At 32.1% G+C, this 140,288-nt stretch overlaps 18 protein-coding genes across 31 annotated transcripts; 9 read left to right on the plus strand and 9 right to left on the minus strand.

Moving 5' to 3' along the window:
* The first annotated feature begins 4,103 nt into the window (after positions 1–4,103).
* Positions 4,104–8,537, plus strand: LOC111009852 (uncharacterized). Of its 2 annotated transcripts, XM_022283079.2 has the most exons (9): positions 4,104–4,473; positions 5,142–5,192; positions 5,298–5,623; positions 5,726–5,798; positions 5,879–5,959; positions 6,359–6,422; positions 7,837–7,924; positions 8,013–8,097; positions 8,359–8,537. In XM_022283079.2, the coding sequence occupies exons 1-9, from the start codon at positions 4,381–4,383 to the stop codon at positions 8,395–8,397; spliced, it is 900 nt and encodes a 299-aa protein (XP_022138771.1). In that variant the 5' UTR covers positions 4,104–4,380; the 3' UTR covers positions 8,398–8,537. The 2 variants fall into 2 exon arrangements, with proteins under 2 accessions (XP_022138771.1, XP_022138769.1); XM_022283077.2 differs by having other exon boundaries at positions 4,107–4,473; positions 5,142–5,623.
* Positions 8,538–14,082: 5,545 nt separating this feature from the next.
* On the plus strand, positions 14,083–17,305 carry LOC111009824 (uncharacterized). 2 transcript variants are annotated; one of them, XM_022283039.2, is made up of 5 exons: positions 14,083–14,281; positions 15,478–16,173; positions 16,271–16,456; positions 16,529–16,651; positions 16,880–17,305. In XM_022283039.2, exons 1-5 carry the CDS (start codon positions 14,234–14,236, stop codon positions 16,985–16,987), a joined length of 1,161 nt encoding a protein of 386 aa, XP_022138731.1. In that variant the 5' UTR covers positions 14,083–14,233; the 3' UTR covers positions 16,988–17,305. The 2 variants fall into 2 exon arrangements, with proteins under 2 accessions (XP_022138731.1, XP_087982767.1); XM_088126641.1 differs by lacking the exon at positions 14,083–14,281 and adding an exon at positions 15,148–15,370.
* Positions 17,306–18,651: 1,346 nt separating this feature from the next.
* LOC111009851 (large ribosomal subunit protein uL14x/uL14z/uL14y) lies at positions 18,652–21,018 on the plus strand. The gene is made up of 4 exons (XM_022283076.2): positions 18,652–18,790; positions 19,029–19,313; positions 20,630–20,671; positions 20,770–21,018. Exons 1-4 carry the CDS (start codon positions 18,778–18,780, stop codon positions 20,850–20,852), a joined length of 423 nt encoding a protein of 140 aa, XP_022138768.1. The 5' UTR covers positions 18,652–18,777; the 3' UTR covers positions 20,853–21,018.
* Positions 21,019–23,016: 1,998 nt separating this feature from the next.
* Positions 23,017–24,429, minus strand: LOC111009628 (peroxygenase). Its single transcript, XM_022282768.2, has 6 exons — positions 24,191–24,429; positions 23,952–24,101; positions 23,784–23,869; positions 23,617–23,711; positions 23,399–23,524; positions 23,017–23,300 (listed from the first exon to the last, which is right to left on the minus strand). The coding sequence occupies exons 1-6, from the start codon at positions 24,309–24,311 to the stop codon at positions 23,147–23,149; spliced, it is 732 nt and encodes a 243-aa protein (XP_022138460.1). The 5' UTR covers positions 24,312–24,429; the 3' UTR covers positions 23,017–23,146.
* A 208-nt stretch (positions 24,430–24,637) lies between these two features.
* Positions 24,638–26,798, plus strand: LSP1 (Eukaryotic initiation factor 4E protein). Its single transcript, XM_022282770.2, has 5 exons — positions 24,638–24,879; positions 25,129–25,297; positions 25,407–25,532; positions 26,405–26,470; positions 26,566–26,798. Exons 1-5 carry the CDS (start codon positions 24,686–24,688, stop codon positions 26,611–26,613), a joined length of 603 nt encoding a protein of 200 aa, XP_022138462.1. The 5' UTR covers positions 24,638–24,685; the 3' UTR covers positions 26,614–26,798.
* On the minus strand, positions 26,780–28,476 carry LOC111009630 (protein PROTON GRADIENT REGULATION 5, chloroplastic). The gene is made up of 2 exons (XM_022282771.2): positions 28,049–28,476; positions 26,780–27,116 (listed from the first exon to the last, which is right to left on the minus strand). The coding sequence occupies exons 1-2, from the start codon at positions 28,313–28,315 to the stop codon at positions 27,012–27,014; spliced, it is 372 nt and encodes a 123-aa protein (XP_022138463.1). The 5' UTR covers positions 28,316–28,476; the 3' UTR covers positions 26,780–27,011.
* Positions 28,477–33,090: 4,614 nt separating this feature from the next.
* LOC111009606 (uncharacterized) lies at positions 33,091–34,490 on the plus strand. The gene is made up of 2 exons (XM_022282741.2): positions 33,091–33,248; positions 33,401–34,490. The coding sequence occupies exons 1-2, from the start codon at positions 33,210–33,212 to the stop codon at positions 34,361–34,363; spliced, it is 1,002 nt and encodes a 333-aa protein (XP_022138433.2). The 5' UTR covers positions 33,091–33,209; the 3' UTR covers positions 34,364–34,490.
* A 5,295-nt stretch (positions 34,491–39,785) lies between these two features.
* LOC111009782 (uncharacterized) lies at positions 39,786–44,645 on the plus strand. Of its 3 annotated transcripts, none has more exons than XM_022282988.2 (4): positions 39,786–40,747; positions 41,717–41,951; positions 42,775–42,834; positions 44,342–44,645. In XM_022282988.2, the coding sequence occupies exons 1-2, from the start codon at positions 40,545–40,547 to the stop codon at positions 41,772–41,774; spliced, it is 261 nt and encodes an 86-aa protein (XP_022138680.2). In that variant the 5' UTR covers positions 39,786–40,544; the 3' UTR covers positions 41,775–41,951; positions 42,775–42,834; positions 44,342–44,645. The 3 variants fall into 3 exon arrangements, with proteins under 3 accessions (XP_022138680.2, XP_022138681.2, XP_087982887.1); XM_022282989.2 differs by having other exon boundaries at positions 42,780–42,834; XM_088126761.1 differs by lacking the exon at positions 44,342–44,645 and having other exon boundaries at positions 42,775–44,320.
* LOC111009781 (FK506-binding nuclear-like protein) lies at positions 42,767–43,850 on the minus strand. The gene is given in 3 exon segments (XM_022282987.2): positions 42,767–43,406; positions 43,514–43,605; positions 43,710–43,850. Coding segments are annotated over 3 exon segments (819 nt in total). The 5' UTR covers positions 43,797–43,850.
* Positions 44,646–45,614: 969 nt separating the features above from the next.
* On the plus strand, positions 45,615–48,938 carry LOC111009685 (RNA-binding (RRM/RBD/RNP motifs) family protein). 2 transcript variants are annotated; one of them, XR_015792277.1, is made up of 3 exons: positions 45,615–46,037; positions 46,713–48,031; positions 48,542–48,938. XR_015792277.1 is itself a non-coding variant. In XM_022282861.2 (2 exons), the coding sequence occupies exons 1-2, from the start codon at positions 45,816–45,818 to the stop codon at positions 47,883–47,885; spliced, it is 1,395 nt and encodes a 464-aa protein (XP_022138553.1). In that variant the 5' UTR covers positions 45,615–45,815; the 3' UTR covers positions 47,886–48,210. The 2 variants fall into 2 exon arrangements, 1 of the variants encoding a protein (XP_022138553.1); XM_022282861.2 differs by lacking the exon at positions 48,542–48,938 and having other exon boundaries at positions 46,713–48,210.
* Positions 48,939–50,011: 1,073 nt separating this feature from the next.
* Positions 50,012–59,397, minus strand: LOC111009647 (uncharacterized). 3 transcript variants are annotated; one of them, XM_022282791.2, is made up of 25 exons: positions 59,186–59,397; positions 58,880–59,068; positions 56,119–56,336; positions 55,928–56,033; positions 55,673–55,774; positions 55,408–55,467; positions 55,227–55,305; positions 54,966–55,113; positions 54,602–54,725; positions 53,978–54,158; positions 53,267–53,295; positions 53,012–53,160; positions 52,805–52,907; positions 52,615–52,710; positions 52,476–52,531; positions 52,279–52,402; positions 52,032–52,094; positions 51,876–51,935; positions 51,624–51,785; positions 51,218–51,291; positions 51,047–51,140; positions 50,825–50,961; positions 50,665–50,745; positions 50,472–50,577; positions 50,012–50,259 (listed from the first exon to the last, which is right to left on the minus strand). In XM_022282791.2, exons 2-25 carry the CDS (start codon positions 59,051–59,053, stop codon positions 50,188–50,190), a joined length of 2,598 nt encoding a protein of 865 aa, XP_022138483.1. In that variant the 5' UTR covers positions 59,054–59,068; positions 59,186–59,397; the 3' UTR covers positions 50,012–50,187. The 3 variants fall into 3 exon arrangements, with proteins under 3 accessions (XP_022138483.1, XP_087982655.1, XP_022138484.1); XM_088126529.1 differs by lacking the exon at positions 54,966–55,113 and having other exon boundaries at positions 54,602–54,675; XM_022282792.2 differs by lacking the exons at positions 55,227–55,305; positions 55,408–55,467; positions 55,673–55,774; ... (2 more) ...; positions 58,880–59,068; positions 59,186–59,397 and having other exon boundaries at positions 54,602–54,675; positions 54,966–55,106.
* Positions 59,398–67,976: 8,579 nt separating this feature from the next.
* Positions 67,977–72,490, plus strand: LOC111009649 (uncharacterized). 2 transcript variants are annotated; one of them, XR_015792184.1, is made up of 8 exons: positions 67,977–68,202; positions 69,267–69,368; positions 69,492–69,551; positions 69,647–69,724; positions 69,849–70,003; positions 70,161–70,241; positions 70,325–70,430; positions 72,278–72,490. XR_015792184.1 is itself a non-coding variant. In XM_022282794.2 (7 exons), exons 4-7 carry the CDS (start codon positions 69,864–69,866, stop codon positions 72,350–72,352), a joined length of 402 nt encoding a protein of 133 aa, XP_022138486.2. In that variant the 5' UTR covers positions 69,267–69,368; positions 69,492–69,551; positions 69,647–69,724; positions 69,849–69,863; the 3' UTR covers positions 72,353–72,481. The 2 variants fall into 2 exon arrangements, 1 of the variants encoding a protein (XP_022138486.2); XM_022282794.2 differs by lacking the exon at positions 67,977–68,202 and having other exon boundaries at positions 72,278–72,481.
* A 6,362-nt stretch (positions 72,491–78,852) lies between these two features.
* Positions 78,853–81,527, minus strand: LOC148210482 (uncharacterized). The gene is made up of 6 exons (XM_088126530.1): positions 81,311–81,527; positions 80,152–80,968; positions 79,974–80,033; positions 79,769–79,847; positions 79,537–79,684; positions 78,853–79,241 (listed from the first exon to the last, which is right to left on the minus strand). The coding sequence occupies exons 2-6, from the start codon at positions 80,245–80,247 to the stop codon at positions 79,061–79,063; spliced, it is 564 nt and encodes a 187-aa protein (XP_087982656.1). The 5' UTR covers positions 80,248–80,968; positions 81,311–81,527; the 3' UTR covers positions 78,853–79,060.
* A 3,478-nt stretch (positions 81,528–85,005) lies between these two features.
* On the minus strand, positions 85,006–89,248 carry LOC111009831 (uncharacterized). Its single transcript, XM_022283047.2, has 15 exons — positions 89,229–89,248; positions 88,986–89,126; positions 88,797–88,902; positions 88,604–88,699; positions 88,152–88,207; positions 87,841–87,964; positions 87,608–87,670; positions 87,455–87,514; positions 87,197–87,358; positions 86,741–86,814; positions 86,561–86,654; positions 86,335–86,471; positions 86,131–86,211; positions 85,927–86,032; positions 85,006–85,472 (listed from the first exon to the last, which is right to left on the minus strand). Exons 1-15 carry the CDS (start codon positions 89,246–89,248, stop codon positions 85,404–85,406), a joined length of 1,389 nt encoding a protein of 462 aa, XP_022138739.2. The 3' UTR covers positions 85,006–85,403.
* A 6,368-nt stretch (positions 89,249–95,616) lies between these two features.
* On the minus strand, positions 95,617–101,667 carry LOC111009912 (protein NRT1/ PTR FAMILY 5.2). Its single transcript, XM_022283149.2, has 5 exons — positions 101,485–101,667; positions 100,637–100,854; positions 98,107–98,672; positions 96,672–97,218; positions 95,617–96,124 (listed from the first exon to the last, which is right to left on the minus strand). Exons 1-5 carry the CDS (start codon positions 101,603–101,605, stop codon positions 95,801–95,803), a joined length of 1,776 nt encoding a protein of 591 aa, XP_022138841.1. The 5' UTR covers positions 101,606–101,667; the 3' UTR covers positions 95,617–95,800.
* Positions 101,668–114,469: 12,802 nt separating this feature from the next.
* LOC148210483 (uncharacterized) lies at positions 114,470–116,531 on the minus strand. Its single transcript, XM_088126327.1, has 2 exons — positions 116,487–116,531; positions 114,470–115,363 (listed from the first exon to the last, which is right to left on the minus strand). Exons 1-2 carry the CDS (start codon positions 116,529–116,531, stop codon positions 114,470–114,472), a joined length of 939 nt encoding a protein of 312 aa, XP_087982453.1.
* A 100-nt stretch (positions 116,532–116,631) lies between these two features.
* Positions 116,632–126,012, plus strand: LOC111009561 (RNA-binding (RRM/RBD/RNP motifs) family protein). Of its 6 annotated transcripts, none has more exons than XM_088126430.1 (11): positions 116,632–117,041; positions 117,176–117,287; positions 117,401–118,928; positions 119,022–119,159; positions 121,029–121,100; positions 122,145–122,186; positions 122,297–122,386; positions 124,030–124,134; positions 124,278–124,370; positions 124,542–124,624; positions 124,698–126,012. In XM_088126430.1, exons 3-11 carry the CDS (start codon positions 117,510–117,512, stop codon positions 125,359–125,361), a joined length of 2,706 nt encoding a protein of 901 aa, XP_087982556.1. In that variant the 5' UTR covers positions 116,632–117,041; positions 117,176–117,287; positions 117,401–117,509; the 3' UTR covers positions 125,362–126,012. The 6 variants fall into 6 exon arrangements, with proteins under 6 accessions (XP_087982556.1, XP_087982560.1, XP_087982558.1 ...); XM_088126434.1 differs by having other exon boundaries at positions 124,545–124,624; XM_088126432.1 differs by having other exon boundaries at positions 117,176–117,282.
* Positions 126,013–127,024: 1,012 nt separating this feature from the next.
* LOC148210484 (uncharacterized) lies at positions 127,025–128,537 on the minus strand. Its single transcript, XM_088126436.1, has one exon. It carries the CDS (start codon positions 128,485–128,487, stop codon positions 127,231–127,233), a length of 1,257 nt encoding a protein of 418 aa, XP_087982562.1. The 5' UTR covers positions 128,488–128,537; the 3' UTR covers positions 127,025–127,230.
* Between the last annotated feature and the right edge of the window lie 11,751 nt (positions 128,538–140,288).

The following is a 140,288-nucleotide window of genomic DNA, read 5'->3' on the forward strand; positions in this document are numbered from 1 at the left end:
AATATAAATAAATAAATAAGTTTTTATTTTTTTATATATATTAATTAATTAATTTTATGTATTGGTTTGATTAAGGGCAGTGGAGGGTATAAATGGAAAAAGGGAATCAAACTGTAGCAAAAGACAGAGAGTGAATTTTTGGTTGCCAAGTCTGACTACATTTTTTACAAGTCCACATCCATCTTCCTTTTTTGAGTTTAAAGAATTAAAAACATTATTCCCTTGTGTCAATTGCCATGTCACTAAAGAACTTCAATTGTAGTTAACAAAATATTTATGGGCCCGCTCACTCGAACCAGTTAAAACATATATTATCGATGGATATATCGAAGGTGGTATATCGTCAAACCCAACAAATATTTTTTGTGTTTCAACTTAAAATAAGATGGATAATAGATTTTTTTATATATACGTGAGTATCTGGGTCAGCTTATGTGTGTTTGGACTAATTTTACGGAACAACCGCTTGACGTTATAACATTTGATGCCGAAAAACCTATGGGAATTACTAATTCCTAAGATAGGTGATCATCCTAAAACAATGGATAATATATTAAATGCATGTGTATTCAAGATTAATGGATGTGTTCATTTTTTTTTTCATGACAATAAATTGGGGTGTGGAAATTTGAACCTCTAAAATTCGGTGAGCTATGCTAATTTTGGCGGGATTGATTGGTTTAATGGTAAAAAATGCAAGTTTTTAACATAATGTTGGGGAGATTTTCTCCTTTTTTTTTCTCAGTATTTGAGTGTATGATTTATTGAATCATAAATTTGAATAATCTATGATATTAATCTATTTCCGATCAAAAAGTGGCTAACTCCACAAATTGTACCAAAAAACCTGTGAAATTAATATCTCTTATTAATTAAGTTTTCAATTACGTTCTTGACGATATATGATAATTGTCATTTTTTGTTGCATTATGTATTTTTCTAATTTTGTTTTGAGATATGCAATCTCAAATAAAAGTTTAAGAGTAAAGTTAACCCTATAAGGAAGAAAACAAATATATATTTAAGTTAACTCGTGTGTAAAAATATTTCTCTTTGATTGTTGTGAGGTCGTAGATCATGCATGTAAAATAGGTTTGAACGTCCAAATTGGTTAGAAGTAATAAAAAATGAGATCACGAAACAAATATCGATTACATATTCTTTAATAACTATTTGATTAATCAATCCGAATGTAGTTGAAATGGACGAGAGACCTTAATAATTGTTGAATTTGCCACCGCCACCATAGTGGTTAAACTAAAAAATAAAATAACTACTTTGTTAAATTATAAATCTATATATGGAGTATAGTTTCTATTTAATTCCTAAATTTTAAATAAAAATTTCAATTTTTTTACTTAGGCTTTAGATTATATTTTGAATTTTGAATTTTTCTCTTTTTTTGAGTACTTTAACTTTTATATTTTTACTAGTAACTAAATTTTTAATATTTATTAAATAGCTAAGTAGTGTGGTAAATAACTATATGTTTAATAACGAAATTATTAGTTTCCTCGAAATTGAACAAGAACTTCAGTAAACACAGTTAGTTTAGTTTATTCGCGCGAGCATAACTCTACTGGTTAAAACATATATAATTCATCAAAATGTTATATCATCCCACGTGTTAAACTAATTTTTTTTTTTTTTTGTCAATCTAGTATCTCAAAGTCTATAAAACACTTTAATATCATCTTGAAAGTTGATGGCTTAATCTCCGACCATGCAATTGTTAAACTAAAAAATATATATATTTACTTTGATAAATTATCTCATTGTAAAAAAAATCGAAAACACAAATTAAAATCTATTAAACAAACATTTAATGTTGGCTAAATTACCAAAAATACTCTTGAACTTTACCGTTGGTTTTAGAAATATCTCTATCATTTAAATGTTTCAGTACTACCATCAATCTTTCATAAAAAAATTCACAAAATATTATTTGAGCAAATATCCAATATTTTAAACAAAAAAATTGACGTTACAAAATCTAGAACGACTTGGCAATTAATAGAAGCTTTCATGGAACAATTAAGTAGTACTATAATAAATTTGACTTTTAATGTGGTCCATCGTTGTTTCCACCCGTGAATTTCTTTTTCCATCATTAATAGTCAATTTTGTTGTAGTACTATACCATTGTTCCAAGCAAACTTCCATTAATTATAATGTTATTTCAAATTCTGTCACGTCAACTTTTCGTTCAAAATATTAACGATATTTGCTTAAAGTATATTTTTTAAAACGTTTAAAAAGTTAAGAGTATTATCGAAAGTTTTGAAGTAAGGAAGTATTCTAATTGAAATAAAAGTACATTTCAGGAATATTTCTTTTTTTATTATTATTTAACCTTTGTTTTGTTTTTTAGAATTTATAGTAGTATCCCAATTTGTCTTTTTTAACAGTTTTGCATGTTTGATTTCGGACAAATATAAATTTATATATAGGTGGAGACAGGACTCACCGAATCTAAGGAGACAGCACACTGAAATGAGAAGATCGAATCCAAGTCGACGAAATAAGAGAAAGAAGACTGAAGGTATCGAACAAAGGAGACATAAATTGAGCATGAGAAACAAAAATTGAGGGAGACAGGTATTGGAGACAATGGTGGGGCGACAGAGCGAGTGACAAAATTGGTTGCAAGTAGGACGGCTGGTAGCGACAGATGGTGGAGGAGAGAGACCAGTTGTATATACTTAAATTTCTACATATTGTATACATTTTTTTGTTCGAGATAGAATGTTTTATATTTTTGTATTACTTGTTCCAACTTTTGATATACAAAAATATACTAATATTTATTCGATGTTCATCATATTTATTCACCCATCGATATTTGTTCAAATATACTTTTTAAATCGTTTAAAAAAAATAAAGAGTATTATTGAAACTTTTGAACGTATGTTTTTGTAATTTCACCTGGAATATTCCATTGGTCCAAAATGTTGGAACAGCCAGATCAGGTCCAGCCCAAAGTGGGCCCCGTGGCCCATCAAAAAGTAAAAAGATTTGCCTTCTTTGGACATTTCGTACCATGAAACCAAAAAAATCTCTCTCTATAAAATATATATATATATTTTAAAAAAAAAGGTCCACGCTTTTTCTTTCAAAAGTCAACCATATTTTTGTTTCCAATTTCAGAATTGTTTCTATCTTTTAAAAATTAGAGTATGAAATTATAGGGTTAAATTATAAATTTTGTTATTATACTTAAATTTGATTAATGTTGTTTTAAATTTTGAATTTAGTCTTTATGGATTGTGTTTCAATTTGGTAGTTATAGTATATATTTGGTTAGAATTTGGTTGGTATGGTTTTGTTAAATCTCACAGGTTTAATGTAAATTCAGTTTATCAACTTGAAAAATCTACCTTTTCTTTTTCTGATTTGAGGTACTAAAATTTAGTGAAAAAATATATATCAATATGATAACGACATACACGATTTGAACATTAATTAAATCACAACAAGATTAAGTTGAGACTTTTGAGATCATATACATTAAATTAAATCTAAATCCAAATGATATGAATCAAATTAAAACTAAATCCGTACGAACCATAAACTAACTGATAGATTCTATCCCAACTAATTTGACATAACATTAGCATCTTATCGAATAAATTCAAATAAAATAGATGTATTTTAAACACTATATTCATTTTAAGTGTTAAGGAATTGACATATATCTCAAACTAAGACGTGTGGATTCGATCTCCTACCCCTATTATGAGTTTGAAGCTTAGGTTTGCAATAAATTCGTTAATTTAACACTAATATAAACATGCATATTTTCTAGTATAACATGTGGGGTGAGAGATCGAACTCACGAGCTCTTGTGGGAAATATATGTCAATTACCGTTGAGTTATGTTTGTGTTGGCGCCAACATGAGCTTAGCTCAATGTAATTCACACCGGCTCTTGTCTTTGAAGTCAAAGATCTGAACCCCGAACTCTCGATTTTTGTACTAAAAAAAGTTGAGTAGTTTGTTACAATTTTTTTTAATTAAATAGATAAATAAAAACTAAAGATACATAGATTTGATGGCAACAAAAAAACTAAAAAAAAAATGTTGAAAATTTATCCTGAAATGGAAGTTTCAATTTCAGCGCCAAATGTGACAATGTCTGATAGAAATCGTCGCCACCGCTCTCTTTCTACAATTTGTTCTGCAGCAGATTGTGATTCGCCACACGCCATCCCTCCCTCTCTTCCACCGACCGCCTTCGCTTTCTTCTTGTCTCTTTGATTTCTTCATCCGCGGGGTACCCAAGGCCAGAGCAGAAGAAGAGAAGCATGGAGGTCGAAGCAACCCGAGCGTGAGAGATTACTGAATTTCCCGTTTTCTTTTTGATCTTCTCACCGGAGCCAGATGCATTCCCTGAAGGAGAAAGTCTTCGGCCTCTTCTCCAATTCAACTAGCTCGTCGTCCTCTAAATCGTCGCCCCCTGATCCTCGTAGTCAGGTTTTTGTTTTTGTTTCTGTCTTCTGTTTGGTAGCTTGTTTGTGATATTTTTTTTTTGGCTTGATTGATTTGCGGGAGGTTTTTATGTTATTTAGAGATTGTGGCGACTGGGTATTATGCGTTTTGGGAGTTTATGGGTTGGCTGGGGATTGGTTTTGTGGGTATTTGAAAATGTGAGATCTTGTGGGGGGATTAATCAATTCATCAGGGCTTTGAAGGGCTGCCACTGAGCAAAATGTTTTGAGTACTTTTCAGTACTAATATGGCCATTACGACTTTCCAGGAATTATGCTTGTGGTATTTAGGACTTTAGGTGTCATATTAATTGTACTTGGTAATTGATTTACATCTTGGTTACATCTTTTAATATTTTTTCTCCCATACAAAAATGGAACGGGATGGGTGCTTGAAAGGATAATAGGCCTGAGATAAACAAAACCAGAAGTTTTGTGCTGCAACTCGCAAGTATGTGGCTAGAGTTTAGCAACTTCTGCCCCTCCAGTCCCCTAATATTGGACTTTAGAATTGCACGATGGTAAAGTTTTAGTATATGAGTGAGGTCTCAACCTTTATGCTTTGTCTCCTTTTCTCTGCCGTTGTTTTTCTTTGACGAATACATTTGTGAATGTCATTGGCTGTTGGCTTGTGACATGGTTTTAATTCTGTAGGCCAGGCCAAAATCGAAAGGAAGAAAATCACTGTCTTCGTATTTTTCGCTGGTAATCCATTCCATACATGGATCTAAATCAGCTAGTTGTCACCATGACGACAATGCAGTTCAATCTCCCTCGGTTCAATTTTGTGATGCAAACAATGATTTCCAGGAGGAAGGCTCAGATACTCTTACAGAACGTAGTCTAGTATGCAAGACGAAAGAAGTACCTAGTAATCAGGGAGAAAATGAGGATTGTGGTTCAGCGCATGAGAAAAAGGTAAAACTGAATATACCAGGAGTTGACGATGACCCAGCATCTGGAAAGAGCACTTGTAGTTCAGATGTATTTGAAGAAGCTATGGAGCGGCCCTCTCCAAGAAAGCCCTTATCAGACCTCACAGATGAGTCGTGTTTTATTTCTGAAGACTTGTATGAATTCCTGGGATGTTGTCTGCCCAACATTGTGAAAGGGTGCAAATGGATCCTAATGTACAGGTAGTTCAGCTGATATATTATAGCTTGGACGTATAATGAATGAAGCCTTTATTTTTATAGTTGATCTGTGATCCGATACATTTCATTTCAAATGAAGGGCAGTACGGCGAAGCATGGTATATCTCTTCGAACACTTATTCGCAAGAGCCATGATCTTTCTGGCCCTTGTTTACTGGTACGTCAATTCCCATTACTGTATGAGTTTCACTGATGATAGAGCCTTTAAATGCTAAAACTGTATTTTTCTTTATCTAGATTGTTGGAGATACACGAGGTGCTATATTTGGTGGTCTTCTAGAATGCCCGTTGGAGCCTACACCCAAGAGAAAGTATCAAGTTGGTAGCTTTTTCTCATAACTCTCTTTAAAACTATAGCACATTGATAGGACTTTTGAGCCTAGGGGAAGGGAAGGCAATTGCATTTTAGGAGTTTTTTAGCTGCTTCATGTAAACTACAAAGTTTTCCCTCGTTTCATGTTGATGTTCAATTTGTTAACATAAATTATAAAACTTATGTCATGTTTGCCATAAAAAGAAGTGAAACACCAAGTTAGATTCATGAAAAAGAAATTTTGTGGTCTGGAAGGATTCTCTTCACAAGAGTTTGATCCAGAATAAAAGTAAGCTAATCTGTAATTAAAATTCTTATGAACTACATAGGTCTGCATCTCTTTGTCCTTTAACTCATAATGGATGTGGCTCTATCTAATTTTTATGGTTGTATTTTTTTTATAGGGAACAAGCCAAACATTTGTCTTTACCACAAAATATGGTGAACCAAGGCTTTTTAGACCAACTGGTAAGTATTTTGTTTTTTCTTCCCACACATGTGCTTGTTCTTGGAAGATTTGCAGTGATACTGTTAACCATATTAGTTCTATATAATGGTTGCACATGTCTTGTTCAATTTTTGAAAGTTCTGTTTGGTTGATACTAAATTTAGATATGTTAGTTAGCTTACAAATAATTTGTCTCATTTATATACATGCATGTCTTTGCATGTCTTGGTGGAAATTTCGGAGGAAATTCATGGTCTCCTTTGTTTTTTTCCCTCGCCTTTACTACCTTTCTTTCTCAAAGCAGCATATATTTATTCTATTTTTTTACTTTTTAGAGGACTTCTTCCATGTATTTTCATCTGGGGAGAGCATTTTCTGATGAGGAAACTGTTGATATGTTCTTGTTCTGCCTTTACAAGGAGTTCATTGATAGGACCCAAACAACTAGAATTGTTTTTTTATATTATTATTATTATTTTTTTTTATAAGAAACATCATGCATTAGACCAAAAAAAGGAGAAAACATCCTAAGGACGAGGGCTGAGGAGGCCCTCCCCTAAAGAACTACCACATTACAACTTTCCAATTTCGTGAAACAGCTTCCCAAACAACTAGAATAATATTAAAATATAAAAGATATAATAACTAGAATAACTCCCAAGTAATTTTGAGGTACTTGGATCGTCCATCTCTTGAGTAGTCTTACTCAAGCCTAAATCACACTAAACAATTGCCTACTTCATCCTTTCTTCCTCACCCTATTTATAACAAATCCTTACTGACCAATTTCTTATAATTACTCATATACCCTTACTATTCTATGAATAACTCGATTTACCCCAATGACTATTCCTATCATTCTTTCTTCACTTGGGTGCAGTGATAGTCACATTTGTCTCTTTTGAAGTGTCGAGGAGTTTCTCTTGTAGATTAAAATCCCTAATAAGATCAGGTTTTTTCTCTTGGCCAGTTGCTCATGAGAGAATCAATGTCAACTTTGTCTAAAGGTCCTTGTCTATGGTATTGATGATATCCCAACGGTGGATTCTCTAAAAACAAGTGTTTGAGGATTTGAATCATATTCTATGGAGACATTTTGGGATAAAGGAAAAGACTTTTGGGGGGGTTGTCTCCGTTTTTTTTTTCCCTCTTTTTTCAAGGGGTGTCATGTAGAGAGGTCTTGGGAGCGTTATGGAGTTTGACACATTTTCAGTCCTTCCCTTCGAGTGTTCTTCGGCAAAATATTTTGTTATTACTATACTTCGTTTTTAATTTTTAACAATTGGAGGTTCTTTCTTTTCTTTTCTTTTTTTTTCCCCTTTTCTCGGCAATTTCTTTTAGTCCCCTTTTTTTTTTCCAGCCAATCTCCACAAAAGTGGCCATAATTCTATTCTGCTGATATTTAACAGATCTTTCTCTGTTGCACTGATGCAGGAGCTAACCACTATTATTATATTTGCTTGAACGACTTACTAGCACTTGGAGGTGGTGGTAGCTTTGCCTTATGTTTGGATGGAGAATTGTGAGTTACTTTGTTATTTGCTTGGTACTTTTTTCCACCGCTTGTCATATGGGAAAATTTACTCAATTGCTTTCTTTCATGTAACAAGATTAAGTGGAACTAGTGGACCATGTGACACATTTGGTAGCTTATGCTTGGCGCATGACCCAGAGTTTGAGCTGAAAAATGTTGAGGTAAATTTAATTTCTCAAACATGATGGCTTGAATGTCCACCAATTGACTGGGTGGTAGATCTATCATTTTTAAATATTGTAAAAATTGATGTGAGGTACTGGTGCTCCATAATTCACCTGTCATTACATCATGTTCTTTATGTGAGCATGACAGGTTGCGGTACGGGATTCTATTGGTCACTGCCATGCACGTGCCTTATTCTGCTGTATATTTAGCAATATTATGTGCTCGATTTTATATAAGCTTTTTGGTTTATGCAGTTGTGGGGTTTTGCACATGCGTCAAGATACTTCACCTGAAGACTTTGTTATGATTCTTTTCAGAGTTTGTGCTTATTTTTAATTATTTGTGATTATATTATTCATTCTTCATTTTTTTCCTTTAACTATTTCATTGATTATTTAATTAAAAATTTTTATGCATATTATGCATTCCTGTATTCTACTGTTGACCACACATATTTGCCAATCAGCTGGTTCCAAATATAGACCAGAGAATCAAGAATAAATGAATTTGACAGATGAAATTTCATGCTTCATGTTGAATATTGATCAAAATATAGTTCAGCGGTAATTGACATATATCTCCAACCTCTTAGTTATGAGTTCGATCCCCCACCCCCACATGTTGTACTAAAAAAAACATAGAATTAATATTTATAGTTTTCTAGTTTCCTCTTGATGAACGTAGAAAGACATCATATTCCCTCATTCTCATTAACAATACAGCGAGTATTGAAAGGAAAAAAATTAGAAACCTCAGGTAATTGCTTCACTTGATCCAATGATATAGGTTCTGTATTAACTCAAATTGTTGAAAAATTCATTTCTCACACTGTTAGTATGATGAAGGTTGATCTCTTTAGACTACTTTTAGGTTCCATAATGCTCAGTCTCGAGTGGCAGGGTACTTTGTTTACCTTGGACCTGATTATGTCTTTTATTTTAATGAAAATTGTTATTACTTCAATTTTGATGTCGAATTACAAAATCATCATCTCTTGGGTGAGAAGCTGTTGCACCAATGAAGAAAGAAATACACTCAGGTGCATTTTCCTCCCAGGATGAGGATCTTGGAGTTCTTTGTTTCTTGGAGGAGAAACTTCCTAGAAAGGAAGAAAATGGGAGAGGTTCTTTCTCAGAAGGATTGAACTCTTTCTTCTCCTTTTGGGAGGGAAAAGGCCTAGGAGAGTGACCCCTCCTGTGAAGTAAGATCCCTTTAACATGAGAATTCCCTCCTCTGTATGAATGAGTGAGAGAGAGTCTTGAGTATTTTCACTGTGTATCAACTGTTTTCTGGATTTTTAGAATGATGTGTGTTAATTTAAGGCTTTGGTTGTTGTACATGGATGCTAAGACATGGAACCGGCTTTCTCTCATGAGATTTTGGTTCTAGTTACTCTCAAATCTTATGGATCAATAACTTTATTGGGTTTTGATACCCTCTTCAGATGCTAACTCTAGATTTGTTAATGAAAGATTCTTGATATGCTCGAAGAACGCTATGGTACAAATCCTAACCTGTCATCAAGCTACATTTCATAAATCATAAGTATCTCTATGTGCAGTTCTTTACTACTTCCATCGCACGCCAATAGCAGATGGGCAGGTAAGAGCTCTCTCCTCTTTTGATCATATTGAACTAATATCTGCTGTCTTATATTTGTGGATCCTCTTGTATGCATACCAGTAAAAATCATAGACCTGAGTGAAAATTAAGCAGAAGGGACCCCCCCACCCCAAACAGGAAAAAGATAGGAGGAAAAGCAGAGACAGGTGGATATGACAAGTTTGCAGTTATGGAAAAAGTAGCTGCAAGTTTTGTCTGAGTATCAGTGAAGAGAGCAAAAAGAGGGCCAGAAAACATAAAAGAGTTGAATATATTCACTTCAGAATGGTTAACTGGTGCACTCGATAAGGTGTCTTCCCAAAAACAGGATTCTCTCATTAGTTTGAAAGCCTTATCGTCCAATTAAGGTGACTTGATACGATTTTTGGATGCCTTGAGTTACTTTTTCCCAAAGTACCCACGTCGTATTTGGATGGAGAACAACGACGGAGGGAGGGCGGGGGCAATCGAACGAAGAATATCTAGAACTTGCTTAACCAAATCCTTACATGATAGGGGGCATTTAAAAAGTGAGACAGCCTTAGTAGGTGTTTTTGTAATCTGGTTCTAACCTTTGGTTTCAATCATACATTTTCTACTGACAAAGTTGCATTATAGTTTGTTTTTATTTATTCCCTTCAGCCAGGGCCTCCCCCTTCTTTCCCTTAGAAATGAACACAAGATCCAGGGATTTGGGTATAAATCTATGGAGTAAAAAGATGAGTCCTGAATAGTACAAAATAATGCAGAGAAATTACATTCCTACATCCCCTCAGTGTTTGGAATTGGAATATGTTTCATCTTTAGCAAAGGCAAAGAAATGTACGTAAGATCTGTGGATTGGAACAATATCTCTGAACTGCAAAAGAGCATAAGGTTCAAAACGTGGAGTTAGGCAAGAACATGAACCTTTTTCTTTTCTTTTTTTTCTTCTTTTTGCTCTTATAGAAGGGAATTTCAATGCCAAATGTGGCTAATGCTTGGTGTTTATCATGAAAATGCTTCAAACTTTTACTCAATATATTGCATTGTCTTTGGGCTTGTTTGGCATTATCTTGGATATTTATGAAATAAATTCTTTTTGCTTTGTTGAAGAAGGGAGAGAAAAAAGGAGGGGGATGTTACTTTTTTCTTTTCATTATATTGGTATAAATGTTTATGAACTGTAGTTAGAATTTGAGTTGAATGATTTGGGTTTAATTTTTGAATTTTATAGGTCATGTTTGGTAACCATTTCGTTTTTTATTTTTAAAAATTTTGCTTATTTTCTCGCTACTTTTTTAGTATGTTTTTCAATTTTCTTCAAAATATCTGTGAATTCTTGACTAAATTAAAAAGAAAAAAGGAAAAAAAAGTTTTTGGAAACTACTTTTTTGGTTCTCAAAACAAAATTTAGATTATATTTTGAAAATGTTTTTAGAAGGTTGATTATAAAACAAATGAATACATAAGTGTAAGTAGCAATTGTAAGCTCAATTAGGGTCATTATGTTTCTAAATTTTAGATTATAGATTTAATAGATTGTATAATCTGAAATTCATAGTTAGTAATCAAAACTTTTTTGGGTATGAGTTTGACATTTATAATTCAAGTTTAAGGAAAATAACATGTAATTCATTTAGGCTAGTTTTAGATTATAGATTGGCTTTATTTTTCCTTGGGGAAATTGAAAATTGTCTAACAAAATGATTTTCTTAGAAAGTGATGAGAGAATCCAAATCCAAATGACCAAATTGGCCTAAACAAACTTAAAAAATGATCAAAATTGTTTATTGTTTATTTTTGTTTTTGGTTCTTGATCTATCGTACACTACTTGTTTATTTTTCGACGACGTTATTTAAGTTATAATTTTGTTAAATGGCCTTCATGTTACGTTTAATTATGGATGGTACGACGAAATGTAAGCGATTAGATACCATCGTAACATTGGAAGAATTTTTCGTACTTTTTGGCATTTGGTTGGATTTGAAAGTTATATATTTTTCCCCTTCTTGTGTAAGGTACATGTAATAACAAATAAATAAAGAAACATGTGGAGACCTGATCTTATATAGGAGTGGAGAATCTTCTTTTTTTTTAGAAAAAAAAACTAGTAGGGACCAAGGAAATTCTTTTTCTCCATCTTAATCTTAAGATACATTTTTTGTTTTTTACTCCGACCTCGACCTTATAGTATTAATATTTTATATGTCATGATTATATTCCATCTCTCGTACACTAACGAAAGATTATTAATAGTATAGATTCCACTGCGTTTTAATTTTAAATGAGTATTTTCTTATAATTAATAAATAAATGAGAAACAACTGAACCAGAGCTTCTTAAAATTTCAATTGAAAACAACAACTTACGACTCATAGTGAGGTTAAGAAAAATGTCAAATCTCCACTTTCTACCTGCGTCTTATTTTCTCAATGATGAACTAGAAATGACAAATAATATAAGATTCTCGTCGTTTATGAAAATTTGGTTAGTATAAAAATACAAAAGTTTAGGATTAGAACCTTTTTTATCACATGGTGGTCAAATCAAGTGTAGATTCTCTTTTTTATCACTCTCAACCAAAGACAAAAGAACGATGAATTGCCCAATAAAATAGCATATAAATAAATATATGAAGAAATGAGATGACAAGAGATCAAAATTTCTTAGATATCTAATCAAAACTCTCTCAAATCTTGGCTAATCATGTTTTGTTCTTTTATCCCAATTCTAGGAACCAAATCTTATCTTCATTTATTTTTATAAAAAAAATGGCCAATTGTCCTCTTCTCATTGGGTGGTTGGAGATAATTTTATGTTCTAATGTTTTAAAATCATATAATATGATCAGGGAATTTTGTTACATAATCATCATTTCATTGGAAATAATAGTGTAAATGATTTTTTTTAAATTGAAATTGATTGGAATCGAAATCAAATTCTAATTCATATGACTTAGTTACATCAAGAATATGAATAAAAACTAATGATAAATCAATTATGAAATGTCCTTTTCCATGTGAAAGTGATAAAATTTTGCATATTGCATTAGAAGATAGCCAAAATATATCAAATTAACGAATCCAAGTAATATTTGTCAAGTTTTTTACAGTGGTATGATCATTTCTCAATTGATTAAGATATTCATAACCACTCTTAAAAGGTCGTAAGTTTGATTCTTTTCCTTATTTTAATATATAGTTGTAATTCTACTTTGGTATTTTTATTTTACGCTTTTATTTATATTGGTTTCTCTACTTTCAAAACATCAATTTCTATCCCTATATTTTAAAAAATTACCGTTTTAATTTGTATTTGCAAAATCTCAATATAAATTCTATGCCTAACAAAAATCTTTTTTAATATGAAGTTAGGAAAATATTTCAAGAAGTTTATTGAGCATAGTGTTGTGCTAAAACTATGATCGCAAAAATAAGATGAAAAAAGAAAACAAAAGAACTGAATGATCACCTTTTTAAAGCGCAAAAAAACCAAAATAAAAATGGATAAAAGTTAGCAAATAGGAACTAAGATTGAACTTAACGTTAATATATATACACGCATATACAAGTTTTAAAGTTTATTTTAGTCCATATACTTTCAGTTTTAGTTCATTTTGATTATTGTACTTTTAATCTCGCTACTTTCAAAACATCCATTTTGGCCACCGTACTTTTAAAACATTACTAATTTAAACCTTATTTGTAAAATTTTATACACAATGGGAACCATTTAATACAAACTTATGACTACACATCAATAAATTTAGTAAGTGAAGTATCCAAGAAACAAATGAGATAAAATAGAAAACAAAACGTTTCCAACAAGTGGGAGTGGAGGATTCAAATTCATAATCTCTTGATTAGAGACAGATGCTAATTACTGCTTGGCTAAGTTCATATTTGCTAAACTTTATTTTTTTAGCACAATGTATGAGAGTAGGGTATTCGAACTCATGATATTTTAGTTGGACATAGATGGTTGGACCCTTCGAATTACGTAAGCATTTTAAGTTTTTGATATAAAGAAAACATGGTGACTAAAAATCCAAAATTGAAGACAAAAGTTGTCCACGTGTCAAAAGGAGATCAAAATACAACGTTAAACCAAGATATAGAATGGCCCACCGCGACCGTCGGGTTGACCACTCGGGGATTGTCTGGCTGACTACTACGGACTTCATATCCAAACTTAGAAAAGCAATTTGTCACAATTAACAAACTCTTTTGGACACCCCATTTCTCTTACCCAAAAATAACTACCCCTCTCTCTCTCTCTAGAAAAATCAAGAATTCAGAAAAAAAGAAATTAAGAAAAAAAAAACACACACACACACAAACAAATCCCCCTTTCTCTTCATTTGTTCTATAAAAACTGTCTCTGTTATTTCTGTTTAGCTTCCCATATGGAGCTTTATTGCCATACCCCATTCCCTTTCTTCCCCCATTCCACTGCACTTTCTTCTCCTCTTCACCAAACCCCATTCTTCTTCTCTTCATTCACATTTTGAAAAATATCCCCTTTTAAGATTTTGTGTTGGAGCTATGTTGCAGGACGTGGTCCGCCCCGCGCCGGAGCAAATGCTTCCCATTGTAATGTTCTTATCCTTTTGCTTTTTCTCTTTTTTACCTGCGAGTGTTTGGACCAGCTTGCACGCAGCTTGACAGCAGGAAACTTTTGTGGTTCTTTGTTTGATATGAGTTTGATTTTGATGTATGTCCATAACGTTCATGACAAAATTCCCGGCTGTCATTTTAGTTCTATGTGCTTGGGAAATAGGCTTGAATTCTTCTTTTTACCTTTTTGATAACGGTTTGTGGTGGTGGGGTCAGCCTGCATGCACCTTGACTAATTAGACATCTGCATAATATGAAATTTTGTCTCTGTTTCTATGTTTGTTCATAAGGTTTATGACAAAATTCCCAGCTGTCATTTTAGTTCTTTGTGCTTGGGAAATAGGCTTGAATTCTTCTTTTTACCTTTTAATAACGGTTTGTGTTGGTGGGGTCAGTCTACGTACAACTTGACTAATTAAACAGATGCATAATAGGAAACTTTGTCTCCGTTTCCATGTATGTCCATGAGGTTTATGACAAAATTCCCAGCTGCCATTTGGGTTATTTTATCCTTGAGAAATGGGCTCTTTTTTCTTTTCTTTTTCCCTTCCTTTTGATAATTGTGGAACATGAGGCTTCTAAATCTTCTTGTTCCAACATTTTTGGTTTGGATTCTTGTTCAAAACGAGGGAGAATCATGGCAAGCATCTCACATGGGTGTGTTGTTTTTGGTGATCTTAAATGCTCTTTGTTTGACCAAACTGGGAAATCTCCCACTAATCCAAACCAAATTTAGTACCCCATTAGCCTTTAATCTTTCTTTTTTGTTTTGGAAATCCTACATGTCACATGAGCATAAATGCACATCTCTTTCAACTTTTCACAACAACAAACTTGCAGCATTAGACGCCATTCCTTCCTTTTGATTATTTCACCCAAATTCTTTCACAAATTCTGGTTGCTTTAGATTGCTGTTCTAAAATATCATCTTCAACTTCTCATACATATATACTTACCATCTTCTGGGCTTTGAATATGAAGAATCGTGCTTCTTCTTCTAGCTTGTTTGAAGAGATGGTCGCTTTCTGCACGGCCGTGCCTAAGGGCATATTGGTTGAAGTTGAAGTAGATTTCTTCCTTTTGATCAATCTAAGAAACCCCTATTATTCTTGTTTAGTCCCCGGTTCCGGTTTTTGTATTTCTTCTCATGGTTTTTGATATTGGGTTTTCAGGAAGAGATGTCGAGTCCAATCAATGGTCAGATGTTTGATTTCTGTGATCCCGAGCTGTTCTCGGAGACTCTCCAGAACTTGGAGTTCAATTCGGGCTCGAATTGCTGTTACGAAAAGAACTCCTCTGACCATTCCCCAGAAACAGAGAACCACATCGCAGCCGGTGGTGCGGTGTTTATACCTGCCACCGACGCATCGGCTGCAACAAACAGTAATCTCACAGCTATCTTCGATTCCCAAGAAGAACTCGACAATGACATCTCTGCTTCCATTGACTTCTCCCCGTCCGCTTCATTTTCCATCCCTCAATACCTGACCATCCAGTCAGCTGGGCAGTTTGATGTTTGTCAAATGCAGGCCCAAATGCCATTAGTAGACCCCAATCCCATCATGGAGGGGCTGGTGCAGTGCCCCATGGCTCCAGTTGAAGACTTGCCTTCCATTTATGTTGACGATTGCTTGTCTTCCTTGACTTCCAACTTGCCACTGAATCCTTCCTCCCCTTCCTGCTCCTTCGTGGGAGCAACCATGGCAACTTACCTGCCAGCATCAGCAGCGTCGGTCGAAAGTTGCGGCGGAATCTTCCCTCTGATGGGCTCTGAATTGCAGCCACAAGACCTGGACTTTCAGGGCGACAACTGTGGACTCTACAGCCAAGACTGTTTGCAGGGGACTTTCAACCCAGCAGATCTTCAAGTAAACTCTAGTCAAATTGAATACATAAATCGTGTTGCTTCGACACGATTTCTCCGGTTTCTCACTCAACATTCTGTTATGTTTCTGTATATTACAGGTGCTCAACAATGAGACCCTGCAACTGGCGGGTGGGGCAATGAACTGCACTTCTTTAGCATCGGATCTCTCGAGCTTGAAGGACAGTACTTTCAAAGTAGGGAAACTGTCCGTAGAAGAGAGGAAGGAGAAGATTCATAGGTACATGAAGAAGAGAAATGAGAGGAACTTCAGCAAGAAAATCAAGGTCCTTCTTTTTCTTTTCTCTCTTTATAATCAAAACTCGAAATTTCGCTGACTCCGAAACCAAAATCGACAGTATGCCTGCCGAAAAACACTAGCAGATAGCCGCCCACGGGTTCGGGGACGGTTCGCCAAGAACGACGAATTGACAGAGAATCATAGGACAGCTTCTAGCAACCACGAAGGAGATGAAGAAGAAGTAATTAAGCTCCCTTAGAGAACACTTTTTTTCGGTGTTTATCTGTCACCATTTATCTTCGTACTGATCACCAATGAAAACTCCTAACATGTTTTTAGTTTTTTTTAAGCAAAAAAGAAAAAGAAAGTATTTCTCTCTTCTAGTCAAAAGTTTAATAATAGTAGGTGCAAGCACGTAATAATTTTTTTTAATATGTATTATATTGGTTTTTTTTTTCTTTTTTTGCAGGTAGTTGTGAAGGAAGAAGATAGTATGGTTGATTCCTCAGATATCTTTGCTCATATCAGTGGAGTGAACTCCTTCAAGTGCAACTATCCAATCCAATCTTGGATTTGATTTTTTTTTTTTTATGTTGCTTTCTTTAAATAAATAACCAAAAAAGAAGGAGAACAAAACAAAAAAAAGGAAAAAACTACAATTTTGCAGGACCCAACTTGAGTTATGAATATTAGAAAAACTTTTCTGATGTGCAGTAGAAAGAGAGTGATGGAAGGGTCATAAAAATAGAAATAAGTTTGAGTGAGGTCACCTAGCAATCAAACTTAGCACTTTTCAATTTGTAGATATTTCATCAACAAATTCAAAATCTTTTATTTGTGTACATGTTAGGGGTTTATGCCCTCACATTTATTAATATATATATTTATATATCTATATACGTGTGTTCACGTTTAATTCTATGGTTGTATACTGTAATAGTTGTGTCGATGTGTTTTTTTCTCTCTATAATTTTTACTTTGAAGTGCATGAGGAATTAGCTGTCGTTCTTTTGATGGTGCAATGACCTTTGAAACATAATCTTATATACAATGCGCCTCGTTAGATGATAAAGTAAGTAGTACTTGACCAATGAATGAGGTAAGCAAACATATTCGAAAAACCAAGTTGAATGACAGAAACTTCGGTTTGGTCAGTTTCAGCCGATAGATAAGTTATCAAGTATATAATATATTTTAATTTAATGCCCAGGGCATCCCCAAATCCCACCCCAATCACCTTCATCTTCTTCTTTAGCATTTACGAGCGTTGCTCAGTTGCTCTCCTTCACTTCTATTTCTTACTCTCATTCAGTGTTACGAGTCCCATATTCTTCTTAATCTTTGCATTATACTTCAACTGTTAAGTTTGATTTGGATGTATCTATTTAGTCACCTGTATATAGAAAAATATGTATTAGATTTAAATTGAAAACATATAGATCAAACCAATCGATCCACCAAAAGATATAGGTAAATAAGACCCCAAATTCTATAAGGCCTTGTATTTTTCATATAACATATATATACTATAATATTATTATATATTTATTTTAATTTTTTTATAAATGTTTTTCTAATAGTATTAATAAAAGAAATAAAGTAATAATATATAATTTTGAAGGTAAGAAAAATAAATTTTAAATAAATAAATAAATATTTATTTATTTATTTTAAAGTTTAAATGATAGACTTATATTCTATATTAAAGGTTTTTTTAATTAAAATATTGTCTAAAATCCCAGGTGTTGAGAGGCTAGACTAGAGCGTTGACCACGTGGATCAAACTCCCCCTTAAGGAAACAACACACATGGAGCTAATCGGTTAGGAAAGAAACCTTGGACTCCCGTGCCAATAGTGAATAGCAAGTCAACTGCATGCATAATAATATAATAGACCAATGAGACCTGTAACTCTTCTGTAGTATTTACAAGCGTCGTACCTAAAACTAATCTGAGCGTTGTATTTATTTCTGCTGATCTCTTCTCTCAAACTCGTTAGCTCCTGTTTAGATCATTCTACGACATTTAGGTAGATTTTGACATTAACACCATGTAATCTCGAAGCCTCGACCGATCAATGATTGATGTAACAGGGAAACAAAATTGGTTTATTTGTACTGGAAAACAAAAATGGCTCGATTTCCATGAGAGAACTGAGTTTGATTATTATTATTATTTTTTTTGATTTGAGCGAGATAGAATTGAAAATTTTAAAATGCAAAAAGAAGAAAAAGAAAAAAAACTTAATTTTAAATTAATGGCAACTTATTCGTATTGGGCCCTTACGAAAGAAACCCTAGATTCCATCTTTATATAAAATGGCAACAAGCCCCAAAGCTTCTCAGTTTCTCCTTTCGGCGGGCAAAAATGTCGAAGCGAGGTAAGCAAACCCTAATGCCCTTTCTCTCTATTCTTTTTTGTTCTTCCTGCCTTCTGTTCTCGAAACAACATGTGATGGCTCGATTTACTTCAGAAACATTCATCTTTGCGTTTATTATTATTTTTATTTTTATGTATTGTGCATCTAACCCACGATTTATTAGATGAGATTAATTGATTCGATTTATTGTGTGTGAGCTCTGGAATCTATATGAACGATTTGTTTGTTGTCGGTCTAGGGCGCGGAGGATCTGCGGGTAACAAGTTCAGGATGTCACTGGGTCTACCGGTGGCGGCGACGGTGAATTGTGCCGACAACACTGGAGCCAAGAACCTGTACATCATCTCAGTGAAGGGCATCAAGGGCCGCTTGAACAGATTGCCATCGGCTTGTGTTGGCGACATGGTGATGGCCACTGTCAAAAAGGGGAAGCCCGATTTGAGGAAGAAGGTCCTTCCGGCTGTCATTGTCAGGCAGCGCAAGCCGTGGCGGCGAAAGGATGGTGTTTTCATGTACTTCGAAGGTATATATCTCTTCTTTCTTAATAGAGTTCTAGCTTTGATCTGGAATTATTTTTTCTTGTTGTCGTTTGTCTAAACCAAGAGAATTTCATTATCAACATGCCTGTGGAAGCTAAGATAGTGCTTGCCCGTTCTTTGATTTACTATATATGTGATGGTTCTTTGAGTGATAGATACCAAACATATCCAAGTTTTGAGTTTCTTCAGACGTTATTATAAGTGATTGCCATGCTGAATTGTGGTTACCTGCATTTTCCATATCCAGTGAATTTCATTATTAACATGTCTCTTTAATCTAAGATAGGCCTTGTCAGTTCATTGATTTCTATATCTTTGAGGAATACATATTATTAAAAAAATCCTAATTTCTTGGATGTTTATTTTTAGCCTCTGAGGTGAGGCGCTGCTATGTTGTCAAGGGCCTTGGGCCTTTGGGCATACTGACTCAGATTAGGTCTATAGTGCGAACCTTTGAATGAACTTTGAATTAGCACAAAAAAATCCTGGGATGTCCTGGATTTGAGCCTTAGGGTGGGTGCCCTAGGTAGAGGGAGCGAAACTGTGACTTTTGGTTATAAAAAGGTAAAATCCTAGTTTTGAATTCATTGGATGTTTCTTTAGTTTTAAGAAGTTGTAAGAATTTGTGTTTGGAACTTGTTTAGTAAAGTGGGGTGGTTTTTTTATGATCTTTATTGGGATGCTTTTTTGGTAAAGGTTCGTTCTACCGAATTTACCATGAATTTGTTTATCCCATATATGCAATTAATTGAAATCTGGTTGTTTTCCTATTTTCTATTAATATCTCTTTTAAAGCAAAAACTCAAACGAAAATTGAATAAAAAATTTATATGTTGGAGGAGAAGAGTTACTATTAAATCTTTTATTTGGAAAAGAGCATTCATTGTCAATTCAGTCAAATTTGCAATTGTTTTTTGATATGGACTAAATACAACCTTATTTTAACTAATAAGTACCAAACCACCTGTATTTCCTTTTTTTTAATATAAGAGTACAATAGTTTGCCATCCAACTCCATTTCCAGGCATAAGTCAGGTATCCTCCTCACTATCAATGGTTGATACAGTTACGAGTCTGGTAAATTGACGGTGTCCATCGTTGCAGATGTGCTAAAGCTTTCATGCTCATATCTGCTCCATGTGGGCAGTACATTGTTCAAGTTTAATATACTTCAATTTTTAATTTTGTTGTGCCCTCCAGTATGAGAACAGCCCCCAAACAGAAGTTTATGGTAATTTTAGAATTGATATATTTGAATTTGAGTACAAGTTTCTGATTTCAAACTATACTGTGTCTGCAGATAATGCAGGCGTGATCGTGAACCCAAAAGGAGAGATGAAAGGTACGATTCGGTCATCATCTAAAAGTTTCACTTTCTCCTTGTCTTTTCGATTTACTTGTACAGGTTATAAAGTTGGTTTTGTTGCTCTGCTATTATAGGTTCTGCAATTACTGGTCCCATTGGAAAGGAGTGTGCGGATTTATGGCCTAGGATTGCTAGTGCAGCCAATGCTATCGTTTAGTGTTCTTCATTTCTAGAGTTCAATCCTTCTCAATTCTGTGATTTTAACAGCTCGTCATTTTTGATATCCGAGAAAGAAAGTAACTTATTATATTAGCGACCTCTATGAATGTGAAGTTTATTGGAATATTTTTGAAAGAATGAATTAGATTTGAGTTGATATGAAATTGTTCCATGAATTAGCATGTTTAAGGTGAGCTTTGATTGTGTCCATGGATGCAGGTTCTTAGGTTAAAAGAGATGAATTTTTGTTCTGTTAAAAAAAAAAAATTCTTATTTTATGTTGTTCTCACTTCTCAGTTCTTACTCCCACTACTACTCAGTAGTTGATTTGGTTGGTTTGATCATAGTACTTTAATTTAGTCCAAGTTTAGTTGGCAAACGGGTTCTGGAAATGTTTTTCTGTCTCCTTATATTTTGTTTAAAAAATAGAAATTCTTGGTGTCAATACCAATGAATTCTAGAATTTTAGGAATAAATTGAAAATAAAACAAAAAACCAGAACTATTTTATTTTTAATTTAACAAATGTTTTTAACGAACAAGAAATGTAAGTTGTCAATTGCTTGGAACAAGAAATGGAGTGCAGTTTCTAGGGAAATTGAGATCTTCAAAAGTTGATCCACCTTTTCAAAATGTGCCCAAAACCTATTTGAATATAAAATTAAATTTAAAAGGAAGTTAAATGTGCCCAAAACCTATTTGAATATAAAATTAAATTTAAAAAGAAGTTAAATTTAAAAGGAAGCGAAATTACAGTACTACCATTTAGTTCAATATTGCTCTTCTTTCTCTCTATTTTAATGTATCTATTAGGTATTTTTTCGTTGATTTCGTTGTCCGATTTTACTTTTTTTTCGTTTCATGTTATTTGTTGATTTTTAGGAAGGAACGTCACTCTTGTTAATCCTCTGTTATTTTTCTCGGGTTCGACCTTGGACGAGGTTTAGCCCGAGGTATTTGAAGAGGCTCAACCTCGAGGTTACCTCGAGGTCGAACCTAAGAAAAATAACAGAGAGCACAAACTTTCGAGCGACTTTCAAATTTCAATCCTTGCTCGAGGTTTCTAAGCATCTGGAAAAGTCCTCAGTCTCAACCTCGGGCGAGACTGCACCTGGGAAATTTTTCAAAGGCCTACTAGAACCTCGAGCAAGGTAGGTTTGAAATTTCTTCCAAACATCGCTCGAGGTCGAGTGTCTTTTAATTACCTTGGGTTCAACCTCGCCCTAGGTCATTCCCGAGAATTTTGACAGAAACTTAACAAACCTTGAGCGAAAGAATAAATTTCTTCAACCTCGTTCGAGGTCCATCTCACTTCGCGAGTTTGCCCTTATTCTTCTAACCCCACCACAAATATTTTAAATAAACCTCACATCACTAGAAATTAAATCGATGCAATGTAATTCTTGTATTCGTTCATCCAAACATCGAAAAACAGAATCGATGGAAAAATAAAACATTAAACTCCTCAACAGCGATGGAAATCGAAGCCCTAACATTCAAATCAATGAAAAAGAACAAAAATTAACAGAAAAGGAGATGGAACGAAAGCGATTTCAAACGGAGAAGATGATGGAACAGAAGCGAACAGAAGGGTAATAGTGTAATTTCATTTCTTTGGTCATTTATTTTGAAAGAGGAGGTCAAGGTCATTTCGTTTCTGACCCTATATTTTAGAAATTTCCCCAGTTTCTAACCCTATATTTTAGAATTGAGCCTTGATTTTAATTTTTTCCTATCATAAAAGATGATAGAGTTTTTTTATAATATGTAGATGTAATAATAATCAACCATAGCGAATCTTAATGTTGAGTTTACAACATAAGTAGATGTAACAAAAAATCTATAAATTAATTTTTCATGGTAGGAATAAATACAATTAATTTTTCATGGTAGGAATAAATTATTATAGATTATAAATTAAAAATTAATGAGCTAATTTTGGACTCTACATTTTGATTCATGGTTGAGCTTAAAGTAGACGACTAAGAAAGAAGTAGCAAAACGTCGGATTTTTCATTTTAAAAAATGGAGTTTACAAACACAGTACCACTACAACACTATAACAAAGATTTCAAGTTAAAATGTTTTGAAATTTGACAAAAAAATTTAACAATAAAGTAATGTCTGATGAGCTACATCCTGAAAAATGTGAATACACCAAAGTAAACGTAAACATAATTTCACAATATACAAAACAACCATATAAAACAGAAATTATTACAGCAACACAAAGAAAGGAAGATAAGTAGGAGATTAGATTATTGGATAGTGACAGTGATAGCTAGAAGGAAGATCAGTACATCTTGTATTGGGTACCCATATTCATCTTGGCGCAGTACTCAAACAAGCTCCCATCGAAGCACCTCCTTACCGCTTCTTTCGACAAGAACCCGTCCTCGTCCCTCGCCAGCACGTAGAGCACAAACCATTCCACCTTCGACGCGAACCTACATTGTCATAATATGGATCACAGATAAATCAAAGAGATTATTATATTCACGTGGTTTTATCTTAGGTGTTCCTTGATGGAATCATTAAGGATTACCATCCATAGACATCGAAAGCTAGACGGTTGCCTTGAGTCATGTCCCATATCTCCCCCAGCGAAAGCTTATCCGGGTATGTCCTCGCATACTTGCTAAACATGTTCTCAAAATTTGCCGGTACATACCTACGTCAGTTTACCGAAATGGTTATCAAACGAGACTTTTAAGAGCAAAAACCTCTCTTAGCCCTCTCGTAGGGTTAGGGAGTGTAGTGTACCTTCCTTCGGTGTCGTAGGTTCCAGTGTCGCTACCGTGTTTGTTTTTGTGTATGTTGTATATGTATATAGGCAGAAATGGTGACGGGATCCACCCCTACATAGAAACCAAAATATCAGAGGTTCGAACTGAACTTAAAGAAGAAAAAAAAATCCAATCTTTACTTACAGGTAGAGTGGGGTAGCTCATAGTGAGATTTACAACAAAGGCCAGAACCAGCGACATAATCACGTTGAATCCAATCGCTCTTAGCCCTGAAAAAAATAAGAAGTTGGGAATTTTGTGAACTCAAAAACAGAAGAAAACAACAGAGAATGGAAATGTATAAGCATATACCAGTGTAAGTCTCCCATGGATAAACGATGCCGTTGTCGTCTTGGTCGAAGAAGGCGGCGTGTTGCTGAAGAACGGTCATTTGGTAGTGCTGATGGCCCACCGTTCCAGCGGGGTGGTTCGTGTCCGGCGCCACCAGTGCCCGCGCCAAGTCTGCTTTCAAATAAAGTACTCAAATTAAACTCAGTTACTTTGATTTCTTCATATTTGAACAAACAAATTAGGAAGTTTCAGAGAGGGACATGGCTTAGGTAGCGTGGTTTCCAGGTCACTGCGGACGCTCCGGTCTTGAGTCACCGGCGCGAATCGCGCCTCCGTGGCGGTTGCGTCGCTGTCCATTACCGTAGAAGCAGCAGCAGCCATGGCGGTGGATCAGAGATTGCGATTGAAGAAAATGGAGTTTGAGCTGAGCTAATAAAGAGACGAAACCGATTGAGGTGGCTGTGTGTGTGGCGAATTCCTAGTCTGCATGCCAATTTGATCGACACGAGCCCCCAAATTCATGATCATCTTTCCCTCCTCTGCCGCTCGATAACATCGATGTGATTTGCCCTTTTCACGGGCCTTCAAAAATGAAGTTTTGAAGCTCGGCCCATAATTTTGGGCCTAGGGCTTGAGAAGACGCGTGCTCTGGAGAAACCCAATTTGTGGTATGAAACTTATAAGCCTAAATCTTCGTCGTCTCTGCTTTGTCGATTGATTGATTTTTTCCTGCCCCCAATTCCTCCAAGCTGAAGATGGCCGGTGAGGTAGCGGTGGAAGGTGCTGCGGCTGCGGCGGCGGAAGTAGCTGATTCGAATCAGCAGTCCCACAGATTGGAGAGGAAGTGGACCTTTTGGTTCGATAACCAGTCCAGGCCGAAGCAAGGTGCTGCTTGGGGCACTTCTCTGCGCAAGGTCTATACCTTCGACACCGTCGAAGAATTCTGGTGGTAGGTTCTTCGATCCCATGCTCCGCTAGGGTTAAATTAAGCTTGAATAATGATCTGGGTTGGCGCTAAATTACGTTTTGGTGCAGTTATTTTTCTGTTATGATAGATTAGGGCATGGCTCTTATGGTGTGGGTCATGTTTTCGATTTTCTTGCGAGTTGAACCATGATTTGGTACGAGTTAATTAGATGAAACCCATTAGACAGACCAGATTCGGTATTTACGATTTGGAATTTCGAGTTCTCTGCAGTTTGTACGATCAGATATTCAAGCCGAGCAAGCTGCCGGCTAATGCAGATTTCCATTTGTTCAAATCTGGAGTTGAACCGAAATGGGAAGATCCTGAGTGCGCTAATGGAGGAAAATGGACTGTCACAAGCAGTAGAAAGGCTAACCTTGATAACATGTGGCTGGAAACGGTAAAGAAACTGTAGAATATTATTATGTTATGCGGCTAAAAATTTACTGTTGGCCACATGAATTTGTTGTTAATGTGATCTAAAACTGCATGTTTTGTTTCTTGTCTAGTTGATGGCTTTGATTGGGGAACAATTTGAGGAGTCTGATGAGATCTGTGGCGTAGTTGCTAGTGTGCGCCAGAGGCAGGACAAACTTGCATTGTGGACCAAGACAGCCACAAATGAGGCTGCCCAGGTTTGGCATTACTTCTCATTTGTACTCGTTGCTTTTGCGTGTTTTTACTGTTTTTGTATGCGGTAGTGATAGCCTGTAATTCGCGAGATTACTATTTACTGCACATTTTTGGCATGAGCTTTGTTCTATTTTTTTTATCTTTGAGGCTTTGGTTTGGTTCTTCCTGCTAACTATGGTCCTCTCTGAGATATTATGTGATGTTCCTAGTCGTCTTTATGAATCTTATGTTATGTTGATTACCAATTATGTTTTGCCCCTCCTGTTTGCTTAGTTTTGGCTCCTTTTGGGGCTGATTTTTGTATTGCCTATGTGTATTCCTTCATTTCCTCTATCTAAAAGGAAAGTTTGGCTCAATTTCTTAGATTTATTTAAAGGATTCCAGTACTTCTTAGTTCTTTTTTAGTACAACAAATGTGGAGGTGTGGATTTCTTAGATTTGGCAAGGATTCCGGTGCTTAATGTATTGTTTCTCGGTTTTTTCTTAGAATTTATCTATTTCATTAGATTGGGAGCCATTGCATGAATTATATATTGCTTTTATCTTAAATCAAATGCATTTATTAAGTGACATTTAGCTGGCCTGGGCACACGGATTTCAAAAAAAAAGAAAAAAAAAAGTGACATTTAGAACCTAAGAGTAACCTCAATCTGCAATGCAATGGACTAGGGAGGGCACTTTAGGATTTGGCTTATTCAATTGTTTGCAAAACTCAGAGATTGACCCAAGGCATTCCCTCTCTTTGTCGCATAGACGACTTCTTTAGAAACTAATTAGGTTATCCTTCTCGACAGCATGTTTGAAGCTCTAACTTGTCTAAATATTCTAAAGACAATCTGTGACTTACTCTGTCGCTTTTCATCAATCGACGCAGATGAGCATCGGAAGGAAGTGGAAGGAAATAATCGACGTCACTGACAAGATTACCTACAGCTTTCATGTAAACTTAACTTTCATTTTCCTCAACACTCTCTCTTTTGTGCTCCCATTTCTTATATCACATCTTTGGCTGTTGGCTGTTTTATTTCATTGCAGGAGGACTTGAGAAGGGAAAAGTCAGCAAAATCCCGATACAATGTCTGATCATTGACTCAGTCACATGTGCTGCTAAATTTTGAGGATAATACCAAACGATATATTTCGACATACTCGTTATTGTTATCTCTTTTTGGGTCTGTTTTGAATTGCTCAGAATTTTCCTTGATTGTAGTAGTGTTGTGATATTTTTTAGACCATTCCTATCGAGAAATGAAGCAATATTCTACTGATATTATGTAAAATTGTATTGTATGTCTTTCATAATCATGTTCAGAGAGCAGGCTGTGGCTGTGGCTGTGGCTGTGAGATGGTTTCGTTTTGAACATTGATTCTGTGTCTAAAAAGTGAAGAGTTATGAAGAAAATAATATTACAACTGATGGAGATGAAGTGAATGGAATAGAAAACAGGAGAGCAGAAGAAGGAGATTGAAATTGCAGCTGATCAGGCAAGGAATCCAAGTTTCTCTCCATTCTTCTTGGCCAGCCTTATTAATCCTTGTCTTTGCTTTCCATCTGCTCCAATTGATTTGCAAAACTCTGTGATTACCTGATCAACACCATCAATTTCACAACACATTACAAAATCTGAGGTTATGTTCTACATGTGTCTTAGCTATAGTTGATGGGTTCGATTCGGTTTTTTCGGCTTTGGGTTTATCGAAACTCAGCTTATGACAACATACAATTTCCAACGTTTCAACTGATGAGTTTGACTTAGCTTGGTATGATTTCTGTGCACTCATATACGATTAGTTAAAAAAAATTTTGGTAAACTATTTTGTACTTTCAGCCTTGTCCTCTTCTAATATTGTTCACTTTACTCGTTAATTTTCTGTAGGCCGTTTGTTTTAGCCTCAAGTTGATTAGATTTAATTGGATCATCGTGTCTAGGTCTTTTTATTATTATTATTATTTTTTATAATCATCAGCTAGTATTATTATTTTTTTTTTTAATTTTTATAATCATCAGTTAGTGTGATTCTTTTGAAATTTCTCATATAAAAAAAAACATTATAGCCTTCGTAATTTTGAAACGTTTTTGTACTTTTTTTAATATGACATGTGGGAGTGAGAATTCGAACTCATTATAAGTGTGTTAACTTGTTGAGTTAAATCTAAGTAGACAATTTTTTTATATTCTTAAAAAATGACTATTTTGGTCCTCTTAATTTTATTTTTATCTTTTTCTAAATCACATTTCATTCCTTTAATTTTGAATAAAATTTTACTTGGTCACTTTATAAAGGTAAGACTAAAACTAAAGAACGTTTTGAGAGCACTAGAACTGAAATTACATGAACTAAAATAGTGTTTAATTTTAAACTAACTTTTTTCATCTGAAATTAGAGCTTGAATTTACAAATTTTATTTTAAAAAAATCCTTTTGAGCTTGAATAACTTCTTAAATACTCCTTTCTTGTATATCATTAATTTAAATTTTTTTGCTTAATTGAGATTTAAAAAAGAAAAAGAGCTTACTTGGGAATGCACGGCGATTGCTTTGCCCCTAAGCTGATTGAAGCGCTTCTTCCCGATGAGATTCCGAGCAACCACAACCAACGGCGCAAAAACCCCTTTCCCCTCATTCACGTTCTTCATCATCGGCCGGAATCGCACCGGCTTCCCCACTCTCACTTGCACCGCCGCCGTCTTCGCCGCTGCCAGCGCCGCGTAGTCCTCTCCGGCCACCGAAGACCCCCAGCCTCCGAAGAAAGAAGAAGAACAAGCCAATCCAGTCGCCGCCATTGAAACAGCTTCCTCTTCTCCTTCTCCTTCTCAGGTACAATTCCAAACTCCTCCTTTCTTTCTCTGCCTCTCTGTTGTTGTGGCCTCGATATTTGGATGCGAAATGTGGGTGAGGAGTATGAACCACACAGTGCGTTGTTAGGGTTTTGGCATTTAGTTGAATTGAATTGTTCATGTGATTTGTCTTCCTACGGTCCATAATTTGGAAGCTGTGGATTGTATTGTGTTGTGATTCTGTTGGGAAGGGCCCTTATGCTCGTAATCTTATCATCGTGGCTCCATCTCAGCCGCGAAGAAGAAGACGAGAGGACCCCATTTCAGAAAAATTAAAAATATAAAAAAAGAATTTAAGGTGTCCATAAATTGGGGATGGACTGTTTTTTTGGATACCTCGACGGAAGAACTTGCTTGGAAATTGACTAAATAGTCGTATGTTTCCTTGTATTTTCTAGTGCCGTAATTGATTGGTATAATTTTTTTTCCTCTTATTGTTATTATTTTTTTAAAATTCAAGGTTGGGAGATCAATTTCAATTCTACCCAGATTGACTAGAATCTTACTTGCCAACTAAGTAAGTTGGAAGGTACTTTTTTTTTTTTCACTCACTTGTGTTGAAGCGTAAATTTGGGAGTGGATCTAATCGGGTGATCCGAATCAATCTTATGGGTGATGAATTGGGGAAGGACGAGACTTTGGCTTGGAGAGCCAGAAGTTAAGTCAGAGTTTCAACTTAATTTTCGTAACAGTAGATAATAAGAGAAAATATCTTCGGAGGCTGTTTTAGAAACTTATTTACATGAATGTCTAAATTTACACTTTTAGATTTCTGCCGGTATGATTTTAATTTAATTCCAAATTTACCCTTGGATTTTGATTTTTTGAAATATAAAATAGTTATTTCCATAAATTAATATCACAATCCTTTAATAAATGTGAGCTCCATATTAATTACCAATTCAAATCCCTTAATTCACTCATTCAAATTGCTCAAAAAGATGGATTTGCTTTATTTACCAATATTATTAGTTAAAAAAATATTCAAATTTTGTCATCCCATTTTTTCCGATTTATCTTCTTCGTTCACGGCTACTTGTAACATTTCGATTTTTCTTCCGATTCATACATCTTCCTTCACTGCTATGGTGCTACGACACTTTCCCGATTTCTGCTACGGTGCACGGTGCTACAATGTTTAAGCCTAAATGTAATTATATGCACATGATATATAATTCAATAAAGATTAAGATAACGAATTTCACTTAAAAATGTACTTCTACCAAAAGAAAAAAAAAAGAATTACCATCATCACCTTTTTGGTTGTCATATCATCTTGTTTCTTCTTCCCCTTTAATCTTGTCACACCATTTTTTAATTTTTTCAACCTTTCAATTATTGGGATATCATCATCCTGCATTATTCCAAATTCAAATTATACTACTAGTTAAAAAAATTATACTAATAATAAGGTTTTAATATCTCAGATTCCTCTCTCTCTTTCCTTTTCCCTCTTCGATCCACACTATCGAGTATTACTTCTTCTTCTGTTATTTCCTCAATATGAGGTTGATCAGTAGGCACCTAAAAATAATATATTAATATGCATATAATGACGATTAATTGTGCTAAATATAAAAAATATATACCTCATATTCCTCTATCTCTTTCCCTTTCCCTCTTTGATCCTCCACATTATCCACTATTATCTGTTATTTCCTCAATAACAGGTTGATCGGCACGTACCTGAATATAACATATTAATATGCATATAATCGATATTAAATGTGCTAAATATAAAGAATATCTATATGTATTACCACGAAAGAAACAATTTGAGTTCCAACGACTTCATCTTCATTTGGAAACTCAACTATAGGATCACATATAGTAACTTTCGTCGTGACCTTTTCATCTTGTTCTGGTAAAATGATTATTGGCGAGTACTTCTTGTAACGAGGCATCTTACCGAACAAATCTTTGTAGGTAGGCTTCAATGGTTGAGCATCCTTTTTTTTTGTCTTCCTCAGCGCTCTCCTAAGAGCAACCAGTTTAAAACATACAATGTATTTATAACCTATATAGATCTTAAAAATAATATAATGAAAGTATTGCTTACCTCTGAGCTAAGATTAACATATAAATGATATTTGTTCGACTTGCTGGAAGATTGGTTAAGTAACCTATTACTTATTCTTCTTTCCTTCTATTTTGGTAGCCCTTTGCACTTGACCATAATGTTAACGTAATTCAACTAATATATATCTATCTAAAACATGTAAAGTAGTAAATGCTCATTTCAGGGCAAACAATCATAGCTGAAAGCCAATATGAAATTTTATAAGACATGGTATAAAGTATAACATATTGAATATACAATATATCCGATATAACATAGACTAAACTTTCTGAGATATAAATTTTATCCGTATGTATTGATTTAAAGTAGTAATGGTATATATCCAATAGATTCTTAACTTTAAATCACCATCAGTACATATCGAGACGCATAAAACTTGAGATATATTATATATCCTACTCTAAACACTATATATCCCCATATATACATTATTCAGAACAAACGAATAAAGAAAAATATACTCGTATAACTCTAGCTAAAATTCTTCCAGTTAGAAAGAAAAATATACTCGTATAAACCAATGCAATACCGAAAGTCCTCTATGATTACTAGAAAACCAAATACCTTTTCCATGGAAAGTGGTCCATATGCTCGGGTTCTAATTCTTTGAATTGTTTCACTGGTATATATCGAGATACTTAAAACTAGAGATATATTATATATCCTACTCTAAACACTATATTATATATACTCAAATATACATTATTATAAATGATATAACCAGAAAGGAAGAGATTCTGTCCAAAATTGAAACCTAAATATAGCATACACTACAGTATAAGGGGAATTGACGAACTGAATTGCTCATGCGACGGAGGTCGGAGATGAAATTAGATCTTATTGTATAATGGAGCCGACGGAGCCACCGGAGACGAAGGAGTCGCGACGATGTTACCCTATGAGATGCGACGGAGGCCGCCGGTAATATGTTCTGCAAACAAAGGAGAAGAAGCCGTCGGAGACAACGAAGACGTCGACGAGATGCTTCAGAGGAGACGAAACCGTAGGGTCGCAGCGGTGAAAGAATATCGACGGAGATGAAGGAGGTTACGAAATTGAGGGGTTTTAGGAATTTCAGTTTTGGAAATTTGAATTAGTAGGGATTTGATATATTTTAATAATTATTTACCAATTTTATATTTTATTAATGATTTAATATTGAGATGGATATATTAGTAATTTTTATTATGGGTACCATCTAATTTGGGAATTAAAAGTGTAAATTCGAGATCTTTCAATCCTTTTAGGTAGACCATCTCTGTACTAATCTCATGTACTAATCCCAGATAATAATGAAGGATACCTTGAGTGGTTGTCGTGACTCGTATTTAGAGGTCCAGGGGCAATGCACCTCGGCCTGGTGCTGGGCTTAGCTCGTCTAACAACGTGGCCGACCCAGTAAAAGTTTGACTTGTATCGTGATGTTATGAATTCAGGTGGGTTTGATGCCCTGGTTAACATAGGATTTGCCCGACAAGCGTGCCTTAAGGTCAACAAGAAATAAGAAACGAAGTCATTTGTGTCAAAAAATGAGTGATATAACCATATTTTCTTGTTTCCAATTTATTAGCATTTAGAAATTAAAACTAGCTATATTTGTTGTTTCTCATTTTTAATAAATATTTTTAAAATTGTATGGAAATTTTATAAACAATGAAATCAAATTTCTTGTTCTTATTTATTTATTTTTTCAAATCATAAATAAAAATATTTTTTTTATTATTAAATACATAATCAATATTAAAAATTAATAATAGCATGAAAGTTTGAATATTTAATTTTAAATTTTAAAATTTCATATAAAATTTGTAGTTTTTAAAATTGAAACTTAATGGTTACTTTTTTTTTTCAATATAAAAACAAAAAACAAAAAATAATTAACAAATATAATTATATTTTTCTCTATTAAAAAAGAGGGAAAAAAAGAAGAAGAGAGTAACACACCAAGAAATCTAGTATTAGAAAAAAAAACTCACACACACAAAGAAAAAGAAATTAATGGTAATTATATCACTCCGCCCAAATTTTATTTTAGTTCTAATTTCTATTTTGGGTAAAAAATACTTCGGGAAGTATTTTTAGTATAACATGTGAGGTCCTCTTGTACTATACTCACTTTGGTCGTGTTCTTAGTATGTTTCACACTATTTTTATTTATTTTAAAGATGTAGCTTCTTGTAACCTAAAATTTGTAAGTAGAATTTCATCAAATTTGAATTATTAATTTTTAGTTTGTAACAATTTTAGTTTAGGAGTTTTATTGGTGCGGAGATAAGGGACCTGCCTCTCATTTCATTCTTTGTTTTACGGAATGTAAGCATGGATTCTGTTAAAAAAAAATAAAAAAATTGCAAGGATTTGATTCCCGCGAAAAATAAAAAATTTTCACCTAAATTTTTCTTTGCATTTAGTATCAATTAAAATTAATAAATTAAAGTAAAACGAAAAACTCGGTATATAAATAACGTAGCACCTATGCAAGTTGGTCGTTTCTATTTATGTGTGCGTACAAGTGCTGATGTGTTTTGGTCGAGACCATGTATTTTCCAAACATTAATTTTGGAAATAGTTTGGTTAATGATATATTTTTTGAATTCATTTTAAAAAAAAGATTATTAAAAAAAACCCCAAGTTTTCATGTCTCATCATCTTATTTTTGCCCATCTAAATATAATCATTATTCAAAAAGAATATTTCTACATCTTCTTGATATAGTATTGAAGAAAAAAAAATCTTCACAGCTTGAATTATTCAACAGCAATGCAAATCAGACAACTTATGTTCATGGCACCTTTCGAGGTTAGGATTTGATTTGACATCCATTCCATTTTCATTTCCATAATCTGCCTTTCAAGTTCCTCATTTCACACCAATCATGCTTCAATTATAAGCAGCAATCCCAAAACAACAAACAATTTCTGAAACAGAATCGTTTCGTTCTTGTTGAACAGATCAAGGGTTCATTGGGTCAACGATCGGAGCTTCAAAATTCGTCTTCCCAAAGGAAGAACTGGAGAAACCATGAACCACCCATAGAAGCCCTTTTCATGGCGTCACTGGCAACGCATCTCTCGGCCTCCCTCTTCCTCGTCCCCATAGGCGTCCGCCGCCTCCTCTGTTCTTCCTCCGTCTACCTCAAAAACCCATCTCTTTACCGATCGAAAGCCTGGTACTTATCCGAACCCAAATGGAAAAATTTCGATTTATACTCCCTCATCGTCGCCCTCCCCATCGCTGCCTTCTCCGAAATTTTCCTCTTCCTCGCATTTTCCGGCAACCCCACCTACAGATTTGCGTTTTCCCAGCAATCGGCGGCCATTTTCTTCTTCTGGGCCCTCGCGATTCTGATCATTCTGCGGGAAAACGTCGACCCTGTTCTCGCAAGTGAGAGTTTCATCTTTGTTTTCGCTGGAATCGCGTTTCTGGTTGAGTACTCTGTGATTGGGAAGGGGATTACAGGTCTTGGTGGCGCTTTTTACCACATTTCCGGAGGATTGACCCTTATTTGTGCTTGTTCTTGCCTGTATTTATCCATGAAACCATCTGCATTTTTCGTCGAATTTATACTTTCTTCTTGCTTAACCTTTAAGGGGACATGGCTGTTTCAAGCTGGATTGTCTCTATATACCAAGGCATTTGCCTTGAAGGGGTGTCAGGAAATGCTGGTTTTGCCTGCCATAGGGGACGCTGATGTCCATTGTGAGCTTGAGGAGGATGGCCTGAGGGGCATTGCTTTGATGAACTTAATGTTCATTGGTCATGCTGTTTTGGTTCTGATTTTGGGTTTTGGGTTGGTTGGCTTGTTGTCCAGCAACCGGGGTTTGAGATACGGCGAGGGGAGCGGCCCGTTGCTGGCCGAGATTGGACCGGACACCAGGTTGATTCGCTCGTCTCCTGAGATTGAGATGGAGTGAAATTGTATGGCTCCTCCTCATTCTTGACTTGACTGTAATCTTCTTGTCAAAATGTCATCATAGTGGAGAAAAAAGAAAACGATTTGTTCATTGGTGTTTTGCCTTTAGCTTACAGTAATTGTTCATAGATTTCTTGTTTTCCCTTTTTCTTTCTTCTCTTTGAAGTTTTCATCCATATAGAGGTAATGTAGATTAGTTTGAGTTGTAGTTCATTATGTCCAAGAGTTTCTCTCCTTGTTCTTGCAACTTTTGGCCAAATTATATGCTTTCAATCAAATTATATTCATCTCTTATCTCTAAAACCTGAAATTTATCTCCATCATACATAAGTAACCAATCTAAATATTGATTTTGGCTGTGCATTGTGAGTATTTATCTGTCTGCAGGATTCTGGTTTTGGTTGCAGTTTAGTCTGAAGAAAGTCTTCATCTGGCCATCATTTCATTTAAGGTATGATTGTAACATTGAGGTGTTTGAACTTGAAGGATTAGATTGCTTTTGGCACGTCGACTAGACCGCCTTTTCAACCCGTAAACTCGGGGGGTCAGGATTCGTACTCGTACCTCGAAACAGGATATATTCTCCTAGGAATTTTATTAGTCTATGCGTATGCTTATTCCATATCCAAAGTTTGCATCTATCAGGCCATTCAAATAGTTTGATTGAACTCTTACCTTTTGGGAAGCACATTCTCTGTTTGTGGCTTTGATTTTTGCTGCTCTTTACTTGGAAATGATTTAGAATATGATACTTTCTGGAAGAATATAGTTTGTTTTAGTTCTGTTCTTCATTCCCACTGACATCTCATCGAGCTTTGAGGAACCCTAGATTGAAAAGAACTCGGTTGACTGAAATCTGCACGGCCTAACACGCTACTACTCGCGAGATCATTGTAACGGTTGCAAGTTTTGCCATGCTTATCGAGCTAGGTATAGAAAAAGAGTTAGGATTGAGACGACATAATTTTTGAATGCATGAAGGGCAAGGTAGGGCTCGTTTGTTTTTTGTTTCTTTTTTTTTTAATAAAGAAGAATAGAATTGCATGACCCCGAGACCCATAGATTCAAGGAGGATCAAACAAAATCTTTATTTATGTTGGACAAATTAGAAATGGGAACAAGAAACAAGAAACTTGTTTTTGTCGTTTCCAAAATTTCTATATAATTTTGATAATGTTTCTAGAAAATGATAAACAAGAAATATAAATAGTTGTAAAACCGTATACTAATTTTTACAAACTATACATTCGCAAATAAAATATAGGTTATACGAACTTTGAGTTGTATGACTCAATTCTTTGCACAATTCATATACGAGTTTAGGTAACTAGACATGTTATAAGCATGAGCTAAACATATGTTTGAATCATTTTTAGGTGTCAACAAGTGAGCACATATCTTGTGCTCGAAAATTATCATATTTTCAATTTTGGTTAACATAGATACAGTGTTCACTAGTCAGCACTTAAATATTTTATTAAAAAAACAAGATAAATCTTACTATTTAGGTGCTTTCTGGAAAATAATTATCTCCTCCCTATCACCATTTAAAAATTGATAAATGCATAAAGGGAGATTAATAAAAAGAAAGAATAAATAGTTGTCAATTTTTAAATGGCGCGCGAATTAATTTAACGTGTTAATTTTCATTAACTTACCATTTATATTTTAGACTTTATTTTTGTTCTCCAACTTTAAAAAAAGTAACCATTGTGATTTTTGTAAATGATATGGTTTCAAATATATATGTACAAACACATTAACATAGGTATGTATTGAAATTAATAGGTTAATTGAGATGGGTTATTGTGACCCAAATTTGATAGTCCATATGTGACAAATATATGTCTACATCAATTTTCAATATGTTAATGAACATGTTTTAAAATATTTTATTTTATCTATTAAACAACTAACTACAAAACAGCCATCGTCACAACCAATATAGTTCCTTTAATTTTTGCAAGTTAGGATTAAATTACTAATTTTCAAAAATTTAAGAATCAAAATGAAATAAAGTAGGCATTGAGAGACTTCATCAAAAATAAAAAAATAAAAAACTGAGAGGACTAAAATATAATTTTAACATAGTTTTTCAATTAGAGTTTCTAGTCTACAGGCAAAGAACTAAAGTTTTATAAATAAAAATATAAAAAAAAAATTGGAGGTTAGTTGGAAGTATATGTCAATTATCGTGGAATTATGCTCGTTTTGACTAAGTGTCTATTTATTATATTATAATCTCGTTTATTCTTGTCATCACAATCTCTCCTATGATATATAAATTTGGAATAAATTAATGTAATATTATAGATCTAAATAAATTTATGGGCATCAAAATTCTCTTTCCAAATTTAGATGTAGGATTTGAAATCGTTTATATTGTTTGGTGTAAAATTTCAAAATTGGACTTCAAGTCATTTTGTTTTCTTCAAATATTTTCCATACAAAATAGCGTGGATATTATGGGATTTTAGTTTAAAAGGATCAAATTTAACATCGGAGAGGAAAATGAGGAACTTATCACCACTCAACACGTTCACATATATCACTATACTCTACATATTCACCACTTATCTTCTAATATATTTCTCATCACACCCAATGTGTCACCGCTCGTCTTCTTATATATTTCCTGCTTATCATCACACTCAACTTGTCATCTCTTAATCGATTTTTTAGTGCTTATCGACACTTAACTTGTTTCTACATAATCTCACTCAACGTGTCACCACTTATCTCCTAATATATTTCCAACATACATCACTATACTTAACGTGTCATCGCTCATCTCTTATTATATTTCTCACCACACTCAATGTGTCACCACTCATCTTTTGATATATTTCCTGCATATCATCACACTCAACCTGTCATCTCTTAATCGATTTTCTAGTGCCTATTCACACTCAACTTGTTTCTGCAGAACTCCACTCAACGTGTCACCGCTCATATATCTTAATATATTCCCAATATATATAACTATTCTCAACATGTCACCTCTCAATTGTGAACAATTTCTCTTCTCTTTTCTCGTTCAATTAAGTTTTCATTTGTAAACTTATTGCATCTAGGTCGTTGTGAGATTTTGCATTACAGCTATAAGTGCAAAGAAACCTCGTAAACTTATCACTACTCAATTCATATATCACCATTTAAACAACAAGTTATATTTATTTATTTCTCTCTTTATTTTATTTGGTAGGGCTATTTACTGCCCATTTGGTTGAGGTTTGTTGGGAAAAATATAACCTACCATGTGGTGAGATATGACTGGGCTCCTAAGATCACCAAATGACCAAAAGCTATTAAGCTCATCTAGTGCTGAGCTTCTAAGCTCATCCATGGCTGACCTACCAAGCTCATCCATATGAAAGGATGCATAGTTGACCTTAGTCATTGTCGATCTATGGCCCGACATCCAACCGCCTTGTCGTAACGGCTATAACGGACATGTCCCTTCACTCCGTCTATAAAAGGACCATCATTCTCCTCAGACTCAGGTATTTAATTCTGCTCCAAGAATGACCTACTTGAGCTTGCGCCTATACTGAAGTCTCGAAGTGTTTGTTTGTTTGTTTGTTTTTTGTGCAGGTTCTACCTTGTATGAACTCGCACCTCGTTAGCTCGGTCAACTACCACGTGATCGACCTCGATAGCTCGACAGAATCCTACATCAACAACGTTTAATATTTGCTTTCACCAGATTGATTAGAAAAAAAATAATATAGCACGTTTAAGATTGGTTAAAAGAAAAAAAAAATACTCTTCTGCATATTTTTTTCTTTTTTTTATAGTTAATTTATTTTCTTTAATTTTAGAAGTATTTTCGTTTTTCATTTTTTCCAATCTACCACACTCAAATTAATATATTCTTGTAAAAGATATTCTTAATATTAATTATCTAACATATTAATATATTTTCTATTTAGTTTAAAAAGAGAATTATATATCTATATTTTCTAATTTGTACTAGTATATTTCATTCATTGCAAGGTCGTTTTGGCTCTTTTGAATTATTTTCGATCTTTGTGAACATAACTTCTTCTTCCTCTCTTTTTTTTTTTTATTGAAGTAGAAATGCTTTTAATCTCTGAAAATTTGGTAATCCAAGGTTGAGAAAATCCTAATTTTCTATCATTCAAATTCCTTTATTTAAGGATTTCAAAAGGAAAATATCTTGATTGCCTCACAATACTCTGTAGACTCAACTACTCCGATTCTGACTTAACCATCGGTGTCTGGGTGGCAATTGTCACGCCGATCTTTAATGCTATTTTGTTTTGCAGGTCTCGTCGATCCCTTTTGTTATATAAGATTGGGGCAAATTTGACGGAATTCCATGAGGTTAAATTTCTACATCAACATCAAACAACAAGGCTTAATTTAGAGACTAAACACCAAGAGAAATCAATTTACCACCCAATTGCCTGATATCCCAAGAGAAATCAAATCATGTGCAACATTCTCACTAAACACCAAGAAATTAAGTGGAATAGCATATAGCATGTATAATTGTATATGAGGGATGTTTGTGAATGATTTTCTTTTTCTTAACTACAATTTCAATACAACATCATACTTAATAATGTTTTTGAAATATTGTCTTTACGTTTGTAAAAGATTTTTATTGGTACAAAGTTTGTGTTTAGAATTTTTCAAAACAATCCATTACAAGAGTCAAAATAGACGTTTTGAAATTATAAAGGTCAAACTGGATATAAAAGGTAAAAAAATACATAGACTAAAATAAAATTTTTGAAAGTATTTAATTCATAATAAACAAAAGCTAAAAATACAAAGAGAAAAATAGTATTTAAACCTTAAAACAATAATTAAAACAATTAGTTTAAACCTCGTGGATTTCTATAAATTTAAAAAAAAATATTCCATCCACGGACATCTCTATAAAATTAAAAAGATTTAAATACTATTTTAGTCACTATAATTTCAATTAATAATTCATTTTGTTTCATATACGTTCAAAATTTCAAATATTTCGAAAAGTCTATTTGGGTCCTCATTCGCAGAATTTCAACATAAATTCTTAGCTAAGGAAATCTCTTTAGTACAAAATGATGGTAATATTTCAAAAAAAAAATATTGAGGGCAACATCAAATTCAAATTAAGATAAAAAAAAAATCAAAACGATCACTTTTAAAAAAAACTGAACAATCTGCCAACAGAACATAGTTTAACGAAACTTCGTATCTCATATTCCCTCTTAATTGTACTTAAAAAAATAATAGAAGGGTGAAAACAAAAATTTGTCAAATCCAGCATAATTCAAGTGAGTAAGGTATATATTAACCAAAAAGTTACGAGTAGTAACCGCTACTAAAAAAATAAAATTAAAAAGTAAAAGGTACTGAAATGAAAGAAAATTTATAACGAAAATAGTATTTAAGCCAATTGAAAGACTCCATAGGTTCATTTCAGTCTACGTCCATGATTTGGAAGGAACCGCCAAATAGGCTCACTGCGAAGAAATTCATCTTCGGCGCCACCGTCGCCGGCGAAGATACCGACGAGCATCTGCCGGCCAATGTCCGTCCGGAACGTACATAACAAACCATCCCACCGGCTGAACTGTGTTCGATTGGAGTTCAGCGGTTGAACTTGCCGGCCAACGCGTCGAGTTGATCGAATCTTGTACATAAATTTTACCGGACATCGTTTTCCATTCTCATCAGATTTATTGAAACGGTCGTTCTTTGATTCTGTTTGTTTCGAAACCGTTCGATTCATTATTTGTTTTACGTTACCCTATGACCTCTTATTGGGATTTTCTAAATTTTATTGATGGTTATTGTTTGAATCGTGCTTCGTAGTTCTGCCTGAGATATATTGTTTTCTGTCACTTTCTTGGAATTCCACTCGTCGTTGTCGAGTTCTCTTGGTTGGATTTTATTCCTTTGTTATTCTTTTCTGGGCAATAGGGCCAGAGAAGTGAATGTTGATCTCTGAAGCGGGGTTGTAACAGGTAGAATTTTGGGATTTTAGGGTCAGGTTTGGTGAAATATTGGATTTGTGATATTTTGGTGACTTAGATTTTCTTTCCCCCCACGAAATCATCTCAAATTTCCTTGAGAATTCCATAGATCCGTCTGTTTCTGTCGGTGTTGATTGGGGAGCTTTGCTTGGAGTAATTTGTGGATGTAAAAGGCTGCCAAAGACGTTAATGGCTGTAAATAGACATTTTGGTTCTGTAGGCTCCGAGAAGGTTGAGGATCATGTTAATGGGGACAGCAACGTTGAATCAATGGCATTATTGCCACCTCGAAGAGGTGGGATTTCAAAGAAACTGGATAAACCGAGGCGAAAAGTGCAGTGGAATGATAACAATGGACGTAAGTTGACGGAGGTAATGGTATTCGAACCAAGGTAATGTGATCTCTCTGTCCTTTCACATTTTTACATGGCGTACTTTGAATGAGTGTTTAAATTATTTTGACGTTCTTCTATGTTTATTCGTACCATTTTATATTCTATACACTGGTCAGTGCCTAGAGATGGATAGTGGGTACCTTGCAAATTGCACCTCTGTGTTTTAAACATAGTTTCAAATCTTGAACTCGTACTCTTCTATTAAAGTTTTAACTCTTTTTTTTTTTTTTAAATGGAATTAGTATACACGGTTGGTTCTATGTATACCATGTGTATCAATTCCGTTAAAACTACAAAGGGAAGTGTATAATCTGTAAATTTGCAAACTATAGGAAGTTTGAAATCATTTTTAAGATACAAGATCTTATAATTAGGAAATCAAGCAAACTACAAGGTGTAGTCTGTAATTTCCCTATTCCAAGTTATGCCTGACCTTCCTCAGATAAATTTGTTACGCTTAAGGTTTCATGGTGCCTCCATGATTTGAAAGAACTTTTTGTGTTTTGGATACTTGCTTTTAAGTGGATTGGGTTGCTATTTCTGATTTTGGATAATTCTAATTGTTCCATTACTTTTATCGTTATTTGTTTCTTAGAGTGAGTAGCCATATCTTGAAATTTTTGGTTTTTTAGAGTGTAATTCTATTATGGAATTTTGGGATAGGACGAAAGTGGGATGTTCATTTGGTTTGAGGATCTTTAGTTATTTGAGCTGATGAAGTTGTTTGCTAGATATTTAGCTCAAACAGAACAAATATATTTGTTAAGAATCCCTGGTTTTCTGAGTGCTACCTGTCTTAAGTTAATGAACTAAAATGAGACTCATTTATTGGTTTATGCATCTGAAACATTATTACCAACCAAATTTCTACGGATAACAATAGCCTAGAGATTACAATTTAAAAGACATTCTAGCTTTCTCATAGATATCACGTTGATTCATTTTATTTCCGTCTTTGTGTCGCAGTTATGAAAGTGACTCAGAAGATGATGAATCTGATGCCTGTATGTGTACTGTAATGTAAATTAAGTACCTCGGGTATCATTATGGATTTCTAGTAGCTAACTCTGATCTAACCATATCGTCGTGGTTTATTTACTACTTATCGTGAGGATGGAGTCCCATTTGGAGACTGGAGTAGGTTGAACTTCAAGAACTGGAACAGCATCTAGTTATTAGCTTCTTCCTTCAGAAATTAAAGGTGACTTCCAACACAATTTCTGTAGTTATTATCCTTAGCATTTTTTATCTGCACGGCTTTCTTTCAGAACAATGCAGATAAGAAGGATTCTGTTCTTACTATTTTCTGTATAATATATGTAAGAATAGAGCTGTTAATCCTTTTTTGTGATGCCGAAATTGGTTGGTAATCGTAATATAGTTATATTCTAATATTATGAGACTCATTTTGTTTTCCAAGTCCCTATTGCCTTTTTTAATCTGCACTCTGCATTGTTACAGAATCCCAAAATGTATTACACGGTCAAAAATTCTTTCACCAATAGAATCTTTTGTAGGAATGATTTTTTGAGAAAGATTGAAATTATGTTAATCTGCTTCTGTTTGTTTTTTGTCAATTAAATTCAGTGTTCATAATACATGGATAACCAAGATTTACGTCAATAAGACAACTCTTGAAAATGTTATTTCATCAAACAATCTTGTTTCTCACTATCCCGTGGAAACAGCAAGCAGAAGCAACAGAAAGCAAACTAATATCTCCAAGAATCAGCAAACTTACCAAACAAAACCATCTGCCACAAACACAAGGTCATAAAAGATAATTAAAAAATAAAAAATAAAAAACTTCAACACAAATCTGTGTGCCACTCCCACTGAAGCAGGCCAGGGAGTTTGATAGATCAATGCCACACTTTTTTTTTTCATTCGAGTTTCTCCTTGCTACATAAAAGATAAGAGAAAGAGGTTCTGTAACCTTTATTGTTTTCATGAAGTTGTTTATGTTCTAGCTTCTTTTCTGCATGATTCCACTTGAATCCGGCAACTGACAAGCCTTTATGCAGTTCAGACCAACCAATCTGAGAGGCTTGAATGCACCAGGTTTTCTTGCATTTGAGTATCAGGTAAGCACGATTTCGATCTTGATTTAAATGGTGGTTGAGTTAAACTTGCATTTGAACTGAAAGATACGGGAGATTGTGGCTTCTCTGATGTCTTAATCTTGATTTCCGTCTGCTGCTTAGTGATTGTTGTTGTTTTTGCTTTGGCTGTCCTCCATTGAGTAAGATTTTCTACTGGTTTTAGTACAGAATGAACATGTTGGCTCCTCTCTACAGTATTAGTTTCTGATTCACATGGTTTAAACTCATCATTGTTTTCTTCTTGATCTTCATCAATTTCACTATCGTCCAAATCACTTTCCCCATATGATAAATCATCTTCTTCTTCATTATCACTATCCCTGCAATTCTGGTATCTGTGGTTTTGAGGGTAATTCGACGTTGTAAACACCTTTTCTGGAAGTGAAGTAGAATCGGTTCTAGCTGTTGCTTCTTGATGATGTTCCTCAGTTCTTACCTCTTCATCACTCTCCAGGAAATATTGATAGTCTGGGACAGGTTCATAAGTCTGAATGTTTAGATTAAAGCTAACTTTCTTCCTGATTTTGACCCAAGGCTGCTCCTTAGGTCCATCCCTGCCAACAGAACTAAAGGAAAACGGGATCTGCATCAAATGGTAAAGGAAAACAAAGTCGACGGGTAAAGAAAAACAAATCAGTCTCGACAAGTGCTCAATACCCACCTCGGTTTAGAATTCAGAATCTCGGGTTCGTTGCAAGTGTCACTAGTTGCAATCACCCGGGAGGAATCCAAAGGCTCATAGCTTAGATGTATCTGCCAAAGGACATAGAGAGGCAGTGCTGTAAGGAAACCACTAAACAAGAGAACTGAATTCACATGCATACACACAGATGAAGGATAGAGATGAAGTTTATTACTTGGTCGCCAATTGTGAGTCCATTGGGCGGTGATCGGCGTTTTCTGCGCCGCTTTTGGAACCCGAAACAAGCAAGAAAACACCCCATCCAGCGTCGGTAGAAGCTCGGAAATGGTGTGTTAGAATGTGACGTTCATGGTGGGAGTGGTGCGGCAAAGGCAAAGGAAGGGAGAGGAAAACGTTGAAGTTTAAAAATGGAATTTGGCTCCAAAGTAGTTTGAAAAAGTAGAATAACGTTGGAGCTCGTAATGAATGCGGGGCCAAGTGGGTAGGAGCCCACTTTACACTTTTCTTAGAGAGAGATGGAGAAGAATGCTAAAACTTTTGTCAGCATTTGCTTTTCAGCTCGAGAGTGGATTGGATAGAGATGGGGATTCAATATCAAAGATTAATATTTCATTTCTGTCTCTCTCTCTCTCTCTCTCTCTCTCTCTTCAATTTCAAGGGTTTTTTTGTCTTTTCCATTGTCATTTTCGTCATTTGACGATTGTTTGGTATGTGGGAACAAACGGTGGCTGAATAAGTATTTTAAACTAGACGAACAATAAATAGGTGCTTATTAGTCATTATTTTGAATTATGAAAAGTAAAGAATCGTTATTCTTTTATACAATATGGGTCTCACTTTCCACAGGTTCACTCCGATTGCATCTACGAATATCTGTGTGAATGAAACCTGCAAGATTGATGATGTACTGAGGAGCTGTCCAGGGAGGATTTTCAATTCAGGAATGGTTTGGAGATAGGAGAGAACAAATTGTATTAAAGCATAAAGTTGATGAGTTTTCTGTGATACTCGATGATCATTATTTTTTAAATCAAAGTCTTTGTGTTGTATAATTAGTATGATAAAATTGTAACAATTTATAATAATGTAGACATATAAAACATTATTAGCATATGCCAATATTAATTTCACATAATATTTATGGGATTAATTAGTAGTTGGTTGGTTGCATGGAATTTGTTGAAAATGCCTAAAATATTTAGAATGTAACTGCAATAATTGTTGGTCTTTATTCCTCTATATTGCTCAATGGTCAAGCATTGTCATAATGCACAGACTTATATGAAGATTTTTATTCTCAATTTGTTCCTTTAATGATATTTTTCAATGAACATGTAATTTTATCTTAATTAATTATGTTGTTTTTTTAAAATACGGTTGTAAATCTTGTATCTTAGAAAGTGAGAATGAACAACAATATAATTGAAGTTGGTAGCTAGAAAATTGCTATAGCTCCGAGCATGTGATCAAAACAATCTATCTTACCAAAGGGTAAACAGTGCACTCTCTCCTCCTTACCAAACATGACATTCGAACGAGTATACGAATCAACTTTCCGTTATTCAATAATAAAGACAAGCTTCAATGATAAATGATATTTTCTTATAAGGATAGAAAAACTAAGCACTCGTTTGATAATGTTCTCGTTTCTCGTTTTTATTATTTTCAAAATTTCTATACAATAATTAGTTGCAAAATACTTAAAATTCTTAATAAATTGGAAACCAAAAACAACAAACGAGAATATTATCAAACTCTAAAATTTCAAAATTTCACTCATTAGTTTGAAATTTGAAATGATTTTAAAAGTGAAAATTTAGTAGAGTTTCACCTTTTTTTCAAATATAAAAATTTATTATTAATTAAATATGGCTTATGAGAGAGCCCCATCAAATCAATAATTGGATGCCAATATAAAAGCCCCATAGTCCATAGATTCCATTCTAACACCATTGGCCTTCTCTATCTCGTGCCAGCCACGTGTCTAACAACAAGAAATCCAGACCGTCCATTCAATTTTCTTGCATCCAGATCATTCCAGAATCAGGCAAATCCTGACCGTTGAAATGGCATACCTTCCACTCTCTCAAACTCAAACCCTACTCCTTTAGCGGAAAGTACTCTTTTTTATTACCCTCAATTCACCACAGCGCGCGCTCTCTCTCTCTCTCTCTAGAAGCCCCAGTCGGCTACAAACCCTCTTCTCTCTTCCGGAATCCGTAGCCCAGAAACCAAATTGAAAGTTTCAGAGAGAGAGAAAGACGAGCGGAATCGTGTTTTCCAATTGGGTTTTTTGGGAGAAAGAGAGGGGAAAGGGACAATGGACTCGGATCAGGGGAAGCTTTTTATTGGTGGGATTTCATGGGAGACTTCAGAAGATAAGCTAAAGGACTACTTCGGCAACTATGGCGACGTGTTGCATACGGTGGTTATGAGGGATAAGATCACTAGCAGACCCAGAGGGTTTGGGTTCGTCGTCTTCGCAGATCCCGCTATCCTCGATCGAGTTCTTCAGGAGAAGCACACTATCGATGGTAAAACGGTGCGTGAGATTCTTATTTCTGTTTTCTTTGTTGTAATTAGGACGTGGGTGCCTTTGATTTGGCCCTTTTTTACTATGACTCTGGTTGGTGGGTACCTAATTCGAGTTTTTTGGGGTTTTGATTCCACAATGGTACTAAATACTTCTCTTTCCGAGTGTTAAATATCTGATATATATTGGTTTTTTGGGTAGTATTTATTGATGCATCCACAGCTCTTATTATTGAATTTTTGCTTCATGTTTTGATTCTGCGTCTTGTAGTTTTTTGTGTAACGTCTGTTAGTGCATTATTTTTTATGTTTCCGAAAGGGTGGGTTGTATTCTGCAATTTCGTTCCAGCATAGTTTATGTTTCCGCTTTGATCTACAAGATCAATACGTATTTCATATAATTATATCCTCTTTTTTTCGTTATTTGATTTTTGAGTATAAATTTGGTGCTCTAGAAATAGGTTGGTGTGAATCTGTCGACTTCAACTTTTGAGTATGGAAAGGTTTTCATTACTGAAACCATTACTTGTTTCCTGTATTTTTGTATCAAGGATGATTCTTTTATCGTCTGTTGTTTTCTTACTGGACTCGGTTGCTGTAACTTTCAGTAAATATTTTTACCTTTCTGTAGAGTCATATTTTTTTGCAGAGCATTTTAGCATTTGTAATTTATATTCTTTTCTAGGTTGAGGCCAAGAGGGCCTTATCACGGGAGGAGCAGCAGACCCCTGCCAGAGCAGGCAATTCTAATGCTACTAGAAATTCTGGTGGTGGTAGTGGTGGTGGAAGTATGAGAACCAAAAAAATTTTTGTTGGGGGATTGCCTCCAACATTGACTGAAGAAGGGTTTAAGGAGTACTTTGAGGCTTATGGCCATGTAACTGATGTAGTAGTCATGTATGATCAAAATACTAGACGTCCACGGGGTTTTGGATTTATTTCTTTTGATACTGAAGAAGCTGTTGACAGGGTCTTGCATAAGACATTTCATGATTTGAATGGTAAACAAGTAGAGGTAAAGCGTGCTCTTCCCAAAGATGCCAATCCGGGGGCAGGTGGCCGTTCAATGGGTGGTGGTGCTGGTGGTGGTGGTTATCAAAGTTATGGGTCATCAGGTGGTGCTAATTCAAATTCATATGATAATCGAATGGATTCCAATAGGTACATGCAATCTCAAGGCTCTAGTGGTGGTTTCCCACCTTATGGTTCCTCTGGGTATAATAATCCCGGGTATGGGTATGGTTCATCGAACAATGGAATGGGATATGGTGGTTATGGAAATTACAGTGGTTCAAATACCGGGTATGGTGCCCCTGCAGCTGTAGCTTATGGTAACCCAAATGTCGCTAATGCTGGTTATGGAAGTGGTCCTCAAGGTGGGCCTAGAAGTACATGGTCGGGTCAAGCTCCCTCTGGGTATGGGGCCATGGGTTACGGGAATGCAGCTCCTTGGGGGGGTGCTGCAGGAAACAATGCTGGAGCTGGCAGTGGTGGACCTGGATCTGCACCCACTGGTCATTCTCCTGGTGGAGCTGCTGGTTATGGTAATCAGGGTTATGGGTATGGTGGGTTTGGGAATCAAGGTTATGGTTATGGTGGAGGTGATGGCTCGTACGGGAGTCAATCTGGTTATGGTGCAGCAGGAGGACGTTCTGGTAGCGCCTCAAATAGCAATGTTGGGGGTGGTCCAAGTGGTGGAGAATTACAAGGGAACAGTGGTGGTTACATGGGAAATGGCTATGGGGATGCAAATGGAAACTCTGGTTATGGAAATGCTGCATGGAGATCTGATGGAGGACAAGTAGGTTATACCGGTGGTTACGCGGCTGGACAAGCTCGACAAGCCCAACAACAGTAATTTGATGATCAAAAGTGAACTGGATCGTGCCATGTTCTGTGTATCCCTGTTTGTTTAACGAGATCGATGTTTTCCAGTTGCTTATTTAAAAAAAAAGGTTTTCTTGTCGCTGACTGAAGCAGTGGCCTTGGAACACAATGAGACTGGTGGGGTTGCTTGAATCCAAGTAGCTTGCAGTATTAATTTTCTAGTCTAAAATAAGTAGCTGTTTTAGAAGTTTATTTGATGCTTCAGTTATACTTAGTATTTTGTTTCCGAACGTAGTTAATTTGATCGCTTTTATGAATGTCTATTTAGCTGTCTGGAATCAATTTTCTTCTTTCCACATTGTTTGAGCTGTAACAATTTGTGGCCTTTTACATTATCAGTGGTTTGGTAGCTACTTATATTCAGACATTTTTATGTTTCCTCTTGACCTCTAGAATCAGGCATAGACAATATGCAGAATTAGGTGATAGATGTTTCATTCTTTATCTTACATGACAAGTAGGAGTTCAAAGGTGTAGTTTAGAGAGAGTTGTAGTGATAGATGATAGTGTTGGAGCCCTGGCAATTGGGTCGATCACTTCGTATGGTTAGCCCTAATCGTAGTCGTAGTTGGCTCTTTAACAATGGCATAATCATTTTCCCCCTCTATTTTTGCCCTTGTGTTACAGGAGGGATGCCCGGAGTTGTAAAAGTGGAGTCAAGAGAGTCCACTCATGGCTGAACACAGGCTTCGTAGTGAAGGGGACCGTGTTGGGGATGTGTGTGTTCAGCATTTATCGAACTCGAGGACCTTTAATCGGTTGAAATAATCGATTTACCCCGGGAACTGAATATGTTCTTCGGCCAGACCTTGCCAGCACTATCAAGTATCCCGAATCTCTGGCATTTGCAAGTCATGAGTTCTATAGTAAATCTTCTCAAGGTGGTTAAATCCACACCCTTCAAGATTTGGTTATGTAGGCTACTTGGTAGTATTCTTTATAAGTAGGTAATGATTTGAGGTTTCTTTGTTGAAACAGATTCCAATTAAGTTATAGAGTAAATAAAATGATAGCTTCATAGCCATTTACTATTCCTTCAAATTAGCTGATAGTAGTCTTAGTAGCTTAGCCTAAACAGAATACTTGTGTTTTAACCTCTTTTACTGCTGGTAAAAATAGCCAACTGGGTTCGATATTTACCTTTGCTACTGCTTCGGAGTTGATGTTCAGTCGAAAAGAAGTCAGTTATAGAATAGCTGGTAAGGTGAAAGCAATATTCATTTGCTGTTCTTTGATGAAGTTTTTAACTGAGCATCTCTTTCCTTTTTAGATTCTACACTTTTTTTATGTGCCTCTCTTGTTCTGTGAAAAAGTGAGCATGTTCTGAACTTGCAAAATTTTCTTTGTAGATTCGATTGATAGGGGTCCAAATGGGCATGGTGATGTTTTAATTTGTTTGTTTTATTTCTTGAATCTTGAACTAGAAGTATTGAATCATTTATGTCTCTCGGGAAACCGTCATCAAAGTTGTAATAATCCCTATTGTAAGTAGATTACTCTCAAAGTTTTAAATGTTGATGTCTATAGAAATATTGATGAAGTATCGATGTCGAATATTTCTAGATGGGTTATGAAATTAAAAAATCAAAGTTAAAAAATAAGCATTTAATAAGCTAAAAATTATTAACAATATGAAGTTTATTTATATATATATATATATATATATATTATCCGTTTTTTTTGAGATGAGAAGGATAAAATATTGATTTTAACTGATATTCCAATAGGAAAAGTCATGAAAATTAAAAAAAATTATTTCATTAATAAATAAAAATTTGGTTTATGTGCTCTTCACATTTATTCATTTATGTGAATATTTTAATTTATTTGTAAAATCTTAACATAAATTTAATATGTATTGACAAAGTATATAATACAAAGCTATGGTTGTATATCAAGAGTATAGTGAGTATAATGTTGTGTTAAAATTATGATAAAAAAAATTAGTTAAGAAAATAAAGAAATCAAGATAACTTTTTAAATGTATGGAAACTAAAATGTGTTTATTTTGGTAGTATGTTGACTAAAATATTATTTTGATTTAAATAGTTTTATGTTTTTTTTTAAATAAGTATTTCATAAAACAAAAGATATTGATTGATCCTCAACACCAATACAAAGGTTTCCATTCATAAATATGACATATATCTCTACTGATGAGCACTCTGTTCTGTCTTTGGAAAAAAAAAATCAAAGAAATGGAATCACTCTTTGAATTACTTTTTTGACACTGAATTATTTTACAAATACAATTCACGAATGATAAAATATTTTCAATATGCTGAAGAAATTCCTTGGTACGGATTGTTGAATGCTGCAACATTACCAGGCCTTGAATATACAATCTGCCATCAAATTTCAATCATGATTTTTTGCTCAATCTCAATTACAATTTATATAAACTAGTTTTATGGATTTTAGAGATTTCATAAGTGCAACTAATATAAATTCAATGTTTAATTTGTATTTGAGACTTTTATTATCTCTTTAGTACTATAAGTGTTTATATAGTTATTTAAGGGATTTCATTAGAGCATAAATGGTTAGACGTATATACCTGGTAATTGCCAAGGGTGCGTGATTTAAAACCAGCAGCGCAGTAGTCAAAATAGTATTCCCAAGTCCGTATGAAACTCTCATCAAACCCAAGTTGAAGAATCTTGCTGAAAAAAGAAAAAGAATTGTTAATTTGAAGCACATTTATTTGTCATTCAATATTCTTCTAAACTGACTTAAATAGAACATTCAACCTCTTATTATCCAAGAAATTCTTTCTCCAACATCTCAACGTTTGGTAGTAATGAATTCCAATGTTCTCCAAATGTTCCACACTGCAGAAGTAATTTCATTTATTGAAAACGTAGAGAAATCGCCATAAATCTTTTAAAGAATTACGACAGCTCTACTTACCAGAGTCTGGATGCAATAGCCATGGCTGTTGTTAGCCTGCTTAAAGATGGTAGGCATCCTCCTGGAAATATATATTCCTTTATAAAGTCTGAACTTAGTCGGTATTCGTCATAACGCTCATCGGGTATTGATATGAACTAATGGAGAATCAAAAGTAGTATAAGCCCAAAGACATGTTTACTGGATCCATTCAAATGACAATAACAATGAAAACTTTCCAACCTGAACAACAAAAAGACCATTTTCTGCTAATACTGAATCACAAGAACCAAAAAAGTCTTCCATGAATTCATGACCAACAGCTTCTATCATCTCACTGAAATACAAAAGAGAATTATTGTAATACTAGTTCATGACTATGACTAATTGCTTCTTTCATATTATCAAACTCACCATGATATAATCCTGTCATACTTTTCATTACTTGGCAATTTTCTATAGTCGCAAAGAAGAAACCTAATGCGATCCTGAAAGCGAGGTCGAAATTAGATATAAATAGTAACAACCATATCAAAGAAACATGAGTTAGGGGGGCGAGAGGCCTTAGGAGGAAGTGTGGGAATTAGCAAGATTTAGTTACTCTCTGTGGGTGTCGGTTTTGAAGGATTTTTTAATTATTAGTTAGGTGTGTTATTCTTATGGATTGAGACCCTTTCTTATAGGCCGGTCGTATTTTGTTGTGGTCGTATTTTTCTTCTTGAAATTTTGTTGGCTATTTGTATATTCTTTTATTTTCACACGATGGGAGCTCAATTTCTTAAAAAATATATATATGTATGAGTTTTGAAGAACATTCAACCTGAAGGTTGGCATCTTTAACTTTCTTCTCGGCATATTTTAGTTGTTCCTCAGACAAAGTAATGCCGGTGTATTGACATCCAGTTTGCTTGACAATCTCGATAGCTAGGCTACCCCATCCACACCCAATTTCCAATACTTGATGATCTTTGTTGATTCTTGCCTAGGAATTAAGATATAAAAAACAGAATAGCTTGTGAGAGAATGAAAAAGAAGATGTTAATTGGGGTTAAAATTGTAGCTAGAGAACCACCTTTTCAATGAGGAGAGAGATTTTTCTCAGTTGTGCAACTCTCAAGTCTTCATTCTCCATCTATAAACAAGTATAAACAAGAACAAGATAAGAAAACATTGACACTTCCAACAGTAGATTATTAAAATTCTAGAAAAAATGGTTTCATGTACAAACCTTAAAGATGGCACATGAGTATGTCATTGTATCATCCAAGAATAGTGAAAAAAGTTCATTACTCTAGAACACAATAAGAATCCAGATATTTGTGAGGCAGTAATGAAATAATAATGAAACACAACAATGAAATATGAGTTTTCTTTTTTTGAATGCGAATGAACTAAAGACAAATAGACGTATTGTAGCTTTCTTAAAAAGAAGGAAGAAGGAAAAATGAAAGAATGGGCCGAAAACTATCGAATACCAGATCATAATGACGAGAGATGTTCCTACGAGCTTGTGTAAGAGTGTTTTGCCTTGAAGTATGCTGAAAAAAGTACTTTGCAGATGAAACACATGCAGTAAATAGTGGAGGTGTCCACCATCCCCTGAAAAATATAAGTAAATATTTAGTTTAAAGAATGAAAGTAAGTGATAAGTAGATCTCCCCATCATATATACCTTTTCTTCTTTACTTTTGCAATTGAAGAATTTGTATCTCTGCTAGCAATGAGAATCTGCAAAAGAAATCAGCATTTAAGAGTTTATGCAAATTAATGTGAGGATAGAATATTTAGTGATCCAAAATAGATGAGCTTACCAAGAAAAAATTTAGAAGGCCTTCGTCTTTATCGACAAAAGAAAAGTCTCCATTGATATACGCATCTGCAAGGCCTAAATCAGCTCGTGTAGTAATCTGAAAAAATCAATTATTACAGATGGTGAGGACTTTGGAACTAAGGAAGGGGACTTAAAGTATATTTGAATTATTACTAATTAGAATTTCATACCTTCCAATAAAATTGGGGGTTGTGAACTCTTAAATCAACCTTTGGAAGACATCTTTTATCTGTTCCCTCAAAGGTAAATATTGTGCCCCCTTCCTCCATTAAACTGCATTAATACAGAAAAATTATATCAATTCTCTATGGTAAATGGGACAATAATGCCATTCTGCATTAACATGTAAATTGAAAGGTCCAGTCACTTTAGCTTACGTTAATGATCCCGAAGTTATATACTGCCCAAGAAATCTTGTGACAAACAGGCGTGCCCCGGTATCTGCTAGCGAAGGTGCCATGTGTTTCGGGTTGCTTAGGAGAGTGAAACTATTTCCCAACATATTTTGTGCTGCCATAATACCGGCCTGCAAATATTTAGGTTACTAAACTTAATTTGAATATCCTTTGAATTATTCCAATTTGAAAAGGCACATAAGATCCTTGAGGAAAAAAAGATATAATAGTTGTTACCTTTAACCCATCCTCATGGAAGCCATAACCTAAAGAGAAGTAGAATAATTAGCACAACTCCAATTGTAACATTAAAGAATGTCACATTTTAAGATTGAAGATACACATTGCAACTAATTTTTTTATTTTGGATGGTAATAGGTGTCTTATCACTGAAACACAAAAGCTCAGAGAGAATTCATTTATATTCATGCTAAATCCTTATTCATATCTCAGTATGTTCCTATTGGCACATTAGAAGCTTAGAATGTTGCATGATCAGGCTTATTCTCTTCAGAATATCGAAATACCTTATTTGATTCAGATCCAATATTTTCTTGTTCTAATTTGCACATTATAAAGGATCAAATCAATTTACTTAAAATAACTAATCTACCATAATCAGTTATAAAATTCAATGTACATGCACAACTAATGGTGCAACAGAAATCATGTATGGACAAAAATGAGACAATATGTATAGAAATATATTAGTGAGAACAAGTGTGGTATTGTGAGAAAGTATGTGGTGAGATACTACTTATAGCAAAAAAACTTCAGGCATGTAACACCTACTCTGTTTTTGCATTAACTTACATTCGATAAGTAAAATTACTTTTTATCTTTTTAAAACAAATCAATTTTAACACGAAGTGGTTTTGTTACCTTACACTCTTTATGATTGAAATAAAAAACAAATAGCCTTTTTAACTTAGAATCAAGTAATCTTACCTTGATATGCTCCACAAAACCAAATCCTTCTCTTTCCTTGAATACTGTCAAGCTCATTTGAAGCTTTTGATGCAGCAACAGATGGAATTGGGTGACTAGTTAACCACTTAAGCAATGTATGTTTTGGCTCTTTTTCGGGATTAAGAGTCACAAGAAAAGGAGGATCGGTTTCCCCAAGATTCTGCAAATTCACAATTAAAGGGAAGTATCAAACCCACATAACTTCAAATAAGAAATTCTTTTCCATGTCTACTGCAAGTTGCTTCATCTGAATGTTTTCCATCTACAATGTTTCCTCCCCTTTCCTAGTCAGCTAGAAGCAAACAACCGACAATAAACGTCCATAGTTAAAATAATTAATAATGAATCCAGTTTCCCCCTGGATAAGAATGATTTATTCTTGAAGCTTCAGGGTTGTTAATTGTAGTGGTCAGGAAGTATCACAAATTTACTCTATTTCTATGTATTATTTGTTGCGAGTTCATAGTTAGTTGCATCATTTATTAGATCCAGGAATTATAGAATTTTAAAGCCTTGTTTCTACTAGACACTAACACTCTTAGTTTCTCTAGTTTACATTATGTAAAAGGTTGTTGAAATATTTTAGAGTGGTATGAAACCAACCTGAAGCACATTCAGCCAATATGTCAAACATACTTTGTTATCTGTATTTCCAAGAAAGTTCCATGCACTCCATGCTGCTGGGTTTCGGGGCATTAAATTTTTGTCACGATGGAGAAAAATATCACTGCCAATACAGAGAAAATGATTGTGCATTTTGATGCAACTATTTCAGGCCATCATTTTATTAATTTCAGCACTTCATAATCTTTAAAAAAAACACTTAGAAACAAGACCTCCAAAGATCCATTTTCTATCATCCACTACCATTTGGAACCAAATTTGCCTATGGTCTTCGCAATGGTTCATTTGACAGAAGGAATAAGGATACATTAGAATTAGAATGGCAATGAAATAATAAATGTACCTATAAACATATTGGAAAGCACCAAGTACTCTGACTTCTTCAGATGTTGCTTGATTTCCTAATATTCTTAAAGTATCAGGGGCATGGGTTGCTATTATACATGCATCAAATATTTCGTGTGAATCATCTCCATAGCTTACTTTACACCCTGATAATGTCATATCAAATATAAAAATCTATGGTATTATATTGTCTACAAAACACGTTGTTAGTGACTAGATAAATAAAGAGCTAAATCACTTTTAGCCATTTGATTATCACCTTCATCTATCGTTGAGATGGAACTAACTTCGGAAGATGTTTTTATTTGACAGCCTTTACTCTCCAGTACTTCTTGCACCTGAATTTTAAAAAATACATTAACAAAAAGAATATTTGGACAAATAGTCAATTGGTTACTCTAGTTGTATGCAAAGAGAAATTTTATAACATAAATGGTCACCTTCTTCACATAAGAATGAGAACGCCATTTGACTGTAAGCCATTGTGGACGACCAAACAACTGTAGAGAAAGATAAACCAATTGAAGAAAAGTAAACTAAAAGTAACAAGTTAAAAATCCCCACGAGAGACAAAAAGAAAATGATGAAAAAGAGGTAAACTATGAGTTACAAATACAATATTAAATCACCAATCAACTCAAAAGTTTAACTTGAACTGATGGGTTACCGTAAATTTAATCATAGATACCTTAACAAAAGACAAACCTGAAGTAGATGATGATTTCGACAAAAGGAAAGAACTGAGAAAGCCGAAAAGCTGAGAACTCCTTCCGAGGGACAAGACCAAATTGAACCACACATTGGAACCTAGAGCAATATGATAATAAGAAACACATATAAAATAAATATTCAATCCATCCCCCAAATTACAAGATATGGTTAGTCCATAAAATTGACGTTAAGAAACCAAAGAATTGTATAGTAATCTTTTTTTGGATCAGAATTTTATAGTAATCTCACAAGATAAGCCTTTTGAAACAATTCAGAGTAGCCCCTTGACTTGATAAACTGCCCCAACGTTTCATTTCGATCAATATCTGAATTATTCTCCATAACTTCAAGATAACTGTTCACATAAGAACCAAGATTTCTTGTCATTAGTTCAAAATATTTATTTCTTGATCGTGAATGGTAACAATAGTAGAACGTACTTGATCACATCATCCTTAAATTTGACTATTTCCCGAATCATTTGCCAAAAATATGGATTAAGGATGTTCTTCTTTTGTGCAAATAAACTTGAGACACCATTTCGACTGCCCCATTCACAGCCTTGTCCTTTGTCTAAGCTAACTGCGAAAGACATATCTGATGCTTCCATTTCAACTCCCAGGTTCTCGAAAAACTCCATCATATTTGGATAAGTTACCTATACGATTTCGAAGCAATAACAGTCCATGCCATACAATTATCCACCAAATGTTAGGTTGAATGATGATATGTTAAAATCAAGGTGCCAAAGTAGAAATCAAAGAAAGCAGGATCGGGGAGTTTGAAGCTCGTAACGAGTACTTTTAAACCATTTCACCAGAATTTATTGACATCTTACAAGTAATTGAATTTTCAAAATTTTTTATTTTTTCTGGACATGAATTGAAACTTCAATCACAATAAGGCTCTATTATATCATCATATTTTCAATTTAATTTTAGCAAATTATTACTTAGCCTATGGTATGAGACAACGAAATTCAGTTTCAAATAGTTCTTTTTCTTTTTGAAAATCAATTAGTTTCTAATAAATACTTTGAAAATAGTGATATTTTAGCTGCAATCAAATAAACTATATCACAAAAAGATTACATGACATTAATTTTTTTAGAAAAATATTACTCATTTGATCGTTGCTTCTAAGCAGAAAAATTATTTTTAGAATATTCTTTAGCAATTCCTTAGCATTCTGTTCTTTTTCCCTACCCATCTTAAAAGTTATTTTCTTTTCTCTTCAAAATTAGAGATAATTTTAGTTCAAAGTTTAAAATTTGTTAAATATAAAGATATTTATGGAAAATTCGGTTGTTAGTATCTAAATATATTGGTAGCATTAGCAATCAATTTTAAGTTATGAAATAATTTTTTTTTAAAAAATTGTTGAATGTAGCTACTTTATAAGACTTATTTTCAATATGCCCAATTACATTTAAAAAAAACTTCATTTATGTCTTTGATTGTCTAATTAGTTCATTTCATTATACCTAATATGATCTTATTTGAAACCAATAAGCAAGATTATTGCAAGATGGCAATTTATGGTAAATTAGTACCTTTGGGGGCATTTACCCCAAAAAAGTACCAAGGTAAAATTTTTTATCCAACCAAAAGATAATAAAATAGTAAAAATAATATTTTTTTGGGAAGAATAAAATAAAATAAAATAAAATTTATATCACGAGATTTGTACATAAGCATTTAAAAAAATATATACGAATTAAAATTTTTTATATAGATTCAATTTGGAGAGTAGCTGTTCAACATTTTTACAATATCTTTCTTTGGCCTAATATTTTAGAAAAGTTTAATATAAATGCCCAGTATTATATTAACCAGTTTTAGTAAAATCTGTCTTGTATAATTAATTGATTGGAAATAAAAAATGAGAATTCTAAATACTTTCATTAAAAATAGAAAAAAACATTGTTTTTATGTACAATCAAAAGTTTACTTCCTAAAATAGGATTTCCTATTGGGGATAAATATGACATTTCCTCTTTCTAAAAGATCGTACTCTGTTATCGAAATTACCAAGTGCTTTCAAGCATGGCTTCAATTTACCAATTTTAGCATCAATATTTAATAATAATTTCGATTTAACCGCTTTAAAAAATAGTATTTTCATTTTTATGTTATATTCAATTTTGGTAGCCCCCAAAAAATGAGACATCTCCCAAAGCCCACTTATTTGGCCTCGCATCCTGTTTTTATTGCCTTTGAGCTGTCTGTCTTGTTTTATTATAATAGAAAAAACATATTGTTATCAGCTGTTTATATAGTGTATATATATATTTATCTTAAAAGAATAATATAAATTGAGATACCGTTAAAATATATTTTTTCTTTATCTTCAATTTTTCTTTTAATGATTTTAAAGATTTCAATTTAGTCTCCATAATTTGGTCAAACTTCATAAATCATCTTTATTATTATTATTATGAGTGGTTATCATATTAAATAGGTTAGTGTGTTTTTCTTTAGCAGTGAGATCATGTTTTCTATTATAAGCCATTACAACCCATTTTACCTAATTAAGTTAGGTTTGAAGATATGATTCAAATACTTAATTTAAGATATTCTTTTTAAAGTGAAAGGCCATTTAACTAAAAGCTTCATGTTTCCATTTTTGTACGCTAAAGGTTTCACTAAATTACTTCGAAGTTATTCTTTGAAATATATCAGAAGAGAAAAATCCAAAATAACCGCTTTTTTAGCATTACCATCCAAATAAAGTAATGGGTGAGTCAAAATCCAAAGCTTTCTTTTTTTTCCAAATTTTATCTCTTCCCTTGGAATTAATTTTAAAATGACGATATTTTCGTGATTTATTTGAAAATAATTTCAATTGAGTTCCTAAATTTTGAATTTAATTTTAATTAAATTCTAACGAAAAAAAGTTCCATTTTCAAATGAGAAAAAGACACATACTTTTAAAATTAAACTAAACCAAAACTTTAAAATCAAGAGACGAAATTGAAACAAACTAAAAATTATGCTTTTGCTCTCCTATATTCAAGTCACTCGCGGAACCCGAGACATAAGATTTTTGGTATTAAAATATTAGAAAATTCTTCTTTACTTTTATTTTTTATTTTTCTAATATTAAAAAAGGTCTTGTGAAATAAAATTTGAACTCAAATTAGAACCACCCACTGTATCCTGATCCATTAAGAGAGAGAAAGAAGAGAGAGAGGGAACTGACTCGATTGAAGACCATGAAGCCGAGGTCTAAATCGCGGCCATCGAAGGTCACCGTTTTGGAATGGCCGCCTAAGTAATCCTCCTTCTCGAACAGCGCAACCTCCGCTCCGGCGTTGGCCAGAACATACGCCGAAACCAGGCCGCTGATTCCGGCTCCGACCACCGCAACCTTCATCTTCTTCTTCTTCCTCTGCATTCAATCAATCCTAAATCGATTCACTACTCTCTAATTTCATCTCCAAAATGTCGATAATCGAGAGACAGAGACACAGAAAGAGAGAGAGAGAGAGAGGAGTGTTGGCATTACCGAGATCTCCGGCCGATTCGACTGGCGCGGCGGAGCGGAACTACTCCGGCGGCGGCGACTGCGACTGCGAGCGGAGGAGAGAGGAAGGGGAACGAGAGAAACTGCTCACGTTTCCTCTGACAAATAAACGGAGAATGCAGACTACAGAGCGCTCCTTTTGGGCTATGGGGAAACTGGGATTCACTTCCCTCCAAATTACATAATAGCCCTCTCATTCATGGACTTTTATCTTTCATGGCCCATTAATACTTTTTTCTCGTCCCGAGTAACGGTTTAGTTCCTGAATTTCAGTGAGTGTAGTTTTAAATTGGTAATGATTTGATTACGAATTTTAGTACGTAACAATCTAGTCTTTAAAATTTTATAATGATTGAGCCTCCTATTGTGAAAAATTTTATTAAATTTGTTATATATTTGGATCAATAAATTGATGAGTGTTTATAAATTACGGTCTACTTCTTCACATTCACCGTGCAATGCATGCCGTTATTGATAGACAGAAGAATCATGGTATGCACTTCCGTGTACTAGCTAAAGCGTTACGTCTGTCTGGTGGAGACCATATTCACGCTGGTACCGTAGTAGGTAAACTTGAAGGGGAAAGAGACATCACTTTAGGCTTTGTTGATTTACTTCGTGATGAGTATGTTGAAAAAGATCGAAGCCGCGGTATTTATTTCACTCAAGATTGGGTCTCTTTACCAGGTGTTCTGCCAGTGGCTTCCGGTGGTATTCACGTTTGGCATATGCCTGCTCTAACCGAGATTTTTGGAGATGATTCTGTACTACAATTCAGCGGAGGAACTTTAGGGCACCTTTGGGGTAATGCACCTGGTGCCGTAGCTAATCGAGTAGCTCTAGAAGCATGTATACAAGCTCGTAATGAGGGACGTGATCTTGCTCGTGAGGATAATGAAATTATCCGTGAGGCTAGTAAATGAAGTCCTGAACTAGCTGCTGCTTGTGAAGTATGGAAGGAGATCAAATTTGAATTTGAGGCCGTGGATACTTTGTAATCCAGTAATTATTCTAAATTGTTACCGGATAAAAATCGATATTGAATTTTGATAAAAAAAATTTCATGGAAGATATCAAATTGTTACGGATTTTAAATTATAAAGACTAAATTATTACATACTAAAGTTCAGATATTAAAGTATTACCTGTAGATATTAAATTGTTACAGATTAAAGTTTAGAAACTAAATCGTTATTTTAATAAAAGTATAGAGATTAAACCTGTTTTTTTAATGTTATTTTAAATTATTTTTAAAAGGTCGGGTATATTGGAACGGAAAAGAATCACAAATCACACAATAAATAAAGAAATCTGGTAAAAAGAAAAAAAAAAGAACAAAGCACCCAACGGCAAATTGTGTTAATTGTTTTTCTTTTCTAATATTTTGTTGAACTTTTTATGGTATAATGAAAATTTCAATGAACATTTTATTAGAGTTTAGTCTTTGTATTAGTTTAGTAGTTAGTTGGATAGTTTAGATGTTTTTTATATTCCCTATAATGACTTTTATATCAATAAGAAGATAAGTCAAATCTGTGCATTATTATTTTCTCTCAAAAACTTAAATTTAATTGTGTAAATTTAATTCATTTATGGATATTCAACACTCCCCTCACCTACTTAGATTTGGAAAATTACACAAGACTTGACAAATGGAAATGAATAATAAATGGGGAGGAAATGATAATGCAGGTATTCAAAAAACCTGACAACCCGACGAACTCTAGAGTTGGGTTGGGTTGGGTTCGATTGTGATTTTCTCAGCCCGATCGGGTTGGGTCGGGTCTAGAGTTCAACCTTTAAAAAATCAGGTCAACATAACCCAACTAGAATTTATGCATATATGTATATTTTTTTTAATTATATATATAATAATATCTTTATCTCCAATGTTAACCGTTCATTTAGTGTTAATCATAGTCCTTCATTTAAGATTTTCATATTATCTTCTTACATTTTGTATCTTAATCTCAATCATCCATTAAGTTTTAATCCTAACTCCTTGTCCCCGTCGTGATAATTAAAAATTAAAAAAAAAAAAAAAAAACACAAACTGACAATCCTTGGTTGGGTTGGATTGGGTTGACTCTCCAATTCAAACCTACGGTTCCTATATATACGACCAACCCAAAAATTCAGGTTGGTCTCAAAATCCCTCTTAACCCAATCCAACTCCAACTCGTGAACGCCCATATGACCCCTATGTTAGAGTTTGAATACGAAATCTCCCGCTTTAGTAACATATTAAGAATGAATAAATCAAAACTCAACCTAAAAGTTAAGAGTGGTTGTTTATTCATCCTTTATATGTTCTAGTATTAGTTAAGTAATTAGTTGGGTAGTTTAGTCATTATTTATGTTCCTTTGTACATAAGCCCATGTATATGGCTTTTATATTAATAATTAAAAAAAAAGTCGGTTTTATTTACTCTCAGCATTATACTTTCTATACTTTCTATTTTGATGTTTTTTTTAATTAAATGGGACTTTTAAAATTTTGGAGGTCCCCAACTTGAGACCTCCAAAATTTTGGAAATTTCAAACATAATATGTTTTAGCTTCAAATCACATTTTAGTTACTAAATTTTTAAACACTCCATTTTAATATATGAATTTTTAAAAATCAATTATTTTAATCGTTGTCTCTATTTTACCGTCAAACTCACACTTAAGTCTCTAAATTTTTAAAATGTTTGTTTAAGTATATGAACTTTTAAAAAGTAACTATTTTAGTTGTCGTCTTGTTCTTGTCTTGTTCCACTGTCAAATTCTACCCCTCCGAGTACCTATTTCAACCTATTTGTGTAGGTTAATTTTGTTTGAGTATTTAAAACTATATCATTTGTTAATTAACTTGTGATAAAATAATGGTATATACCAAAATGCCCAGGACTTGAAGGTTCGAAAACTAAAATAAATGTTTAAAAAAACTAAATAATAAATAAACCTGAAATTTCATAACTAAAATAAAATCTAAATGTATATTTCTTATCAATGTTTCTGTACAAACTTTGAAGGTTATGATCATGGTTTTAAATATTCGTAGACACGTCGACATATCCATGTTTTCATGAGTTCGACATCAACAGGAGGGGTAAATCGACATTTCCATCAAATCAAAAAAATATGAAAAATATCAACAAAATGTCAATAATATGTATATATTATATTAATATTAATTATTTTTAACTAATTTAGAAATTGAAAAATGTTTATTTGTTAATTTAAATATTTTTTACGATTTTTTAATTTTTAGAGAAATATTCATCGACATCGACATATATAAAGATATGTGACTTAACCAGTTGAGTTAGCTCTATACTGTGTATGAGGTGGGGATCGAACTCACAACCTCTTGGTTTGAGATATATGCAAATTACCGCTGAACTATGCTCGTTTTGACGATTCTTATTAAATTTTTATAAAGCGATTCTTTTTAAATTTTTATAGCATATTAAATAGAAAACTTATTTTAATGTAGAACTATATGTTTTAAGCCACATTTATAGATTATGGCACTAAATTTGGAAGTTAAATGGTAATTAACAAATCTAGCAGCAACAGCCAAATTAAGCATATTTAAAAAAATATATATAAAGACAAATAATAGAAATAGAAAAACCAAAACGAAAGAAGTGCAGAAGTGGGTAAAGAAATAAAATTTCAAATATAAAATAAAACCATGTATTTTTAAATAATATTTCTCATCCCCTCCCCACACGTTAATGTACTATAAAAAAAAAAAATTCGTTTTTTTAAATCAAGCAATTGATTAATACTGTACTAATCCAGGCCCATATTTATTACATATATTTATGAATACTGTATTCTTTTGTTTTCATTTCTCGTACTAATTTAATAAATTTAGAAACTACAATAACTAAAATATATATTTTTTTACTTTGCCATATACATAATTCCTTTAATTAATTATTCACCCGTATATGCTGAATTATGAAAAATTATCATTATCATGCTAGATAATAAGAATCTAAATTTTATATGATTTATAATAATTTATTACCTATAATTTTAGATATATTAATTTAAAATTAGTTACATAGGACCATAAATTAATTAGCTAAGATTATTCAAATCACATTATTAAGAATCCATTTACTCATGGATGTAAATTAATTTGCAGTGGTTAATGATATTGAAAAAAAAAATCATATTGAATTACTGATATAATTAATATAAAAGGGTAAGACCTTTGGATTATTTTTATTGTTGAAAATAATTACATAAGTCAAACACAAACACCATTTATTTATATGTAAATCCGATAACAATATCATTGAACACCAAATACATTCACCATTTATTTATGTAAAAATCTGATAATATTTTCATATACAATGAAATACTGGATTTTCAGACATTTTATTCTCAAACATCTTATTCCTACGTATTTGTTACTTACCGGTATCTTTTAAAACCTTAAATCTAAATCATCCCTCAGTTTAAAAGTGCCCCTAAAGACACTTTTTACTCAGAAACATTTTAAAAGTAAAATAAGATACTTTGGGAAAAACTCAAATTTTAAGTTTCTAAATTTTTTACTTATTTGGTTTTAGTTCTTAAATTTTTTTTTAAGTGTTTTGTTTCAGTCTCTAAACCTTGAATTAAAAAATTATCTTAATATTTAACACAAAAAATATTACCGGTAAGACTTATATTTTTTTGTTAAATATTTTTTTCAGTCTCTAAACTTTGAATTAAAAAATCATTTTAATATTTGATGCGTAAAAATACTTGTGGGGACAATTTGTATCTTTACGGTCTCGATTTCATCCTCTTATTGCTTTTTTATTTTTTGAGAAGAACCTTATCTTATTATTTTTTTATTTTCCTATGATGGATAACAATAAGGAAAAATAAGATAAAGTAGTGCAAAGCGAAGCCGTAATTGGCATGTACCTCCAAGTGAGGTCAAATAAAGATAGCTAATTTTTATTTTACAAAAATAGACGTTGAATTTAAAAGCATAATAATTAATGTTAATAATTTCTTTTGAGTTCAATGTGGGAGTGAAAATTAAAATTTAAGTCTAAAAAATGTATATGAGGGCACATTTGGTAACGGTTCGATTCTTGTTTTTCATTTCTAATTTTATTAAAAAACTTAAGTATTTGAAAACTATTTATGTTTCTTGTTTCTCATTTTTTAGAAACATTATCAAAATTGTATAGAAATTTTGGGAACAACAAAAACAAATTTCTTATTTCTGGTTCTCATTTTTAATTTGTTACAAAACACAAAAAAGAATATTGTTTTAGTATTCTTTAATCTAGGTGCGTTGAAGTCATGCAATCCTATTTCTCTTTATTAAAAATGTAGAAATAGAAACAAAAGATGGAAACGTTACCAAAGAGATCCTAAATATTTTATTAAGATAGGCTTGGACAGGTAGTAATATTAACAACTACTGAGATTATTTCTGACCTCATTTTTATTTATTAGTTAATTTTTTATTTAACTATGACAAGCTTGATTTAAACTATGGTTCTAAATATTCGTCAACACGTCGACATTTCCATCGAAATATCCATATTTCCATGGGTTCGACATCACCATGAGGGTGAATCGACATTTCCATCATAGTATAGGAAAATCGACAAAATTTGAAAAATATCAACAAAATGTCACTATATATATACATTATTAATATTAATTATTTTTAACTAATTTATAAATGTAAAAATGTTTATTTGTTAATTTAAATATTTTTTACGATTTTTTAGCTTTCTAACTTTTATAGAAATATCATCGACATCGACATTTTGTCGATATTTCCATGAAATTGAGATTTCGACATTTTTATCGACATCGACATTTAAAACATTAATTTAAACTATCTCTTAGAAGTTGTTTTTCTAGAAAAGTATTCTCGCTCATAAATGAATCTAATAAATACATGAATTTTCAACATTATTTTAAATGCATCGAGAATTCAATTCTTAGGGAAACCACAATATGACATTGTTTGTAACTTACAATAATAGACGGCAAAAATATTTAAGGTACGTCTATAAGAGTACTTCTTCTAGTACTCATTGTCTGCCACATCAACATCGTTTTAAAAGTGACGTGGGTCTATTTACATTAAAAATTTATTTACAAAAGAAAAATCGTAATGTGAATAAAGATAGTACGGTTGACAATATAGATACTACCTAATTTACCCTTTTTTATTTTTAGAATCTCATTCACCTATCATTAAGAATTCAATTATTGATTCAACGAGGAATCCACAAGTTGGCATCATTTATAACTTACAATAAATACGAATAATAAAAATAAAGTTAAAGTTGAATGATTAACACTTTTTCATTTTCACTATTGACAAGATACACACTACTTACTTTTACCTTTTATATATTTATTTTTCCGAGAAATCTCACTTACCCAAAATTGAGAAATCTCGATTCAACGAGGCATTCACGAGTTAGCATCAAACTTTTAAAAATGTCGATGTCCATGAATATTTCTATAAAAATTATAAAAATTAAAAAATCATAAAAAATATTTAAATGAACAAATAAACATTTTCCTATTTCTAAATTAGTTAAAAATAATTAATATTAATATTATGTGTATATTAGTGACATTTTGTTGATATTTTTCATATTTTGTCGATTTGGTTGTACTATAATGGAAATGTTGATTTACCCCGCATGTCGATGTCAAACCCATGAAAACATGGATATGTCGATGGAAATGTCGACGTGTCGACAGATATTTAAAATCATGATTGATATCCTTCCCTGACTTAAAATAAATATAAATAGTAAAAATGATCACGATTTCATTTCCACCGTTTATATTACCTAATTTACCTCTTATATATTTTCGAGAAATCCCATTCACACTTACAGGAAATCCATTGAGAAAGTTTGGCATCATTCATAACTTACAATAAATACAAATAATAATAATGAAGTAAAATGATAAGACATTTTCACATTTCCACTATGGACAAGTATACACATTACATAATTTACCTCCATATAAATTTATATGTTAGGTGAGTCCAAACAAAATTTTGCATATTGAATGCAACCTAACTTGTAATTTTGCATTCATGGAGAAATTAAATGAAACCATCACAATTTTTCATGGCGGGAAGTGAATTAATATTTTTTATAACATCAAGTGGGTAGGAAGATTCGAATTCATGACCTCTTAATCGTACCAATTATCATTGAGCTAACCTCACGTTGATTACATTATTGTATTCTCTATCAACAAAAGTTTCAAATGATGTCATTTAACATATAGTTGAATGCTTTGTTTCCTTGGAAATAATAATAAAGATTTTGATTGCCTAAAAAAAATTAATAATAATAATAATAAAGATTTTGATGCATTCAAAGTTTTTAACAACAATTTTTAGATTGCAACTTACAAGCTGGTTCTAAATATGTTTTAATATTTTAAAAACATTTTATAAAATAATTTTAAAATTTGGAGTGCCATTTTTTTTGTTTTCAGACAATTTTTTTTCTTTTGAATTTTAGTAATAATATATAAGCATATATCGTAGATACTCATGCGTACATATATTAATCTTACATTATCTTTTTTTTTTTTAATTTATAAACTTTAGTTTTGAGTAATTTAAATTATAAAACTCTTATAACCCCTTAAAGAAAATTGTACACTTTACCACATATATAGTTCATTTTTCTATTAATATTAATGACAATACTCTTGAAATAAAGGATAAAATTTAAACCTTGAATGGGATTTAAAATTTTTTTTTATTAGAAATAGTAAAGAATTACAATTATGATTTACTAGTAATTAATTGAATGAAATTATGATAGCCAACAAAACATGAACATAATTAATTATTTGGTTAAAATATATATCTACTTCTTCCATTGAGATTGAAGGTTTAAATTCTCACCCCACATTCGTAGTACACTTCAAAGGAAAAAAGGGTTAATTTTTTCATTGCAACATAGAAAATGGAAATTTTCTTAAAATGAAACTAAGCTTTTAACTAAAGCCAACATCATACCAAAAATAATAATAATGATAATAAAGAAAAAAACTAAAATCGACATGAACGTAGCAGTTGAGATATTTTTGTTCATTCTCTATTAATTGGAGGTTAAATATCTTATCTCTACATTTATTGTACTAATTAAGAAAAAACTTTAACTAAAATATAACCAATTTTGTAAAAAATACAAACTTGGTGTTAAATATTACAATTTTAATTAACCATTCTAAACTAGAATTTGATGCAATTTTTCTAAATTTACTTATATAGAATATCTATCCGAACTAGACGAGTTCATCGATTTTCTTTTATAGTATCTCTATTTAGATTCTAAATTAAATCTACAAGAATATTAATAAAAATAAGATAAAAAGTTTAAATGATAATAATTATATGTATACAAGCAGTTCAAAACATGATAATTTTATATTATAGTCTAAACTTTTAAAAGCAGTTGAAATATGACAATTTTATATTCTAGTCCAAATTTTTACTAAGTATATTTAAAATAACGTCAAAAGAGTAAATTTCATAGTATATAAAATATAAAGCTAATAAAAATGTACCACAATGAAATTACCACTTAGCCAAAAGTGCATTTTAATCCTATCACTAGATTTTTATGTACTTATTCACTATTTTGACTGGAGCCCTCATGGGCCCAACGTGATTATAAAGCCATTATTTATGAATTGAATTTGGCAAACCTCAATATAAAGGGAACATCCATTTCTTTCTTTTGGTACTGCGTTTTCTGACTTCTCTCACTCTCTCATAACTGAATTCAATATAAGGTGGCGGTGGTCGGAGAAAGATGAAGGTGGCGGTGATCGGAGCGGGGATCAGCGGCCTGGTTTCGGCTTATGTTTTGGCCAAAGCCGGGGCGGAGGTCGTGTTGTTTGAAAGGGAAGATCATTTAGGTGGTCATGCCACAACTCTTAACTCCCATGGATTTGATTTGGACCTTGGCTTCATGCTCTCCAATTCAGTAATCTCTCTCGTTCTTCTTAAATATACTATTCATTTTTGGTTTCCGAGTAAAAATTATTTTAATTTTATCGCTGTATTGATTTAGTCGATCTCTAATAAGTCGCTTGGTTTATGAGTTTATTGTGGGTGAGAATGAAAACGAGTAAGATATATTTTTTTAGTACAGTATGTGGGGTGGGGGATTGAGAACTCACGACCTTTTGCGAAAATGAGTAAGAGAGTTTGACATGCATAATTTCATGGTTGGCATAGTCCTACGATACTCATCTATCTTAAGAATTAGTAATTTTTATGTATTCTCGATACCAAATGTTGTAGAGTCAGCGGATGGTTGGCATAGTCATTATTTTCTAGGCTTTGTTTATCCCTCTCTCTAAGGGTATATAATCCCTTCCATTTGATAATTTATACTCAATAAAGTAATTTTATTACTTATAATTAATTTATTAGTTATACTTTAATTAATTAAGATGATCTACTAAATATAATTAGTTAATTAAAAATAGTTCAACCTTCTTAAAGTTATTTTATTAATTAAACTTAAAATTAATGAGTTGATTTGTATTAACTCAAATAAAAAGTATAAATAAACAAATATATCTAAAATAATTAGAATTTTATTGTTAATTTAATAATTTGACATAAATGGTTTGTCCTTTAAAATGTCATAGAGGCAAGGGTCTTGGACCTCTAGGTATTAACTATCATGAGTTCTGAATTTAGGACTCTTAAATGTGTCAACTTGAATATAGTTAACCAGATGTAACTGGATATCCATAAAAGATCAAATTTATCGTTATTCATCGACTTAAACTTTTAAATTAGTGGGTGAATTAACCAGACATTAAATCAGGAGATTATGTATTCAAAAGTCCTGTATTTTTATTTTTCTTAATAATTTGATTGATTTTTCAAAGAAAATTACCATTAGAAATTGAGCTACTTTTTTTTCCCTTACAATATGCTAAATAAGAATACTTTGCTAAAATTAATTTGAAAATAATTGTACAATGTAGGCTTCTTTATATTTGAATTGGTCGTTTATTTGTGATGTTTGTTCAGATTCCGATATGTGATTCAATTTGGTGGTGCCAAACAGAAAGAATTTTGGACTTTTCAGCTTTCTTAGTTTTTTCATTTCTTCGAAATCATAATTTACCTCAGGTATTTTTTTTAATCACCTTTTTTATTATTTTTTGAGATTTTCAACTACTTTAATATATATAGGAATAGTCTTTGGCATGCTATTATTTATTTAATTTGCAAAATTTTTTTTCTCTTTTGTAGTTATTTGTTCATCAACAATGCCCTATCATCAAGTGGAGTTTACATTCTTTCATGGAAAAGGTGATCTTTAAAATTGTACAATGTGAAAGAAGTTATTTTATTATTTCTTTCCATCTTAGATAATATTTATCACAATTGTTTTGTATTAATATCAGATCCAAAAGTACTTGAGGGTCGAGGATGTCGTATAAGAACTTCCTCTAAAGTTGATTTCATCTCCACAACAAATGAAAGTGAGTAATTAAATAGATAAAAGATAGTTTTGGCTCTTTATTTTCTTCCACATTTAATGTATTTTAATATGCAATTGAAGATTGCAATAAATATGTTTAACATTTTGATACAACGTTCGATCAGAGTGCATCGTAAGCTATGGACTCAATTCTCAAGAAATATTTGATGAATCGTGTAATAGCAACACAAACCCATGATGCTTTAAGAATATTTCCAGGAGGATGCTTGCAATCATTAAGTAGGCTAACAGCGGCCATGACTACATCATCCAGATTTTGGTAAATAATTGTTAAGACTATGAATATTTATAAAAGATTAAATTTATCGTAATCTATCGGTTTAAGCTTTTAAATTTAGTGGTAGTTTATATGATTAATATGGAAGGCGATTCGTGGTAATTTTCCGTGATAAAAACTAAGTGAAATTCCTTTGTAGCGTGGAACACTTGGAAAACATTGGAATTCATTACTATCAGACATTGAGGTGTTGGAAAAAGAATTTCCTAAAGAATAAGAGGTATGGAATTTTTCTATTCAATATGGATGTTGTGCATCAAATTGAAGCTCAATCTATAATGCATTGAAAATTCTTTATTTCAGTCAGATACTCGAACTTGGTTTTGATGAAAGTTTTATACGAACTTGGGAATATTATTTTGACTATTGTGCTGCTGGTTTTAAATCTCGCACCGTTGGAGATTATCAGGTATACACATCTTCCTGCTCAATTGGACATGTCAAATTATTACTTGAAATGGAAATTTAACTGACTGTTCATTAGCTTAAATTTATATCTTTTTAAAGATTTGTGGCTCTGGCTATGAATATTCTTGTGGATATATTTTTTGTTTCCTTTTTTGTGGATATTAGTTATTTTGGTCCTATTGAGTTCTCTTTAGCTACATTTGGACTTTTTTCACCTCTTCATTGCTAGATTAGGACATTTTTTCCAAAGGATTTCAGCCCACTGTACTGAAGAAATTCAATCTCTCTCTTTCTATTACAAGAGACTGTAAAATCTTCTTAAGAACACTGCACGAAGAAAGTACATGGAGAGTATTCCTGATAAATCATTAGGAAATTAATAAGAATGGAAACGATAAGAATTGGTCAGAAGAAATGGAAATGAAATTAAAAATAGAAAAGATCAAGCTGGAGTAAAGTTCTAATCAGCACAAAAAGGGGGAGATGATGGAGATTGATTGTTGAAGATTTGCAGTTGAGATTACTGCTAGGTGATGCTACTGATATGCTACTGGTTTGGAATATATGCTGTTGATCTGGAATGGCTGCTGATTTGGACTTGCAGTGGCGAAGATCAAACGCCGAGCTTGTTTCGGAGTGATCGAAAGGGGTTTTTAGCCAGCGGTCCGTAAAAATATCAGCTATTTGTTGGTGAAAGGGTGTACATATCTTGTAATGAGAGTTCCCAATGTCATATTCCCTCAAAAAAAAAAATGGTAGTTCATTTCGACATGTTTTGTTCTAGCATGAAACACGAGATTAATAGACGTTTCGAGAGAGAGCACTCATGATGTCACAAAATATTTGAGGGGCGTCAAGGAAGAGGTATGCACTCATGTTCCATCCTCTTCCTCTGAACTGTCCACCCCTTTCTTCTTCATCTAATGGCTTCTTCAATACCAGCTAGTTTATCACAAAGTCCTTTTAAACTTCAAATATTCATCCAATGAAAGGTTTCACTTCTGCCAAAGCGAGTATAGCTCAGCGGCAATTGATAAATCTCCAACCAAGAGGTTGTGAGTTCGATCCCCACCCCACATGTTGTATTCAGAAAGAAAGAAATGTTTCACTTCTCTATGCTTACTAAAGCTTCCTTCGGATGAATTTTACTTTCTTTAGTGACTGTTAACATCATTTCTTCTGAAGAGTTCCATACCTTATGGGCATCATCTGTTCCTTCAATCATAACTAGAACATCTTCAATGATTGTTCCTAGTAGCCACGAGACATCATTATTGTTCGAACTTCGAAGCAGTGTATTGAGGGTTGATCTTCTACATTCCATGATCAGCATTGTTGACTGTCTCTTCACTTTTTTTCCCAACATACGTCTTGTTGGCTTTTCCCGATGTTTTCAAGCGTCGGAAAAACCCCTATTTCTTTTAGTGAGCGGTAGAACTTGGGACTTCCATATAGGCTGTAGTTAGAAAAGTTCAATTTGATTGAAATAAGGCTTGAAACTTGGTGGAAGGTTTGAATTGATAAGGAATTGTCAGCCTTTGCCACGAGAGTTTTGAAATGAGTGTTACTCGAGGATTTGAAATCAGGATTGGACTTAATTCGTGCACAGCTCTAATACCATAAAAGGATCTCGAATCTTTTGTTATTGGGTTTTGATCTCTTTTAGCTTGATCTTGATCGTATAATTGGTTGAATTTAATGACTTTTTGGGTAGCTAGTAGGTATCTTTTTAATTTAGTTTAGAAAAATAATGAACTTTAGTAGTCATTTAAATTTAGAGTTTAATTTTTATTATTAAAAGTTGTTTAGAATTTGATTCACTAAGCCATGATTAAAATGTTGTTGCAGATTGTGTTCTCAAGGCCTGGCAATGTTGCAACATTCATCGATCCATATCAACGAATACCTTCAGCATCATATTAGAAATAATTTGGTTGCATTTAGAACCAAAAAATCAATGAATAAATTGCAAAGGCTGTTCCTGAATTATTAATATCTTATGCAATATAGTGCAATGCTCTTTAATTAAAATCTGTCTTCTGATCATATTATTCTTTATCACAAAGGTAATTCTGGTTGATATAATATTAATAGGAAAATGAACTTTATGTGGTAAAATGTTACATTTTCTAAATATGTTTAACTTTTATTTCATAATTAAAATCTAAAAATTTATGACAAATTTGAGAAGTTGCACCCTATTAATCTTCTCTCATCTGAAAATTATGTTAAACTCAATTTTTCTTATTTATAAAATTCTTTATATATAATATATCAAATCTGGAGTCACAAACCTTGTAAACCTTAATACTTAAATTAAACCGTGTCAACTTGAGCATAATTTAACGTATTTAAGACGTTAATAACCTTCTTTGAACTCATGACCTTTTAGTGGTAGACAGATACCTTAATCTATTGAACTATGCTCATGTCAACGTTTTTATTTTTTTAAGTTAAGAAGGAACTAATAACTAGTGAGTAAATTTAGCAAAAATAAAGTACATCTAAGTCAATCGATCCAAAGAGGAGAGAAGGAGGGGTCCAAACCTCATAAACGTCCACATTAATTCTACACTAAATATATGCTTTAGTTCATAATGTTGGTATATCTTTTTAATTTAGTTTATATTCTTTAAAAGTTTCAGTTTAGTCCTTTACATTTTAACATTTTTTAACTATACCATTTTCGTTATTGAATATGTTAACTTCGTGTCCAAGTGCCATTTTCTCTTTTTGCAATTTCGCATGATACAATTAATCTTACATTATCTTTTCCAATTCATAATTTTTTTTTTTTTTTGAGAAATCATAAACTCAAAATGTACATTTTACCACATATATAGTTCATTTTTCCATTAATACTAATGACAATATGTTCTTGCGAGGTAAGAATAATATATTTGCAGGCAAGTATAAACGTAGTTTTTTTTAATTATTTTTTAAAAATCAATCCTTAATGTTCGTAGGTTTTAACATAGAAGTTTAAGTTCAAAAGTAAAACACTTAATTTGGTGCTAAATGCCAGCCAAATTATTATTTCCAATAATAGTAGCCAAAATTTATTTATTATTTTTTTTTAGTACAACATTCACAACCTCTTAATCGGGAATATATATGTCAATTATAGTTGAGCTATGGTGGTTTTTACAAGTTTTTTTTCGAAAAATAGTAAAGAAGTAAAATGAATTATATTCAATATGCTGAAGGTATTCCTTGGTATGGATTGTTGAATGTTGCAACATTACCAGGCCTTGAAAACACAATCTGCAATAAAATTACAACCATAAGTGCCAGTCTAAATAATTTTAGTAATTAATTTCACGAGTGTAACCAATAATTTTTTTTTAATATAAAGATATAAATTATATAATTTAGTATGTTCAATTAGATCACTTCTTTAAAATTTCAATTTTATGTATCGACAAAATTATAATCGGAAAATGACAAATATCAAGGCTAAACTATATATTTAGCCGATTAATAGATATTTTTTCATGTTATTTAAATTGATAAATTATTAGTAAAGAAGATGTTTGAGCTTTTTTTTAGGTTTAGATGAATATATACCTGATAATCTCCCAGGGTGCATGACTTATAAGCAGCAGCGGAATAGTCAAAATAGTATTCGTAAGTTCGTATGAATCTTTCATCAAAACCAAGTTCAAGTATCTCACCGAAACAAAAAACAAATCGAGACATTTATTTCAAATTAACATTAATATATAGTTTTTTTTTTCCAAATGATATGAACAAAGCTTTCTTACCTCTTATTATTAAGGAAATTGTTTCTCCAACACCTCAATGTTTGATAGTAATGAAGTCCAATGTTTTCCAAATGTTCCACACTACAAATTAAGGGAAGGAAATTTCATACTTTAGTTTTTGTTGAACATGAAAAAAAATGAATATTTTTGTTATATATAGCTTATTTACCAAAATCTAGATGCAGTAGCCATGGCTGTTGTTATCCTACTTAATGACGGTAGGCATGCTCCTAGAAATATATATTCCTTTATGAACTCTGAACTTAGTCGGTACTCATCGTAACGCTCGTCCGGTGTCGATAAAAACTAATAAGAATCAGAAGTAATATGAAATAATCCATAACATATTAACATTGTTAAGATAATCATAAAATGAAGTGACAAAATTTGTAGCAATTAAAATTGTCAAACCTGTAGAACAAAAAGGCCATTTTCTGCTAATACAGACTCACAATAAGTAAAAAAGTCTTCCATAAATTCATGTCCAACAGCTTCAATCATCTCACTGATAAATATAAAAAAATAATTAGCATATAATACTATTTTGTTCATATGATTAACAAAATTAATTAACCTTTCAAATCAACTCACCATGATATAATCCTATCATATTTGTTGTTATGACTTGGCAATCGTCGATAGTCGCAAAGAAGAAACTTGATGTGATGCTGGTTGAACCAAAATGATTTAGTTAATAATGACATTTGGAGGGAAAGTTTTAAGAGCTAATTAATAGTCTATTTATATTTATTAGAGTACTTGTTCTTTAATTTTAACTTTTAATCAACATATTTTAGCTGTTCTTTTGATTAACTATAGCAAAGAAAGAAAAAAAAAAGAGTTAATTTAGGGGTCGTTTTGGTAATATTCATGTTTCGTTTTTTTTTTAATAAAGAAAGGAAAAAAATTGTATGTCATAGATTCAAGAATTGATCGGTTCTTTTAATTATTTATGTTTCGGAACAAACTGGAAACGAGAATTAGAAACAAAAAACTTGTTTTCGTTGTTTTCAAAATTTCTATACAATTTTGAGAACGTTTTAAAACAAAGAAGATCAAGAAAACATAAATGGTTGTAATGCTTAGGTTTTTTTAATAATTTTTTTTTTATAACTTGAAATAGATGCCGTGTGGCTTACACCAGAAGTTCTCGATAAATGGGAGGTGTTGACGTTTTAGGCTCGTCCCCAATTCTTAAAAAAATTAGAAACGAGAAATAAAAAATAGGAACATTACCAAATGGATCCTTAAAATTTACCTGAAAACCGAGATCATTAACTTTTTTTTGGGCATATTTTAGTTGTTCTTCAGATAAAGTAATTCCAGTATAATGACATCTAGTTTGCTTCACAAGTTCAATAGCTAGGCGTCCCCAACCACACCCAATCTCTAGCACATGATGGTTCTTATTGATTCTTGCCTAACAATTAAAATAGAGAAAATAGATTAATTAATTAGTGAGAGGATGGAGAAAAAAAAAACTTCACTAAAACTAAAAAATTGTAGCAAAAATAATCACCTTTTCTATAAGAACAGAGATTTTTCGCAATTGTGCAACGTTCAAATCTTCATCCTCCATCTATTGACAAACAAAAGGTAAGAAAAAAAATCAACATAATTGATTATCAAAGACTCGTTTGATAATGTTCTTGTTTCTTGTTTCCAATTTTTGAAAAATGTAAGTGTTTGTTAACCGTTAATATTTGTAGTTTTTTTATTTTTAAGAAATATTTCCAACTTTAGGTACAAATTTCGAAACAAATAAAATCAGGTTTGTTGTTTTTTGTTTTCTATAATCAGTTAATGCCAAAACATAGAATTTTGACTTATAAAATGCATAATAAATATCATAGAATAAATATAAAAAGTTTTAATATTTAATTTGAAAAATTAGTTTCAATTCATGTAAAACTTATACTTGTTTTAATTTATTAAAACTTTAGAGAAGAGGAAACAAAAAACTAATTATCAAACATGTTCTAGAGAACGATAAACAATTACCAAATACAAATTTTTTTAATTGAAAAATGAGAAAACGAAAAATAAAAAACAAGAATTTTACGAAACGAGCCTTTTTTTTGTTTCCTCATTTTTAATAAATGAAAATAAATTGCATGATCTTAATATCCATGAATTTAAGTATGATAAAATAATTTGTTTATTTATATTTTAGAATAAATTGAAAATGGAAACAAAAAAATAAGAACTTTTGTTTCGATTGTTTCTAAAATTTCTATACAAGTTTGAGAATGTTTTGAAAAAATAAGAAACAAAAAACAAGAAGCATACCTAGTAACAAAAAGATTCAGTTTCTTAATAAAATTAGAAACAAAGAACTTTGTCAAACGGGCCTAAACGTCTGATCATAATTTCATCGACAAACCTTAAAGATGGCACATGAGTACATCATCGTATCACCCAAGAAAAGAGAAAAGAGTTCATTGCTCTATGAAAAAAAAAGAATAAAAGACCATTCAAATTAAATATTTGTCGTCGAGAGGGAGAAAAATGACACAAAATAAGAATCCAGCCAACGTAATTAGCATATACTCCTTCGTTCAACGTCGAAAGTTCGGTCCTTCATATTTCGAAATTGTTGTACTCACAGAAACAAAAAAATTAAAGCAGTACCAAGTCATAATGATCAGAAGCATTTGTACGAGCTTGTGCAACAGTATTTGCTCTTGAAACATGTCGAAAGAAATATTTTGCATATGCAAAACTAGCTGTAAATAATGGAGGCGACCACCATCCCCTAAAAATTAAGTATGTATCATCGTTAACACAACCTATAGAAAAACTTTAGCTTATATATTTCATAAAATGTCTCTATTATTACATATATACCTTTTCTTCTTTAATTTTGCAGTAGAAGATTTTGAATCTCTGTTAGCTATGAGAACCTGTAAAAGAAGCTAGCATGAAAGAGAGCCGATGTAGATTAACGACGTTAGGAAGAAATATTTAGGACTCGTTTAGTAATGTTTCTATTTTAGCTTGTTGCTCCTTTCGTCCTTTTTTTTAATAAACGAAGATGTAAATACGTTTGGTAGTTGTGTCTTGTTTCTTAATTTTTTTTAATGAAAAAAAATAGAAACATATTTGGTAACCATTTTTATATCATGTGAGTAAACATGATAAAATAATATTTTTATTTATGTTTTAGAAAAAACTAGAAACGGGAATAACGCAAATGTAAAAATATTTCTTAAAAATGATAAACGAGAACCATTGTCAAATACTAAATATTTATGTTTTGCAAAAATTAAAAACGAGAAACAAGACACAAAAATTGGAAACGTTATCAAACGTACCTTAATTAAAGATCACTCAAAATAAATAAATCTAGCTGACCAGGATAAGATTAAGAAGACCTTCATCTTTATCAACAAAAGAGAAGTCTCCATTAATATATGCACTTGCAAGCCCCAAGTCAGCTTCTGTCATAATCTGTCAAAAGAAATTCTAGTTGGTGTGGTGAGGAATATTTGAAACTAAAAAGGAAAGAGAACAATTTTCACGATGGAAATTCCTCAAAAATCATCTTAAAGTTACATATATATACCTTCCAATAAAATTGAGGGTTATGAACTCTTAGAACAACCTTGGGGGAGTTTTTTCCAATTCCCTCAAAGGTAAATATGGTACCACCTTCCTCCTTTATACTGTATTATAGAATAAGCAATATTAGCGGGATAAATAAGTCTTACTTTCTTTGAAGTTGAAAGTTCAATCTCGAAGAAAAACAACTTACATTAATGATCCGATAGTTACATATCGGGCCAAAAATCTAGTGACAAGATGGCGAGCTCCTATCTCTTAAAAAAAATTACCATGTTTGGATTACTTAACAGAGTGAAAGTACTTTTGCCAAGCAATTTTTGTGCTGTCATAATACTGGCCTGCAAATATTGTGTTAATTATACAAAAGTTAATATGATTTTCAATTCAATTATCCAAATTATCATCTTTAAGTATTTTACAGTAACTTTATGCAAAGGCCAACAAATGGAATGTTTTTAGTAATTATTCTTACCTTTAACCTATCCTCATGGGAGCCATAACCTAAAGGAAAATAGCATAATCAACATATATAATGGTAAGAATATCAATATTCATACGGTTTATCTCAAAAATCAATTGACGACGAGAAGATCAGTAATTTATGTCTATTATAAACATTTGTTAGGTCCCTTTATCTATATGGGATCTTTACATATCCCTCAAGATCATGTCTTTTTTTGGTTAATCGATTTTGACCGAATTCTATTTTTGGACTCGGATGCTCGTTTGAGCGTTTTGGGATACTCTGATACCATATCAATATTCATGGGTTCTATAATCTTATTAATTGCGAAATTATACGTTGACCCTTTTCTACTTAATTATTTTTGTATCAATCAATTCTTGTTAAGACAGTTAGTTGTACTAGTTATTGGGTGTATTGTGTATAAATACCTTGTAAGCTTTCTCTAAATCCTTAATGAGAAGAGCTCGTTCGTTTAATGAGGAATTATTACACATCTCAAAATCAATTAACGATGAAAGTAGTAGTCTATGTCTATTATAAACCTTTGTTAGGTCCTGAGATCTTTAATCGTGAATATAAAAATGAGATATTGTTGCGAGGAAAAAGATAAATTAAACCACACCTTGATATGCTCCACAAAACCAAACTTGTCTCTTGCCTTGAATGCTATGAAGCTCATTTAAAGCTTTTGATGATGCTACAGATGGAATTGGGAGGCCAATTGACCACTTAAACAATGTATGTGTTGGCTCTTGTTCTGGATTAAGAGTTACCAGAAAAGGAGGATTTGTTTCTCCAACATTCTGAATTAACTCTCCAAAAGAGAGAATGAAAGAGTTAGACAAAAGTTATACATATATATGAAATATTATTTAAGTTAAATAAGGAATTAACCTCGAGTACATTGAGCCAATATGCCAAACAAAATTTATTTTTGGTATTTTCAAGAAAGTTCCTTGCACTCCATGCTGCTGGGTTTTTGGGCATGAAATTTTTGTCACCGTGAAGAAAAATGTCACTGCCAAGACAGAAAATAATTATATATGTACTTTAATGTAACTATTTCAAGTCTTCGTGACATTATTTTTATCGATTCATAATATTCATCATGCACAACAATTTGATACCGAAGTTCGTCGTATAGACTGTTGCTTCAAAGATAGTGGGATTAATTCTCACAATTGGCAATGAGAAGAGTAGCTCATATTTATTATAAACCATTGTAAGACCTCCTCTCTTTTCAATGTGAGATCCTTCAACGAACTCATGAGAATTAAGAATCGAATAGAATGTAAGATAATAAATGTACGTACCTATAGACATATTGGAAAGAACCAAGTACTCTCACTTCTTCGGGTGTCGCATGGTTCCCTAATATTCTCAAAGTATCAGGGGCATTAGTTGCTATCACACATTCACCGAATATTTCTTCAGAACCAAGTCCATAGCTTACAATACACCCTAATAAACATTATATTAAATGTTAATAATGGATTTGATAATTTTAAAACATACAAATAAAAGCACAATAAGAGCTGAAATCACCTTTATTGGTTGTTGAAATGGAATCAACTTTAGAAGAAGTTCTTATCTGACACCCTTGACTCTCAAGTACTCGTTGGATCTAATTTTTTAAACATCAATTTGTAAAAATGCTAGACATTAATAATAAAGACTTTTGAGACAATAACAATAAATAAATAAAAATTTAATTTCTTTTATATAATATATATTTTTCCAATATGATTACCTTGTTCATGTAAGAATGTGAATGCCGTTTGACAGTAAACCATTGCGGATGATCAAATAACTATAAAGAAAAACAAGAAAATAGAAGAAATAATATATATAGCTTGCCGAAGCCTATCCAATATATTTTATATATGTATAATTAAAAATCTCCAAAAGAATAAAAAATTAGAACACACCTGAAGAAGACAATAATTTCGAAAAAATGAAAGAGTTGAGAAAGCTGAAAAGTTGAGAACTTTTCCTGTGGAGCACAACCAAATTGAACCACACATCGGAAACTGAAAGGAAAAAGGGAAAAAAAAAAAAAAAGTAAAATTACATATTTGTCTTTCAATCGATAGGAAATATAGCTAAAAAATGCGATGAAAATCTCACAAGATAAGCTTTTAGAAACCATTCAGAGTAGTTCCTTGACTTGAGAAATTGTCCCAACGTTTCGTTTCGATCAATTTCTTGATTATTCTCCATAAATTCAAGATAACTGTAAACAAAGAACCATAATTCAAGATAACATTTTTTTAGGCCACCGTCGGTAGGTGGTGGCGTAGTAGGTTTGTAGTCGAATGGGGATACCCCCTACGGTTCGAGTCCTGCACGGCTGTAGTCGGGGCTTTCTCCCCATTCGAGAACGAGTCCCACAAGTTACAGTATTGGGTAGCCGTCAACACCCTTTGGTTACAGGGATCCAACTGACGAAGCCACGCGACATAGATTTCAAGTTAAAAAAAAAAAATTTTTTTTTTGGGTGAGGGGCAACAATATTGGTAATACGTACTTGATAACATCATCCTTAAATTTGACAATTTCTCGAATCATTTGCAAGAAACGTGGATTGAGAATGTTCTTCTTTTGGGCAAATAGACTTGAAAAACTATTTCTATTACCCCATTCATAGCCTTGTCCTTTGTTTAAACTAACTGAGAATGACATATCTGATGCTTCTATTTCAACGCCGAAATTTTCAAAGAATTCCATCATATTTGGATATGTTACCTGAAAATTGTAAATTAAAATTATAATCTAAACATTAATAAATGATGAAATAATTCTACCGATCATATGCGAAAGATGTAGGAATCAGAGAACTTATTAGTTTAAAAAAAAAGGACTAATATTATTGAAATTCGAATGTAAGAAGCCTATATTATGAATAAGTTTCAAATTCATTTTAGCAAAATGTTATTTAGTACATTGTAAAAGAAAAAAAAAATGTAGGCCAATTTCTAGCAGAAATGATATTTGTTTTTCATTCATCTTTCTTCTTTCTTTAGCCAATATGGAATTTTGTCTATGGTCTCCTTATAAACTCAACAATAAGTAAGAGAGACAGATTACTTGATTGAAAACCACGAAGTCGAAGTTCAAATCAAAGCCATGGAAGTTTAGAGTTGTGGTATCGCCACCAAAATGATCTTCCTTTTCGAACAGAACGACCTCCGCCCCAGCTTTGGCCAGGACATAAGCCGAAACCAGGCCGCTGATTCCTGCTCCGACCACCGCGACCTTCATTCTCCTTTGCAGTATTATTCAGTATCAGACGACAACAACTTAAATGAGGAATGCCGTTGATGGATGGATATTCATGCACGTACAGCTATTTTTATAGAAAGTTTTTTATGTCAACTTTTATCTCTGTGGTTTGAATACTATTTTCATCTTCTACTTTTAGTTTTGATTTATGAACTTTTAAATTGTTTTTAGGTTTTGTTTATGTACTTTCAAACGGTTTATTTCGATCCCTATACTTTTAAAAACGGATTATTTTAGTCTCTATTTAAAAAATACTAAAACTTTTTTTTGATATATATATTTCAAGAAATTGAAACGGTGCAATCCGTATAAATGAGATAGAAAAGAAAATAAAAAGACCAAAACGATCACTTTTTAAAAGTACAATGTACAATGTGTAGAGATGGATCGAAGTCAAATCTACCATCTTGTGGTAAATGATATATATATATCTTAACTAATTGAGATATTGTCGAGCAGTAAACATTATAAAACTAAAACAACTAAAACATATATTTAGTGTAGAATTAATGTGGGCATTTATGATGTTGGGACCCCTCCTTTTCCTCTATTGATTGATGACTTGGGTACTCTATTTTTGCTGGATTTTCTCCGATTTATTATCAATTTCCAAAAAGAAAAAAATTATAATAGTAATAAAATATGAAGTAGGAAATAAGCAACAACGTTTCATATTTGAACCTTCTTTTAATATAGAAAATGACAGCTTAATTTAGGTCTTAATTTATAGAAAGTTTGATTTTATATTTGATATAATATATGTTTAGAATTTTATAAATTTTTAGATTTTTTTAATTCAACAACCATAAAGTTTGAGATAGTAATAGATACCTTATTTATGAGCTATATTCAAATAATTGTCATAAATTTAGATTTTAATTATGAAGTAAAAGTTAAATATACTATATATATATATTTGTTTTTTTTTTTGAAAAAGTAAATATATTTAAATAACTTGTTATATCTTATTCAATGACATATGAATGCTAAGTTTATTTTTAACAACTTTAACGTAGATAATTGAATGATGTGCTGACAGTGTAAATGGTTTTTAAAAAGGATATAGTCATAAAAATGCAAGTAAATTCAACAAATATTTGAATAATTTTTTTAATAAAAAGACCTTCAACAAATAAAAGCACCCCTCAATCCAACTAGAAAGAAAATAATACTTCAGAGGAGACTAGTCCGATTTTTTTTTTAATATTGCTAATATATTTAAATTTATTTTTAAAATAATGATAATTCAAAATTTATTTCAAAAATAATGCTTCAAATTCTCCACCATTAAATCGTGGCTCGAAAAGACGACTCCACTAAATCGTCTGTTCAAAAGATGACGAAGTCCACTTCAACGATAGGTCGTTTCCTTGCCGTCACATTACTTTAAAGATTTAAAAAAATGGTCAAGAGAAGACATATACATATTTTAAATAGCCAAAGCGAACATACCTCAACCGGTTAGGTTATTGACATATACTTCCAACCAAGAGGTTGTGAGTTCGATTCTCCACCCCCACATGTTGTACTAAAGAAAAAATACATATTTTAGATAATAAATCTGCTCCCATGGGGTGGCTTCACAACCTCTTGCCAATTTCTCTTGAAGAGCCGACATACCATTTTTTTAAACAACGTGGCTGCATGAGACGACATACAATGCTATGTATATAGGTCATCTTACTATGGGCGGAAGAGTTTCAAAAGCATTATTTTCCCAATAAACTTCAAATCAATATATTATTTTGAAAATAAGCTTAAATATTAGTAATATTAAAAAAAATCCCCACATATAATTTTTTTTATGACATTACCAAATATGCATACAAAAAAGTATTGTGATTGCTGCCTAAACTTATTAATTTAAATTTTATAATGAAAAGTAATAATTATAGCATTTAAATTGGGCGGTCTTTAGAATTTGGAAGGTAAAAGAACTCATTTATGAGGGCAATAGCTCTATCAAGTTCTATTCTTTAATATTACATTAATTATAAAAATGAATTGAATGCAATTTTTTTTTCTGACTTGAAAGTTAAATACTTAACATATCTTCTAATTTAAACCTTTTAGAAAAATTCTTTAAAACACTTTTTATAAAATGATTTAATTAAAATACATGTGTAATTTGAATTTTAATCACTAAGTTTGTTTGATTAATCTACAAATGCTAAATTAGCATAAAGTAATTTTAAAATAATGATTCTCAAGTCAATCGGGTTTAGGATTATTTTTGGAGAATATACCTTAAAATGATTATTTAAAAATGAGTATAAACCAATTTGATTATTTCAAAAGTGACTTTTATATTATTATCAAACACTTTAGATTTTTCTAAAAAAGAAGAGCGACCCACAATTTTGACATTCTAAAAACACCACACACATTTTTTTTTAATACAACATGTGGGGGTGGGATATCGAACTCACAACCTCTCAATTTGATATATATATATATATCAATTATTGTTGAGCTACGTTCGTTTTAGCAAAACCAAATACATTCTGGATATAGTTTATAACTGGTATGCAATGTACCTCTTTATATTGATCGTAAATTTGAATACTCCTCATTTATAATTTAATATAGAAAAGAAAAAAAAGAAAAGAACTATTTGTTTCTCCAATTCTCAATTCAAAGAACGGTAGCTCAAGGTTAAAAATAGCTACTGAGTATTGGTTGCAGTTAGTAAATGTCCAAGTAAACTAGGTATTAAATGTCCACATGTTAACATTTTCATCGACATTTTCATATGCTTTTTATTTCGACATTTGCATAAAAGATGAATCGAAATTTCTATAATATTATTGTTTAAAAAAAAGTCCATAAAATAAAAAAAAAACTACAAAATATCACTTAGGTAAACATAATATTAATAATAATATTTTTCTAACTTATTTAAAAATGTTGAAAATATTCATTTGTTAGTATAAATATTTCATATTTTTATTATTTTTATCAAAATATCTATTGACCTAGTCACCTTGACATTCTATCGATTTTTTAATCGATATTTTCATAAAATTAAGACCTCAATATTTAGATCGACATCAATATTTTAAAACTTGGTTAACACATCCCTAACAATAATATTGAAGGCAGGCTTAAAAGAAATATATTATATTTCTCCTTTTTAATCAATCCTTATTTAATAATCTACACTTTTTCCTATAAAATAATAATAATAATAATTCACGTGTTGAGGAAAAAGTTAACTTCCAAGGTAAACCATATACTTTCCGCTTCTATAATTTATAAACAAAACAAAATAAAAAAGCAATTACACTGTCTTGCATAGAAATCAGGAACAATTCTTTGCAATTTTGTTGGGAGCAGAGGGATGAACGAGTAAATATTGTTTCTAAATACGTGACTCCACGTAAAATATATATTTTATATATATATTATTTTTTATAAAAATAAAGATACTTTACAAGTGATAAATTTTAGATGGATGGAGTATGAAAGTTTTTCGTGCAACAAGAGGACTAGAAATTTTACGAGCCCCACCTAACTATTTGTTAATCACTTTTCTCTGACAACAACCATCAAATTATATGTGGTATCTGTAGGGTCTTAGCCTACGTAGAGGCTCAGGATCCAATTCATTTATGAGAGGTACGCAATTCTATTCCTCATCTTGAGAGCTATAGTTAGGACTTATACTGACTCGAGCATGGAGCCTCTTTCTATTTCTATGCAGATTTCAAACTCAGGTCAACCATTCAGTCCGAGCTTCACGGGGACGATCAAAGTCGTGCTCAAATAAATTTACTATTATTATTTTTTTGGTGCTAAATGCAACAAAATTATTTCCAATAATAATAGCCTAAGTTTTATTTTAAACCTTTTTTCCTACAAAACGGAAGCAATGTGGAACACTCAAAGCTTGAACTCATTATGCTGAAGGTATTCCTTGATATGGATTGATGAATGTTGCAACGTTACCAGGTCTTGAAAACACAATCTGCAACAACAATTGAATCATAGAGGTAACTCTTAGAATTTTAATAATTTTATAAATAATGTTACTTAATTTCACATCTGTAAATAATAAAATACTTTAGGGAATATAGATTCATTTTTTACCATATACTTTGGCTTAGTGAATCAAATTCTAAACATGGGTACTAAAAATTAATTATTTTTCAAAACTAAATAAAAAATTGTCTACTAGCTAACCGATAAAGTTACATTAACTTCAATCAACTAAACAATCAAAATCAAGCTAAGAAAATGGCGAAACCCAATTTAAAAATAAATAAATAAAATTCCAAACCTAGCTATGAAGAGGTGAAGAAGGTTCAATTAGTTCAAATGTAGCTGAGGAGTAATCAATCGGACCAAAATAACTAATATCCACAGAAAAGGAAAAAAAAAAAAAAAATTTGACATCTCAATTTAAAAATATGTGTATATACCTGATAATCTCCTATGGCGCGAGATTTAAACCCAGCAGCACCATAGTCAAAATAGTACTCCCAAGTCCGTATAAAACTTTCATCAAAACCAAGTTCAAGTATCTTCCTGGAATAAATAATTTCCAAATATAACACGCTCATAAACTAGTTCAATAATAAACAACAACATTCATATTGATTAAAATATTGTCATTATTTTCATACCTTTTATTCTTTAGGAAATTCTTTTTCCAACACCTCAGCGTCTGATAATAATGAATTCCAATGTTTTCCAAGTGTTCCACACTACACTACAAAGGCGAATTTCACTTAGTTTTTTATCTAGAGAAACTATCATGTAAACTGGCACTAAATTCAAAAGCTTAAACTGATACACCATATTTATATTATAATTAACAATTTATTTACCAAAGTCGAGATGATGTCGTCATGGCTTCTGTTATCCTACCTAATGATGGTAGGCATCCTCCTGGAAATATATATTCCCTCATAAAATCCAAACTTAGTCGGTGCTCATCGTAACGCTCATCCGGTATTGATATGAACTAAAACAAAAAGCTAAATGAAATATTTCATGACATGCTAGCAACATTTAAGCATATGGGGTAGTAATAATTTAAAACTTTATTCTAACCTGTAAAACAAGAAGACCATTCTCTGCTAATACTGATTCACAAGAGCCGAAAAATTCTTCCATAGATTCATGTCCAACATGTTCTATCATCCCGCTGAATATGAAAGAAAAAGAAAATAAAATTATCATAAGATCTCATAGCTTAGTAACTTCCCTTCATTGATATCTCGTTGAACTCACCACGATATAATCCTATCATATTTGTTTGTATTTGCCAATTCACGATAGTCACAAAGAAGAAACTTGATGTGATCCTGAAAGCAAGGATAAAAATTCAAGTGCTAAGATGGTGTATTTATATATATCTGACTTCGGATCATAAATTTCTAAATTTATTCGAATTGTGTTCGTTATAAAATGGATATGAGTTTCTCATCCATAGTTGGTTTTGAGATTAGAATAATCCCATAAATATTAATATAGTATCATAGTTCAACAAATTCAAACGAGCATCCAAATCAAGATTGGTAATCCCAAAATAACCACCCTCTCGAGAACTAATATTGATTTTGAGATTGGAAAAAATTGATAGTTAATCCTGACAACTTGGTATACAAATTCAACTTCCTTCAATTTATGTTCAAATTGTTTGCAAAAAAACAGGAATTTAATCATAGCTAGGGTGATTATTGATACCTCGAGGCCAACGTCTTTAATTTTCTTCTCGGCATATTTTAGTTGTTCCTCAGACAAAGTAATTCCAGTATAACGACATCCAGTTTGTTTGACAACTTCAATGGCAAGGCTTCCCCAACCAAATCCAATTTCTAGAACATGATGGTTCTTATTAATTCTTGCCTAACGATTGAAACATGAAACATATGGAATAACTAGTGAGAGAGGATAAAATGAAAAATGGAGATTGAGATTGAAAAACTGTAGAAAAAGCATCACCTTTTCGATAAGAAGAGAGATTTTTCTTAGTTGTGCAACCCCCAAATCTTCATCTTCCATCTGTTAGAAAAAGCATATATAAGTTAAGAAAACGAAGGCTCCTTTTAATACATTATTATCAAATGTGTAAAGAAAATAGTTTCATAAGCAAACCTTAAAGATAGCGCATGAATATGTCATTGTATCATCCAAGAATAGAGAAAACAGTTCATTGCTCTACAACAAAATGCGAAAGAGATCCAAAATACTTGTCACCCAAAACAGAAAAATGATATAAAATATCTAAGTGCATTCTCGTAGTATTCTGACTATAACAATTCCGATGAACAGTCACTCACTTTTGACGGTTATACGATTTCATAGCTAAAGAAAATAGAAAGTAATACCAGATCATAATGACGAGAGATGTTCCTACGAGCTTGTGTAAGAGTGTTTTGTCTTAAAACATGTTGAAAAAAATACTTTGCAGACGCAATAGTAGCTGTGAATAGTAGAGGTGTCCACCATCCCCTGAGAAAGTGGGATGTGTTAACATATTTAATATTTAAAATCTCACGTTAAAAATATAAAAGATATAACAACAATTTCTAATATAAATCAGCTACTCTTCTTATTGACAATTGGTTTTGAGATTGGACTCCATGAATATTAATATTTAATAATTTAATAGAAAGAACGTTGATGAATTATATGCAACCTTTTCTTCTTTAGTCTTGCCGTGGAAGAATTTGCATCTTCATTGGCTATGAGAACCTACGAAACGAAGTTAGCATAAACTGTTAAGAATTACACGTTGAAAATATAAGAGACCTAATAAAAGTTTATAATAGACAATAGACTACTAATCTTATTGTCAAATGATTTTGAGATGGAAACTTATGAATATTGACATAGTATCAGAGTCCAAACATTCAAATGAACATCCGGTTCCAAAATAAGAGACCTAACAATGCTCTTTCCGTAGCATATGCTTCGGCGAAGTCGGGGTCTAATTCCCTAGACCCCAAAACCTAGGTTTATAAATAGACATAGAATACTCCTCTCATTGTTAATTAGTTTTGAGACGGAACTACAAATAATGATATGAAGGAGAGTCCTTGTAGATTAGGAATAATATTTAATGATTCAAAATTAATATACTAATCTCACCATGATAAGATTGAGAAGTCCTTCATCTTTATCAACAAAAGAAAAGTCTTCATTGATGTATGCATCTGCAAGGCCTAAGTCAGCTCGTTTCATAATCTGCCAAAACAAATACGTATTCATATCTATAAATAGAGAGATCTTGATGAAGAATGAACATTCATTTCATCAAATTGAAATAATTAAAATTACATACCTTCCAGTAAAATTGGGGGTTGTGAACTTTTAAAACAATGTCCTTTGGAAGGAATTTGTTATCTGTTCCCTTAAAGGTAAATACTGTACCAACTTCCTCCATTATACTGTTTCATAGAATAATCAACATATTAGTTAACATAATAAAAAATATTATATGATTGCAGTATCATACCATATGTTAACTTACGTTAATGATCCAGTAGATATATATCGTGCTAAGAATCGAGTGACAAAATAGCGTGCTACTGCCTCCATCAAAGAAGGTAACATATGTTTTGGATTGTTCAAAAGAGTGGAACTTTTTCCAACAACTTTTTGTGCTATCAAATGTTTATGTTACAAAAAGGGAACATAAAGAAATGTTATAAAGGAGTTGCTTTGCCCAACTTTTAGCTCATCCCTATTAATAAATTGCATTAACATTGATTACCTTTGAACCATAATCCTCATGGGTGCCAGAATAAAAGTATACAAGACAATAAGAACGATATCGATATTTCATAAGGCTGCATTGCCTTTTTGTTAGGTTCTTTATCTTTTCAATGTGGAATCCTTATCATACCCTTCAACATGGTAGCTATTTCAGGCTCCTCAATTTTGACCGTATCTCATTTTCGAATTCTATTTTTGGATTAGATGCTCATTCAAATTATTTTAGGCTCTCATATCATATGAATATTCATGGGATTTTATCTCAAAACTAATAATTGATAGCGCTTTGGACGCTCATAATTCTCATTTTTCTAGATAATTAACTTGTTATTAGTTCATTCCTAACAAACTCAAAAAGGCAAAAACAGCAGAATGCAAAACAAAAATCATATTTGTAAAAATATAAAAGTGCCATAACATTTAAACTTAAATATTTAAATCTCTTTAATTATTTTGTTATTTTGTTTTTATTTTTTATTTTTTGGTACAACAATGACCTTTTGAGAGGTAAATTATGTTTTGAACGGTTAAAGCTCGATACATGTAAGGTTTTTTTTTTTCTCTTAAAGTTAGTTTGTTTGGACAGATCATAATAAAATTGATAAAAGAGTCCATCAAAAGTAAAGGTAAATGAGGCATAGTTTAAGATCTCAAATTCTTTAAGGTTTCAATTTTATTTTTCATATAATCTATATTTAGATTTTTTATTATTTTTTTTAATTATATGACAAAAGGTTAAATATTTAATTAACAATAAATCTTTTAATTAATGATCATTTAAGTGCTACGTTAATTTACTGTTAACAGCTTTGATACAGATAATTGATGGATGTGTTGACATTAGGATCTTTATGAATATTTTCGTTTCTTGGTTTCTGTTTCCATTTACTGTTTCTAATTTTTTTAGAACTAAAAACAAAAATATGTTTCGTAACTATGTCTGTTTCTTGTTTTTTCAAAAAAAAAATAAAAATAAAAACAAAAATATGTTATTTGATAACTATTTCTTGTTTTTTGTTTTTATTTTTATTTTTATTTTTTTAGTACAATAATTTGTAGAGATTAGGATTCGAACCCACAACCTCTTGATCGAGAATTTATACATTAACTCATGTTAGTTTATTTTTATTTTTAGTTAAATAAAATTTAGTAAATATAATATAAAAAGATGTAACATATGGTTGAAGAATATAATTTATTAAAGAAAATATAATTTACCATATAAATTTCTTTGATATAAAAGTATAAATTATTACCTTTAAATAAATAATAAAATTTCAAAATATTTTTAATTTGAAAAATAGAAATTTTTTTTTTAAGAAAACATAATGGTTTTAAATAAAAAATAAATTCTCAAAATATTTTAAATCAAAAAATATTAAATATTAAAAAAGACCAAACAAATTTATGATTTATTAAAGAAAATATAATTTAATAATATGAATTTCTTTGATATAAAAGTATAAATTACTAGTTTAAATAAAGAATAAAATTATTTAATTTGAAAAATAAAATTTTTTTTCTTTAAGAAGAAAAAGTGCTTTAAATAAAGAATAAAATTTTAAAGTATTTTAAATTAAAAAAATAAGATATTACAAAAAATTAAAATAAAATAAAATATATATGGATTATGTGGTAAACGAACCCTGATCTTGAGAGAATAATAAAATTATATTGCACGCTTAAACAACCAGACAACCATTTAATTTTAAAACAACTTACACACTTAAATAAGCTATAGTTTTCAAAATTAATCCATTATTCAAAATTTAGAAATAAAAAACGAAAATTTGTTACCAAACATGTCTGTTTCTTAAAAACTAGAAAACATGAACATGAAATAGGAAACGAGAACTTTACCAACCGGATATTTTAAATGCTTTTTAAAGAGACTATAGTCATAAAAGTAAGCACCTCAATAAAAATATCGGTTTTTTTGCCTTTTTTTCTTTTGGATAAAAATGTTCTAACATTAACTAATTAATTAAATGCGAGCAAAATTTCAACCCTCAACAAATCAAAGCTCCTCAATCCGACTACACGTATCATATATTGGTCTGTAATGTCATACTGTACTCGCAACGTTTCAAAAAGTTGAGCTGAAAAAAAAATCATAAAGACAAACAACCATCTAAAATGACATATCATAAATGAATTAAATTTATCCAACTCATCAGTTTAATCTTTGAGGTCGAATGGTCTTAACATGGTATTAGAGCGGGGAATCTTTTATTCGAATCCTTGCATTGTTATTCCTCCTCATTTATTATGATGAGAAATTTATCCAACCCATCAACTTAAGCATTTGGGTTGAGTAGTGGTTTTTTCATCCTTAACACTTTTCAATCATTGTCGAAAATACTGATGGCTCACAATCAAGTCACGCCTAATGTTTTTTCATTTTCTTATTCGATTCGACCAATGTAAATTTAGAGAAGTACATCATATCATCAAAAGAGTTGATTTTATTGAGAAATTTGATGTCTTACTCTATTAATCGAGTGCAATCTAGCTCTAGATGTCTTATTTAAACATATCTTGTTTGGACTATTGAATTTGTGTTCTTAAGTTCTTTGGCTTGGTTATTCATCGTGTTTATTCGAGCTCAAATATTAGACAATACATACTTACTACTTGATTATATCTAGTTCGAGTCCCATTCGACTGGTTAGAATTTATTAAGACATTAATAATCTTCTCTATAATATTTGATTGATAAATATCTACAAAATTTAAATGAGTTTTAGATCCAATCAAATCTATGTTAAGCTAGAATCACATAATAAGTTAATTCTTATGTTTCAAAATCGAGATTGATATAAATTATATATGACAGACCATAATAATTCTTAGAGAAAAACTCAAGGACTAAAATAAGAATTTAAAAAATTGGAGAACTAAATCAGTAAAACTAAACATTTAATAAGAAGGACCAAACTAAAATAAATAAATAAAATTAGGACTTAAATAGATTTTAAACTTCATAATGAGTTAGGTCTGCATGAGACTTTAGATTGTATGCAACTTGCGCAATTTTTTCTAAGAGAATGTCGAGTAATGGAAAAATATATGATGGATATATGTTGAATCAAGTTCCATTATTTTAAATTTTCCAAGTTTTTAAAATTATTTTGTTCGCAATAAATACTTATACCAAATATTCCTCGTTTCGTAATGAATGATTTTACCATATTTACAAATATAGTCCATGAAATAAGACTTTAAAAATATGGTAATTTTGTAGGGTGGATGTCTATCATTTATCAATATCTGATCAGACATTAATTATTGAAAGAGTCTATGGCTCTATTAGTGATAAATACCTATTATTGTCTATTATTACGTCCTAATTAATATGTATAAAAGAAAAAAGAGATCTTTTAAAATGGAACGGGGATTTGAGATTACCTCATCCTATATAGACACTGAAAAAGGTGCAAACCTACCGCCTTTTTTTGTCCAAATGTGTTCTTTTTAAATTTCTAATTAAAAGAAAATAGAACCAAAATCTCTCATATGATAGAGGTCAATTGCACTAATATAAGTATAACTCAATGGTTAAGATAATTACTCGCTTTGAGATTGCAGGTTTGAAACTAAACTCCCACATTATTATTGTACCTAAAAAAAATTAAGAGCTCTAATGGTGCTATATTATTGGGAGAGTATTCAATTATTCACGGGTGAATCATAAAATAGTCTCTTTTATGAATCCAAACATAGTTATGGATAAGTTAACTTTCTTTGAATGCTCCACATCCACCACCACATATTTGTGGTACTAAACAAAAAAACAAAAAAAAAAAAACAAATGTCTTTTTTTTGTTAGATTATTGTTTTGGGACTTTTCAGGACAGGATCTTGGCTAGGCAGCCAACAAAAATAAAATATTTATGAATATGTCAATATTTATCGATGGAAAAAAATGTTAGAAAAAATCTAGGTATCGATCTAAATTAAAAATTTAACAAAAAGAAAAAGACATGGATGATTCTAATATTATTTACCATATCATACGTGAGTGTAATTACTCATGATATGAGTTGATGCAGAAATTTTGTTTCCGTGGTCTCGCCAAATTTGCACCAATTTTTTAGAATTAAAGGGACCGACAAAACCTGCAAAACAGAAGAGCACTAAAGACCGATGTGGCTCTTGCCACATAAGTTCCGATGTTTAAGCCAGAATCGGAGTAGTCGAGTATGGAGAGTATGATATTTTGACATCCCTCTAGGGTTTGGTTCATCCTGTTATTTATAGAAGTCGAATCCTAATTCTTTTAGGATTCACAGAAGTCGAACCTTAATCTCTTTAGGAATTACAGAAGTCGAATCTTGATACATTTAAGAAATCCAGAGTCGAGACGCGATGGGTTCGGATCGGAATGCGCAGCTGTAGGGTCGAATCGTCGGAGTTCTGGTCGACGTCGAGCAGCTCGACCACTGGTCGATCCCGACTCGTCAACTTCCTTTCCTGGTTTGCGCCCTCTCTTGATTCTCTTTCGATCTTCTGTTGTCTAGCTGGATCTCATTTTATTTTCCTATAACAATATAAGATGATAAGCTTTATTTGCAAATAATAGTAACAATAATATTCTAAATATTTAATCGATCATTTTCTGGGCTGAATGCTCGTTTGAGCTTTTAGGCTCTGATACTATATCTTATGAGGTTTCTATCTTAAAATTAATTGACAATCAGTAAAGTAGCCTATGTCTACTATAAACTTTTGAAATGTCCATTTTCTTTTCAACGTGAAATCCTTTTAACGCATGTTAGACGTTTATAACTTGGGTTAAAAAAATAAGGTCAAGGGGCACTTGTTCAGTAAATATATCGGAATGCTAAAGGAAAATATTGTTACAGTTTTCAAGAAATAGAAACAGGAGTATAACCCAACGACAATATCTTTATTTCTAAATTTGAGTTGTGGTGACTCCCGTTCTCAAAGCTCCTATGATAAACAATGAAGTTCGATAGTGAGTAATGGATGTCAGAAGGGATTTAAATATTCTGACTCTTGCCTCCCATCTCGATAAGTGCAAACTTGGTGGTGACGCTGACTGCACACGGTCAATCCCACTGCTAATACGCTGATGAGGAAACAACATGACGAAGTCGGGTTGATCTGCACCCTTTGACTGACTTGGTGGTGCCAGCTCTGCGCGTTCCTTGGATGTCCGACACGTGGCAGGCCGATTTTCTTCCTCACAACACAGATAAAATTATCGAAAGACTTTTTCCTTAATTCAAATAATATTAGACGATTATGATAAATATGCAAAATACCAATCAATCTATTGAAAGATTCTTTAGTTTCAAAATTTTGGCAATTACTTATGACAAATTATATATATATATAGATAAAAAAAAATTTTGAAATAAAAGAATACAAAATATTAAAATAATAAAGTTTAATATTTTTAATATTTTATAATTAGGATGAGAGATGTGAAAATTGCGATAAAGATGTTAGATTCCTAGAAATACCTCTCTGCTAACTTCCCAGTAAGACATAGTCCATGGGCCGTTGTTTCAATTGGGCTTGGGTTTGAAGTGCATAAAGCTTGTAGTTTAATATATTTTTTTAATTTTTAATATTTAATATCTTGTTGTTATAGTTTGAGATTCTATTTACATGTCGTCGAGGTAGAGGTACATGTTGAGTGACACGTTGGCATGTCAGTTAACTTATATTGATTGATTTTTGAAAGAAGATACATAATCCAAACTTCAAGAAATGTATGTCACGTTTATCTAATTAGGTTAGATCAGTAATTCCACACATGCATTTTGTAAACTGGTACTAGCAGCATGTATCAAAGAAAAATATTTGATGATGAATGCAATAGTTTGAGACCTTCTTTTTGAGTATCAAAGCTTTGGATGTAAATGGTCGAGGCTGATACATCATTATTGGGTATCGAGACTTCGAATGTCGCTATAATGTTGGATAAGTTAAGTGTTGAGACCTTGGGTACAAATGGTCAAGGGTTACGCAGCAGTTCGACGCCTCGAGTACACAAATGGTCCATGGTCAAACGTCAAGTTTAAGTACAAGTTTTTGTAGAGAAGTATCGAGGTCCTAGATATGACTGGTCAAGGGTCGATGAACTAGAGGAGTAAGTTTTGAAGAGGTCCGGTTGAAAGAGTTTGGAAATTGGTTGGAAAGAACTTGAGACAAACTTTGGTGATGCTTGAAAGAGCTAGAGACTTTAGCAAGACTCTGAAGTTATAAGACTTGAGTATGAGTTTCTAGAATGTACGTTGTTTGTACGTGATCCTTTAATTAATTGGAGATTACTTAGTGAGTAGATGTACTCACTCATGGAAAAGAATTATTCATGAATCGATTCTCCTTCTTCCTTAAAACTTTAGAGACCAAAATGAGATTCAACCTAGATTTGCTTTTGCATGGTAAACTATATTACATCACAAGTTTACAAAACGTATCCAAATTCGAAGGAGAATTTCAGGATTATAAAAAGTACATTTCTCCCTGAGTTGAAAGAAAGCCTAGAGCTTCTTCAATGGCGAAAACCTCCAAGTTTTCACCCATCTCTTAAACTTCTTATCGCGGGTTTGATTCTTTAGAGGGTGTCTTATCCTTGAGTTCTTCAGTGAGCAATCTTATGGAGTCTGAAACTTCCGCCTTGTAAACGTAGAATCTTGAAACCACGAGGAAGAAGATGAAGTTCAAGCAGTTTAGAATGGCGAAGAAGCCGTAGTAGTAGTCGAGATGGGAAGCGTTTAGGTTGTTCAGGATCCACCCCTTTCGCCCGTGGCGACTCGTGAGGTCCGAAACCGTTGCAAGGAGGAAGCTGCTGAGGAAATTCCCAGTCCCGATCGCCGTCGTCGAGTACGACGTCCCCAAGCTCTTCATGCTCTCTGGTGCCTGACGTTAACAATATGAATAAATAATTAAATAAATTCTAAGTAATCTATGTGAACTTTTGAATTTAGTTATTATTTAATATAGTATAAGAAGTTAGAACATGTCGCCATGTATTCAAATCTTTATTGTGTCATTTTCCTCTTTAATTGATATGGATCGTAGAGGCTTGTGCTAATTATCTAAATCGTTAATTGAGAGAGAGTTTTAGGAATATTCAACGAGTCCTTACTGATCATGTACTATTTTTTAGATTGAGTCTCTATTATATTAGAAAATATTTGTCCACACAGTAAGTAAGAGGATCTATTGACTTTATGACGTGATTTAGGGATTTGAACTTACAATCTTTTGATTTGAGTTATATATCAATGAGTTATATTGGTTTTAGTAAATTTTGGACTCGAAAAATTGACAGTCATTTATTATTATATTTTGTTGTCAATTATTTATTTATCGATAAAATCTAAAAATACTCAAACATTAAATACTAAAACAAATATTTAACGAATTATAAACTTTTTAAGTTCAGGGTTAATTTGATAATTACCTGATCATAGAAGAACTCGATCTTGGAAACCTCCATGAAGGCGTCGGCGGTGCCCATGAGAATAAACTGCGGCAGCAAAATGAAGATGCTCAACGGAACTTGAGCGCCGCTGTCGACGACGCCGTGTTCTCTCGCCGCCGCCAGCCGCCGGCGCTCGACGAGAGAGCTGACGGTCATGATAAGGGTGTGGAGGACGATGCCGATCCCCATCCGCTGCAGCAGAGTGATCCCGCGGGGGTTTTTGGTGAACTTCCTCATGATTCTGACGAAGACGCGGTCGTAGACGACGACGCTGACCAGCAAGGAGAGGGTGACGACGCCACTCAAGCTCGCCGGCGGGATGCTGAAGTTGCCGATTCTCCGGTCGAGGGTGGTGCCCTGTTTTATGAACAGAGTGTTCACCTGAGCCAACATGATGCTTGGGACGAAGGTGGCGAATAGGATGGGAATCATGCGGATCATTTGCTTCGTCTCTTCCACTTCTGTTACTGTGCACAGCCGCCATGGATGAGTTGAACCCGTTTGGATTGAAGCTTTGTTGAGTATACTGAGGAGAGGAAAAATAATAAGTTAATTAGTTTGATGAATTGAGGAAGATTTCAATTTCTTAATAAGGTTGGATCATGGCTTTTTTGTCTCGTCGATCGAATTAGACCGGATGCTCGATTGAGTTTTTTGGTTCTAATACCATATTAATATTTATTGGATTACATCTCAAAACTAACCAATAATTAAAAGAATAATTCATGTCAGATCTTTTTTCTTTTCAACGTGATTTTATAAACACTTTGAAATTAAAAAGATTGTACTTATCCCAAGTCTATGGTCTAATTACATGAAATTGAAATTTTCGGAAAATTTATCAACTTTGTCAGGTTCAAGCTTTTAGTTTAATATGGTATCAATAGTTATAGTTATTTTTCTAGTTTGTCGGTCTCCGATTATAAATTCTTGTTGGTCAGTGCCTACAAGAATGAACAAGAATGAGGCTATTGATTGGAAGGTTTCCGTTTTGTAGCGGTAAAGAAAAAGGAAATTTATGTTGTTAAAATCAAAGATGTTTCAATACCAAAGGAATGAAACTAGATGGACACTTGCATTAGCGGTTGAGGTACCAAAGAGAAAGTCATAGCTTCTGGCGACTAGCTTCTACTGCTTGGACTTAGGGTCGTAGTCGTGCAACTTCAAGGGTAAAACTTGATCTTTGTTAAATATAAGTTAGGTTCAAACTTCAAAATAATATCTATTTAATTTTTGTACTAGGAAGTTTCTAGTTAATTCTTAAATTTTTGTGTTTGTGTATATTTAGTCTTTGTACTATATAGATTTATAATAATTAAGTTCATTTTCTTCACGTCAAATGTTCAAACTTCCACCACCTATAACTTATAATTTAACTGTTTAAATCAAATAGTTGAATTTCTTTTTGACATACCTCAAAGTTGGCGTGAACTCCATCCTAAACTTCTTCTTCTTCGTATACTCCTCAACATCCAACTCGTACAGTTCCTTGGCTTCCACCGGGAGCGGCAGTTTCCGATTCCTAATGGCGGCGACGATGACTTTCGCCATCCGAGTGAAAGGACTTCCAGCGGGAACCTTGTGGCGGTAAAATGGAATCCCGACGACGAAGATTCCGATCGAAATGGCGAGCCCGATAGTAGGGAGGCCATATCCAAGGGTCCAACCAATGTTGTCTTGAATGTAGACGAGGATTATGTTGGCAAAGAGGGTGCCAAAGAAAATGCTGAACATCCACCAGTTGAAAAAGGAGAGCTTCTGCTTCTTCTCCTTCGGGTCGAATTCGTCGAACTGGTCGGCGCCGATCGTCGAGATGTTCGGCTTCGTACCACCCGTGCCGACGGCCAACGTGTAGAGCGCACCGTAGAACACGGCGAGCTGTAGTGTGGAGGCCTTCCCGCAATTGCCTGTGGTTGGTTCTGCACATGGTGGCGGCCTCAGGGTTGGGAGAGAAACTGCCATTGTTAGAAGAGACATGCCCTGTTCCAATGTTGTTGGAAAATGTTAAAAAAAAAATTAAATTAAATATTTTAATTTTCACATTTGTCATGTCTATCTAGTCTCGTATTTTAAAAAGTTTACAAAAGATCAATCACTTTCGATGTTATCTAAATTACGTCTCCGTCGTTAATTTGTAGTAATTTAATGTTTTTCTAACTCTATGATTAAATATTTAGTTGTATAGTCATTGAACTAATAAAGTTAAAGCAAAGAAATTTTATTAAACATAAAATTAAAAATGTTTGGAAGATCAAATAAATACAAAATATACAACTTTAGAAGTTGATAAATTAACTTTTTGGTATTCGTAATATATTGAACTATTAACTAAATTAAAAATTAGGTTGAAAAGATTCGAAAAGGCAAGATTTTAAAACTATTTCTTTATAACCAAAAAATCAGATTCTAAGGATCCTCATTACTTTATTTAATTGTCTTCCACTCCCAAAAGGTTGAAGTTTTAGCCTAATAATCTGCTCGAAAAGTGAGCATAGTTTATAATGGACCAATGATGGACAAAGTCATAGCTGTCCCATTAGTCCTCGTCAAAAAATAATAATAAGTTTTTATATTTTAATTATTATATCAATTTTGTTTTTCTAAAGCTTTATTATAATTTCATCATTTAAGTCAAATTTACTTAACACATGCCTTCGACAATAAACTTTATAATATGACATTTTACTTTAAGTACTGCGCATCAGTTTATAAAATATAAATTTATTTTTCTTTTCTTTAATATAACAATATGGGGGAGTAGAAATTGAAACTCACAACCTTTTGACAGAGATAGAAGATAAAGATCGTCTTAACCAGTTGAGCTAAATTTAGGTTCGTGAAAAACATAAATTTATTAGTTAAGTTTTAAAACAATTTTGGTTGAAAAGTAAAAAATAGACTAAACGAATTTGTATGTGTACAACTTATTGTGCTGAAATTGGAGTTTTATCGGTCTTGAACTATAAATAACTTGTGAGATTAAATTTATTCGGTTAAAAAACAAAACATCTAGTGAACTTTTGATTAACTAAAGAACTACCTTGTCACTACGACTTTCTATTTAGACGCGATCATACCACATGTGAGATGGGGATTCAAATTCATAATCTTTTAATCAGAAATAAGTATCCCAATAGACTATTTTTATGTTGGCAATATTAAACCATTACGAAACTCCTATACTCATATACTATATTAAATGACTATTAATTATAGAAATTTAATTTAATACATTATAGTAGTCAAACATTGAGACAGCAAAAGTCAGGCCGACAGTGACTGATTAAAACGTTTTACTAAGACAAAGAGCAAATTAAGGAACAAGACATATATATCTTTCCTAGTCAACATTTGAAACTAAATTATTGGTTCCTTCTTATCGGCAATCTAAATTCCAAACAATTAAAATAATAGAAAGAGCAACCACCACCGTAGATATTTCACATAATCCCAAACTATATGCAATAATTCAACCTTATATTAAAATACAAATATGAAAAAGTTTTATAAGATTACACGGCTGTGATTCTTTTAAAAGTACTATATTTGATTTGGATTCTAGTCTATTTTTTTGAAAAAATGATATTTTGAGAACTATTTATTTTTTGGTAACGTTTCAATTTCTTGTTTTCTGGTTCTCGTTTCCAATCTGTTCCAACATAAATAAAAATCTTGTTTTATCATTCTTAAATCCATGAACGTTGGGAGTCATGCAATTCTCTATTTTTCTTTTTTGAAAATGAGGAAACAGAAACAAGAAATGGAAACGTTACTAAACAGGCGTTTTTTAACATTTTTAAAATCTTGACCAATTTTTGAAAAACAAAAAAGTAGTTTTCAATTAAATTTTACAAAAACAAAACTAATTTCTAAAATCAAAAAACAAAAAAGGAAAATAGTTAATCGAACATAGTTTTACAAAATTAGATTGAGAGATGACATACCGATAGATAGATAATAGAGGCAATGATGAAAGTCCAAAATCGACCGAGATAAGCATCGGCGACGTAGGCGCCCAACACAGGGGTCATCCACACTGCACCCACCCAATTGGTGACATTGTTGGATGCTGTCACAGTGCCTTGATGAAGCTTATTTGTCAAATACAATATGAGATTGGAAGATATCCCATAAAATGCCATCCTTTCGAACACTTCATACACTGTATAGTACAAAATTACAAATTAAGACATCATTACTTTCAATTTATCACAATACAACTCTTTTTTTTAATTGTTCTAAACAGAAAATACTTCACCAGGCGCGTAAAGAATCTAATATTTTTTAACTTTGAAAAAAGTGCCTCAACTTTATTGAAAAACACACGTGTATGTCCAAGCTCAGTGACAATATTTGTCATGTGATGTGCTAAACTAGAGCCTCTTGTGTTTGTCTTTCTAAATATTCTATTCAAAGAAAAGGGAGAGTGGATGTCATCAATTATGAGCCAACCATTATGAGTAGATAAGATAATATACACTCCATCAAATTGCACCAAATGAAAAGAAAACAAACAAAATTCTAAATAATTATCAATAGTTTCATCCTCCACTTCCTAACTATTGATCCAGTAAAAATGACTAAATTTACGAGTATGAGAAACAAAACAACGTTGTAAGAGTTCGAATTCATCCTAATCTCGACGAACCTAACTAACAAGGTAAAACACACTATTGGTAACTAGTAATCTCCCTCGAAGATTCAAGGGGTAAATTCTTAATCAGTGCTAAATCGAGAAGTAATTTAGAAGAAAAATTAAACCGATACGAGAGAGAGAGAACGAGCGAGATACCAACAATAAAGGAGCAAGCTTTCCATCCACCCCTCTTGGAACGAAGAACTGGATTTCCCTTGAGATCCACAGTTCCATCTTCTGTGTAATCATCACCCAAATTGCCTTCTTCTACACCCATATCAAATTTCTCTCTCTAAATCAAATTTCTCTCTCTCTTCTCACATGCAGAGAACCACCCATAAATTATTTGTATTTATAGACACAAAAACCAAGTGAAAACAGAGGGGAAAAAAGATTCTTTTTTAAAAAAATGGAAAAAAAAGACTGTTTTTGTGTTGTATTTTCCTTTTGGGTATTAATTATCAATATTTGGCTTTGCTTCTCTCACTCACTCATTAATGACCTTTTTGACCTCACACATTTTTCTTTTTTCCAATTTAATTATTCCACACCTACCCACATTCAACCGTGTGCCCAAAAAGACTTGGCTTTGCACCAATCAGGAAAAGAGGGATGATAACTTAAAAGCATGGTTTCAATATTTTCATGTCTATTATACCAAAAGAATATAAATGATAGTAATTTTTCTTTTCTTTGTTTGAGAGAGGAAAAGTTCGATTAGAATTAGTGGGTATAAGTTATAACCAACCCGAACATATTGAGGTACCATTAATTTTTTTAAGATGTCGGAGATTTAAATCTTTAATGTCAGTGTCATTTTTAGTTGTACTAAAAATTGTGGGTGTAACAAATTTTTATTGCGAAAGGTTAAAGTCCACGCAACTCCAACATGATAAATAACATTGTTTCTTTATGAGTTTAAGGTTTTTGAACTATATATATATATACTCTCACATTTTTAATGTTATCAGTTCTTTAAGGTACAGTTACATTTCAATTTTATTTTATTGTAATTCTATTTTTAAAAAGTTGACCATTCATTAAAAACTATAATCATTTATATTTAGAAAATAAATTATTTATAAAATATTAAGTGATCTTTCGATATAATTTGATAATTATTAATTCTTTTTAAAATTTAATAATAATTATTAAATTAAGGAGCTTATAATTTAATTGAATCAATTACTTTATATATTTTTACAATAAATTCTATGATTTATTTTCTTTAATTTTTTATCAATACTGAATTTTATAATAAGAAAATTACATAAATATCAAAATAATTTTTTAAATAGTTTGAAAATTCATTTACGAATTAATTTTTTTAATAATTAGAAAACGTAAAAAGAAAATAATTTTAATGTAAACATGTCGGTAATAAAAGTATTGAATTTGATATGTATTTTTAATTAACAATTAAAAATGAGATAATTTAAGTATTATCTAAATCTCAAGGTTAGTACCATCCCAAAAAAAAATATTTGATTAGACTTTTACAATAAAATGTAACGCCATAAATCTTATCCTTCATTTTATGAATAAATTAGAAAAAACAATTTATATTAAATATTTTCACATTCTTTTCATTGTAAATTTTTTGAATATATTTAAATTATTAGTTTCAAGGTGTATTTAAATTTTCATTTTAAAATTTATTTAACTATTAAAAGTGAAAAAAAAATTAAATTTTAAATTTTAAAAGTCAATGTTTTGAACAAAGAACTTATAAATGTTTATTTGGTAATGTCAATTTGATTAATTTTCATTTACCAATTTAACTTGTAACCATGGTAAAAAGTCAAAAATAAAAAATAAAAGATTGACTTGGAAATTCAAAAGTCATTAATTTCGAAATAAAAGGTTTATGATGAATGTAAAAATGTCTTCTTTGTTTTTATTGGTCACTAATATTTTAGGTTGTACAGCTATCCATATTCTACTCTTTTATAATTATGAGAGTAATCAATTTTCGATTACCAATGGTAATCTAATTTTCTAACCATTACGAGAAGTCAAAAAAAAAAAGATTAAATTAGAAATGAAAAGTCATGAATTTTCAGTTTATGATGAACGTAAACATCTTTTTTTTTTCTTTTTAATTTTGATTGGCCACTAATATTTTATGTGGTAAAACTATTCCCATTATTTGTTCTTTTTCTATCAAAAAATAAATAAATAAAACTATTCTCATTATATTTATACAAGTAATTAATTTTCATTTACTAATTTAATTTTCTAATCATTATAAAAACTCAAAAATAAAAAATAAAAGATTAACTTAAAAAGTGAAAAGTCATGAATTTTAAAATGAAAGGTTTATGATGAATATAAAAATATACTTTTTTTAATTTTAATTGGTCATTGATATTTTAGGTTGTAAAACTATCCATATTCTACTTTTTTTATAATTATGGGAGCAATTAATTTTCATTTACCAATTTAATTTCTATCCATTATAAAGAGTCAAAAAAAAATAAAAGATTAACTTAGAAAATTAAAAGTCGTGAATTTTAAAATGAAAGGTTCATGATGAAAGAAAAAAGGTTTTTTGTTTTAATTTTGATTGGTCATTAATATTTTAAATGGTAAAACTATTCTCATTCTACCTTTTTATATTATAGGAGCAATTAATTTTCATTTACCAGTTTAATTTTTTAACCATTATTAAAAATAAAAAATAAAAAATAAAAGATTAACTTAGAAAATAAAAAATCATGAATTTTAAAATGAAAGGTTTGTGATGAATGTAAAAATGTTTTTTTAAATTTTAATTGGCCGTTAATATTTTAGGTGGTAAAACTATCCCCATTCTAACTTTTTTACAACTATGGGAGCAATTAATTTTCATTAGCAATTTAATCTTCCAACTATTATAAAAAGTCAAAAATAAAAAATAAAAGATTAACTTAGAAAATGAAAAGTCTGAATTTTAAAATGAAAAGTTTGTGACGAATGCAAAATTTTTGTTAATTTTGATTGTTCAATTAGTATTTTAGGTGATAAAACTATATCTTTTTTTATAATTATGAAAGCCATTAATTTTTATTTACCAATATAATTTTCTAATCATTATAAAAAATCAAAAATCAAAAATAAAAGATAAAATATTAATTTACATGTTTTAATATTTTTAAAAAATGAAATAGTGTATTTATAAAAAAAATTAACTTTTTAAATATAACTCTGCATTTTAAAGTTTTTTAAAGAATAATATTGTAAAAAATACTTTTATATATATTATAGATAGATCGAACTCACAACCTTTTAGTAGAAGATATATGTCAATTACGGTTTAGCTATGCTCACTTTGGTATTGACTTCTTGATTATAATTCTCGATTTTGCAAAAAAAACAAATATCATAGACATCTAAGAAAATGAATAATTTCCTCAAAAAAAAAGTGAATCTTGAAAATAGTTCTTTTATGGATAAGTTTCAAAATTTAATAGGGTAGCTTCATTATTAATCAATTTTTTTATTAACATTGTCTATTCCAAGTGGGTGTTCCCAGCAAATATTCGATTGTTTTGAGATTTGAGAATATATGTTGAAATTTTCTCCTTTTTTTTTCTTCTGAAACTGAAATAAATATTAAACTTTTATACATTACACCTTACACGTGGACCAATAACATTTCGTGACCGATGGATAATCCACAACACGAAAAAGAAAAAAGAATATTAATATAAATTGTCAGTTTGTCCCATAGAATTTCTTTTAATAGAATCTAATGAAAGAAACATATGGACTGGGGTTCATTAAATGCAGAATTAAATTGTAATTTAAGATAAATAATATTTAGGTGGTTACAGATATACCTACTTGCTACCATTAAAAAGAATTTGACACAAATGAATGCATAAAAAAAATATATAAAATTAGATTTTATTTTATTTTATTTTATTTTATTATTATTATTTTTTCTTTGAAGTAAAAAAAAAGTAAAAGAACAAAAATTAAAAATTAGAGATCGATGGTTAAAACCTGCTCTAACCAAGGACAATCCATCCCAAATTGCCTCTCTCAGATCGATGGTTCGTATAATAGAAGAGATTCCTACTTATCGTAAGCCCCTAAATATTATTCATTTAAGACTAACTACCAATTAACACTACTTTAATAATCTTTTTTTTCCTTTTTCTTCGCTTTCAATTTTATTTGAGCAAGAAAATGACTCACTCTTTTTTTTAATAATAATCCTTAAATTACCGATTTGGTCATTTTGTTTGAGCTTTTAAGTGTTTTTTTTGGAAAGAGCTTAAGTTCAACTGAATTAATTCATATAATTTTAAAAGGTTTAATTTTATTTTTATGATTTGGATTTTATTTTCAATTTAGTACATTAGATTTGGTTCAACTTGGTAAACATCGTTGCTAAATCATTTAATACAATAGGCTAACATGAACAATTAGAAAAACAAACCACAATAATTCATTATTCTGTCAAAAAGTTAGAAATAGTTTACCACAGTAGGACAGCTTATAAAGTTTCACCAAACATACGAAATCATATTGAAACTTTTAAAACGGTAGGTATAATATTTATAACAAAATTCAAACTTCTGCGTTTTAAAATTGTAAAAATTAGGTTGTACAAATATGAAATTGATTATTTAATGCGAATGCCGTAACGATTAAAAACAAAAAGTATAAATCATAAATCATAAAATATAAAATGGAAACGTTATTATATATGGCTCTCTTTGATAAAATATTGAATAAATTTATAGAAGAAAGTATTTTTGAAAAGCAAATGTGACCCCATATCCCATATTTGATGTCCCTTTCGTTGACTTGGAAGCTAAAATAGGACCCCAAAGTTCTTTGTTATAGTGTTATCGACTTTTCAATATGACAATATGTTATTTCATTTTAATTTCATTATAAATTTATTTTCCAATGCTATTTTTAGTTTATTTGCCTTGATTTAATTAATTGATTTTGGTTGATGACAAGGAATCTTGTTAGAATTGATAAGTAACCCAATGTTAATGGAAGATAAATAAGAATAATTTTTGATGTTGATGTGCGTAAATTTACGTGATTAACAGTATTAATTGCTACTAAGATACAGCAAAAACTATCATGGTTTGACTATGGATTCAAATTTCATGATAGTCATCTATTTAAGAATTAATATTTTTTTTATCTATTTTCTTGACGACCAAATGGAATAAGGTCATACTATTATCTTATAAGATTAGTTGAAGTGCGTGATCCGAACATCTACAGGTCTTTCAAAAAGAAAGAGATATGTTTATGCAAGGATTTGCACAACGTCAAACTTGGTCAAGCTCGAATTCGATGCTCACCCCAACTAAGAACTCGCTGGGAAGACCTGCACAAGAGGGCAAAATCTCTTACGCTCAAGTTAGTAAGCAGCTCAGACTCAATATTAAGTTCGAGGAGAAATTCGATACCTGATGGTGAAACGAGGCTCTCTATTTATAGGTTTAGGTCCCGACAGGAGTTGCGACAAATGGTTATCTTGGTCGGGTTTGAGGTTGGAACTGTCGAATTTGAGCATATCGAACCCAGACAGCTTTGCATATCCATATCAATGGCTTGATAATAGAACTAATGGCAAAGTCATCCACCTCGGACAGTTCCGAGGTGGAACTGCACGAAGATTTATCTGGGAACATTCTCTTTAACGAATCGTTGTCCTCCACGTGACAATCTGATAATTTTCATCCTAAACAAGATATATCACGACGAAGACTTCTCAAAAGTAATTGTCATTATAATGATAGTAGATATGAATGTTTTATTCGAAAACTTTTCTTTTGTTGAATTTTTCGTTAAAAACAACTTTCATGAAATTCACTAACCTCATTAAATTAGAAGGAATCCTTGGGATAGCTACTTTGACCCCTTGCTTTACACTTTGGATATAGACTCATCCTTTGGGTTACTACTATTTTTTCTTTAACCCAATTTTTCTTTTAAAACAAAATAATAAATTTTGGGCAAGATTACTCATAATAATCACTATTTCACATTCATTATTTAAAAATGAATTCAAAAATATTTTCAATTAATTTTGACCATATATATTGTTTTATCCTTGCACACTCATTTCTTAATATTTTTCTTCTCTTTTCATTATTTCTTTTTTTCTTGCAAAGTTGTTGTTCTTCTCTCTCTGCTCTACCACACATTCATTATCATGGATTTGGAACGAACTGAAAACGATTTAAACAATTTTTTTTAAAAAAAAGATAGGATTTCGTGACTAATAGTTGAGAAATCATACTTGGTTTTGCTTGTTCTAGAATACGGGGTTACAAACATTTTCAAACTAAATAAAATTAATATTTTAGGGTTCGTTTGATAATGTTTTTGTTTCTCGTTTTTTTGTTTAGTACAACATGTGGGAGTGAGAATCGGACTCACAACCTCTTGGTTGGAGATATATGTCAATTATCATTGAGCTAGGTTCGTTTTGACTTTCGTTTTTCGTTTATGTTTTTGTATCCTATTCATTGACAAATAGAAACAGTATTACGTTTAATAATTGTTTCCAATTTTTTATTCTTTCATTTCTTTTATTTTAGAAAAGTAATAGACACATGTCTAGTAAAAATTTCTAGTTTCTCGTTCTCTAAAATTTTAAATCGCAAAAAAGTAAATTTTTATATGAAAAATAATTTTTTATTTTACATTTATTTTTAATATTTATTATGTATTTTATAAGTCAAAAGTGATAAAATAATGTTTTTATTCCCGAACATGAATAAAGTTTAGCCGTTAAGACACATCTTGCTCCAAGGTAGGAAGCTAATCTCTCATCCTCACATTTGTTCTAACAAAATTAATGTTTTTATTTATATTTTGAAAAAAAAAAAAAGAAAACTTGATTGTGTTGTTTTCAAAATTTTTAGGGTTTAGGATTGACCATTGTTAGGTTTGAACTCATTCCCTCTTAATTAGTTCTAGCCTTTTTTGCCACGACGAAAATCATTTTTGTCATTGCCAAAATCACTACTATTTTCTTTGATCATGTTTTGCAAATTAAAAATTTGATTTTAAGAAAGTTAAGAATCATTTTCAAGGTTTCACTTTGGATGATAATTTTGGAAAATCAATTATACTTAAAATCTCTTTTTTCAAAATTATTCATTCTACCATCATTCTCAAACATACCCTTTTCAACCTACAAACTCAAAACTTACTCAGTTGCATTCTTAAAAGAAAGCGCTTTGCCTTACCTATGATGCAAAATCAAACTGGATGATGCAAGCTGGAGGGGGTTCCACTGAATGTGAAATGTAGGTTTCAGAAAAAGGAACCGAGAGAGTAAGTGGAATTGGGTGGTTCTACCATTATTCCCAAACATACTCAACCCACAAACTCATACTAGGACGGTAAAGGCACGTGCAAAAGGGCCTCCCCAATGATGGCGGGGCCACGGCGGACTTTGGTGCGTGGCGCTGGCTTAAAATGGGCGCCACAGCGCCACTAATGCTGGTCCTCACGCCAGCTTTCGGCATATTCCCGTCAACTCTTGGAGAAAATTGAGAGCAAAGAAGACTTCTTAATGCAATCATTTCTTTTCTTTTCTTTTTCCATTTTCCATTTTTAGATTTCAATTTTATTTCCTATTTATTGTTTTTTTCCTAAAACTTTCTACTATTTTTGTTTTAGAGTTAAACTATTATTTTTACTTTAGTTCCATGAACTTTGCATAAAAAGTTAATTTTACTTCTTATAAAGTTATATTTGATTCTTTTAAAATATATATATATGTTACCTTACAAATTTAATTTATAGTTTGAGTTTAATTTCAATTTGATCTTTTGATTCTAATCAATTTGGAATATTATCGTCCCTAGACCATTTTTTTCCCCACTCAAATTTAAACAATAGTACAAAGTAGCTACGATGGTTAGATAGACTCATTACCATATTATAAGTAGAAAAAAAATTTCACCTATTCAATATGGTAATGATAGAGGATAGTTTGAGAGATTGAGCTATATTGAAAATTTTGAAATCATAGGGATGAAATCGAAATGAAGTGGAAATCATAATAATTAAATTGAAACTATTGTAACTATATAGATTAAATATATTGGCAATCATCTTGAACATAAAATACTAAATTTATGATATAACCAAAATTATTTAATGAAAATCTAGTGTAGATTGTTGGAGGGTAAAAACTAAGTTTGCACGTGACCAACTAAATTAGGTTAGAAAATATAACTCAACTCATGCAGACTAAGTATTTGTAAGAAATGCAAACAAAATCCCACGTTAACTAGGACATGGAGTCATTCATCGTATATAGATGAGAAAAATTATCTCCATTGGTATGAGACCTATTGGTGAACTGTAAGCAATACCGTTGGTCTGATCTACACCAGAGAGGCCGACCTGAATCCGACCTTCTCGGAGTTGGCTATAAATTAAAATATATATAAACTCTAGGAATCAAAATAGAAGTTGAAAGGCTTTTCTTGTATGTTTTTAGTTGATTGGCAACTTATATTCAACCCATAACTCAAAGAGAATCCGACTTTTTGTTCTCTTTTATTTGACTACCCACATGGGTTTTAGGCAAAGTAATGATGCCAAGGAGAACATTTTTAAAGTTTACTTTTTCAAACTTAAGGATTTTTTTTTATTTCCTAATAAAAAATTGGATTCGTTTCAAATAAATCATTTGGATAAATTTTCTAGATGCAAATTTTTTAGTCACATTTCTCTTCGTAAATAGTTTTTTTTTTTTCTTTTTTTTGAGAGAGACACAACTTACGCATAATTTATCTTAGTATTGAGTAAAATACTCTATTAGTATCAATATTTTTTGAAAGTGCATTATTATTTTCTTTTTATTATGACAAGTTTGTGATTTTGATAATATCAGATCATACTCTATTTAAATAATTAATATGCTTTTTGTGGAATCTAGCTAGTTGAAAATATAGAAGATATTCTTTCCTATCGAATGAATTCTAAAGATAGCTTTGATTTAAAACATTTGTGGTAGATAGATTTGAAAGGGATTTAGTTAATTGATAAGCTCAAAGTTAATTTATTTTAAGTTATAAAAAAATCGAGTAACAAATTTTGTTTATCTAATTATTTATTAAGAAAAAACATATCACTCGAGACAACAGGCTAAAAGGAAAAAAACGTTATTAAGATATTTTTATTTTTATTATTATTTTAATATAACATGTGGGGGAGTGATCGAACTTACAACGTCTTGGTTGGAGATATATGACAATTAAGATATTTTTATTCTTGTGTATGTATACCTAAATTGCATAGAAGGATTTTGAAAATAATCTCCGCATCTTAAATTATAAACCCTTTTGACTCTATTAACCCAAATTTATAATAAATAAATCTCATTTCGTCGGTGTAATTTCAATTTTTTTTTGTTCATTTTAGTTATTGTATTCTCAAAACATTCATTTTAGTTGTCTCTTTACTTTTGAGACGTTCATTTTGATTTTTTTTTAAGTAACAATTTTAGTCCTTCCATTTTTATTTTTATCTAGTTAGATCGAAATTTTAGCATAATAACTCATTAGTTTTTTTTTTTAAATGTAGTAATAAGTTTGTATTGACAAATTTTTATTGTGTATAAAATTTTATTTTAAGATCCTGGAAATAAAGATGAAAACAAAACTTCTCTAATACAAAACATTTTGAAAGTATAAAAATTAAACAAGTACAGGACAAAAGCAGCCTTTTGAAAAAACACTCAACAAAAATGAGGAAAACAATTTGTCAAAAAAAAAAAAGCATATTCAACACATATTACCAATATAATGTTAATGCCGGGAAAGTCGCCTTGAAAAGTAGAATTTTAAATTAAATAAATTTATAAATAATGGATGAAGATTCATGTGCATAAACAATATGATTGTACATATTGACAAGTGTTCATTATACACATTAAGAAATAGCTAATTCTAAGATCCTTTGCATATTTTCCTTCCAACAAAATGTGAATAAAAAGACATTAAAAACAAATTTATTGCCAAAAACATTGTTTTTTTTTTAATTTGAAAATTTAAAATTTGTTCTTTTAAAATAGATTTTAGGTGATTGTGCAAAATAATGTTATTGCGCTTAAAATCACAATTCATATGCTCTTATTTCAAAAAGTTTTTACAAATGATAAAATATTTATAAAATCTTTTAAGTCAAAACAAAAATTAACCTTTAGAATGATAATAGATATCTTATCCACTTAAGTCATGTTTGAATTGACAATTTTTTTTTTAAATTTTTTTAATTTAAGAAGACAATCAATAACGTTGTTGAATTTTTGCAACTGGTGAGTGTAAATATAAACCGCTTATCGGACATTAGTTTTCTGTTACTCTTGACATATAACATGAACCATTTGTTAAGGTTGAATCATACATGGAATTTGAACCTAATTTTGATGGAAAAGATTTGTTAAAAAGGAGAGAAATGAAAAACAGAGGTTGAATTTTTGGAGGTGAAGATTGGAGAACCGCTGAATATGGAGATGTATGATTAAATCTTTCCTCCCATGTCTCCATCAATTCTTTTCAAGTCTCCTCAACCTTTGTTATTGGAATGGAACCCCTTTTGACCAAGCAATTGACAATTATTGGCTCCACCATCTTTTTTTTTTATTGGTTTTAAATTAATTTTTGATGAGACAAATATAATATATATGTGATTCTAATTTTGAAAATACATTTCTTTTAATTTAGTAACTATTTTGTTTTATGAAATTGGAAGCTTCCGTAGTGGGAGGAGCACTCATAATTTTTTTTAGTACAACAGACCGCTAAGCTAGTAAAATCTAATTAATCTGGGTTTTGTGGTCCAATTGAATTAATTATTTTTTTACTACAACACTACGAAGAATGGGGATTGAACCTCTAATTTTTAGAAAATAAACAAAATATCTTAACCACTGAACTATACTCACGTTGACGATCTTTTTAATTAGGTGTCAATTATCACTCGCTAAGCTCTGGTTGGCTTGCTATATACATAGCCTAAAATTAAAAAGAGTCAAAAGGTTAGTTAATGAAATGTTAGGAGAGAAACCTCATCGTTTAATAGTGAATGAAATAGATAAATTAATAATAATAAAGAAATAAATCTATAAAAACAGAAATTATCACATTTACAAATCTGATATTAATTTTGTTTTGAACGTTTGGAATATTTTAGCCAAAGTAAACGTAGCTCAGCGATAATTGACATGTATCTCCAATAAATAGATTATGAATTCGATTTCCCATGTGTTGTATTTAAAAAAATGTTTGGATTATTTTTCAACATCCTCGTTACTTTAAAAAATTATTTTATTAATAATACCCTTACTGCTATAAAATAGCCATAAGAATGGAGATGTGTTAATTTAATTTGAGAGACTAAATGTTTAAGGAAAAAAAAATCAGAATGAATTAATTATATATATAATTGTTTCAATATGTTACTTGTATTTTAACTTTGGTCATTTTGATTTTTATAATTTTAAATGTTGCTTTTACATTTCTACTTTCAATTTTGTTTATTTAAGTCCTAATACATTTCTACTTTCAATTTTGTTTATTTAAGTCCTAATACTCTAATGACATTTATTTTTGTCACTATACTTCTAAAAAGTGACAACACTGATCCTTATTTATGAGTTTTTAATACAAATTGTATATACGATGAAAACAATTTAGTACAAAGTTACTATTATATTTTAAAAAATTTATTCAAATTAGTGTCATGTTGAAATTATGATTGAAAAAACGAAGAGACAAAAATAACAACCTTTTAAAAAGTACACAAACCAAAATATATGTTTCGAAATCACCTAAACTAAATTGAACAAAAGCTAAACTTATAGAAACTAAGATGGAAAGTAGAACCCGTAAACCAAAATAGTATTTAAACCTAAATGGTTTACTTAATTGGGCCCTTCTAAGCTGAGGCCCGCATTGCCAAAACGAACCCTGGGGCCCAATGTTTGTGGGTATTCCACCCAGCCCATGGTCTATCCTACAAGCCCAACCAAGTCTCGTACTGAAGTATAGAGAAGGCTGCCCGTTTCTTTTTATTTTTCAATTTTTTTAAGAAACAGAGGCTATGTCTTTATTATACATAAAATTCTAGTTAATTTGATAGATATTGAGAGTGAGTGATAAGAGACGAGACGGACGAGACGGATAGTTCGTGTGTATTTTCATTCATGAAAGTGGTATTTTTTGGGCTCACCAATTTAGGTCGGATCTCGTTTTTTATCAAATATATTCGTTTGAACTTATTGAGTTTGGATACCATTAAAAACAAATTGACTCCTCATCCGAGCGGCGATCACAAATGGAAAATGAACAACAACGTTAAATTTAGAAGACAATTGCTATTACGCTTCAAATTGAAAGAAATAATGAATTTCAATCATTTACCAGATTAGGGTTTCGATCGAGTCCAGCATTAACACAGACATAATTTAACCTTTGAATCCTCTTGAAACTGCGAGAAGATGATGATGACGATGAATTAAAAACAGTGGTTCATCGAGGGAATAGGGTTAGTCGTGGATCGAGGGATTAGGGTTAGGGTTTTTCGTTTTGCATTTCGATGTTACATTCGTGGAGTAATTTAGTTTGAAGTTTAACCGAAGAAGAAGACTGGATCATAATAATATTTGCTAGAATACCATATGAAGCTCAAAAGTCGCGAAAACCATTCTCTGTAGTACGAATCTCAACTTGAAGATGAGTTTCTGAATTTTGTCTCCCGCGACGGGAGCCTATTTATAGCCATTCCCGAGCCCGCGCCCCCTCCCACTGCCGGTCCAATGCCTCCTACACCATCTTCCGATGTGGGATTTCCGATTTCCACTTTTCCAGTTTTTTTTTTTTTTTTTTTTGACAAATCTTGTTTACTCTTTTTTATTCTCAAGAATTCCCCTTTTCTTTTTTTGACCTCAATTTCGAAGTAATACTTTTCGGTATAAATTGGTTTTTTTAATAATTATCGTTAAGCTAAATCTATGCCGCTTCAATAATTGCACGACAGTCCCTCAGGCCTTTTTATCACCCACGGCAAGCACAATGGGCCAAAAATCACGGGCCAGCTTCAAGATCACGTGACTTCCGTTTTCAGCCCACGAAAAAGCTCACGCCCTTTACACTTTTCAAGCTCCCCTTCTCTTCCGAGATTCAACCGGCGGCGTCGCCGGTGCAGCTTTCTGCTCACCGATTTCCGACCGAAGTTGCTCTACGTTCATCTTCAACCACCGGCTTTCGCTCCATAAATCGTCCAATTGCTTCCTCAAAGCTGAATACTCGCCGGCGCCGGCTGCCTCATCGCTTTCTTGTTCGCCGACGCCTTCGATTTTGATTTTTCCCAATGTTAGATACGGCATTTTGGAGAGCAGAGTCCTGGCAGTAAAATCTTCCGTTCTAACGCTAACCGGAAATCTCATGGTCCATCGGAACTTCACCGCCGCCCGGTCCCTCACCTTGAACCTCGATCTCGCACAAATCTCCACACTCGAGAGCACATCGTCGATTCGAGTCGAGACCTGCGAGCAGTCGATCCCATTTCCGAGCGTCAGGTCAGAATCGGCTTCTCCAGAAGTTTCGGCGCCATCGTCGACGGACTTTCCCTTACTCAGAGCAGCAATATCATCATCCATTCGCGAAATCGCGTTCCGATAGGGCAAATTCAAATTCGGGATGTGCGACTGGACGGATCTCCGGAGAGTGAAATCGCCGAGTCGAGGGCGGAAGTGGAGGAAGAACCGAGGGGGTTCGTTGCGTGGAAGGTTGAATTCCGCCGTGAAAGCCATGGGAGCGTCGATCGGCGAGCCGAACAGTCCGATTCCGGCCTTGAGGGCGAGAGTGAAGGGGTCGATGGAATCATTGGGGCGGTAAGAGAGGTTGAAGGAAGGGCCGGATCTGAAGAAAGTGCTGAAGGTGAAGGAGAGATCGTGGACGTCTGCAACTTCAATGGCGGAACGAAGGGGGAAGCCGAAGAAATTGAGAGGGATTTTGGCTCTCAGAATAGGGTTTTGAGTGAGCAATTTCTATATAGATATATAGAGTTAATGGACTAAAACTACCAAAGAAATATTAGACAAAACTAATGGTCTAATACTTGAGTGAGCAATTTTATGGAGTCCGAAACTTCTGCCTTGTAAACATAGAATTTGGAAACCACAAGGGAGAAGATGAAGTTCAAGCAATTCAGAATGGCAAAGAAGTCGTAATAGTAGTCGAGGTGGGAAGCGTTTAGGTTGTTCAGGATCCACCCCTTCCGCCCATGGCGACTCGTGATGTCCGAAACTTTCGTGAGGAGAAAGCTGCTAAGGAAATTCCTATGCCCTTAGCGAGTACAACATCCCGAGGCTCTTCATGTTCTCTGGCACCTAACGTTAACAATATGAATAAACCATTAAATACATTCTACGATAATCTATCAGCTTAAAATATTAAATTTAGCTGTTATCAGTATCATATAATAGGATCCTATGGATTTGAATCTTTATAGTTTATAATGTCGTTTTTTTAATTTTCTATAATGTCGTTTTTTTAATATTAAAAATTACTTTTTAAGTGAGGGAGAGTCTTAAGAATATAAATAAATACTCAATATATTAAATATGTTTTAGTTTCTACTTTTCTTTTATAAAAGAAGTCTTAAATATATTTTTTAATTTAGACCCCATTATTTAAAAAAAAAATTAGGATTCAAGGTTTATGGTGTTTTTAAAATTTAATCTTTAATAATTAGGTTATAGAAGTTTAAATAAGGAATTAAGCAACCAAATAATTAAATAAAGTTGAAACTTATCCAATATCCATATACTCCATCTCTTAAAAATTTAAAGGGTGAGTTAGAAATTTCCTGCCTCGTATACCCAAACTTGTATTAACTAGATTTTGCTAAGGTTACTCTTAACTGGATTTAACGCCTATTAAAATAAAGAAAATATTTTGTCTACTATACCGTCAATAGAATTTTTACTCACTCTAATATTTAAATACTAAAACAAAATATATCTACATCAGATTCTAGTATTAATGTATAGAAAATACTTATGTTTTTATCGGTAAAGATCTATATTTTACGACGACCACCACATTTAATAATTAAGAAAGAGAAATTGTCATCAAAACGAGCATAGGTCAATAGTAATTGGTATATACCTTCAATCCAATTGACATATATCTCCAATTAAGTTGAATCTCCATTTCTACACATGCTACTAAAAAAAATTGTTTCGATAAAACATTTTCATGATAATTTGAAAATATTTTCAATTTTCTTTTAAATCAAATCATCCACGCGGCGGGCGAGTTGGGGAGGGAGAGATCGTTCCACGACTGCGAGTGACTGCAGAGTAAAATTGCAGGAAAAAAAAAGAAACCCCTGAATTTTGTGCAGAGATAATTGAACCCCTCAATTCTAGGTTTCTTTCTCCTCCTCCTCCTCCTCCGTCGCTCTCCATTTTCTCGCGTTCTCCATACAGTTACTGCGCTGTGTCCCTCCATCATCGCCGCGCTTTGCATTCTTCTTACAGTCGTCTTCCTTCTTTCCGCTTCCAGACGCGCCCTAAGGTACACTGCAACATCCTCTGCGTGATTCTTCTGTTGCTGCTGTTTATTCAATCCTCACGGGCTATCGGTGGTTTTGATTCGAGTGTTTTACTATACGCTGTTTCTGTTTCGAGCTCAAGAAACTATGGAATGGAATTGGATTGGGTAAATAGTCCATATTTTTGTTTCCTGAAATTTAAAGATGATCATTTCGTACCTATTTGGGCTAAGTAGAGGTTTTGGGTTTCCTGCTTGCTAGGTAAGTGGAAAAATTAATGGTGTAATTCTCCTTTTTGTAGCTTCCAAGGAAGCATAGTTCAAGCTTTGGATTATGTCTTCTAGTTCTCTCCTTGACTAATAAGCTATTACAACGCGGCGAAGAAGAGGCTCGACATTAACCGTTCTGGTCAAGTAAATTTTTTCTGCATTGTAGTTTTGCCGGCTTAAGTTCTGATTTATGCAATGTGGATAATTGATGTTTTCTTTAGATTTCGTCTTAATATGTGTATTTGTCGTTTTTTCAGGATTATTGAGTTTTCCACCTTGGCCGCTTATTGGTCTTTTTACATGGTCAATGCAGACTTTGTTTGAGTATTGATTTTTTCATTATATCGTCCGTTTAAGTGGGACCCAATGAGCACACATAGTTGCTCAAAAAAATACAGTAGAAGCAGTGTTAAGCATACCCTGTACAACACTAATGATGAAAGTGCAGCTCGGACTAGGCCTTTCAGCTTTGAAGATATTATGCTTAGAAGGAAGAATAAAGGGTCAGCTGCTAATGTTGAAGGGGGTGCCACAGTAGCAGGGAGCCGTTCAAGAAGGGATAGCATAGATAATGATATTACTGATAATCGTGAATCTGAAAGGCTTTTCCGCCACAGTAGAGGTTCTTCTCTTGACGTGCAAAATCTCCCATTGGAGGAATCGGCCAAGATTAGTTCGAGAAGGAAAAAAGAGGAGACATTGTTGAAGGATAGTACGGTGGTTAGGAGTGATAGAAATAATTATGAATCTGGATTGACATTGATGGGTAAGGTGAAATATGAAACAAATGGAAAGGATAAAGGACAAAAATATGGCCAGGAAAACCTTGGTTGGGGAAAGAGTGACCAGCGAACAAGGATTGATATTGAAAATGAAAGTGGAAAGAGGCATTCAAGAGATCTAGCTGGCAAGGATAGACGTGAAGATCGTGGTAGGGGAAAATTTGAAAGAGAAAGTAAGAGAAAATATCAAAATGGTGATGATGACAAGAATAGAGACAGGTACAGTGAAAAGAAACATGATCACAGTAAACATCGTGACCTAGAAAATCGAGATAGAAAGGAAGCTAAAGTATCATTAAGTTCACATTATGAAGATTCTAGATTTAAAAGAAGACGAAAAAGAAGTCAAGATCGAGAAAGTAAACATAGAAGATCTGTTTCACTTTCTCCAAGGGCACACAAGCACTCAACTAAGTTAGTGAGGCATAAGGAGTTGCCAGATTCTCATTTAAAGAAGTCTGGAAGATGGCGTTCGGATAGCGATAGAACTGGGGATTTCACCAACAGCTCCACTAGCCAATATAGGAGACATTCTGGGTCGACGAGTGGGCTTGGTGGCTATTCACCTAGAAAGAGAAGAACTGAATCTGCTATCAAGACCCCTTCACCTGTTCGATCACCCGAGAAGAAAAATGAAGCCTTGGATCTTCTTCCAGCAGACAAAGTTGGATTATTTTCTGGTTCGGTTACTTCCATTTTTCAGCCGTCAAATCCTACTGTCTCCTCCGTCATCAGTACTGATCAATCCAGTGGTGCACTTTTTTCTTCAGCTATGGGAAAATCTTTGTCAGGCGTTTCTTCAAATAATCTACCAATGAAGACAGCAAATGTTTCTCTTGATTTAATTCAGCTAACACAAGCTACCCGACCAATGAGGAGGCTTTATATTGAAAATGTACCACATTCTGCATCAGAGAAAGCAGTCATTGAGTGCATGAATGGTTTTCTTACATCCTCAGGTGTTAATCACATCGAAGGAACCCAGCCATGTATTAGTTGCATTGTAAGTGCGTTATACTTCTCTAAATGTGTGTAACTATATTGTTACGATATTGTCTGATGGGGGTTTTGGTGCTCACTACCACTTCTTGTGCAGATACACAAAGATCGGGGGCAAGCTCTTGTAGAATTTCTTACGCCTGAGGATGCTTCAGCAGCACTTTCATTTGATGGAACTAACTTCTCTGGCTCCATTCTAAAGATCCGGCGACCAAAAGATTATGTTGAGATTGTAGTAAGAATAAATATCTAGACTTCTTAACCATCTCCATTCTCGTGATACACTCAAGATGAATTGTATTGTTTGAATTAATTACTCCATTGATTGGATGAGCAATATAGTTGTTTGAAAGGCAACCTAAAACTGTTAACCACTGGTTTCCCAGGTATCAGCAATCTGCAGGACTATATTCTAATTTTTGGGGACCTTTCTGCATCTCTCTATGACTGCATTTTCATCTTTTCTTGTAGTTAGATATTCTTTTGTTTATATTTTGTTGATTCTTTTGTTTTTGAAAGAATTTCTTGTGCCAATTATTTAAGATTTAAATGAATGAAGTTATCTTGCATAATCCTTTTTTGGGATAGGGGAGGTATTCTAGTTTTTTCCTCCCTATTCTCTAGAATATTTGGTTCGAATGAAATAGGAGAAACCCCCATTTTAGTAAGTTCTTCATCATGGGGATTCATATTCTAGTTTAGTAGGTGCAAGATGTGTATGCTAGGATGACTTGTAGCGTTGGAGAATGGCCAATTATATATTCAGGCATGCAACTTGGGAATAATCCCATTAAAAAAAATTTATCGAAGGGGTGGACAGCTTAGATTGAAGGTTGCATAAGTGGAAAATTTTATTTTGCAAGATTCAGTTATGTTCATGCTAGTTATGGGGTGGTTTGTGCACCTGTGTACAATTGTCATGGCATGATGGAGGAAGTCATCTCCCATCCTCTTTTTTGGGACAAAGGACTAATTCTGGGACAGGCCCATCTTTCTATATCCTTTGGAACATTTGGTCAGAAAGAAGTAGGATGCTCTTCTATTTAATTAAGTCTATTCTGGGGATGCGTTTTCAAGTGGATGAGATTGGTCACAAAATCATAGTTGAAGATAGGATTGCATGTATTTATTGATTGCAGGAGACTCAAGTTGTGGAAGGGTGGAGTCTGCCAAGGGTGTAAAAGAAATTTGCCCGAGTAGAATGAGAATGTAGGGTTTGTTGTCTTTATAGTGGTATCACTGTTAGAGAAGGAGATCTCATCCAGTGCATTGGATCAATTATGGATGTTCAAGCTTCGATGTGTTGGGAGGACCTATTAATTGAAGAGGGCTCTAAGTGATTGTGAGCAAAGAGGTGAAAATCCTTTTGATTTTATAAGAAAATATCTTGGCATATGTAAAAATGTGCACAAGCCTATATAAATAAGGTTAGAAGTGGTAGACACTAGACAGTCAGGTTCCTATAGGCCGTGGTTAATGTGAACCTAACGTTAGGACAGAAACTGAAAAAATACTCTTGCTATTGATTACCATATTAAACCAAAATCATATAAACTCAAGAACTGTCTTGAGAGTGAGACATTGAATTGTATTTATTTAGTCATTTGACAAAAATGCACAACTATGGAATGATTAGTTCAAATTTTCCACAAGTGAATGCTTTATAATTCCAACTTGCAGCAGCCATCGCTTTAGATTCTGCTTCTATCCAATTTCTAGTCCCATGTTCTGGATGTGCCATGGGGGAGTAGTACACATCCATATTTTTGTCTTGCATGTCTACATTTTAAGTTAAGGGATTCAATAGCAGGATTTGTGGTTATCATTCCCTACCCCTTTGTCAAATCTTTTAATTTCCATTCCCTACCCCTTTGTCAAACCTTTTAATTTCCATTCCTTCCCCTCGCCCCACCACCCCCCCCCCCCCCCCCCCCCCTAACAACCACCACCACCACCACAAAATTATTAGCTTAGCTTGATTTTCTAAATTAAGTTTTCTTTGGTGAATCTGTTTCTTTCTTCATCCATGTTATTTTGGTTTCTGAGGTCTATTGTGGTTACTATCCATGTAGCAGGTTTTCAGACAGTTGCTATTTTCATGCAGACTGGTGACCTGGACAAGTCAGAGGCGGTAGTAAATGAAATCAGTGATGTTGTCGAGGATTCACCAAATAAGGTATGTATTTGATAATTTGAATTATCGACACTGAGTAGACTATTAATTTTTGCTTATGATGAGGAACACTTTTTTTTTTTTTTTGGGGGGGGGGGGGGGGGGGTGGTTGGAAAAGAACAAAGGGCGTAGAGGGTTTCTTACCGACAATGGGTCTTCCAACTAGACATTCAAGGAATATAGAGGTAAGTAGGTAACCGGATCGGCAACTTGAGCATTATAGAAAACTAAGGACCCTTTGAGCTACCGTACAAGATTTCTGTTGTAGACCACCAGAAAGAAGTCGCATACATCCTTTTAATGGAATGCTGGAGAGCAGATCCTACTTTCTTTAGACCATTTTTCAAATCCATTTTGCTGGTTATTCAAAATATTACCAGTACCTGGATCCTAAGAAACTTCATACCATATTTTATTGAGTTACTGCTCCCTTCCCACTCGACCTCTCCCAAATGAAGTGTCTGAATTGCATTTCCACACGTTTTGCCCACCTTCACAGGGATCCTGAACAAAGACTAAAAGAAGTATGGAATAACAGACAAAGATCAAAATAAAGTAAGCTTATCCCTGCGGTTTCAAAGTCGATTTATTACAATTTGAAAAATCCTCTAGGATTTCTCTCAGAAGTAAAGCAAAAACAATTTGATAGTAAAAGTTCTATTAGTACATTCCCAGTAGGTAGCAGTGGCAGAAACTTCCTCAAGCTTTCTTAATAGTGCTGGAGCTCCTGTTGTAGTGGGAATTAAGTGAAACTTATGGGTACATGTTTTTAATACTTGGTTGTCTATTGTCTGGGTGGTACTCCTTGGTTACTCGATGTACAAGACATGTTGAGGGGACAGGGGGTTGTTTTGAGATATTATGCATCACACATAAGAGCCCTGGTACTGCCTACATAATTGGAATAATTACTATTGACGAAGTTAAATTTACTATTGTCCTATTAAGCCTTCTGTGTTTAAAATTGAATATGCTTATTGAGCTATTGTTACTCTTAGCGACCTTTTATAGTCATGCCTGCTTACGCTGTATTGGATCTTGTTGCAGATTTTCATTGCTGGGATCTCAAATAGAATATCTTCTGAAATGGTAATTTGAGGAAATATTTGATTCACCTTCTGATCTTCACCTTTTGCAAGAGTTAGTTTTAATTTTGCAGCTGTGCATTCGGTGATTGTTTCTTTGTTATATCGCTCCAGCTTAGGGATATTGTTACTTCCTTTGGACCTTTGAAGGCCTATCACTTTGAGATCAACGGGGATCTTAATGAACCGTGTGCCTTTTTGGAGGTGAATTGTCATGTCTTATATGTATTATTTTAGCATGCTTGTCTCAAGAGCTATTTCACTATTTGTAATGATCTGGAAAGAATCTATATTCTCGTGGTGATCCCATCATATTTATATAAAAAATTCTTCACAGAAAATGCTACTCAATTAATTCTTCAAATACTGCGATGGAAGACTATGGTACTGTCTTGTATTTTGCTTTTGCTCCAGGACCAATTAAGTTCTCTATATTGTCTCTTCATTTAATAAATGCTTGATAAATCAATCCACCTTGATTTTCCATCCCCTTTTTGTTTTTAGTCTTTGAAATTTATTAATGATATATGTCAATATGGTTATGATTTGAATTGTCTATGAAAGAATGTAGATCATCTTGTACTTTGTAGCATTACTTTATAGAATCAAAGGAAATGTCTTGCACCACTCAACGGCATTTTTTTGTGATTCATTTTATCAGACAATTCATTACCATACGCATTATTTTTGTCATCTCTGCCAAATGGTGGACTTAGGAAACAGGTTTTCAATTTCTCATCATATGCTTAGAGGAAATTTGAGTAGATAGCAGCACATACGGGATAAAATAATATCCTTGCATTATTTTTTTTGGTAGTATATGCAATCCCTTAAGACATGATTTAGTGATATTTCCTTAATGCTTCTTGATCACAGTCTTAGTCCGGGAGTTGGTGACTTCAGTTAGTAGTGTCCTGTCATCCTCCTCAAGAGGGGCAAATATGGGTTGCTTCTTATTACAGTGAAAGATTCAACGTGCAAAGTTTTACTGATTAATGGGCGCTTTTAAATCTTTTGGTTTCTAACCAATGCACATAGAATGCTATTTTCTCTAGGAATCATCAGACCAATGCAAAGCAGAAGGTAAAAATGCAACGTAGTATACTATTTGTTTTTGAACTTGCTTATGGTAGCCATCAAGAGACTTCAACTATCATAATCCTAAACATTGGCTTCCTAATAGGGTCAGTTCAGTTTCTGATGGAAACGATGCAGGATAGATTGTTGACTTCCTTAGGGATTTCTTCTTAACATTTCGTTTAAGACTTCTACATTTGAATACATGCCATTGATTTTGATTGATGGGAGGCTTTTTGCCACTTTATTGGTAAACCACCATGTTCCAGCTCTTTATTTATTGACTTACACTGGAACTCTCATTTATAGGCAAAACGTATGTTAGGTAATTGATATATTCACCAAACAGATTACTTCAATGACTCTTGGCTATTTAACTAGGAGAAACTGTTCGCACAAACATGCAGAATGAATGCATGATAAAACTTCATATTTATTTGTTCCTTCTAGGCAGCAACATCCGTGTCAACATATTCATGATGTTCATATATTTGCGGTCATTATAGCCCATGACAATCCTTGATCATGTTCAAGTATTTTTGTTTGTTTGTTGACAAGTATGATGAAGATTGAGTTATCAATTTTTTTCTCTTAACGCTCGAGTAGATGATAGCTGTTGATATATGTATTTGTACCTGTTACTATCTTGTTCACTTGAGTGTTGTACTAGATTGGCGGTTGATAAAGTTATGACGAGGTTATTTTTTGTATTATATGCCATTTATTGCATCAATCTTCATTATCACAATCTCACTTAATTTATTTATCAGTATGTTGACCAATCGGTTATGCCTAAAGCCTGTGCTGGTCTAAATGGTATGAAGATTGGAGGGGAAGTACTAAAAGTTTTTTCAGCCGTTCCTTTTGCGCCATTGGTACTTCATCAATTCCTCCTTTTCCCATAATTTTTTTGTGACAATTATTGATCACAATGAAGCGCCTTGAAAGTTGAAAGTGTTTTATTTATATTTCACGTGGTGATTTGTGACTTGCTTACCAAGTAAACAACATATGTTAGGAACGTAATGGATGTCAGCCATGTTATGGGATCCCAGAGCATGTAAAACCTCTTCTTCAACAGCCAACAGTAGTGTTAAAACTTAATAATGTGGTACGTTAATTTTCTTCTTGCTCCCGAAACCACCCACCTCGCCCACCCAACAGAAAAAACATGAGCACACACATATGCTGCATAGTCACAGTGTAGTTTAATAATCATGTGGGAATAAATATTATGCAATGTCATTTACAATCTTTTGATTATGTGTTTTCCTTTTGAAAGCAGTTCGGTGCAGATGTTCTACCTGTACTCTCTGAGTCAAATATTGACGAAGTTCTTGAAGATATTCGGTTTGAATGTGCCAGGTCCTTGAGAGTTACTAATAATGTATCTTTCCTTTAATGCGATTGTTGTTAAATAATCCATGAAATTTTGTAGGTTTGGGACTGTTAAATCCATGAATGTTGTAAAGCCATGCAATAGCTTTGTCGGTGCTGAAGAAAAATACAAGAACACTAATGATGTGGAGATCAAACATGGGATTCAGGGAAACAGCACATTAGTGCCTTCAAGAAACGATAATGATCTTGAAGATGATGAAGCTAACCTTAATGATCGCCCCAATGAAGTTGTGGAGAACAAATTGTGTCAAATGGGCAATGATGATGCTCCGTGTTTTGAAGACGTAGCTTGTGAGAATACATTGGAGAGCATCCCTGGAGGAATCCCTGGACGGCAGAGCAGCCCAGGAAATGAACTTCGTGACACAAACGTAGCTGAAATGGTTGAAACTGATGAAAAGGGCTCAGATAACAAATCAATGCTTCTAGATGATTCAACTACAGTGGGGGCTGATAGTAAGAAGAAAGTTTTAAATGGATTGGATGCCATGGTGAGAACGGATTCTGATGCATTTGAGAAGGTTGAAAAGAAGGATCCTAGGACAAATTTATTTGTGTTGGGGAGTGTTTTTGTTGAGTTTGGTAGAATGGAAGCCTCGTGTATGGCTGCACACTCTTTACATGGAAGGATTTATGATGGGCAAGAGATTTGCATCGAGTACATTCCTCACGATCTCTATCGTAAGAGGTTTCCTAAATAACTACTGCAGCTGATTATTGGATGTGGTGATTCAACTGGTCACTGGAGACCTCTGGCAACGAAGACTCCACTTGTTAGCAAATTTGACTACCGAAGAAGGCATTTGTTGATGGCTCATTTTAGGCCAGACTCGATATTTTTTTGATCATTTGGTTCAGAATGTGAAGCAGGCTGTTGTTGGTGAAACAAATCATTTCTTGAGTACCATTTTGACAAGTGCTGGAATGAAAGCTTGTGATAATATAATGCTCCATAGCTTTTGAGGCCTTTTAACTAGTCCACTTGCGTTACTGATAGATTTTCTTTATAATGCTTAACAGGTGCAAGGAACTAGGTTATGGACATGAAGGGTTTACAGGTAAGGATATGCTTACCTTTTAAACATGACTTCCATATCTATTATCCCATGTATTTGTTTTACTGCCGAGCTCTCGACATTCTCGTGCCTTATCATCTTTGTTGATGATGATCTCTCTTTCACAGTTGAATTAGTTATTTTAATACAAGGGATCATCGTTTCTTCGTTGTTGTTTTTTACCTAATGGACTGGACCACCTCCATGATGTTCGTAGGGGTGTAAATAGAAATGTAACAAGGTCTTAGTTTATCAAATTGTCATAATTAAATGATAGTGGAATTTTTAGTAGTTAAAGTTCTGAATACTTCATGTAGATTATCTAGGAGATACAATTTTGTTAAGAAGCTATACCTGGGAACCAAAAAATATGCTGCTTGGTACCCCAAATCCGGAATATAAGTGTCAAGACATTGTAAATCAATGTCTCATGAGATCGTAAAATGACTGTTGAAGTTTTTTGGTTTTACTTTTTTGATTACAATAGGTGGAAATGAAGATTTGAACTCACGATCTTTTGGTCAGTAATAGGTATCTTAACCCGTTGAGCTATACTAAAGTTCAAAAATTTTGATGGTATCGATGGCAATGATTGATAAAGAAAAAAAGTGCTATGAGTATGGGGCAGCTCGTGATGAGGTTTTGGCTGTGGCCATTCTTTCAAGGATACTTCGATTTTAGACCGTGTTGTGTTGGGGAATGCTTAACAGCCTATTAGTTCGAAGGTAGTTGCATAAATCATGCTGAACTTTGATTCTTTAAATATAAGTTTGTTATATCTTATGTCGGCTAAAGTGTGATCTAATAGTCTTTTAGAACTTAATTGTAAGATCACATGTCATTAAGAGAGGTTGGTGACAATTGGGAGATGTCTAAACTATGGAGAAGAGTAAACTTTAATTTCGAGTGATAGAAACCTTAACATTCATAGGTTGTATTTATGAACAAGATAAGCATATTATCAACCTTTAGATCTATGATTCACATAATAAATTTGTGGGGTTTAGTCGCTGTTCTTCAGTGAATAGACTCTTTTAGCGTATTAAAAAGAAAAGGACTTTTTTAGCCGCATTGGCATCACTCCCCACATTGAAGCTTTATTTATCATAATTGAAGAATTTTGTACTAGAATGATTAAAGGGTTATGCTCTTTGCAATATTCATAATTTTTTTTTTATCATTGATATTTGATAAGGAGAAATTAGACCTTTAAATAATGAGCACTGAGAAGTATACTTTGTGTTATTAGATCATCTTAATGTCTTGTACTTTAACGATGTTGAAATGGAGTATGAAACTTTGAAGCTCATTTGAAATTTAAAAAGGTCTCAACATAATTTTTTTTTATGTAATTTTAATATGGATTGATATAGAACTAAAAGTAAAATTGACATAATAATATTCACGTGTAGAAGGAAAGGTTGACAAACGTTTAAATAAGCTTATGCATGTAGTGATGATCGTACAAAGTGCATGCATGTGATGAGTAATCAGATTTTTTATGCAATGTAAAGTTCAATGGTGTCCACCACCAAAGCCGCCACCGCCTCCGCCCCCACCGCCTCCTCCGCCAAACCCACCTCCAAATCCACCGCCCGAGCCGCCTCCTATTCCTCCTCCAAAACCACCACCCTTTCCAAAGCCACCACCAAAACCTCCACCGGCCCCGCCACCACCACCAGCACCGCCACCAACTCCACCACCAATACCACCACCCTTCCCGAACCCTCCACCAGCACCACCACCTAGGCCTCCACCGTTGCCAATGCCGCCGCCAAGTCCTCCACCCTTACCGATGCCACCGCCAAGTCCACCACCTTTACCAAACCCTCCACCAGCACCGCCTCCTACTCCACCACCAAGTCCTCCACCCTTACCGATGCCACCACCAAGTCCTCCACCTTTACCAAACCCTCCACCAGCACCACCTCCTACTCCACCACCAAGTCCTCCACCCTTACCGATGCCACCACCAAGTCCACCACCAGCACCGCCTCCTACTCCACCACCAAGTCCTCCACCTTTGCCAATTCCACCGCCTTTACCGAACCCTCCTCCAGCACCACCTCCTAGTCCTCCGCCCTTACCAATGCCACCACCAATGTCACCACCCTTACCGAACCCACCTCCGACACCGCCTCCTACTCCACCACCAAGTCCTCCACCTTTGCCGAAACCACCGCCCTTACCGAACCCACCTCCAGCACCGCCTCCTATTCCACCACCAAGTCCACCACCCTTGCTGATACCACCACCCTTGCCGAACCCTCCTCCAGCACCACCTCCAACGCCTCCACCTTTGCCAAACCCACCTCCAGCTCCACCACCACCACCTAGTCCTCCACCTTTTCCAATGCCACCACCTACACCACCTCCTAGTCCGCCGCCCTTTCCAATTCCACCACCAATACCGCCGCCCTTACCAAAACCACCGCCCGCACCTCCTCCTACTCCACCACCAACGCCTTTGCCAAATCCGCCACCAGCTCCACCACCAAAGCCGCCCCCTTTACCAAACCCACCACCAATCCCATGTCCCCCTCCAAATCCTCCACCACTCCCACCTCCAAAACCACCACCGCCAAAACCACCTCCAAATCCCCCTCCACCTCCACCACCACCACCAAATCCACCCCCTAGCCCACCACTCTTTCCCAAGAACAAAAACTTCTCATCCCTCCCTTCACCCACTTCCCTTGCAACCACACTCAACACAACAACATGAAAGCACAACAAAGACAACAAACCCACTCTCTTGCAGCCACTTGCCATCTTGGTGGAGGCCAATGAATTGAACAAATTAAAGATCAATCTTCAAACCAATGGATGAAAACTTCACCCAAATCCAGAGGTATTTATATCAACCCCCATTGCTTTCGCATTTAATGCAACTCAACGACTAACAGTTCGCCACTTTTTTACCATTGAATCCCCACTTTGCCTTTTTGTTAGAGAACTCTCAACTTCTAATGCAACATCACTACTCTTTCTGTCCTTCCCATAACCAGAAATGTGAACAGCAATCTTGTGCCACTCATGTACGTAATTGATTTAATTTGGTGCTTTCTAAACAAATGAAAGCTTTTATTGATAAATCCACTAAATGGTAGAAAAGTTCTGTTGATTTTGTAATGAAAATGCAAAAGTTCTACATTGGCTAAGAAGAACATGATTCTGGTATATAGATGAGGACAATTATCTCGTACGATGCCTTTTGGGTAGAACCAAAAATAAATCCGTGAGGGCTATGTTCAAAACGGACAATATCATTTAATTATGGAGATATTTGGGTTACTCGTTGTCCCTAACAAGTTCTAAGAATTCTTTTACTTGATGAGCTTCGAGATCCTCCATGTAAATAGTACTCCCAATATATTGAAGTAAAACAAAATCCTTGATTTAAGTTAAAACTTTGTCAAAAGTTTTTGGCACTAATGGAGTAACGTAAATTTAGTGGGGCAAGTTCTTTTTAATCGCATTAAAATTTTGATTTTTGTTTTACCTAATTTTGGTTGCAATCAAAATAATATGTTTTAGAATTTGATCCATATTCATATTTTTCAAACATCGTGGCTTGTTAGGTCTCCACATTAATCAAAATAAATTGTCACATGATGAAGCTTACTGGCTGTATTCACAAATAATTTGTCATGTTAGATTGGTGTTATACCTCAGTTATATTTGCCTACTGATTTTTACAAAAGAGCAAGATAAAAATCTCTGAAAATCACTAATTTCAACGAAAATCAAATCTGACCCGAAATTAAGTCCATTGGATAAATTTTCCAAAATTCACGAACCTCAATAAAAATCTAGCTCTAATATTATTTTTATGTCATGTTATCGTATTTTTTTATATTATACATCATAATTTATTGAACGATGTTGTGAATTTTTTAATGATTCTTTAAACGAAAGTCTATCCTAAGGTAAATGGTATTATCGTACCTATCTCCGATCAAAAAGTCATGAGGTCGAATCTCTGCCCTCACATATTGTATTAAAAAAAAATGAAGTACGTAGAATTGCAATACTTATCCAAACGTGTACGGTCCAATTTGATGAGATTTTTTCCAAACTTTAAAAACGTAAAGATCAAATTAGATCTAAAATTAAAAGGTAGAAACTAAAAATATAATTAAAGCTATTGTATCTAATCAAGAAAGCTATATAAACTAGATGGAGCGTGGAGGTTGCAAGTCTATGCAACTAATCAAGAGGAAGGGGGAGACTTTTGCTTGAGACGAAAAAGTGTCTATTATTTTGCAAACAAGCAAAAAAAAGTGGCTTTATTGCTAATAATTATTTTGGTTTTAGGGTTTTAGGGATTAATTATTTGAATTATTTGTGTATTATTTGCAATTAATATATGTTGTTTTATTGTTATATCTTTGTAATTAGAGGGATGAATGTCGTTTTGGGAAACCCACCGACAAATGAGCCTTCACTAAAAAAAAGGTAAAAGAGAACAATTTGGTGTGGTAATGGGAATAAATGCCTAATAAATGTTTTGGCAAAAGCATATTAATTATAATAAAATTATCATAATAATGTTGACATCTGCTTCTAATTTATTTAAAAAATATATATATTTTTTCTATACTTTTGTCTACTTTTTCTCTATATTTTTAAAATTTACCGATTTTAGTCCTTGTACTTTAGAAATATGTGTATTGATTTTTGTACTTTTAAAAAGTCGTGTTTAAAAAATTTTAACACAAATTTTAAGCCTAACGAAAATAATTTAATACCGTTTTGACTATATTTTAAGAAATTTATTGAATATGGTGTCCTGAACTTGTGATCGAAACAATGAAATAAAAAAATTAATAGATAAAAATTACCCTTTTCACTTCCAAATGGTAGGACAAGAATGGAAAAAAAAAACAAAATAAAAGTTTTGAAAAATATATGAACTGAACTAAAATGGAGAGTAAATAGAACAAAAATGTATTTAAAGTTAAACATTTATGTTTTTAAAGGTCATTTGCACGGTTTTATCCGCAGTAGAGGTTGTAATTCTTGGAATTGTTGTCAGGGTCTTATTTGAATTTTTAATTAAATAAGAAAATATAAGGTTGTTGTAATTTGTAAATTATCTTTTAAAAATATAGTAATTTTTTTAATAGTGTTTGAGATTGTCTGTTCATAAGAGGATTTTTATTGGAAAGTGTATTATGTTGAAATTGATTTTTTTTTTTAAAAAAAAAGCCACCTTATTTTTTAAAAATATTGTAATATTATGAAATAAATATATATGGAAGAAAAATTTCAAGTAGCTAGGTTATATGTACGTTATCATATTTATTATGCATTTTATAAGTGATGAATGATATTTATGTTTTCGAAAAAAAATGAAAATAGAAACAAGAAACCTTACTTTGTTGTTTCCAAAATTTCAAACATGATTTGAGAAATGTTTCTTAAAATTGAGAAACGAGAAATGAAATAGTTACCAAATAGTTATATTTCTGAAAGATTGAAAACGAGAAACAAGAAATGAGATATTATGACTTGTTTTTGTAACATCCATATTTCTCGACCCTTTGGTCAGATATGAGTGCCGAACAGTTAACATAATATAGTCATAGTGCGCTAGGGAAAGGGCCAAGCTGTACAAGAATACCCCAAACAAATACTAAATAAAGGGTTGTTAATTTTTAATACAAAGTTATGACTACTTTTCCAGAATATTATGGCCTATTTGGTAACGTTCACGAAATTATTTTGTTCATTTTCTCAAATCACTAACGTATCATCGTAAAACATTATAGACGTGATTTTGAGAATGACAAGAGCCTTTTTCAAATATGCCATAATATTTTACAATAATATATGGTAGAAAGATTTGTTGATTCCCATGTGATTTGGTAGCTGAAAAAATCGATTGACATGTTGGGAACTTGATGTTCCATACTTTATAGCATTCAATTTCTCTTTAAATCAATGCCCATTATGGTGCTTCCTACCTGTTTCTCTTAAATATTATCCTTTTTTTGTTTTCCATTTCCATTCTCTCTATCTACAATTGTTGTCATTGTGATCGTCTCCCTTTCATTATTAAATTTCATAATCCCACTCATCTTTTGGATTTAGATTTGTGTTTTTTTAAAAAATAAAATAAAACATTGATGGAAATAAATTATTGTAAAAGTTTTGGATCTTGCTTGATAATGATTTTAAGTTTTGTCAGTTTATTTGGCAATTTTGTTTTTAAAACGTTTTTGGAAACATACCGCTTTTTTCTTTTTTTTTCAGTTCAATCCTGCCCAAATTTAAACTTATTCTATTAAGATTTCAAGATTATTTGGAGGAATTGAAAAGTAGGGTGTGTTTGATTGATGATCTAAAAATAAAAATCTTAGCCGAAACGAGAATATGATAATTGGCAAAAAAAAAAAATTCTGAAAACAAGAGATTTAGTGGTTGGTAATGTGAAAACATAGATGGTAATTCTAGGAAAAAATATAATTGTTTCATGCTTTTAGTATTTTTTTGATATGTGTTTGGTAGGAGATTTAGAAATTGAACCACAATTTAAAAAATAGTTATAGATGTCTTAATGATAGTTATCAACTAAATATTTAGTTTAATTTAAAATAATATTTGTAGAATGATTATTTAAAAATATTATATAAATTGTAATGAATTACATTTTACATCTTTAATTTAAAATGAGTTTATAATATCTTTATAAAATAAATAAATATAATATAATTATGCCTTTTTGAAAGTTTCAAATTTAAAATCTAGAAACACCAGAATATAATTTTAAAATTTTTTACTGCAATTTTAATAAACAAATCTAATAAATAGATGCTTACTAAATCCATTCGATTAGGCAAATCTAAAAATAAGAAATTATTGCGTACTAAACTGCCCTAAATATTGTTAAAAAAGGTTTGATTTTAATTTCAAAACAAAATGGCTAAAATGGGATGTATTATATTATGATAATTGCATTAGACGGTTTTTTTTCTTTTTTTTTTTAAATATAAAATTCTTAAGACTTTTTTTTTTTATACCGTGAAGTATTCGAAATAGTTTTAATTTTTTATTTTAAGTGGCTATGATAGGATTGTGCTCGCCACTAGCCAACCCTTAATATTATTTTTCGTGTCAAATCCGTTATACTTTAAAATTTTTTAATTTTGTCTTTATATTTCTCTAAATTTTTATTTTTTTACTTCCTATTTTAATTTATTAAATTTAATAACGATTCCAATCTCATCATCATTCATGCAGATGGACGAGAAAAAAAATATAGTCTATAATTTTAAAAAATATTTATTAATGACAAATATCATCGAAATTGATAAATTAAATTTAAAAATCAAATTAAAACCAGTTAGCTTTTGTATATTATAATATACCTTTTTCATTATTATTATATAATTAACGAAAAAGTTAGATACGGAAATTAATGAGGCATTAAAAACACAACTAATTTAAAGCTTATTAGCACATGGGATCGGATTCGATGAAATAAATTCCTGAAAAAGACTTTTGTGAAATGAAACAAGTAGTTTTGGTGCTAGTTTTCCAATCATGAGGAAATTAGGGCTATTTTTCCAAATTTTTGTTGGCTTGCCGACTTTGGATTAATTTCAGTGTCCATTAAAATTTAAAATAAAAACCGTTTGCTTTCTTTTCAAACTGACTCTTTTAATTTGATTTTAATTTGTACTATTTTACCCCATTTTTTGTCGCATGACATGAATGATGGTGTAAAATTAGAGGGATCTTCTTTAAGTTAAGAGTCACCGAGAATTAAAGAAATTAAAAATTCAACTATAAAATTGTAAGAATTATTGAATTGAAATTTGATTGATATTGGATATACTAACTTCTGAGTGAGTTAAATATATATTTATTTAAGTGAAAGTAAAATTAATTATAATTTTAAGTGATCATAGAAATTGTCATATTTTTAAGCCCAATAAAAAAAGGATGTCTCTATCACAAATTTTCTAAAAAAAATTCCTATTTTTTACTTAAATCCCAAACATTTGAAAACTGACTTTTTTATTTTTCATGCGTGTTTGGATCCAAATCTTATGGGCCGGCCCATCAAATCCATCTACGAAAAGTTAGATCATCTAAAGCCCAACATTGTAAACTGTCTGAAATCCCAATGTTCGTTTTTAAAATATTTGTAATTATGCATTTTATATAATTAATCATAAATGTAGCATTCTTTTAAAAAAATAAATAATATACGTTTTGGGGAAAAAAAAGAGAGAAAAAACTTCACTAATTGACCTGAAAAGAGTAATTAGTTTGATTTTAACTTTTGCCATAACCATTGGTTAATGAAATGATGTAAGCACTAATTAAAGCACGTTAGTACTCAAAAAAATAATAATTAAAAATAATTAATGCACGTTAACTTTTTTATTTTTTAAGTTGCTACTTCTACAATAGTTGACCATGTTTTATTTCAAGAAAATTAAGATAAATTGGATTTTTCCTTTTTAGAGAAAGAGGGATTTTTTAAGAATCGTTTGCTACAATGGTTACACTTGTTCGTAATGTTTTGTAAGTCTAATCGCATAGATGACCTTTGATTGCCGAAAGTAATGCATATGTAAATTGATTTGCTAAATAATTAATGAACTAGTAAAACTATTTTGTTAAGGTTTTTTTTATATCCGTGAGTGCCTAAACCAACCCTACAACATTTTGATACTGTGATACAAATAGAAATTGATTTCTAAGGTAGATGAACCACTTTTAATTAATCTTAACTCCTTTGGAGCAATGAACCACTTAAGATGGTTCTAAAACGGAATATATATAAAAGTTTAGGTGTCAAAATATGATTTAAATGTTATTATCTTCAAAATTATTATAATAATATAATAAAACGTTTCACATGAATTTTTTCTATTTTTTCTTATATATATCACCATTTCTACTGCTGGCCATAGTTTTATTTGTCAATTACCTAAATATTAAATGAAATAAAAGATATTAACTAGGGTCTAGTTCAATTAATCAAAGTATATAGTATGGAATAAAAAGTGTAGGACGTTTGAAACTTCCCTGCACCTTGTTGTTTAACTAAAAATAGGAAATAAAATAAAATGTCAAATTGTGCCCGGATCCACTGCCAAGCATATGAAAATAATGGTGGGACCAAATTTTTATTGATCATTTTGTATGGTATTATTGTCCTAAGCATACTATTTAACCTCTAATAATGGTAACATTAATATTAATCTGAACATAGCTCAACTGGTTAAGGTAGTATCTTCGATTAAAAGTGGTGAATTTGAATTCTTGCCTCACAAATTGTTGTACTAACAAAAATTAATTGCAAAAGTAATAATAAGATTAAATTATAGATTTTACCCCCATCAAATTTATTCTTGTATTTATTCTTGTATTTTTTATTAATTTTTTTTAATAATTCATGCTTTTTGTAAAACAATATTATTTTGAGCAAAAAAATTTACATAAATTCGTCAGCTTCTTTTAGATATAATACATTTATTAATCACTAAATTTGATTTGGACTCACTATTCTTTTTATTAACTTTAATTCTTTTAGAAGTACAAAATTAAAATTCAACACTTTTACTTGTGTTCTCCTGATATTATCTTGGATCACATGTTTCATGTGTTACAAGAATAATATATATATATACCGTTCCTTTTAATCTTATGATGTTGACGTCAAGCCTAGTTTAGTAGTAAAAGTATTCCTTATACTTCTACCAAAAAAATTATAAATTTGATTTTTTTCAAAAAAGTATTTCAAGGATATATTCTCACTCTCAACTATGTATTTTTATTATTATTGTTATTTTTTTCGCATTTTATTTTGTTCTGCATTTCAGAAATATAAAATATTTTAATCTAAAAGATTTTGAAAATAAAACCAATTCTTGAATTTGAATGACTAGAATTATACTTCTCTAAGGAAGAAAAAAAAACTAGAATTATACTTTATCCTTTTTTTATAATTGTTTAATTTTAATATATTTTCTAAAAATAGTATAAATATTAATGTTCTTTGAAAATATGGACTAAAATATAGTACTTTTTCTAACATTGAGATAGATTATCTCTACGATTCGTAACATATTAATTATATCTCTAATAAATGATGTTTACCAAAATCACTGACACAATTTACCCTAATGGAGTTTGAAACAAACTTTTTTTTTTTTTTTGGCGTGTGTGAAATATAAGAAAAAACATACCTTTAAAGTCATGAAAACTTTTATACAATAAGAAATCCAATTATTTTGACCGAATAAATGTTTTCTCCATAAAAGAAACCCCAAAATATCCGTCACATATATTCTATAGAATATTAACAACAAATTGAATTAGACACTGTAAATCAATGAATAATGCTACATTACATTTTCGCTGTCTTTTAGATTATATCTAAAACTAATTTTAAAAGATTTTTCAAAAAAAAAAACTAATTTTAAAAGGTACATATCTTCATATTAATTGAGTTTGACATTTTTTTTACGAAGAAAATGACGTTTTTAATTTTTATAATTTAGGATTCGGACTTGGATAAGGGAGTGAGGTGGAGCCAAAATAAATAAAGCTTTATAATTTTTGTGGACCATATTTTTATAAATTTTTTTATGGCAGACTTTTTGCCTAACTTTGTAGTTTTTATATGTTTTTAGATAAAGTAAAAAATAATTATAACTCATAACAAACTGCACACTAATACCATGATTGAAAAAAAAAATTAATTATTATTATAACTCATTTATTATTTTAAAAAGTATTTTATTTCATCTAAAGTAAATACTTTAGACTTATTATTTCATCTTTAAATTTACTATAACTTAGATTCAATACAAAAACAAAATATTCTCTAATTATTTTTTTATTCTTTAAAGTCATAGATTTGTCACTAACTGCCTAAAAAAAATTATCACTAACTACTGAATTATGCTCATGTTGATAAAAATAGATTACTTATTATACTATTATCTCTACCCAACGTAATTTACTAAAGTTGTCCCAATATAAGATTTTGCCCAAAAGATTTAAATTAGAGGTTATTATTATAAGATTATAAAGGTTATTTTTGCAATCATCTTTTTTATTTTGATTTATTTAACCATGGTTCATAGGCTAACACGAGCTTAATTCAATGGAAACTCGACGGTAATACGGTAATTAAAACTTGTCTACGACCTAGAACGTATGAGTTCGAATTCTCAAACTCTTTATTTGTTGTACACGAGAAAAAAAACAATGATCCATAGTATTAATTTAGAGCCTGACTTTATTTCTATAGGACTAACTTAAAGGTTTATCTTTACATCATCTTTTTTGAGAGTTTATTCATTCATTCGTGCTCAAAACTCAAAAAGCGGTGATTTCAATTAGGGTTAATTTCAATTGTGATCAATAATTTTTCTTTTTTTTTATAATATATATATATATATAATTTTTTTGTTTTGAATTATTCAACTGTGCTCATATCATAATTTATAAGGTTGTCGAGAAAAAGGAACAAGAAAATTTGCAGCTCGTACTTGAGCGGTACTATGGATCTCCGCGTTTTGTGAGTGCAGAAGATGGGCGGTCGAGATCATGACAGATGTCAAAATCTTGGCAAAAGTTCTGACGGAAACTACTCATCGTGGTTTGGTTTGTTCCCTTTCGCCACGCTGTTCTAAATATTCTCTTGCCCAATTATTCGAGATTGGTTTCAAATTCGGTTAATCTGGACCGTTAAAATTAATCTTCAAGATTTATATACAATGTTTTCTAGTGAAAATTCAGAAAATAAAAGGAAACCGACGCCAATAGTTCTCTAAATTCTAAAATCTAAAAACAGTTCGTTAATTAGATCTTTTTATGAATAAAAAAAAAGTTTCCAGTGATTATTTTAAATAACCGTAATCAAAGTTCGATAAGTCATGTCAAATTATCCATCTGATTATATAGCATTTTTCATATTCTCTACCTAATTTGTTTTTATTTTTTATTTTCCGAAAATAATTTTTAAGTTTAAGGATCTCATAAATCATCTTATCATTATTTTATGTAAATTTGAAAAAATAAAAAGTTTTTTTTAAGTTAATGAAAATTATTTCAAAAATGAATTACGAAACTCTTTTAAAAAGAAAAAAAAGGAAGTAATTGCACTTGTAAAATGAAATGAGAAATACATATTTCTAACATAGGTGGCTATTAGAGTTTGAACCCATTCCCTTTTAATTAACCTTAACCTATTTGGACCAATGAGACACCCATAATGTTACACAACGTTATTTTGATCCCTCAAAATACATGTAAGCAACTCATCAATCTCATTGTCTCTATTATTAATTAGGATCAATTTTAGTTGTCATGTGTGATCATCATATGATTTATTTGAAGTAATTTTTTGACAATGAGAACGACTATACGTGAAATAAACTTCGATATATATATTACAACATAAGCAAAAATAAGAAAAGCTTATTAAAAATTTTCACAAATTCGACCCATCCGTTTAAACATCACTTTCTATGTTATTAAAGCTACCACGAATTAAAGAAAGCTCTGATTCAAATAGTATTGAGCTCAATAATAAAAGTAATAGATATAAAAGAGAAGCTCAATAATAAAAGAAATTGATATAAAAGAGAAGAGTACGTAAAAGAGTTCTAAAATTCTCCAAAATGATCGTGACGTCACATGTTCGATCACAATCAAATGTAATGTGAACTTTTGTTTAGTTATTTAAGTGTGAGATGGAGAATCAAATTTTGATCTATGAAAAATAATGAATACATCTTATCTAAATTATACTCGAATTAGCATCAATGATTATGTTATATTTTGAAGAAATAATGTCTGAGTAAATATTAAGGAGATAAAAGATGAATCACTATTTAACTCAACATATACTTTGTCAACAATTTTAAAAGTAAAAAAAAAAAAAATCAAGCTAACTTGTAACTCTTTTCAAAACCTATCATAAATTACAATCTGAAAGTGTTTTCAATACCTCGATACTATTTTTTCTAAATGAAAAAAAATATATATCATAAAAAAAAAAGAAGTCCTTTGAATTTTTCTTGCAAGGAAAATTAGGTCCCTCACAGGGATAATGATTAAAGAGTAATAAATTTAGAGAGATAAAATCGTTATAGGAGCTTGAGAGAGAAAATCCAACAGTTTGTAGTGGTTGGAAAATGCTATTTAAATGCTATTCTTAGTTTAAATTACGCGTAAACTCATTAAATAAATATGAGTCGTTAGATTTCCGTAACAAAAAGGAGGGCTGAGATTAAAATAAATTTTTTGCACTAATTTTTGTACAAAATGTACAGTGCAGAATAGGCGATAAGCGTCACGCGCGCCTTGCTGTCTCACAAGACCAAGCCCGTGCAGTACACGCGTTCTAAAGCAATAATAAAACAATACTTTCAAAGATTATTTTATAAAGAAAATAACAGGTTTTAAATTTCGAGCATTAAATGGAATCATTTTTTTTTTTTGAAATTCAAATTCATACCCATCTTAATCAGTTCAACTGTTCTCGATTTGACTACTAAATAAAATAATTATTTTAACTTTAAGCGCTAAAATAATAATTTTCAAAAATAAACTCAATCCTATTAATTATGTGACAAGATTAATTGATTTAATTTTTATCTTCATCCAGAAAGATAACTTATCCTATACTACGTTTTTCTTTTAATATTTAACTAACTAGGCAGTGACCACAGAATTGATTTAGAATTATTGTGGAAGAAAAAGCATACAAAATTATAAATGGTAAAGAAGAAAAATTAAATCTTAATTTCTCAAAGACATTAATAAATCTCTTAGTAAAGGTTCTATTAAAAAAAAGTAATAAATAAAATAAAGAAATAAAAATCTCTCTCAAAAGTGGAAGATTGAAATCCCACTAGTACTATTGAAATCCTATATAATTTTCAAATTTTCATGTTTATTTTGTTTAGTCACACTTTTAATTATTATTCTTTAATTCTAAAGTTTTGCATAAAAGCAGCATTGTACTCTTTGTTAATAATTCTTCATTTTATATAAATTTGACTTCACATAAAAACACATATAATAAAATAAATAGAACAAATATCGAAAAATTAAATTGAAAATTTATTAAATGGAACGAAAAAATTGACTTGAATTTATTGACTAAAAATAGCCAAATGCATTGTTTTATGGTACAAACATCAGACGAACTGCATTTTCCATGTTGGCTCTTGGAAATTCCTTGGAAGGGTTTTCATTTTCTGATGTAATTTTGTTTGTTTTGAGTTATTTTATTTTATTTTTAAAGAAAAGGAACTGCGTTTCATTATTAAAAAAGACCCATTAATTTAAGTGCTTTTTTATGCCAATAAAATCATTAAAAATTATTTGTTTGGTATATCACAATATCATGCATGTTAGCGTGTTTGGTGTGATCATGAAACCTTCATTTTTTTTCCTCCTCATTTTCCTTATTTGGACAAAATAAAAGTTCGTGAGAAATTCTGTTTTTAGCTTTTAGTCACTATTTTTTTTCTTGCCTATTTTTAAATTAGTTATAAAATTCTTATCAAATTTTAAATTATTATGATTATTTT

This window comes from Momordica charantia (assembly GCF_013281855.1).
Source record: "Momordica charantia cultivar OHB3-1 chromosome 7 unlocalized genomic scaffold, Mcharantia_2.0 BLBB01000007.1, whole genome shotgun sequence".
Lineage (NCBI taxonomy): Eukaryota > Viridiplantae > Streptophyta > Magnoliopsida > Cucurbitales > Cucurbitaceae > Momordica > Momordica charantia.

Excerpts from the sequence above, each read along its gene's own strand:
- LOC111009561 (XM_088126430.1), top strand. The coding sequence starts at position 117,510 with ATGAGCACACATAGTTGCTCAAAAAAATACAGTAGAAGCAGTGTTAAG. Across the intron at positions 119,160-121,028 it reads AAGATTATGTTGAGATTGTA|ACTGGTGACCTGGACAAGTC; the intron begins GTAAGAATAAAT and ends ATTTTCATGCAG. Across the intron at positions 124,371-124,541 it reads TGTTAAAACTTAATAATGTG|CAGTTCGGTGCAGATGTTCT; the intron begins GTACGTTAATTT and ends TCCTTTTGAAAG.
- LOC111009912 (XM_022283149.2), bottom strand. The coding sequence starts at position 101,605 with ATGGGTGTAGAAGAAGGCAATTTGGGTGATGATTACACAGAAGATGGA. Across the intron at positions 100,855-101,484 it reads AGCTTGCTCCTTTATTGTTG|TGTATGAAGTGTTCGAAAGG; the intron begins GTATCTCGCTCG and ends TGTACTATACAG. Across the intron at positions 98,673-100,636 it reads CCTCTATTATCTATCTATCG|GGCATGTCTCTTCTAACAAT; the intron begins GTATGTCATCTC and ends ACATTGGAACAG.
- LSP1 (XM_022282770.2), top strand. The coding sequence starts at position 24,686 with ATGGCCGGTGAGGTAGCGGTGGAAGGTGCTGCGGCTGCGGCGGCGGAA. Across the intron at positions 24,880-25,128 it reads ACCGTCGAAGAATTCTGGTG|TTTGTACGATCAGATATTCA; the intron begins GTAGGTTCTTCG and ends AGTTCTCTGCAG. Across the intron at positions 26,471-26,565 it reads AGATTACCTACAGCTTTCAT|GAGGACTTGAGAAGGGAAAA; the intron begins GTAAACTTAACT and ends ATTTCATTGCAG.
- LOC111009782 (XM_022282988.2), top strand. The coding sequence starts at position 40,545 with ATGGCTGTAAATAGACATTTTGGTTCTGTAGGCTCCGAGAAGGTTGAG. Across the intron at positions 40,748-41,716 it reads GTAATGGTATTCGAACCAAG|TTATGAAAGTGACTCAGAAG; the intron begins GTAATGTGATCT and ends TTTGTGTCGCAG.
- LOC111009606 (XM_022282741.2), top strand. The coding sequence starts at position 33,210 with ATGCAAATCAGACAACTTATGTTCATGGCACCTTTCGAG. Across the intron at positions 33,249-33,400 it reads TGTTCATGGCACCTTTCGAG|ATCAAGGGTTCATTGGGTCA; the intron begins GTTAGGATTTGA and ends CTTGTTGAACAG.
- LOC111009685 (XM_022282861.2), top strand. The coding sequence starts at position 45,816 with ATGGACTCGGATCAGGGGAAGCTTTTTATTGGTGGGATTTCATGGGAG. Across the intron at positions 46,038-46,712 it reads ACACTATCGATGGTAAAACG|GTTGAGGCCAAGAGGGCCTT; the intron begins GTGCGTGAGATT and ends ATTCTTTTCTAG.
- LOC111009831 (XM_022283047.2), bottom strand. The coding sequence starts at position 89,248 with ATGAGGATTATGGTTCAAAG. Across the intron at positions 86,815-87,196 it reads TTAAAGACGTTGGCCTCGAG|GATCACATCAAGTTTCTTCT; the intron begins GTATCAATAATC and ends CCTTGCTTTCAG. Across the intron at positions 86,472-86,560 it reads ATGGTCTTCTTGTTTTACAG|TTCATATCAATACCGGATGA; the intron begins GTTAGAATAAAG and ends TTTTTGTTTTAG.
- LOC111009649 (XM_022282794.2), top strand. The coding sequence starts at position 69,864 with ATGGACTCAATTCTCAAGAAATATTTGATGAATCGTGTAATAGCAACA. Across the intron at positions 70,242-70,324 it reads AATTTCCTAAAGAATAAGAG|TCAGATACTCGAACTTGGTT; the intron begins GTATGGAATTTT and ends TCTTTATTTCAG. Across the intron at positions 70,431-72,277 it reads GCACCGTTGGAGATTATCAG|ATTGTGTTCTCAAGGCCTGG; the intron begins GTATACACATCT and ends ATGTTGTTGCAG.
- LOC148210482 (XM_088126530.1), bottom strand. The coding sequence starts at position 80,247 with ATGTGTGGTTCAATTTGGTTGTGCTCCACAGGAAAAGTTCTCAACTTT. Across the intron at positions 79,848-79,973 it reads CACATTCTTACATGAACAAG|ATCCAACGAGTACTTGAGAG; the intron begins GTAATCATATTG and ends TTAAAAAATTAG. Across the intron at positions 79,685-79,768 it reads CATTTCAACAACCAATAAAG|GGTGTATTGTAAGCTATGGA; the intron begins GTGATTTCAGCT and ends AATGTTTATTAG.
- LOC111009851 (XM_022283076.2), top strand. Across the intron at positions 19,314-20,629 it reads TGTTTTCATGTACTTCGAAG|ATAATGCAGGCGTGATCGTG; the intron begins GTATATATCTCT and ends CTGTGTCTGCAG. Across the intron at positions 20,672-20,769 it reads CCCAAAAGGAGAGATGAAAG|GTTCTGCAATTACTGGTCCC; the intron begins GTACGATTCGGT and ends CTGCTATTATAG.
- LOC111009852 (XM_022283077.2), top strand. The coding sequence starts at position 4,381 with ATGCATTCCCTGAAGGAGAAAGTCTTCGGCCTCTTCTCCAATTCAACT. Across the intron at positions 6,423-7,836 it reads AAGGCTTTTTAGACCAACTG|GAGCTAACCACTATTATTAT; the intron begins GTAAGTATTTTG and ends GCACTGATGCAG. Across the intron at positions 7,925-8,012 it reads TTATGTTTGGATGGAGAATT|ATTAAGTGGAACTAGTGGAC; the intron begins GTGAGTTACTTT and ends TCATGTAACAAG.
- LOC111009824 (XM_088126641.1), top strand. The coding sequence starts at position 15,281 with ATGAAGAATCGTGCTTCTTCTTCTAGCTTGTTTGAAGAGATGGTCGCT. Across the intron at positions 15,371-15,477 it reads GCATATTGGTTGAAGTTGAA|GAAGAGATGTCGAGTCCAAT; the intron begins GTAGATTTCTTC and ends TTGGGTTTTCAG. Across the intron at positions 16,652-16,879 it reads ACGAAGGAGATGAAGAAGAA|GTAGTTGTGAAGGAAGAAGA; the intron begins GTAATTAAGCTC and ends CTTTTTTTGCAG.
- LOC148210484 (XM_088126436.1), bottom strand. The coding sequence starts at position 128,487 with ATGGCAAGTGGCTGCAAGAGAGTGGGTTTGTTGTCTTTGTTGTGCTTT.
- LOC111009630 (XM_022282771.2), bottom strand. The coding sequence starts at position 28,315 with ATGGCGGCGACTGGATTGGCTTGTTCTTCTTCTTTCTTCGGAGGCTGG. Across the intron at positions 27,117-28,048 it reads CAATCGCCGTGCATTCCCAA|GTAATCACAGAGTTTTGCAA; the intron begins GTAAGCTCTTTT and ends GGTGTTGATCAG.
- LOC111009647 (XM_022282791.2), bottom strand. The coding sequence starts at position 59,053 with ATGAAGGTTGCGGTGGTCGGAGCCGGAATCAGCGGCCTGGTTTCGGCG. Across the intron at positions 52,532-52,614 it reads GCCTTCTAAATTTTTTCTTG|ATTCTCATTGCTAGCAGAGA; the intron begins GTAAGCTCATCT and ends TTTCTTTTGCAG. Across the intron at positions 50,260-50,471 it reads GCACCCTTGGCAATTACCAG|ATTGTATATTCAAGGCCTGG; the intron begins GTATATACGTCT and ends ATTTGATGGCAG.
- LOC148210483 (XM_088126327.1), bottom strand. The coding sequence starts at position 116,531 with ATGGAGATTCAACTTAATTGGAGATATATGTCAATTGGATTGAAG. Across the intron at positions 115,364-116,486 it reads ATATGTCAATTGGATTGAAG|AAATTGCTCACTCAAAACCC; the intron begins GTATATACCAAT and ends ATATCTATATAG.
- LOC111009628 (XM_022282768.2), bottom strand. The coding sequence starts at position 24,311 with ATGGCTGCTGCTGCTTCTACGGTAATGGACAGCGACGCAACCGCCACG. Across the intron at positions 23,870-23,951 it reads TCCATGGGAGACTTACACTG|GGCTAAGAGCGATTGGATTC; the intron begins GTATATGCTTAT and ends TATTTTTTTCAG. Across the intron at positions 23,525-23,616 it reads ACCTACGACACCGAAGGAAG|GTATGTACCGGCAAATTTTG; the intron begins GTACACTACACT and ends AAACTGACGTAG.